This window comes from Hyperolius riggenbachi, chromosome 4, assembly GCF_040937935.1.
Source record: "Hyperolius riggenbachi isolate aHypRig1 chromosome 4, aHypRig1.pri, whole genome shotgun sequence".
NCBI classification, from domain to species: domain Eukaryota; kingdom Metazoa; phylum Chordata; class Amphibia; order Anura; family Hyperoliidae; genus Hyperolius; species Hyperolius riggenbachi.
This window is the reverse complement of record NC_090649.1, coordinates 58,008,160-58,117,915: the sequence shown is the minus strand read 5'-3', so window position 1 is coordinate 58,117,915 and position 109,756 is coordinate 58,008,160. Positions and strand designations below refer to the sequence as shown.

General features: G+C 44.8%; 1 protein-coding gene across 1 annotated transcript; it reads right to left on the bottom strand.

Moving 5' to 3' along the window:
• Positions 1 to 1,373: 1,373 nt before the first annotated feature.
• On the bottom strand, positions 1,374 to 69,098 carry LOC137570365 (angiopoietin-related protein 7-like). The gene is made up of 8 exons (XM_068279024.1): positions 69,043 to 69,098; positions 68,643 to 68,837; positions 41,378 to 41,938; positions 31,679 to 31,904; positions 23,042 to 23,179; positions 8,011 to 8,227; positions 5,140 to 5,335; positions 1,374 to 2,182 (listed from the first exon to the last, which is right to left on the bottom strand). Exons 3-8 carry the CDS (start codon positions 41,720 to 41,722, stop codon positions 2,039 to 2,041), a joined length of 1,266 nt encoding a protein of 421 aa, XP_068135125.1. The 5' UTR covers positions 41,723 to 41,938; positions 68,643 to 68,837; positions 69,043 to 69,098; the 3' UTR covers positions 1,374 to 2,038.
• Positions 69,099 to 109,756: the final 40,658 nt, after the last annotated feature.

Here is a 109,756-nt window from a genome sequence, read left to right as displayed (position 1 = left end):
GATCATGTACTAATCAGTAAGAGCTCCCCTGTTCCGGGAGTTACTTTACTTTTGCAGCCTCCCTTTTCCATATGCAGAGACCTTTCTCTCATGTCCAGCTGCCCCTTTGGTAAGCAGTGACCCTAGGCCCAAGCCTCCAAGGTCTTTCCTCAGATCTGGCCCTGACTATTCCATTTATACTGCTTCTATACAGGAAGGGCTGAGTGGCAACCATTTTGAAGCTATACTTCTATCAATCAGCAGGCACTATCAGTCACCGGCATGTCAACAAGCTGACCGGTAACAGTAAAAAAGGGCGCAGGAAGCTAGTGGACAAATCGGGCGCCGCCATTCACTCCTATAATAAATATCGTTTAATGGGCGCCCGATAGGAAAAAAGGGCGCCGGAGAAAAATAACGTTTTAAAAGCGGCGCCCGGAGACTTAATGTTTTATTACTGCTTCTCATGATTACACATTATTTAATGATTTATACATTTTTAAATATTATTTTTAAACGAAAAACAGTACAATATTTTTTTTCAAACATTATTTTTAAACGAAAAACAGTACAATTTTTTTTAACATTATTTTTAAACGAAAAAACCAACAGGGGGGTCTTAGGTTTAGGCACCAACAGGGGGGTCTTAGGTTTAGGCACCAACAGGGGGGTCTTAGGTTTAGGCACCAACAGGAGGGTCTTAGGTTTAGGCACCAACAGGGGGTCTTAGGTTTAGGCACCAACAGGGGGGTCTTAGGTTTAGGCACCAACAGGGGGGTCTTAGGTTTAGGCACCAACAGGGGGTCTTAGGTTTAGGCACCAACAGGGGGGTCTTAGGTTTAGGCACCAACAGGGGGGTCTTAGGTTTAGGCACTAACAGGGGGGTCTAGGGGTTAGGGGTAGGTACAGGGAGGGTTACTTAGTAATTTTTTTTTTTAAACGTTATTATACGTTTCACTATTTAAACGAAAGATTAACGTTTTTACAATTGCCGATTTAATGCACATTATTTAATGATTTATAACTTTATAAAACATTAATTTTAAACGAAATACAGTACAATACATTTTTAAACGTTATCCATGCTTATCGTTTAAAACCCTGCGCCCTTTTTTCCCAGCGCCCCTTTTTAACGTACGCAAGCTGACCTGTCTCCTGAGAGACACAGTGGCTGGGGAAGGGAATTATAACACACAATAGATGCATGAGAGAGAGGAGGGAGCATCCTGCAGTCTACTAAGTCAGCCGTATGACAGTTGTGAATACCAATTTTGTGGAGCTGGTTAAAGATCACATGTGTAGGATTGTTTGGTACAAATAAGGTATTTGCCTTTATTGAAGTTCTAACATTCTAACATATGCTGTATTTACAATGTGCAAGGAGTAGTGAGAAGATGTGTAAATAATTGAATATGGCTCAACCATACAGGTATTGAAAAAAAAAGAGGATTTAGTAAGGTAAAAGGACTTTATTTACTGTATTTACAGTACAAAGTTACATGAATTTTGCCACTATAGAATAGTCTGGTCAAGATCACTGGGCATTGTAAGCACTGAATCAAGGGGCATAACAATAGCCCCTGCGACCCCGCCATTGCAGGGGGGCACGGAGGCAAAGAGGACCCACTCCTGTGAGCAAATGCAAAGTTAAATGCAGAGTGGTGGCAGTGAAGCGTTATACATCACCTGCTTCTGGAAGTGGAACAGGCCTTCTTCACTCCTCTTTGGGTGTAGCCACGTGCCTGGCAGCCAATCACCATGTAGCTCAAGATGCCTGTCACATGCATGGTGATTGGCTGCACAAAGCAGAGCTACACTGCAGAGGAGCGAGGAGGACCTGTCCCATCGCCGGAAGTACATAGGTAATATATAACACTGCTGTCACTGCGGACTCCCTTAACCCTGAAGATATGTGCTGGGGGCCCACCCTGCAGATCTTTGCTGGCTGGCCAAGTAGATTGTACAGTAATTATGCCCTTAACAGAATGGGATGACAATATGAAAGTGTACCAAGCATTGGGTAATGGGTGGAGCTGGTGTCAACCAGACGTGGCCATCTCTATGGCGATTGGTGTACACGAAATGACCTGGGACGGATCATCATAGAGACCTTCTTTAGGGAGTAGTAGTCCGAGTGCATCCAGCTGTACCATACGATACCATCGGGACCCACCGTCTTTCGGCCCTTCACGTAATTACCTCCCTGCAATAAATGGATGGTATAATCTGTACATAAGCAATAAAAGGAACAAAACAGACTATCACTAATGTTTTCAGTGGATCCCGATTTGCCCAGGACTGTCCCGGGTTGGGAGGTATGCTAATGAGTCCCGTGGCAGTCCCCCTAACCTCCCCCCCCCCCAGTCCCAACATCAACCTGTACTCAACCAGCATATAATGGGGCAGTGTTCATAATGGTGCACCTGATAAGAGGGTGCAGTGGTACCAGTGGCGCTTCTCTCATCTTCTCGGACAGAGTCCAGTTATGTGCATTCTCCTGTCATCGATGCTCAGCTCGCTCTCTAGTGCCTGGCATCTCTTCCTGCATGTCATGTGATTACACAAGTGCAGGAAGAGATGCCAGGCACTAGAGTGAGAGTTTTGTCGGGTAGGGGAGGGGGAACCACTAGACACCAGGGAAGCTGTATTGGGGAAGGAGGGGGAAACCACTAGACACCAGGGAATCAGTATTGGGGAAGGAGGGGGGAACTACTAGACACCAGGGACACTTTATTACAGGGAAGCCCTAAATAACCATAAAACCATATGAGGGAGGGAGGGGAAGCACTAGACACCAGGGAAGCTATATGGGGGAAAGGGAAACCGATAACTATTTATCGGGGGTGGGTCATATGAAAGTTTGGGGCGTGACTAAAGGTGTGGTAGGAGAAGGTCTTAGTGTCCCTTTTTCCTGACTCCAAAAGTTGGGAGGTTTGCTATCTCCAGTACAGGAGTCTCCCCATCCTCCAGATTAGGGGCTGTTGTGGCCTCCCTTATTCTAGGTGGGGGGTCATAATGGCTGCACTTGCTAAATGACCCTGGCAGAGGGCTGCATTGTCACCATGTTGGAGGTGGAAATACATGTGGATGATGGGGGTCCCCATGACTTGCTGTTACAACTCTGGTGGGCCCTTCTAACTATCTAATACTAGAGGTCTGACTACCAACTACTACTCTGGCTACCTACACTGGGGAGCTTGCTAATTCTGCAGGCCACCACTGGATACTGAAACAGTGTGTCCGAGCCTTACAAACCTGGCCTGAGAGCGATTCAGCCTGGAAACTACCCTGGATCCATTTGCCCTATTCCACCACTGAAGTGCTTTCCAGAAGCGTAGTGTGGATGACCGGCGAGGATTGCAGGGCGGGAGAGGGGGAGCGGCGGTTAGTACATGGGTAGCTCATTGCAAAATTTGCTACGCATCCACTGGCCAGTAGCGATGAGCGAAAATGCCAATATTCTTTTTGTGTTGTTTTCGCAAAAATAAGTACAATTTTCTTTTCTTTACGACATGCAAAAATATGCTCAAATAAATGTGTGTTTTTTCACTTTAATTTTTGCCTAAAAGTGAATGTTTACGTTAGCGTTATTTCGCTTTGATTTTTCGCTTTCTGTAAGGCCGAATATAGGCCTAATATGAGGAGAGAGGAAATTATTTCCTATTAATTTTCGTGTTTTCGCACAAAGCACATTTTGAATATGGCAGTCATTTTCAAAAATTGCTATTTGGTTTAAAATATGGCACTTGTTTTTTTAAATATATTTTATATTTCTTTAATCAACATACTCACATGCAGAATTTACAGGGAATAAAGAACTGTGATTATAGGGCGCCCTCTGGTGGCCCTAAGTATGTTAGACTGTAAGAGACGCAGTTACTGGCTTACAATGGATGTGATGCATAGAGCCTTGCTAGTCCATGATGCATGTGGAGAGTGCCAATTCAAGCTAAATAAACATTGCATGATTTTAACACCTGATTCTGAAAACTTTCCTATTAGGAGAAGAGCAAGTATTTGATGTTTTTAGCGTTTTGCCCACTTTAAAGTACACTTGAAGCGAGAGGGATAAGAAAGCTGCCATATTTATTTCCTTTTAAACAATACCAGTTGCCTGGCTTTGCTGCAGATCCTCTGCCTCTAATACTTTTAGCCATAGACCCTGATTGTTGCCATTTTGATTTAAAGAGGCACTGTCAGCCCTACTATCTCAGAAAAAAACCTCATATATAAGTAGATAAATACTTGCTCCACTTACATAACATATGTATTGCACTGTCTACGTTTTGATTTGAGTGATTTTTCTAAAAAGAGAGAATACTTCTTAGGATTCTCCATTTGAACTGTGTATATCTTGAAGCTAATCCTGCTGTCATTTCCTCCCTTACTCTCTTCTGCCTGATTGTGTATGCATTGCCCGCCCTCCTCCCAGTCCCAGTTTTCAGGCACTCCCAACCAGCTCTGCAATAGAAGGTGTACTGTCTCAGCATGAGAAATATTGGCCAATCAGAGAGGAACAGAGGTGTGAGAGGGGAAAACAGGAAGGAAAGAGGCTTCAGCCAATCAGGCTGCATTAGTTAAGTCTGAGGAGAAATAAAGAAGCAAACAAAGACAACCCAGCATGCCCTGAAACTTCCTTTGTGCGGCAATGTACCAAATAAGAGTCAGGTAAACCCGGGGAATGATCATATATTAACAAGAAAAGTAATAGTGATTTTTAACTTTTGGATTGCCTAATTAGCATCCTTATTCCTTGTCTACCGAATAAAAATAAAGAATAGATTTTTGATTCTATGCCCGTCAGTTACACTTTAAGAGGTGGGATAATCAGAGATGGGATAGCCAGCCTGATGCAGCTTTCTAGTCTTGTCTTATAAGTTACAGCAGATCTCTGACGGAGGATAAACTGCACACATACACCACATGCTTTGGTTTCTCTCAGGAACACACACTATTCTTTTTTTCTTTCTCTTTTCTTTCTGAGTAAACACTTTATTTAACACTTCCTGGTTAACAAACACACAACATTATTACATGACTAGATGAGTGGATAAGGTGTATAAAGGCATATAAATCTTTACATATCTTAACACTGATGGATAAAAGTGGCTTCTGTTTAATCAGCCTCAGATTTTTGGAAGACATCACACATATACTTACCGGATAATACACCCCATTGAGATTGGAATAAAAACACTGGTGATACCACCAGCCCCCGTGAGAGATCTCGGCACACAGGTTCCTGGATTCTGGAGTGCTGAAGCTCCTCTTGTTGTGGTACCAGGCGAAGGAGTCCTCCGCTGTCCCGCTGGCTCCTAACACATGCAAGCGGTAATAGTTGGCTTCATCTTCAATGCTGCAAAATAAAAACCCCAAACAGCCAATTCAGCTTCCGTCACAAGGAGGGTGGAAGCATTTTTTAAGTGCACAAAATAATCGTGAACCTTAAAATCGTGAAAAGTATATCCGGTCCCTTGGTCAACGTGTCCAGAAACATGCTGATTGTCTGAATTACAATACCAGCAAGGCCGGATTTATAATTTTTGTGCCCCTAGGCCAAGTTTCTTGTGACTTCCCTTTCTTGTGTTGCAGCACCCTTCTTATTCCTTGTGCAGCCCCATCTTCCATGTGTATCATCCATGTACAGAAGCCCCTCCCATTCCATGTGCAGCCCCCTCTTCCATGTCTATCATCCATGTACAGCAGTCCCCCTCCCATTGCATGAGCAGCCCCCTCTTCCATGTGTATCATCCATGTACAGCAGCCCCTCCCATTCCATGTGCAGCCCCCTCTTCCATGTGTATCATCCATACACAGCAGCCCCTCCCATTCCATGTGCAGCCCCCTCTTCCATGTGTATCATCCATGTACAGCAGCCCCTTTCCATTCCATGTGCAGCCCCCTCTACCATGTGTATCATCCATGTACATTAGCCCCTCCCATTCCATGTGCAGCCCCCTCTTCCATGTGTATCATCCATGTACAGCAGCCCCTCCCATTCCATGTGCAGCCCCCTCTTCCATGTGTAACATCCATGTTCAGCAACCCCTCCCATTCTATGTGCAGCCACCTCTTCCATGTGTATCCTCCATGTACAGCAGCCCCTCCCATTCCATGTGCAGCTCTATCTTCCATGTGTATCATCCATGTACAGCAGCCCCTTCCATTCCATGTGCAGCCTCCTCTTCCATGTGTAATATCCATGTACAGCAGCCCCTCCCATTCCATGTGCAGCCCCCTCTTCCATGTGTATCACCCATGTACAGCAGCCCCTCCCATTCCATGTGCAGCTCTATCTTCCATGTGTATCATCCATGTGCAGTGCCCTCCCATTCCATGTGCAGCCTCCTCTTCCATGTGTATCACCCATGTACAGCAGCCCCTCCCATTCCATGTGCAGCTCTATCTTCCATGTGTATCATCCATGTGCAGTGCCCCTCCCATTCCATGTGCAGCCTCCTCTTCAATGTGTAACATCCATGTACAGCAGCCCCTCCCATTCCATGTGCAGCCCCCTCTTCCATGTGTATCACCCATGTACAGCAGCCACTCCCATTCCATGTGCAGCCCCCTCTTCCATGTGTATCATCCATGTACTGCAGCCCCCCTCCCATTCCATGTGCAGCCCCCCCTTCCATGTGTATCATCCATGTACAGTAGCCTCTCCCATTCCATGTGCAGCCCCCTCTTCCATGTGTAACATCCATGTACTGCAGCCCCTCCCATTCCATGTGCAGCCCCCTCTTCCATGTGTATCACCCATGTACAGCAGCCACTCCCATTCCATGTGCAGCCCCCTCTTCCATGTATAACATCCATGTACAGCAGCCCCTCCCATTCCATGTGCAGCCCCCCCTACCATGTGTATCATCCATGTACAGTAGCCTCTCCCATTCCATGTGCAGCCCCCTCTTCCATGTGTAACATCCATGTACTGCAGCCCCTCCCATTCCATGTGCAGCCCCCTCTTCCATGTGTATCACCCATGTACAGCAGCCACTCCCATTCCATGTGCAGCCCCCTCTTCCATGTATAACATCCATGTACAGCAGCCCCTCCCATTCCATGTGCAGCCCCCCCTACCATGTGTATCATCCATGTACAGTAGCCTCTCCCATTCCATGTGCAGCCCCCTCTTCCATGTGTAACATCCATGTACAGCAGCCCCTCCCATTCCATGTGCAGCCCCCTCTTCCATGTGTATCATCCATGTACAGCAGCCTCTTCCTTTCATGAGCAGCTCCCTTTAGCATCAATTTCCTTTTACATGTGTTGCTCCCCTTTTTCACCCTCCTCTTTCATATGTAGTAACCCATCTTTCATGTCCAGGTGGCCCCACCTTGGGCTGCAGCCGACCAAAGTCGAGCCTTTGTTGCCTTTCCAGAAATCCGTCCCCAAATACCAGAAAGTTTATTAATAAAGCAGGAAGCTTTGAATTGGGATTATACCATTTATTGGATACTTTTCAATTATGTAAACAGTAAGTTTTCAGCCAACAGTCCTTCTTCAGGGCCGATTCATGTAGAATCCTAGCTGCAATGGGAGCCCCGGGCAAAATGAATGCTTGGGCCCCCCATTACAGACCCCTCCCCCGACAGATTTGGCCCCAAAGTGCCCCTTGTAGCCCCCGAGCTGGCTGCCTTGCTTGCCTCCAGTTGACCGCCTTGCCCCCCAACCCCCCCCCCCCCCCCCCCCACCTGAGCTGGCCTCCTTTGTCTTTCCATGGTTGGATAGTGTAAAGGGCTCTGCCTCTGACACACGTGACCAGGGTTCAGATCTCGGCTCTACCTGTTCAGTAAGCAAGTACCTATTCGGTGAGGAGATCTTGGGCAAGACTCCCTAACACTGCTACTGCCTATAAAGCGTGCCCTGGTGGCTGCAGCTCTGGAGCTTTGAGCCCGCCGAGAGAAAACAGCGATATAAATGTTCTGTATCCCTTCGTGTCTATCTGTGATGAACACTGGACAAGTCATAGTCATTCCTGGAATATGATTGGCTATCACAGGCTATGCCAGCAGATGTGATGTGTACCTGAATTCTCTGTACAGGGCATACTTGTGCTGGCCAGTCCAGTCCTCCAGATCAATCCACAGGGAATAGCCTCCTCTCTTGGTTATCCGGTGAATGTTCTCATTTCCCAGCCAGAACTCCCCATTCAGGTCTCCAAAACCCTCTTTGTACGCCTTCCAAGTCTTGTTAAAGCTGACCGATCCATCCTGACGTCTCTGGATAACCGTCCACCCACCACCTGCAAACACATATGCCTGTTTAAAGGAACACTATCGATTTACATGTTGTTGTTTTTTTCAATTGAGATAGAAATTGTTTGGGAAGTGCAGTTAAAGGGAAGGTCTGAGGAACTAAAAAAAAGAAATCCACTTACCTTGAGCTTCCTCCAGTCCCTGGCAGCCAACCAATGCCCTTGCCGCAGCTGCGGTAGCTCCCGGTCCCCTCTGGTGCAGATGTCGACCTCACCAGGTCAGCATCTTCCTGCGCTCCACTGTGCGGCTCACTGAGTTGCACTGACATCATCCGAGCTGTTCTGTGAAGGTGCAGAATTAATGCGTCTGCGCAGTACAGTCTGGATGACGTCAGTGCGACACTCAGAGCCGCTCGCGCAGGCGCAGGCTGCATCTTGCGCCAGAGCAGACCTTGGACCACCAGCGTGGAGCAGAGCTGCAGTATGGGCACAGGACAGCTGGTAGGGGCTGGAGGAAGCCCCAATTAAGTTGATTTTTTTTATTTTTAATGTCCTCAGATGTGTTCTTTAAGTATGGGTGTATGCATTTGACTGCTAATCTGTTTGTTTGCTGTTATCAAATTCCTTTCACACTTCCCTGACACTGATTCTGACGGCTGAGTGAACCATGAGAGGCGGGGGGATTCCATCACACTGCATCTGTTAGCCCTGTGTGTGAGAGAAAGCCCTCACTGCAGCTGTTGTATCTCAGAGAGCTGTCTGCAGAGAGCAGAGGAAATGTATCTTATGTGCAACATAAACATTTGTAATAGTGTGTGAAGCCTGACACCAGAGGCTTTTCATATGACTCTGCTTCAATATTACACTATTCTTAGCATGTCAGACTGCATAGATTCAACTACGCAAATGACATATTCCAAACGTAGCTAAAATCTATGCACAACGAATTACAGATGTTGCCTCTGATATTTAACATGAAAAGTAGGAAAATGTTTACATTGCTACTTATACATTATTTGTACATTGTTTGTACATTGTCATTTTAGAACACTTGATTTGATAGTGTTCCTTTAACAAAGGAAGCAAGGGGGTTATAGACAGAAGAGGTCAGTGCTCAACGAGCCGAGAGCCCAAATGTGACCTTTTTCTATCAAAGAAGGCTTCTGCTATTTAAAGAGGAACCATAATGACTTACAGCTAGTGTTGGGCGAACATCTAGATGTTCGGGTTCGGGCCGAACAGGCCGAACATGGCCGCAATGTTCGGGTGTTCGAGCCGAACTCCGAACATAATGGAAGTCAATGGGGACCCGAACTTTCGTGCTTTGTAAAGCCTCCTTACATGCTACATACCCCAAATTTACAGGGTATGTGCACCTTGGGAGTGGGTACAAGAGGAAAAAAATTTAGCAAAAGGAGCTTATAGTTTTTGAGAAAATCGATTTTAAAGTTTCAAAGGGAAAAATGTCTTTTAAATGCGGGAAATGTCTGTTTTCTTTGCACAGGTAACATGCTTGTTGTCGGCATGCAGTCATAAATGTAATACAGATAAGAGGTTCCAGGAAAAGGGACCGGTAACGCTAACCCAGCAGCAGCACACGTGATGGAACAGGAGGAGGGTGGCGCAGGAGGAGAAGGCCACGCTTTGAGACACAACAACCCAGGCCTTGCATGAGGACAAGAAGCGTGCGGATAGCAATTTGCATTTTGTCGCCATGCAGTCATAAATGTAATACAGATGAGAGGTTAAATAAACAGGGACCGGAAACGCTAACCCATCACAGATGTTCATTGTTCATGTTACTTGGTTGGGGTCCCGGGAGTGTTGCGTAGTCGTTTCCAATCCAGGATTGATTCATTTTAATTTGAGTCAGACGGTCTGCATTTTCTGTGGAGAGGCGGATACGCTGATTTGTGACGATGCCTCCGGCAGCACTGAAACAGCCTTCCGACATAACGCTGGCTGCCGGGCAAGCCAGCACCTCTATTGCGTACATTGCCAGTTCGTGCCAGGTGTCTAGCTTCGATACCCAATAGTTGAAGGGTGCAGATGGATTGTTCAACACAGCTATGCCATCTGACATGTAGTCCTTGACCATCTTCTCCAGGCGATCGGTGTTGGAGGTGGATCTGCACGCTTGCTGTTCTGTGTGCTGCTGCATGGGTGTCAGAAAATGTTCCCACTCCAAGGACACTGCCGATACCATTCCCTTTTGGGCACGAGCTGCGGCTTGTGTTGTTTGCTGCCCTCCGGGTCGTCCTGGGTTTGCGGAAACCAGAGTTACAGGGCTCCAAATTTGGTAAAATCCCCCATAGGCTTTCATTGGGCCTCCTATTTACAGTTCCAAAATCTCACATCTTTTCAAAGGGCAATTGCTCAGCAGTGGCAAATTTTCTAGCATTGTAGGGACCCTTAGGGGGAACATGACTGGTGAGTTTTGGACCCCTAGGCCGAAGAGGTCATAGCCTAGGGTCACAAAAACCTGTTTATTTGGGCAATTTCCATGGTGGCGAGTTTGACGTACATAAATCGCAGCAATGGCCGTTAGCAACGTCTGAATCTCACGAAATGTCTCATGCAGGTAGAAGACATATTGTTAGACTTGGATTCCAAAGATGGGGTCTCTACATCTCTGCAAACCAGAGTTACAGGGCTCCAAAATTGGTAAAATCCCCCATAGGCTTTCATTGGGCCTACTATTTACCGTTCCAAAATCTCACACCATTTCAAAGGGCAATGGCTCAGCAGTGGCAAAACTCACCAGTCATGATCCCCCTAAGAGTCCCTACAATGCTAGAAAATTTGGTACTGCTGAGCCATTGCCCTTTGAAAAGATGTGAGATTTTGGAAAGTGAAATAGGGAGGCAATGAAAGCCTATGGGGGATTTTACCAATTTTGCACCCCTGTAACTCTGGTTTGCAGAGATGTAGGGACCCCATCTTTGGAATCCAAGTCTAACAATATGTCTTCTACCTGCATGAGACATTTCGTGAAATTCAGACGTTGCTAACGGCCATGGCTGAGATTTATGTACGTCAGCATCACTACCATTGAAATAGCCCAAATAAACAGGTTTTTGTGACCCTAGGCTATGACCTCTTCGGCCTAGGGGCCCGAAACTCACCAGTCATGTTCCCCCTAAGGGTCCCTACAATGCTAGAAAATTTGCCACTGCTGAGCAATTGCCCTTTGAAAAGATGTGAGATTTTGGAAAGTGAAATAGGGAGGCAATGAAAGCCTATGGGGGATTTTACCAATTTTGGACCCCTGTAACTCTGGTTTGCAGAGATGTAGGGACCCCATCTTTGGAATCCAAGTCTAACAATATGTCTTCTACCTGCATGAGACATTTCGTGAAATTCAGACGTTGCTAACGGCCATGGCTGAGATTTATGTACGTCAGCATCACTACCATTGAAATAGCCCAAATAAACAGGTTTTTGTGACCCTAGGCTATGACCTCTTCGGCCTAGGGGCCCGAAACTCACCAGTCATGTTTCCCCTAAGGGTCCCTACAATGCTAGAAAATTTGCCACTGCTGAGCAATTGCCCTTTGAAAAGATGTGAGATTTTTGGAAAGTGAAATAGGGAGGCAATGAAAGCCTATGGGGGATTTTACCAATTTTGGACCCCTGTAACTCTGGTTTGCAGAGATGTAGGGACCCCATCTTTGGAATCCAAGTCTAACAATATGTCTTCTACCTGCAATTCAGACGTTGCTAACGGCCATGGCTGAGATTTATGTACGTCAGCATCACTACCATTGAAATTGCCCAAATAAACAGGTTTTTGTGACCCTAGGCTATGACCTCTTCGGCCTAGAACTGCATTGAACGCGACCCACGCATTGTGCGCATTCTGGACAACACCAATTACTGGGTTTATACCCTTCTAGATCCACGGTACAAACACAATGTTCCAAAACTGCTTGAAGAAAGAGTCAGACAGGTCAAAATGGAAGAATACCAGCAGGCCCTTGTGGAGACACCCTTTAACTATTGGGTATCGAAGCTAGACACCTGGCACGAACTGGCAATGTACGCAATCGAGGTGCTGGCTTCCCCGGCAGCCAGCGTTATGTCGGCACTGCATGGCGTCAAAATGCAAATTGCTATCCGCACGCTTCTTGTCCTCTCATGCAAGGCCTGGGTTGTTGTGTCTCAAAGCGTGGCCTTCTCCTCCTGCGCCGCCCTCCTCCTGTTCCATCACGTGTGCTGCTGCTGGGTTAGCGTTACCGGTCCCTTTTCCGGAAACCTCTCATCTGTATTACATTTATGACTGCATGCCGACAAAATGGAAATTGCTATCCGCACGCTTCTTGTCCTCATGCAAGGCCTGGGTTGTTGTGTCTCAAAGCGTGGCCTTCTCCTCCTGCGCCGCCCTCCTCCTGTTCCATCACGTGTGCTGCTGCTGGGTTAGCGTTACCGGTCCCTTTTCCTGGAACCTCTTATATGTATTACATTTATGACTGCATGCCGACAAAAAGCATGTTACCTGTGCAAAGAAAACAGACATTTCCCGCATTTAAAAGACAGTTTTCCCTTTGAAACTTTAAAATCGATTTTCTCAAAAACTATAAGCTCTTTTTGCTAATTTTTTTTTCCTCTTGTACCCACTCCCAAGGTGCACATACCCTGTAAATTTGGGGTATGTAGCATGTAAGGAGGCTTTACAAAGCACGAAAGTTCGGGTCCCCATTGACTTCCATTATGTTCGGAGTTCGGCTCGAACACCCGAACATCGCGACCATGTTCGGCCCGAACCCGAACATCTAGATGTTCGCCCAACACTACACGTGACCTGTTCGGCCAATCACAGCTCTAGCCGAACGTTCGGGGAACGTTCGGCCATGCGCTCTCAGTTCGGCCATATGGCCGAACAGTTTGGCCGAACACCATCAGATGTTCGGCCGAACTCGAACATCACCCGAACAGGGTGATGTTCTGCAGAACCCGAACAGTGGCGAACACTGTTCGCTGAACACTACTTACAGCAGGGATCAATAATATAAAATACCCACTTTTGCCTTAGGTATCCTGGTTTCAGCATCAGAAACACTGCCTATATCTATATATTGCTGTCAATTGGTATGTAACCCCGCCCTCCTAGTGATGCTAATGCTTGACCTAGGCTATGGTGTGCAGCCTTCTACCCTGGAGCACTCTGGGAAACTAGGTGTTGTTTCTGCTCACTTCAGAACACCCAACAAGCATACTGTACCCAGGGCCGGATTACCAACCAGGCAACAAAAGCAGTTGCTTGGGGCCCCATTCAGAGTCAAAGGGGCCCCATCAGCACATAAACCAGCCCTCGCCATCCTGTCAGCGGTGGCTGGTTGGTATAATGGTTAAAGGAACTCTGAGCAGTGCAGTAACTATGGAAAGATGCATATCATTTTAAAGCTCTCGTTCTCCTTTTTCCAATGATATATAATCAGCTGCCCTATGCCTTTTAGTTTTTGCTATTTTCGCGATTGAAATTGCAGCCACAGGACGACTTTTGCAATGAAATATAAGGAACCCAGGGGGATATAATTACAAACATCATGCTGGTAGGTGTGAGGATGTAATTAATTAGTTGTGGGTATGCTTAAAGGCATATCCACAGGCACTGCTCGGAGTCCCTTTAAGGGCTCTGCCTCGGACACAGGAGACCAGGGTTCGAATCTTGGCTCTGCCTGTTCAGTAAGTCAGCACCTATTCAGTAGGAGACCTTAGGCAAGTCTCTCTAACACTGCTACTGCCTATAGGGCACGTCCTAGTGGCTGCAGCTCTGGCGCTTTGAGTCCGCCAGGAGAAAAACGCGATATAAATGTTATTTGTCTTGTCTTGTCAAATGATGCCGTGTGCTGCTGATTGTCTTCAGAGCCAGGCTCTCCTCCTAGGTCCTCCTCCTGCTACTGTGCGCTCTGCCGCTGCCCACTCCGCCTTCCCTTCCCACAGAGAACCACAGCTGCAGCAAGAATGATAGCAGCAGATGGCAAACCCTCACTCACCTATCCATGATCCAAGCGATAGAGATCCTGTCATCTAAAACCCATCTGTCTCTTCTACAGTGCAGCCGCACGCTCTGAACTTCTTGATTCTCAGATCAGACAGGAAGTAGGAAGTAGTAATATTAGTAGTAACAGAGTGGCAGCATTCTAGAGGAGACAGATGGGCTCCGGATGACGGGACCTCTATTGCTTGGATCGCAATAGGTGAATGTGAGTCATCTGGTGCTGTCGTTATCCCCCGCTGCGGCTGCCTTCTCTGCTGGACTATCGTATTCACTGGGATTGAGGCTGCATGGTGGCTGTCTAGTTTGGGAGGAAATCGGTTGTTCCGTGGCGGGGGTGGTTATGTAATTCTGTCTGGGGAACGGCTTCCGGTTTGGTGGTGTCCAGAGCTTTCTGCTATTGCCAGGCTGGAGATGCAGGGGTAAAGTGCTGCTGCTGTGATATCTGGCGCCCTCTTCACAGGGGTGCCCCAGCCCCTGAGTGCAAATGTCCCAGCCATTCATCTCTCACTCTGCATTTTTCCGCTGCTATTCCCTGCATTGTGCACCCACAGAGGAAAGCGGGCTGTTGCCCATAGCAACCAGTAGCTCGGCTGCCCCGGGGTGTGCAGCATGTTGCTGTGCAGCTGCATCTTCTGATTCTATTACGACATGAAGGGGGGCCCAAATCAGTCACTTTGCTTAGGGCCCCATTTAGCCTTAATCCGGCTCTGACTGTACCACAGTGATGCACGCACTTTTTGCCAGCAGTAAAGTGTCAGTGTAACCTGAAGCAAATTAGTTAAGGTGTTAACTCAGGATCAGACCCATGAGGAGGAGGGGCTTGCAATTGTTGTACATTTCCAGCTCTCCTGTTGCCCCATAAACTTGAATCATGTGCGCAGTGGTGTAGCTAGAGATTATGGGGCCCTATAGCAAAACTTTCATGGGGCCCTCAGATGTATTCACACTTAACTACTTGCCGACCACGTCACGCCAATGGGCGCGGACACGGCGACAGCCCCAGGACTGCCTAACGGCATTGTCGTAAGGTCCTGCAGGCCTGTTTTGCAGGAGATCTCGGGTGCTAATGCGCACACATCTTTCACTTGGTAAGTGGAGCTTCGCCCCGCCTTGAGTCTCCCAACGGCAATCCCCACTAGGAGACTGTTACACTGCGAAACCGCCGTCTTTTCACTCCGTACAGCAGCGATCTAAGGGAGCGCAGTACTGGGGACAGCCGTGTAACACGACTGTCCCCCTGGTAGGCTCGGGGGTGATCCGCTGTCATAGACTGAAGCCTTTGACAGCCGATCACAGTGATTGGATGACAGGGGGAAGGAGGGAGGGGGGGTACATAAAATAAAGACAAAAATTAAATTTTTATTTAAAAAATAATAAAATAAATATTTAAAATCTCTGTTGGTGGGGAGAAAGGGGGGGGGGGGATCACTTGTGTGCTGACATGTGCAGCCCTGCAGCGAGGCCTTAAAGCTGCAGTGGCCTATTTATTGAAAAATGGCCTGGTCTTTAGGGGGGTTTAACACTGTGGTCCTCAAGTGGTTAAGCAATGCCACCTGCCCCCACCCTACCGATATGAGTTAATTGCAAACTTAACAGGAAGTGAAGAGGGCCTGTATTGACACTGGACGTACAGGACTGGGCCCGCCTAGATTTCTGCTTGCTCCCCTCCCTCCCCTATGATGGAGGTCAGGAGTGGATTGGCTAACAGATGTTTGCGGGGGGGGGGGGGGGGGGGGGGTCCAGTTCAAACTAATCACACCCCTGAATGCAAAGTGAGGTTTTGGACTTTAAAAGACAGCTAAAGTGAGAGGGCTATGTATTTTACCATATATATCAGTGGGAACATTAGAAAAAACACCTACCCTGCTCTCTGTTTCATCCTTCACTGCTCAGCCTGCTTATTATTAGCCCTGATAAAATCCCCCACTGAGCATTCAGTCTGGCTTTGTTAAAGGACTTCCAAGGCCAAAATCTGCCCCCAAAATGTAAAAAAAGTTAACTACCTGCATGACTTTGCAAGGCACGGAGGACGCCGTCCGCGCCCTCCGTGCCGTTCCACCTGATCCCCTCTGCTCAATAGCCCCCCAAAAGGCTGCGACCCCACGGTCGGTATCTGCAGCCTGCATAAAGATGGCCGCCGGAGCTGGCCACGGCTGTGCAGTCCGCATAGCCGCTACTGCGGCTGCGCAGCTCTAGGGCCAACCCCCCGATCCACGTAACAGGCAGCGTGGATCGGAGGATTGGCCCTATAGCTGCGCAGTTGCAGTAGCGGCTATGCGGACTGCGCAGCCGTGGCCAGCTCCGGCGGCCATCTTTATGCAGGCTGCAGATACCGACCCGGACCGTGGGGTCGCAGCCTTTCGGGGGGCTATTGAGCAGAGGGGACCAGGCGGAACGGCACAGAGGGCGCGGACGGCGTCCTCCGTGCCTTACGAAGTCATGCAGGTAGTTAACTTTTTTTACGTTTTGGGGGCAGATTTTGGCCTCGGAAGTCCTTTAAGGAATCATTATAGCGGAGTCTGTCTTTTCTGATGTCTTTTCAAGCCCAAGCCTGCCACCTTCTGGCTCTGCTATAAGGACTCAGATATAAATATCCCTGGGCAAAGCCAGCCTAAATGCTCAGTCGGGGATTTTATCAGGGCTGTTAACAAGTAGAGTTGGGCCGAACGGTTCGCCTGCGAACGGTTCCATGCGAACTTCAGTTGTTCGCGTTCGCGTCCCGCAGGCGAACTTTTGCGGAAGTTCGGTTCGCCCCATAATGCACCATGAGGGTCAACTTTGACCCTCTACATCACAGTCAGCAGGCCCAGTGTAGCCAATTAGGCTACACTAGCCCCTGGAGCCACCCCCCCCCCCTAATAAAAGGCAGGCAGCGGCGGCTATTACGCTCACTCGTGTGCCTGCGTTAGTGAGAGTAGGGCGAGCTGCTGCAGACTGTCTCTCATAGGGAAAGATTAGTTAGGCTTAGCTTGTTCCTGGCTGCATACCTGTTCTGTGAACCCACCACTGCATACCTGTACTGTGAACCCACCACTGCATACCTGTTCAGTGAACCCACCACTGCATACCTGTTCAGTGAACCCACCACTGCATACCTGTTCAGTGAACCCACCACTGCATACCTGTTCAGTGAACTCACCACTGCATACCTGTTCAGTGAACCCACCACTGCATACCTGTTCAGTGAACCCACCACTGCATACCTGTTCTGTGAACCCACCACTGCATACCTGTTCTGTGAACCCACCACTGCATACCTGTTCTGTGAACCCACCACTGCATACCTGTTCTGTGAACCCACCACTGCATACCTGTTCTGTGAACCCACCACTGCATACCTGTTCTGTGAACCCGCTACTGTATTCCTGTTCAGTGAACCCGCCACTGTATACCTGTTCAGTGAACCCACCACTGCATACCTGTTCAGTGAACCCACCACTGCATACCTGTTCTGTGAACCCACCACTGCATACCTGTTCTGTGAACCCACCACTGCATACCTGTTCTGTGAACCCACCACTGCATACCTGTTCTGTGAACCCGCTACTGTATTCCTGTTCAGTGAACCCGCCACTGTATACCTGTTCAGTGAACCCACCACTGCATACCTGTTCAGTGAACCCACCACTGCATACCTGTTCAGTGAACCTGCCACTGCATACCTGTTCTGTTCAGTGAACCCGCTACTGTATTCCTGTTCAGTGAACCCGCCACTGTATACCTGTTCAGTGAACCTGCCACTGCATACCTGTTCAGTGAACCTGCCACTGCATACCTGTTCTGTGAACCCACCATTGTATACCTGTTCTGTTCAGTGAACCCGCCACTGCATACCTGTTCTGTTCAGTGAACCCGCCACTGCATACCTGTTCTCGCCATGGTGCGCACCAGTCCAGCACTGCCGTCACTACACAAACAGCTGTTTGCGGTGCGTTACACGGTGAGTTTGGTGTGTCAGTGTGAAGCAGTACCTTAATTACACTACCTGATTGATGTATACACATGCAAGATGTTTTAAAGCACTTTAGGCCTGTCATTTAGCATTCAATGTGATTTCTGCCCTTAAAACGCTGCTTTGCGTCACATCCAGATTTTTTCCGGGGACTTTTGGCATGTATCCCACTCCTCCACCTGGGGGTCCAGGTGTTAGACCCCTTGAAACATCTTTTCCATCACTTTTGTGGCCAGCATAATTTTTTTTTTTCAAAGTTCGCATCCCCATTGAAGTCTATTGCAGTTCGCGAACTTTTACGCGAACCGAACCTTACGCGGAAGTTCGCGAACCCGGTTCGCGAACCTAAAATCGGAGGTTCGGCCCCACTCTATTAACAAGCAGGCTGAGCAGTGAAGGATGAAACAGAGAGCAGGGTGGGTGCTTTCTCTAATGTTCCCACTGATATACAGTACATGGCAATATACATGAGGGTACTTCGTCTCTGGTTTACATTAAGCCCCATGCACACACTCAATAGTGGTCTTTTATGGAGCACAATTATCGAACAACTTTTGTAGTGAAACAAGTTGAACAATTAAAAAAAGTTGCTTGCTATTGTTCACACAACTGATAAGACTGATAAGACGTCAATCCAACTGTTGGGTTGACGTCTTGTCAGTCTTATCAGTTGCATGAAGATTGACATCTTATCAGTCTTATCAGTTGTGTGAACAATAGCAAGCAACTTTTTGGGGGTTGCTCAACTTGTTACACAACAAAAGTTGTTTGATAATTGTGCTGCATAAAAGACCACTGTTGAGCTTGAGTATGAGGCTTTAGTCCCCTCAATGCTGGTGCAATCCACCTGTATAGGTGCTCCAAATGCCAAAACAAAGAAAAAAGAAAGGGATCCTCTCAGTGATATCCCTCCAAGAGAACTTTTTAATGGAGGTGTAGACAGAACAAATTAAAAAGTACTGTGTTCATTTACAAGCTGAGTGTCCCAATCCACTTAGGACCCCCCTTTGGCTGATACGGCTTCCCACCCCGAGTGGCAGGGCCGGGACGACATAGAGGCAGAAGAGTGGCTGGTCATCAGGTCAGGATGGGCGCTTTCAAAGGCATTTCATTCCACAGGCAGTCCAGAAAAAAAGGGGTTTTCCCCTGTCCTGAGAGACAGTTTTATAGGATAAGATTGGTAGACAGTTCTTAGCACAGCAGTAAGAGCACTCAGCTGGTCTGCAAGTTTGTTTGTTTGTTTAACTCTTCTACTTACTGACTTCTGTCAGTGATGTCATCCAGCTGCTCCCCCAGGAAGCCGCCCAGTCAAACATGGCTGGCTGATGGAGAATGGAATTCTAATGGGAAGGGGAAAGGTATGTGTGGTGTGTGTGTGTGAGAGAGCAGCCCTGTGCCCCTTCCTCCATCCTGAACCTGTGCTCTGGAAGAGAGGGAGACAGGCTGTAAAGCATTCAGCCTTCTGTACTTCTCCTTACCCCCTTCACTCCCAGTACTGATAAGGACCTGGACTTACAGAAATTACACTGCAGGGTCCTAATGCTGCCATGCTAGAGTAAAGGCAGCCATCCATCTAGCAATGTTGGGCAGATTCCACCAAGAGACAAATCTCTCTCTGATCGAATCTTATAAGAGAGAGATCTGTAAGCTGCCCATACATTGCAGGATGATTCCCACTCGACTTCAGCATGAAATCTCTCCAGAATTGGCCAAGTCCCCTGTGTCTGCTGCATCCACCGCCACCCCTGGTGTATAAATGTACCCCCTACGTGTGCATTTATACATAACCTGTCCTGTGTTGCTCATCAGGTGGCGCCCATCCGTCTTCCACTTCCCGCTCCTCCATTTGCGTTTCAAATGCGCTGGCATTTAGCGTGCCTGACATCTCACATGTCACACACTATATGCTGGTGGCATGTGAGCCACAAATGGAACAGAAAGAAGCTGAAGACGGATGGGCACCGTGTGGTAAACGACACAGGACAGGTAATGTATAAATGCACACATGGGGGCCCATTTATACACTTGGGGGAACAGTGCCAGCCAGGGTTTTGTCATGTTCATCACTCACACCACTTTACAGAGTACATAGTCATGTCACCGATTGTCCTCAGAGGAGCTCACTTTCTAATCTCTGCCATAGTCATAATCTAATCTCCTACCATATTATTATTGTGTATTTATATAGTACTGACATCTTCTGCAGCACTTTACAGAGTACATGTTACTGACTGTCCCCAGAGTAGCTCACAGTATAAACCCTGCTAAAGTTATAGACTAATATTTTCACTATAGGATTGTTTGGGGGGAAAACCAGTTGACTTATTAGTATGTTTTGAAGATGTAGGAGAATATGAAGTGTCTGAATGAAATCTGGGGGCACTTATACCTGGCTTCCTCTATTGGGGGAGCCTATACCTGGCTTCCTATACTGGGGGCCCCTATACCTGTACCTGGCTACCTATACAGTGGGCACCTATAACTGGCTACCTATGCTGGGGGCACCTATACCTGGATACCTAAAAACCCATAGCAACAAAAAGACGTCAAGTGATCTCTACTACTGATGATCACTGTATGCGTGCCAAATGCAGTCCTATGGAGCAATAACAGGGAGAGATTGGCCACTAATCCATGTCAGCGACATAGTTGTGGCCGGTGGGGGGGGGGGGGTGCACTTGGGCAGCTCAGCCTCTGTTGGTGGTGGACCTTGTCCCGGCCCTGCCAAGTGGTACTCTGAACCCTCAGTACTGGTGTGCTGCATAGGAGTCACACTGCCCACTCTCGTCCCAGCTGGTTTTAGCAAACACCATCATCAGGGGTCACCACTCGGGATGGGAAGCCCTATCAGCCAAAGGGGGGTCCTAAGTGGATTGGGACCCTCAGCTTGTAAGTGAGCCCAGTATTTTTTAATTTGTTCTGTCTACTCTTCCATTAAAAAGTTCTCTTGGTGAGATATCACTGAGAGGATCCCTTTCTTCTTTGTTTGTTTTGGCACTTGGAGTACCTATACATGAAAGGAAGTGGACCTTTAGAAGACTACCCAAGGCATAGTCAGATGGTTCAGGCCTTATATCTGGCACCAGAATTGAACCTGTTCAATGAAATGACAAGACAAGAGACACATGCAACGTGCTTGAACAGGTTAATTTAACGAAACGATGCTGGCCTTATATCTTCAAGATACAGACTTTTGCACCTGCGTAGAAGTAACATAACGTAAACATCCGTTGTACATATATGGGACACCACTTACAATAAGTCACATGTTTTACGAGAAATAAAGAGAATGCAACGCATATTATACCAAAAGTTCAGGTGCTTTCTATATTGGCTATATTGGCTAGATGCCCAGGTTAGCTATTTGCCTATCTTGAATATTTTAAGCCTTGCAGGTGGATTGCACCAGCACTGAGGGGACTCTAGAAGTGACCTATTAAAGGATACCCCAACTGAAATGTGACATAATGAGATAAACATGTGTATGTACAGTGCCTAGCACACAGATAACTATGCTGTGTTCCTTTTTTTCTTTCTCTGCCTGAAAGAGTTAAATGTCAGGTATGTGAGTGGCTGACTCAGTCCTGACTCAGACAGGAAGTGACTACAGTGTGACCCTCACTGATAAGAAATTCCAAATATAAAACACTTTCCTAGCAGAAAATGGCTTCTGAGAGCAAGAAAGAGGTAAAAAAGGGGAATTTCTTATCAGTGAGGGTCACACTGTAGTCACTTCCTGTCTGAGTCAGGACTGAGTCAGCCACTTACATACCTGATATTTAATGCTTTCAGTCAGGGAAAGAAAAAAAGGAACACAGCATAGTTATCTGTGTGCTAGGCACTGTACATACACATGTCTATCTCATTATGCCACATTTCAGTTGGGGTATCCTTTAACCTCCTTAGCGGTAACCCCGTGTGTGACACGGGGTAAGCCGCCGGAGGGTGCCGCTCAGGCCCTGCTGGGCCGATTTTCATAATTTTTTTTTTGCTGGACGCAGCTAGCACTTTGCTAGCTGCGCCAGCACCCCGATCGCCGCCGCCGCGCGCCCGATCGCCGCTATCCGGTGCGGCGCGCGCCCCCCCAGACCCCTGCGCTGCCTGGCCAATTAGTGCCAGGCAGCGACAAGGGGTGGATCGGGTCTCCCAATGACGTCCCGACGTCGCTGACGTCATCCTGCCCCGTCGCCATGGCGACGGGGGAAGCCCTCCAGGAAATCCCGTTCTTTGAACGGGATTTCCTGATCGCCTATCGCCGGAGGCGATCGGCGGGGCTGGGGGGATGCCGCTGAGCAGCGGCTATCATGTAGCGAGCCCTGGGGTCGCTACATGATTTAAAAAAAAATAAATAAAAAAAAAACTGCTGCGCTGCCCCCTGGCGGTATTTTTCATACCGCCAAGGGGGTTAAAGTCTGAGAAGTCTTTTAACATATGTGACCTGCATAGCGCTACAGCCTTTGATACAAGTTTTATATCAACGTTATAGACTATTACACATTACTGAAAAACGCACAGGAGCACGCAAGTGTCCTTAGGCCCTCAGAGTCCTGGCACTCTCATGTTACATATAGAGAGGCAATTCTTAGAGGATACATGAGGGGAAACAAACAAAGGAGTGCAGCTTTACTTACCTGGGGCTTTTTCCGGCCCCTAGAGGTCTCCGTGTCCCTTGCCGCTGTTCCTCTGTCATCCAGTCTTCCCCCCCCCTCCATAGCAGCCGGAGACCCAGCTAGGTTTGCAGCTGCTGTGCATGCGCCGCTCGCTGTCCCGCTCCTGTGGCCGGTGACACACCCACCCATAGTGGTACCCACAGTGCCTGTCATTGATCTTTCATGTGAACTCTCATCCAGCTGAGATGTCTGTAATTATAATCAATGCCAATGACTGTTAACTTTCCAACATCTCCTACCTTCAGTATCCATATCACAGAACACGTCTATTGCCGCTGCACCACTAGATGGCAGTATAGTATAAGTTCCTGAGCTTCGCACTCCATTGTGGTAATGGTTGGAGCAGTCTGTGAGACAGTTGCCAGGCTGATGTAGATCTGAAATTGGGGGGAAAAAGTTGTTTTATCACCTGAGCCTTTAGTTTGAACAGAGAAGGACACGCACATTTTAAATTTAATAAATATCATTTTATTTGACGTCTTAGAAACCATTTGCGTCCCTTTATTTACATTGCGTCTTTCGCAACGCTAAAAGATGGATAGGGGAGCGATAGTTTGTTGGTGGAGCTCCCCGATCCAATCTTTCAGTGGGCTCAACTTTAAAGTGTAACTGTCAGGCATAACATCAAAAATCAATTCTTTATTTTTATCTGGTAAACAAGTAATAAGGATGCTAACCAGGCAATCCAAAAGTTAAAATCACTATTACTTTTCTTGTTGATAAATGATAATTCCCCACTTTACCTGACTCTTATTTGTTACACACAAAATTTGGTACACAAAAAGGAAGTTGCAGGGCATGCTGGGTTGTCCTTTTTTGCTTCTCTAGTAGAGAAGTAGAAGTAGAGAAGCAAAAGATGACAACCCTTAGGGAGTTAAATAAGTGGCTGAGAAATTGGTGTAGGAAGGAAGGGTTTGGGTTCCTGGAGAACTGGGCAGACTTTGCAGTCGGCTACAGGTTCTACAGCAGGGATGGGCTGCACCTTAATGGGGAGGGTGCAGCTGCATTGGGGGAGAAGATGGCTAAACGGTTGGAGGAGATTTTAAACTAGGATCTGGGGGGAGGCGGGAGGATTAAGTCTCAATATGTAGACAAGATAAGGTAAAAAGACAGTGGGAGCCTAACATTATGGGGGGTGGAGAGGGGGGTGGGGACAGTGTAAAGATTAAGGAGGTTGGTAAAACTTCAAGTAGCCCATTTCGTGTAAACAAAAGTGGTAAATGTGTTGGTAAAAATATAAAGTGCATGGTAACCAATGCTCGGAGCCTTGCAAATAAAATAGACGAACTAGAGTTCATTCTGAATGACAAAGGCTATGACATTGTGGGAATAACCGAGACATGGATGGATAAAAGCCATGACTGGATAGCTAATTTAAAAGGATACAATGTGTTTAGGAGGGATAGAACAGGGAAAAAAGGTGGAGGGGTTTGTCTCTTTGTTAAGAATTCTTTTACAGCTGTCCTCAACGATGAGATGGAGGAAGATTGCGAAGATGTGGAGTCCGTTTGGGTAAATATTCATGGTGGAAATAAAAGTTGCCAATTGCTTATTGGGGTATGCTACAGACCACCTCTTATTAATGAAGCTGCAGAACTGCGATTACTACAGCAGATTGAAAAAGCTGCAAGTAAAAATGAGGTCATAATTATGGGCGACTTCAACTTTCCAGACATTGGCCTCAATTCACAAAGCTTATCTCCTGTCTTTAATAACTCTTCTAGAGTTGTTACCATGGTGATAAGGCCTGTAGTATTCAGGAAACATTTTACCTCAGGCAAACCTAAAGTTAACTCTTCTGTCTTTAAGTTAACTCTTTAATCCTTAAAATAACTCTAGAGTTAGAGACAGGCTGTTCATTAACTGCGTGTGAAGATAACTACAGAGGAGGTAAATTAACTACAGAGGAGGTAAATTAACTACAGAAGAGGTAACGTAAGGAATGAAGAGATAAGATAACTCTAACTGTGTGGAGGTAAGTTTTCTCTTGCCTTATTATCTCCAGCATGATTTTAGTGAATTGAGGCCATTGACTGGGGTATTGAGGCTACCCATTCTGGTAAAAGCAGCAGATTTCTGGCAGCACTACAGGACAATTACTTGACTCAAATGGTAACGGAACCAACTAGGGGGAATGCGTTACTGGATCTGATCATTTCTAATAGACCAGATAATGTATCAAATGTGCAGGTTCAAGAACATTTGGGAAATAGTGATCACAACATGATAACGTTTGATCTGGTGACTGATAGGCCACGGGGCAGCGGGACCACTAAAACTATGAATTTTAGAAAAGCAAAGTTCAATCAAATTAGGCAGGCAGTAAGTTTGGTGAACTGGGATAATGTACTACAAGGGAAGGACACTGAAGGGAAATGGCAAGCTTTTAAACGTATTCTCAATCAATATTGTAGTATGTATATCGAATATGGAAACAAAATGTCTAGGAATAAAAAAAGGCCTCTATGGATAATTAGAAAGGTTAGGGATAAAATGAAGAGGAAAAAGAATGCCTATAAGGTCCTAAAACAGGAGGGGACTGAGGCTGCATTAAGCAATTATAAGGAGTGCAATAAAAATTGTAAAAAAGAAATTAGGCTGGCAAAGATCGAAGCTGAAAATCAAATCGCTAGGGATATCAAATCTAACCCAAAAATTTTTTACAAGTACATCAACTCTAAAAAAAGAAAGGTTGACTGTATAGGAATCCTAAAGGATGAGGGTGGGAACTCAATGGTGGATGACCAAGGTAAGGCAGAGTTATTAAATGCTTTCTTTGCTTCTGTCTTCACAAAGGAAACAGCACTGTTGCAAATTACAGAGGCAGAAGAGTCTCAATCTTCTAACTGTAATATTAAATACTTAACGCAGGAAGAAGTAAAGGCAAGACTAAATAAATTAAAAATAGACAAGGCACCTGGCCCAGATGGCATGCATCCTCGGGTCCTAAGAGAATTAAGTTCAGTTATAGCTAAGCCCCTTTATCTTATCTTTTGTGGCTTGGCGTACAGCCCACGTTTTCCCATTATTTAAGAAGGGCAAAAAATCTGATCCAGGAAATTATAGACCTGTAAGCTTAACATCAGTTGTATGCAAACTATTTGAGGGGTTACTAAGAGATACTATACATGACTTCTACTATGAAGTCATAGTAGAAAATAATCTTATTTCTCAGCATCAACATGGGTTTACTAAAGACAGGTCCTGTTTGACTAACATGCTCAGCTTTTATGAGGTAGTGAATGCTAATATGGATATTGGGAATGCTGTAGAAGTGATATACTTGGACTTTGCAAAGGCCTTCGACACTGTTCCCCACAGAAGTCTGGTGCAAAAGTTGAGGATGCAAGGACTGGGGAAGAGTTTGTGTGCATGGATAGGGAACTGGCTAATGGACAGAAAACAAAGAGTTGTGGTCAATGGATCGTACTCAAAATGGGAGACTGTTAGCAGTGGGGTCCCACAGGGGTCTGTACTGGGTCCAGTGCTCTTCAATTTATTTATTAATGACCTAGTAGATGCAGTAGTGAGCAATTTTGCTTTTTTTGCAGATGATACAAAATTGTGCAGAATCATCAACTCTCAGGAAGATAGTGTCATATTGCAACAGGATCTGGATAGGATGGCTATATGGGAACATACATGGCAGATGAAATTCAATGTTGACAAATGTAAAGTCATGCATTTTGGTCGTACCAATGGTCTAGCACCATACAAAATAAATGGGATACAGTTGGGAACATCAAACTTGGAGAAGGACTTAGGAGTACTCATCGACAACAAGTTAAATAATCGTACTCAATGCCAAGCCGCTGCAGCTAAAGCAAACAAAATTTTGGGATGCATTAAAAGGGAAATAAAAACTCGAGATGCTAGCATAATATTGCCCCTGTTTAACTCTCTAGTAAGGCCACATCTGGAATATGGAATTCAGTTCTGGGCACCACATTACAAAAAAGATATTGCAGTTTTAGAGCAGGTGCAGAGACGAGCTACAAAATTGATACGTGGGATGGAAGGTCTCGCTTACCAAGAAAGGTTAGATAAACTGGGTTTATTTAGTCTAGCGAAAAGACGCCTTAGAGGAGATCTAATTAACATGTATAAATACATCAGAGGGCAATATAATAGCTTGGCGGATGATCTTTTTGTCCCTAGGCCTTCTCAAAGGACTAGAGGACATGAGCTGCGCATGGAGGAAAAACGTTTTAGCCATTTATTTAGGAAAGGGTTCTTTACAGTAAGAGTGATTAAGATGTGGAATGCATTGCCACAGGAAGTCGTTATGGCAAACTCTATACCTGCATTTAAAGGGGGCTTAGATGCTTTCCTTGCGTTGAAAGACATCCATGGCTACAATTACTAGGTTATGCCTAATGATGTTGATCCAGGGATTTTATCTGATTGCCATCTGGAGTCAGGAAGGAATTTTTCCCTTTTGGGGCTAATTGGACCATGCCTTGTGGGGTTTTTTTCGCCTTCCTCTGGATCAACAGGGGTATGTGGGGGACGGGATGGAGTTGTACTTTGTACTGGTTGAACTCGATGGACGTATGTCTTTTTTCAACCAAAATAACTATGTAACTATGTAACCCAGCATGCACTGCAACTTCCTTTTTGTGTACCAAATTTTGTGTGTACAAAATAAGAGTCAGGTAAAGTGGGGAATGGTCATTTATCAACAAGAAAAGTAAAAGAGATTTTAGCTTTTGAATTGCCTGTTTAGCATCCTTATTACTTGTTTACCAGATAAAAATAAATAATTGATTTTTGATTTTATGCCTGACAGTTACACTTTAAAAGGAAACTGTAGGAAAAACTTACCTCGGAGTGGAAGCCTCTGTTCCTAATGAGGCTTCCCCCATCCTCAGGGCCGGTTCTAGACTTTTTGCCGCCTGAGGCAAACTTGTGAAGATGCCGCCCCCCTCCCCCATAGGTAGTATAATTGCCCCCAGTATAGGTAGCTTGAGGGGGTAGGAAGGGGGGCAGCGGGCACAGCGGCAGGGAGGGGGATTGGACCCCTCCCCCTCACATGGTTCCCCCCGTCCACTCTCTCCGTCCAGCTATTACCGCAGCGTAGTAGGCAGCCGACAGGGAAGCGATGACTAGCCTCCTTCCTTCCAGCGTGCGTTCCACCTCTCATCACTTCCTGCAATGCCATCCACTGTACAGTACAATGGGCGGCATTGCAGGAAGTGACGAGAGGATGAATGCACGCTGGAAAGCGGAAGGAGGTGAGTCATTGCTTACCCACCGGCCTACTATGCTGCGGTAATAGCTGGAGAGGGAGAGCAGACAGGGGGACCCCTTCCCTGCCGCTGTGCCTGCTGCCCCCCTTCCTGCCTGCCACCTTCTCCAGCTTAAGGGCCCCCCCACCCACAGTCAGGCGGGTACCGCCCCTCCCCTTCTGCCGCCTGAGGAACCCGCCTCATGGGCGGCCCAGGGGTGCCTGTCCTCCTCTATTCTACAGATCCAGTGCTGGCAGCCCCGGAGACTACAACTGGCAAGGATGTCGGCTGTGGAGCAGTAGCGTCTGCAATATTTACCTTCCCCGGCTCCAGCGCAGACGCTGTAGCGGCTTTCCAATCAGGCTCAGCAGGAAATAGCTGAGCCCGATCGAGTCCACTCTACTGCACAGGCATGATGCGCAATACGTCCGTCTCGGAAGTGTTTTTCCAATTAAAAAAATTCATAAGTGTACCGCGGATAGAGATGAGCGTAATGACGTAATTACGATTTCGCAAAATTTCGCGTAATTAGTGTAATTACGATTATGGGCGTAAGTACATAATCGTAATGAAGAAGGATTTCGCGAAATTTCGCGTAAGCGTAATTTTCGCATTACAATGGGTATTTGTTCATGCCGTAATTTCGCATTAAACGCTACCGTAATTTCATATTAAACCGTAACGCTCCGTATATTATAAAAAAGCCGCCGACTTTAAGGGTTAATAGCAAAGCCCCCTTAAATGCTAAGAGCCTCAAATTTGGAGAATATATTAAGGAGATCAGGAGGAATAAGAAGAATTTTTTTTTTTTCAAAAAGAAAATCGATGTTAAAGTTTCAAAGTAAAAATGTATACATTTAAAAACCCGCCGACTTTAACGGTTAATAGCAAAGCCTGCTTAAAGTTTAGGAACACCAAATTCCTAGGGTATATTAAGGGGATCAGTGGGAATAAGAGGAAAACATTTTTTACAAAAAGACCTTATAGTTTTTGAGAAAATCGATTTTTAAGTTTCAAGGGCAAAAATGTCTTTTAAATGCGGAAAATGTCCGTTTTTTTTTTTGCACAGGTAACAATAGTGTAGTATTTTCATAGATTCCCCCAAGTGGGAAGAGTTTTACTTACTTCGTTCTGAGTGTGGGAAATATAAAAAAAAAACGACGTGGGGTCCCCCCTCCCAGACCTCTTTAACCCCTTGTCCCCCATGCAGGCTGGGATAGCCAGAATGCGGAGCACCGGCCGCGTGGGGCATCACACCCTGACTATACCAGCCCGCATGGTCCATGGATTGGGGGGTCTCGGAAGGGGAGGGGCAGCCAAGCTTTCCCCTCCCCCTCCGAGCCCTTGTCCAATCCAAGGACAAGGGGCTCTTCTCCACCTCCGATGGGCGGTGGAGGTGGAGGCCGCGATTTCCTGGAGGGGGGGGTTCATGGTGGAATTTGGAAGTCCCCTTTAAAAAGGGGTCCCCCAGATGCCCACCCCCCCTCCCAGGAGAAATGAGTATAGAGGTACTTGTACCCCTTACCCATTTCCTTTAAGAGTTAAAAGTAAATAAACACACAAACACTTAGAAAAAGTATTTTAATTGAACAAAAAACATAACCACGAAAAAAGTCCTTTAATATTCTTAATTAACCATTAATACTTACCTGTCCCTTTAAATAAATGATCCCTCGAATCCCTCGAAATCGCCTCGGAAATGTTCTATCAGTTACAATGTAACAAAGTTATTATAATGTAACAACTTTGTTACATTGTAACTACGCCGCACCCGACGTCACTCGCCGCTCAGCCGCCGCATACGCGTCTGCGCTGCACAGACCCGACAGAGCTCTGAGCTATATAGCTCAGAGCTCTCTAAGCATCTTTGAATTTGGGCTCCAAGGAGCCCCATTGGTCCTTAGCAGACCAATGGGGTTCCTTCTGATTTGAAGGAACCCCATTGGTCTGCTAAGGACCAATGGGGCTCCTTGGAGCCCAAATTCAAAGATGCTTAGAGAGCTCTGAGCTATATAGCTCAGAGCTCTGTCGGGTCTGTGCAGCGCAGACGCGTATGCGGCGGCTGAGCGGCGAGTGACGTTGGGTGCGGCGTAGTTACAATGTAGCAAAGTTGTTACATTGTAATAACTTTGTTACATTGTAACTGATAGAACATTTCCGAGGCTATTTCGAGGGATCATTTATTTAAAGGGACAGGTAAGTATTAATGGTTAATTAAGAATATTAAAGGACTTTTTTCGTGGTTATGTTTTTTGTTCAATTAAAATACTTTTTCTAAGTGTTTGTGTGTTTATTTACTTTTAACTCTTAAAGGAAATGGGTAAGGGGTACAAGTACCTCTATACTCATTTCTCCTGGGAGGGGGGGTGGGCATCTGGGGGACCCCTTTTTAAAGGGGACTCCCAGATTCCACCATGAACCCCCCCCAGGAAATCGCGGCCTCCACCTCCACCGCCCATCGGAGGTGGAGAAGAGCCCCTTGTCCTCGGATTGGACAAGGGCTCGGAGGGGGAGGGGAAAGCTTGGCTGCCCCTCCCCTTCCGAGACCCCCCAATCCATGGACCATGCGGGCTGGTATAGTCAGGGTGTGGAGCCCCACGCGGCCGGTGCTCCGCATTCTGGCTATCCCAGCCTGCATGGGGGACAAGGGGTTAAAGAGGTCTGGGAGGGGGGACCCCACGTCGTTTTTTTTTTATATTTCCCACACTCAGAACGAAGTAAGTAAAACTCTTCCCACTTGGGGGAATCTATGAAAATAATACACTATTGTTACCTGTGCAAAAAAAACGGACATTTTCCGCATTTAAAAGACATTTTTGCCCTTGAAACTTAAAAATCGATTTTCTCAAAAACTAAATGGTCTTTTTGAAAAAAAAAATGTTTCCTCTTATTCCCAATGATCCCCTTAATATACCCTAGGAATTTGGTGTTCCTAAACTTTAAGCAGGCTTTGTTATTAACCGTTAAAGTCGGCGGGTTTTTAAATGTATACATTTTTACTTTGAAATTTTAACATCGATTTTCTCAAAAACTATAAGGTCTTTTTGAAAAAAAAAAAATTCCTCTTATTCCTCCTGATCTCTTTAATATATTCTCCAAATTTGAGGCTCTTAGCATTTAAGGGGGCTTTGCTATTAACCCTTAAAGTCGGCGGCTTTTTTATATTATACGGAGCGTTACGGTTTAACGCGAAATTACGGTAGCGTTTAATGCGAAATTATGGCATGAACGAAACGCGAAATTACGCGTTGAAAATTACGCTTACGGCATTTTCAATTACGATTTTAATGGCAATTACGCTACTCTAATTTCGCATCGTAATCGCAAATTTCGCATGCGTAATTATAGTAATGCGAAATTACGAAAATTTCAGCTCAACTCTAACTGCGGATGTCCGGATAATAGCATACATCCACTAACTATAGCGGATTCTGCACAAAAACAACTTTTTTTTTAATTACCTAACTTTATTGACAAAAAAAGGCACACAAAAAAAAAACACTCAGTGTAAATCAGATTTCCGTGGAATTCCACAGAATCGGAAGGAATGGGAATTCCATTGGAATTGGAAATCTGCATTTCTGACCATCCCTATAGGGTAGGGGAGAGAGGAGTCGTTCTAAATAGGAAGTTGAGATGATTTGTTACCTCCTCCTGGGGGCGGATCTTGCCGACGCCCTCTTAGTGCTGCGGGAATGGCACAGGATGAGTTGCGACTGGTGGATTCCACCATCAGAGACAGATTGCGGACCTGAGCCTGGATGTCGTAGATGAAGTTGGCCTGTAGGTGCTGCAGGGCGCTGCTCTCGCTGGCCCAGATCTCCAGATTGTTCACTCTGCTCAGGAGGGCGGCACTGTGATTGCTTTCCCCGGGCTGCAGACACAGAATCACACACATGGCTCACTATTTCTTATATCTCAATATGTTTATTGAGGTTTTATGCAACTTCAATGCTATCAAATGAACATGATCAAGGTTGCATGAGGCGACATCATGAGTATTGTACATAGACTGCAACATACATGTAACATAAACCATTGTGACTACTATCATAGTCTAGGGCCAATTTAGGAGAAAACCAATTAACTTATCTGTATCTTTTTGGGATGTGAGAGAAAACCGGAGTGCCCAAAGGAAATCCATGCAGACACAGGTTGAACATAGAAACTCCATGAAGATAGTGCCCTGGCTGGGATTGAACCAGGAACTCAGTGCTGCAAGGTGAGAGTGCTAACTGCTACGCCACAGTGCTGCACCACCATGGTATCCAGCAGATTCAATCCCGCTGCTTAAATCTGCTAGAAATTGATGCTACGGGTGGCCTGATTGATCGTCCAATCAATTTTCAGGCAAAATCAATCAAATAGGTTGATCACACCAGATGGAAGACATCGGTGGAGGGTTGGAGCGTAAGATCCAAGACCCGTAGCGTTGCTCTGCATGGAACAGTGTAATGCTGCAGCTAGATAGATTTTTTTCATAGATTTCATGATGATATCTTTAGAAAAATCTATGCCTAGTGTGTTGCAGTAATAGATCCCCCTCAGATCATATTTGATCTTTTAGGGATCTATTGGATGGTCGATTGTGGTGGCCATCTATAAGTGTATGTCCATGTAAGGAAACGCGGAAAGGCCGCCGTCTCTCGAGGTGAGGCGGCTGTTTCCGCGTCCAGCATGGCGTCACAACGCGGAAAAACGCCGCATGCCGCATAGGCAGTGCGGCGGAATCCGCATTGGTAACGGCGGAATCCGCATCAGAGGCGGCCCCCGCACTAGATACATTGCATGACAGTACTGGTGTGGCTGGGACTGATAGTCCACCAGGATTCAGACTTACACGCGCGCGATCACAGAGGCAGAGTTTAAATAGCAGTTAGAAGGGTGTCGGCTGACCAGCTGGGTCAGCTGACAAATTCCACTGCTCTCATTGGACCAGCAATTAGGGAGGTCCTGGAAAGGTCCTAGAGTATATATACTGCTGGTTGTTCACTTGCTCCTTGTCTGGCGTGCGATCACATATGTGGGAGCAGGGGCGTCTCTAGCCATTTTGTCACTCCAGGCGAGAAATCATGTGGCCCCCCCCCCCCCCGTGATTGCCCCCAGTCCCATACCCTGCACCCCTCATGGTGAACACCACTCCTGTGGTGAACCCTACCCCCAAGACCCCCGAAAATCATAATGACACAGTGTTTCACCAGAAAATATACTTATTGCGGCATGGGTTCACCAGAAAATAGTTGTTATGCAGCAGAGCGTTTCACCATAAAATATACTTATTGCGGCATGCACTCACACACACCACACACAGTACACACACACTCACACACAGTGTACACACACACACACACAGTACACACACTGCACACAACATACACACTATACACAGTACACACACACACACTTTAGACACGCACAGCACAGTACACACACACACACACACACACATACTGCACACAACATACACACTATACACAGTACACACACACACACTTTAGACACGCACAGCACAGTACTCACACACACACACACACACACACACACACACACTGCACACAACATACACACTATACACAGTACACACACACACAGCACAGTACACACACACACACACACACACACACACACACACACACTCTCACACACTCTCACACACTCTCACACACTCACACACACTCACACACACACTCACACACACACTCACACACACAGAGCACACACACACTCACACACTCACACACTCACACACACTCACACACACAGAGCACACACACACACACACAGAGCACACTATACACAGAGCACACTATACACAGCACACAGTAGACATACACTATACACATACAGAGATAGGAGGAGTGGAGTGAGACTGAGAATAGCCTGAGATGGAGCAGTTTATCTGTATTGCAGTCCCACATTACACAGAGACTAGTTGCTGGTAATAGGACTGCTGTCCCTGCCAGTCTCTTACACAAGTCAGCAAGCAGCCCTCCTGGAGTCTAGGGACTGTCAAAACTTTTCAACCTGTTTAAGACCTTATCTGCACTTGCAGTCATTATAACAATGGGTAGAGACCAGACAGATTTTTTCCCACTGACCCTCCAGACGAGTTCTACATCATGCTGTGTGTGTATATTTACCAGCTTGCCTGCCCTCTAATGGCACTTTTATCAGCTAGCCTAGTGTTTTACATTGCCTTACATCAACAAACCTGAATACAGCAGACACAGGACCAACCCTAAATCATTAAATGAAAGGCGGCCTGGGGGGAAGTCAATGCCTGGCTGCTACACAGTCTCTACATCCACGCAGTTAGCAGTAGCAGAGAGAGAGGGACTGAATTCTCAGGAGTCGGACTCAGGAGCTGATGATGCTGTACTCTTCGGATCCCTGACTAGGATGAGTGCCTTCTCTCACTGACTCATTCATTACTGTGGGTCTTTGAATCATTGAGCTGAAGTCCAGTCAGCCCCGCTGCTGCTGCTGTGTAAACTGACACCTGAGAGGCATTTCTTCTCTCACTACTCAGTGCAGAAGCGCCCTTGCCTCTTCCTGTCGCCTTAGGCGAAAATTTATAGCTGCCTAATGGCTCGGACGCCTATGTGTGGGAGCACCCAGATCCGTAGTCAGATCCGCAAGTGTGCCGGGACCAGCTGGAGCTGTAATCCTACACTTAGCTAGATTCTGTTGATAGCTAAAGTACTAGTTTGATTGTGATTATATGTTATGACTTTTGCCTGCCTTGACTATCCTCCTGAACTCTGATCTTGTACCTCGATATTTCTGATACCCCGTTGCTGAACCCTGCCTGTACTTTGACTCCGCCTTTGCCTCCTGATCTTGTACTTTATCTGTCCGTGTGTGTACGACCTGGCTTGTCCGACCTCGAGAACCGACCTTACTGTTAGAAACGGTTCCTCGCTCTGTTAGTAATCCTTCCTCCTGAAGGTTACTTCCAGTCTGTCCTTCCTACTGTCAGTCTGACTCCTCCCGTCTTGGAGAGCTCAGGTCTGCGGAAGGAATCTGTGCAGTACCCCGTGCTGCACTGAGGCCTAGTCCTCTAAGTGTTACTGTTACACCAAACACTACACTCTACTCAGGTGAACAGAGGTTAGCTAGTATATCGGATTATCAGTGATACTGCAGATCACGTATAATCTGGTATACATCTGTATTCCCAGTGATTCTGCAGATCACTGGTAATCAGATCCTCTCTGTGCTTCACTGATCGTTACAGTCCACCTTTATACTGCTTTGGCCCAAGTCCCCTTCACCTACTACAAAGGAGTTGATGCACTAATTGAATGCATCCCTCATTGACTTCCACCATCCAGGCCCCACTGGTGTGTGTGTGTGTATGGGGGGGCCTGAGATGCAGGGCTGTGGAGTCAGAGTTGGAGTCAGAGGCGAGGAGTCGGAGCAATTTTGGGTACCTGGAGTTGGAGTCGGTGGTTTAATAAACTGAGGAGTCGGAGTTGGTTGATTTTTGTACCAACTCCACAGCACTGGTAAGAATTAGGCCCGGTTCACACTTGCGTTTTGTGTGAAACCGGGCCGTACGTCCAGGTCCGGGGTGGTCCGGGTCTCGTACTGGGGCCATACAGATCCCTCAGGATCCGGTCAGGTTAGAAATATTGAGGAAATGGACAGTTCAAGTTAACCTCCCTGGCGGTAAGCCCAACCTACGTTCGGGCTAGCCACCGGAGAGGATTGCATGGCCCCCGGAGGTTTTTTTTTAACTAAAATTTGTTTTATATGCTCAAGCTAGCACTTTGCAAGCTAAGCATGCCCCCAAGTCCCTCTGCTCTCCCCCGATCCCCACCGTTATACGTACCCCCCAGGGATCCTGCGATGGCGCAGCCTCCCAATCAGCTCCAGGCTCTGCTATGGGGAGGATCGGGACTGCGCATGACATCATGACGTCGATGACATGTTGACATCATGTCCGATCATCGCCATAGCGATGACTGAAGCTACATGGTGAAGCTGCGGCTCTCGCGGGATCGCGGATGAAAAAATCCTCCCGTGGACGCAGCTTCGGAAACTGCGTACCGCCAGGGAGGTTAATGCTCGAAGCGAGAGACCAAGAAAAATCTCAGAGAGACAAAAGCGACGAATGGTGCGAACAGTCAGAGTCCACCCACAGATGAGCACCAAAGACCTACAACATCATCTTGCTGCAGATGAAATCACTGTGCATCATTCAACCATTCAGCTCACTTTACACAAGGAGATGCTGTATGTCAGAGTGATGCCGAGGAAGTCTTTTCTCCTCCCACAGCACAAACAGAGGTATGCTAAAGCACATTTGGATAAGCCAGCTGAATTTTGAAATAAGGTGCTGTGGACTGATGAAACTAAAATGGAATTATTTGGGCATAACAAGGGGCGTTATGCATGGAGGAAAAACAACACAGCATTCCAAGAAAAACACCTGCTACCTACAGTAAAATATGGTGGTGGTTCCATCATGATGTCGGGCTGTGTGGCCAGTGCAGGGACTGGGAATCTTGTCAAAGTTGAGGGACGCATGGATTTTTACTCAGTATCAGCAGATTCTGGAGACCAATTTCCAGGAATCAGTGACAAAGCTAAAGCTGCGCCGGGGCTGGATCTTTCAACAATACAACAACCCTAAACACTGCTCAAAATCTACTTAGTCATTCATGCAGAGGAACAAGTACAACGTTCTGGAATGGCCATCTCAATCCTCAGACCTGAATATAATTGAAAATCTGTGGTGTGAGTTAAGGAGAGCTGTCCATGCTCGGAAGCCATCAAACCTGAATGAACTAGAGATGTTTTGTAAAGAGGAATGGTCCAAAATACCTGCAGCCAGAATCCAGACTCTCATTGGAACCTACAGGAAGCGTTGATAGGCTGTAATTTCTGCAAAAGGAGGAGCTACTAAATATCGGATTAGCTTATTTCGGCACGCAGCTGTCAGAGTCGAGCGCCGAAACTGGGCGCCCCATGGCAGCAATGCTATGCTGTGCGGGGCGCGTAGCGGTAATTCAGGGCTCTGACGGCTGCCAGACCCCAAATTACATCTCCCTCCAAGTTGCGACAACTCGGAGGGGGAATAGTTTTTAACGCTGCCTCAGAGTTTAGCGGCAGTAGTGAGAGACGTCATTCGGCTCTCACCGCGCCGAAGTGAGCGGCGCCAAAACAATATGCACCCACTAAATATTGATTTCATTTCTTTTTGTGGTGCCCAAATGTATGCACTTGCCTAATTTTATTTAAACAATTATTGCACTTTTTCTGTAAATCCAATAAACTTCATTTCACTTCTCAAATATCACTGTGTGTGTCTCTTATACGATATATTTAACTGACATTTTTTATAGTAACAACCAACGATTTATACAGGAAAATCATGACCATTAACAAGGTTGCCCAAACTTTCGCATCCCACTGTAGTTTAACCACTTCCACCTGCACCGCTGCCGCATTTCCTACCATCGGCTTATATTTGAGCGAATCATTTTTATTATATTTTTAAAGTTTTTTTAGGTAAAAGTGTGTCAGCCTATACTTGGGTCGGCTTATACTCGAGTGTTTATGGTAAGTAGAGGGATTCCAAACGAAACACGCTGGCATGTATACTGTATAGTGCCAGCTCTGGTGTTTTTTAACAGTGACAATTTAGCCCTTTTTTAAACAGTGACAATTTAGCACTTAGGGAACAGCAAGGAGGAAGGACAGATTTTAAAATGAGTCAGCAGAAAGTTTTGAAACAGAATGATGCCTTTTATTGGCTATCTTAACAGAAAAACAGTGAGCCTTTGGCTAATGAACTCTCTTTAGACTTTGTTCCTGTTTACTGGCAAGATGTTAGTGCAAACAGCTATATATAGGTGAAACTCGAATATTAGAATATCATGCACAATTTATTTCAGTAATTCAACTTAATTAAATGCAAAGTGAGATATTTCAAGACTTTTTGTTATAATTTTGATGATTATGGCTTACAGCTTATGAAAACCCCAACATCTAAAATCTCAAACTATTAGAATATTGTGAAAATGTTCAATATTCTAGACTCAAAGTGTCAGACTCCAATCAGCTAATTAATCTGAAAAACCTGCAAAGGGTTCCTATTTCACATATTAGCATTAAACAATGAGAAAGGTATGAAATGTGGGGTATGCACACCAATAAATACCAAAAAAGGTTTAATTACCATAAAAAAATATTTACATTTTATTGAATACAAAAGACAATGTTAAAAGATTGCTGATCCCTTCCTCCCCAATGCAGGCCTGCACAGCTAGCTGTGGGGCTATGCTGGAGATTTGCATCTCTGTCTTTTTATTTTTCTTGATGTCTCACTTTATGTATTGACACTGGTAGCACCTTGCATTTTTATATTTGCCCCTGATGAAGACCCTTTTTAAAGGGGCGAAACATGTCGGGTGGTGGGATGATGTGTGTATAGTATGTAGTTGTTATATCAGTCTGGGGAAAAGGGATAGTATTGAGATATCTGCAGAGACAGGCATTTTAATCAGGGATGCTCATCCGGATTCCGGATATCCTAACTTTTTTACGCTATCCGATTCGGATTCGGATCCCGGATTTTTAAAAAAATCCGGATAGCTATCTGTGGATATTTGGACGCATGACACAGATACCCGCGGATATTGCAGATATCCGGATCCGAAACCAATTACAAAGATAAAATCCCTCCTCCTCCCTGTTCATGGATCTTGTCTTCCAGGGATTTGTAGGATGTCAAAAGCAAGCTCACATACATTGGCCAGGAATTAAACCCAGGTCAACTGCTTGGAAGGCAGTTATGCTCACCACTATACTGCCACACAGTAAATGCTTTGCTGTAGGAAAAAGTGGTGTTAAACTTCTTGCAGCAGACTTACTTCCTCCCTCCAAAAGACACACATACATCCCCATAAAATCATTTAGCAGCAGCTGAGTGCACAGTCTCTGTGGCGCAATTGGTTAGCGCATTTGGCTGTTAACCCAAAGGTTGGTGGTTCAAGCCCACCCAGGGACGGCCTTGCCTTATGTGTTCAACAGTTGTCTGAAGAGAACCCCAGATAGCCATGTAGAATCATCTTTCTTTCTCTCTCTCTATCTCTCTCTCTCTCTCTCTCTCTCTCTCTAGGACTCAATGCCATTGAACTGAATTTTCAACTTAAAACCATCAACGGATACCGGCGGAATTTCACGGAATTTTCACAAAGCAATTCCGTTCTGACCTAACGGAACGGAATGACCAATTTCCGACTGGAATAACGGAAAATACAATTCCGTGGAAAGCGGTGACCATCTCTACGAGAGAGAGAGAGAGATATGAATCTACATCTGTGTCTTTTGGAGGGAGGAAGTAAGTCTGCTCCAAGATGTTTAACACCACTTTTTCCTACAGCAAAGCATTTACTGTGTGGCAGTATAGTGGCGAGCATAGCTGCCTTCCAAGCAGTTGACCTGGGTTCGATTCCTGGCCAATGTATGTGAGTTGGCTTTTGACATCCTACAAATCCCTGGAAGACAAAATCCATAAACAGGGAGGAGGAGGGAGGAGGGGTTTTTCATCTTCCAAAACGTTTTGGAAGCATTTTAAAGGGCACTTCCGGTTTTTCTATCCAGATATCCGAATAGGGCGGATAATGCGTTCACGTGGATATCTAAAAGGTCAGATTCGGATATCCGGATCCGGATCAATTCGGATTTTAAAAAGTACTATCCGAGTACCCCTGATTTTAATCAAATCTATTAAAAGTTTTTAGATAGGTGTAGTATAGGTTCGCCACTTGCCAGTCCACGGTGGGGCGCAATTTTGACACCCACGCCCTGGGTGCAATTTTAGCCTAGAAACTGCCCTGAATGAGATACATGAATGAGATACATAGCTTGCAAATATAAATAAATGTCACGAAGTTTTCATCCTGTTTAAAAACGTCCTGCTTTCACTGATGGCTAACAGTACAATGCTCTACTGCTAAAATGAGTCAGCAAAGAGTTAAACTGTAGCACAGAGAATGCTGCTGTCATTCCCTAGGAAAAAAACATTCATTTAACTGGTCTCAGGCCTTTAAAGGGAACCAGAGACGTAGCATCCTCATGTATTTTACCACATATATTAGTGGGAACATTACAACACCTACCCTGCTCTCTGCTTCACCCTTCACTGCTCAGCCTGCTTGTTATTAGCCACTCATCTCTCCAAGTCCTGCACCCTTCTGCTTTTTATTACCCAAGGCCATGGCCTTAGTGGCCTTCCCAGAAATCCGTCCCTGGGCGCGTGGGCCCCAGGCTGAAATTTCTCTGGTGGGCCCTCAGTGTGCCAGTCCAACCCTGATGCCCAGCATGACCTTACAGTTAAGATCAGCTGAGCTGGCATGGCTATTAGGAATGGATGTGGTGTTAGCATATGTGGTTGGGTCTCTGTATCTGTGACGGCTGTCCCGGCTGTCCCCTGTATCGGAAGTCCAGGCAACTAACAGCTTATGTGCTCAAAAGAGACAAGTTGAGGCTTCATAATCTCCTGGGCTTGTAAGGATATGTCTGGATACTTCCTAAGTGCCAGAAGGACATTCTGTGAAAGGTGGATGCAGTTGGAAGTTGGGACAGTGAAGCAAAAGAGGGTGAGATTGTTCCATCTTTTCTCCTCTCTATTTTTCACATGCCCATTACTGCCACAATTGTACTATATGTCTAAATCTAGAGTTGTCAGGAAGCAAATAATTAACAGGTATCCACGTTTCGCAATATATAACACAGGACTCAACTACAAACAAATTCAACTTACAAATATCTCCTGGAACTGAACCTGTCTGTAAGTAGGGGACTGCCTGTATTTTTTGGACAATCTAAGCTTTCTTTAGGTAATCTTTTTCTCGAGGAATTATACAGGCAATTTTACAGGGAAAAGTTGGCGCAAATGCAGAAAATACAATTTTTTTCATTTTTCACCCTTCCTAAATTTAACATGACAAGTGCCACAGTTATAAAACACCTCAAAATATATTATTTGGCTTGTCTGATACCACATATGCCATATTTCATCACTAGTTGTGCATGTAGAATACCATACCATTATCACCACTGTAAACTTTTTTAACTTTTCACTTTTTTTATCTTACTTTCCATGTATGATTGCTGCTATTTGCTACAGCAGCAATCATTCACTTTCAAATAGGTACATGCACGTGCACAAGCTGTGATGACGGGGGTGTATGTGTGTATCAACTTTGAGAGTAGGACATGATTTTTTTTAGCTCCTGGAATGTATAGGAGGGCTATTAAGGTTGTAAAATTCACTCTTCTATTAAAATAGATAGAACAAACAAATAATAATAACAAATGTCCCAGCCAGCATACCTGATGTTCTAATGCTCTAAGGCGATGTCTGTGGTTTCTGAGTTCCTCCTGAAGCTCTGAAATGAGCTCTCTGAGCTGAACAACCTCCTGTTTCCTTTGGTCATTCTCATGGATCCAATAGGAGACCTCATCCGTGCAGCGGAACATGTCCGGGCACCACTGACCATCTTGATGCGGCAAAGTAGCAACAATTTTACACCATCCGTTGGCCAGGACCTGATTGCTGTACTCCCCACAAGGACCTGTGTCCCCAGGAGCTGGCGGGTGGGGGTGATGGTCATTTACAGCACTCGTGTGTTGCATCAACTGCCCTGTTACACTCAGCACTAGCAAAAGAACATCCATGTTGTGGGAAGATCAAGGTCCACCCAGCCAACCTTCAAACATGGTCTCCCAGTATTTGCAGCACTTCAGTGTCAATCCTTGGCTGTCTCGATTGTGCAATTCTCTAAGTTGACAATTTTCAGACAGGCTGTAATTAAGGTTTCTGAGTACATTGCATGGTTAAAGGCAAGACAAGGACATGGAGTTCCTCAAAGAAGATGGTCAAACTAGATAGGCCTGAAAAAAAATAGACACAAGTCAGTCAATCCAAGGCATGTCCAAATTAGAGTGAAAGAGATATTGGACATTATTACGGTAAGTGCCCTTCACTCATTAGACAAGACACATAACATTCATATTGCACTTTCTCCTGGTGAGCTCAATGCGCCAGAACTGCAGCCACTAGGCAGTAGCAGTGTTAAGGAGTCTTGCCCAAGGTCTCCCACTGGATAGGTGCTGGCTTACTGAACAGGAAGAGCTGAAATTTCGAACCCTGTTCTCCTGTGTCAGAGGCAGAGCTTAACTAGTACACTATTCAGACATTTTACACAGTGGGTATCACTCTGTAGGTGTGATGAAACATCTTCTAGAACAGAAAAATTTTGAGGACAGAGGGAGACCAATCGGGCTAGACAGATACATATGGTGTATGTACATATAAATTATATTTTAGACTTATGGAGGATTTGAGTTTTACCAATGGAAGGAGTAAAGTGAGAAGAGTATAGGTCCAAGGACTGAACCTTGGGGAACACTGACAGGGAGATCATTTTCTGTCTTTTTTTTTCAGAAATTGAAACATCAAACATCTGACTACAGCAAGCTATGGGCCGTGCTTATGGTAAGTTGGTGGCATGTTAGGTCACACTACGTCTCACCACCACTGTGCACTGTAGATACTACTCTGTAGCTACCCTTTGATTCTTTGTACCCATAACTTCCCTTCACTACTCTTTTTCATGCACTCATTGATCCATTCTTAAAGCGGTTTTAATCGATGACAAAATATTCAATAAAAATGTGTTTTCCTACTTTTTATAACCTTACAATACAATTATCACATTTGCTTTTGTGCATTATTCATTTAGAAGTTCTAAGTTCCCAAATTAGTTTATTTACTTTGAAAGCTGCTGGTGCATTTTATTCATAACAGTTGTATTTCTATTGTAAATGCAGCCAGTAATGATTTCTGAGCAGTGTTTCAGTTCAGGACTCATTAGCATAAGTTTCTGCACAGTCAGAGAATATTTACTTAATTGTATCAAGTGAAGAATGTAAACACAAGATAAGGTTATCACCAGTTCGGATGCGGCTGTCCCTGCAGGGGAAAAGTCAGTCCTGTGATTTAACCCTTTGAATGCTGTTTTACTAAAAAAAAAAAAAAAATGCTGGGTTTCATTCCACTTTAAATGACTAAAAACAGGTGAAGTGGACAGACAAATGTTGAAGAAGAGCTGCAAGTGGCAATAAAAAAAATCTTAAGTTGCTATTACTGCTAATAATAGAAAAAAAAGACAAAAAAAGACAAACACTTATATCGCGTTTTTCTCCTGGCGGACTCAAAGTGCCAGAGCTGCAGCCAATAGGACACGCTCTATAGGCAGAAGCAGTGTTAGGGAGTCTTGCCTAAGGTCTCCTGCTGAATAGGTGCTGGCTTACTGAACAGGCAGAGCCGAGATTCGAACCCAGGTGTCCTGTGTCAGAGGCAGAGCCCTTAACCATTACACTATCCAACCATTACACTATCCAGCCACCCCATAAATAAATATGCTAGTAGGCCTAGCTAGTCAAGATGGCAGAGCTGATCTAGAAAAGCTCTGCCACCATTCCCAGCAGTCTTGCCCTATCCTAAGACAGAAAGCCCCAAGCCAGGAATTTGTGCACAAAGGAGAAGCCATGCAACAATGGCTCTGTGCTACTGGGCAAGCGCTTGCCATACTTGTACCTACACAGTGTGCTCATAAACAGACGATGCGCCGCTGCGAAAACAAATTCAACGAGGCTTGTTGAATATGTTTAGAGCTTCTAATCCTTGGAATGGTGAGGCTGAGGAGTATGGGGGAAGCCTCAGGACCACCCAGAGACTATGAACAGATTTATTACTACATGGAGGTGGTAAAATTGGCTAATCACTGGGCAATCAAAATTGAATGTGTGTACGCACCCTTAGGAGGGCCATATGCAATTAATTTTTTCACCTTAGTTTTCTCCTAGTTGATATTTTCAAACTTGTCAATAAAATGCCTTTTAAACCACCAGTAAGTAAGAAAATACTCAAAATAATTTTGATAGTTCTTTTTCTCTTACTTTTTGGTACTTTTTCTATTGCAAAATGCTAAAAACGTATTCGTAATCAAAGATGAAAAAATGATATCTTAGGAGAAAACTCAGTAGAAAAATGTAATTGCATATGGCTTTCTATAGGTCGTCCCCCCTCCTCGTCAGCAATGGTTAGATCATAGATTGGTTAATGGGAACATGTGTTTCCGAAGCCAATCAAAGCGCCTGATTTAGGAAAGAACTCTACTGTAAAGGACAGCAGAGTGAATTCATTGAAGTTATATTTTAAAAAAACTAACTTTTGCTTTTATTTTAGCTAAGGAAGCTGTGATTCAGCTTCCTAAGCAGGAAAGTGCCATCTAGTGAGTAAAGTAATTCGTGTACCTTAAAAAATCACATATACTGTACTAGGAACATCATTTAAATGTTGTAATAATAACTGGAACAAGTGGGAAAGTTAAATGTGTTGGTTTTATCCACAGTAGCACATTTATAATGGCAATTTAAAACTGAGAAAAAAAATGATTTTTTTCATTTTTGTTCTTACTATTCCCATTACAATTCATATAAAATAAAATAATTCTTATCAAAAAGTACCAACCAATGAAATCCCGATTTGTGGTGAAAACAAAATCAATGTATATATCATGTAGGAGCTATAAGTAGTGATAAAGTTATTGGCGAATGAATGGGAGGAGCTCTAAAATGTGAAAAAAATTGTTCTAGCCTATAAGGGGAACATAGCCTGTAGTGGTCAACTAGCTAAGCTTCAAATCATGAAAAAGTTAATGACTTCCAATGGGTTTAGGTTTGGATTAGGCTTCAGTAGAAGATAAGGTTAACTTTAAACTGATAAGGATGATATTAGGCTTAATAATGTTAATTGTTAGACTTCAGGTAAGGATAACATTACACTTTTAGTGAGGTTAAGGTTACTGGTAGGTTTAAGGTGAGGATAAAATTAAGGTTAGGTGTCAAGTAAAAATTGGTCTTCATCTGAAGAGTAGAATAAGGTGAGGCTTCAGGCAGGACACAGTTTTTGTTAGTGTTTGGCAGGTGATCAATTAATTCTATGCTACTGAGGATTTTCCAAGAACTTCAACTTCTAAATCATTCTACTGAATCGTTTCTCTTCACTTTAGTCTACAAAACAAATTGTTCTGAATAATTATACTGAAAACAAATGTCCCGAACACCAACCAAACAGATGTCACAGTGGTACGTTTCCTATGTACTCTTTCATTTATGACACCATCGAAACTCTGTGTTCCTAATTTTCCACTAATGTTGGGTATTCTGAGACGCCAAGGAACCTCTTGTAGCCCACATGACTTTAAAAGGCTTTTGGGGGTTATTTTCTACTACACAAACATGCAACATTCATCATAGGTTATACAAAAGCCCGGAGATAGAAAAGTCACTAATGTCATTTGACATAAAAAGGGGAAATTATTGGATTTCTAAAGCAATGGAAACAGCCCCCACCTTCCCAGGAGGATCTTTATTTTCTCTTTTCCAGAGTCAATTAACGTGAAGTGCTCTTTCTCCAAGGCTGATCTTCATACACCTAACAATGGGCAGAGTATACAGACAAAGAGCCATGTTTGTTCTGCTGATGGCCAGACCTTATGGCTCACCCGGCTGCAAGAAACCTTTTACATGTACAAAGACTCCCGAAGAACGAGGATTTCAACCATTTTCAGATGTAGATAGAAGAAAAACAAATTAACGGAAGATGGCTTCTTTAAAACTTCTAAAAGTTTTCTTTCAACTCACGTTTTTGAACCTCAGGGAAGCAATCCTCATGTATAGTAGGCCAGATTTGCTACAGATCATTACCTGCGTCATATCAGGCAATGATAGGTTTTGCTCAGGTTAGTGAATTAGTGTCTATGCTATAGAAATAGCCCACATGTAGCAAAAACATTTTTGATTGGAGGAGACCCAAAAATAAAATAAATAAAAGCGATAAGGAGATGTTTGAGTGTGTACATCTAAAACGGGCTCGCTGTAAAAAGGGTGGCAGAGATAGCCAGTAGTAGAATATTGATAAAATTGCAGGTGTTCTACTAGTTAATTTCAATAGTTTTCAATATTTACCTATATTGTACTATGACCTTACCTGTACACCTCTCGATGCACTGCAGGACATACGGCCATGCAGCCACACAGGGGCCCCTGATGTGCTGTTTCTTCAGGGGCCCATTAAGTTCCGCCGGCGATTTTTTTTTCTACTTTTTATTTTTTTCTCCTCCGGGGGGCCCAACTCTGCTCCCTCCCTCCCTTCCTCACCTCGGAGGCCCCCTCCTGTCATGTCCAGCGGCGAAAGATTTAGCTGCAGGCTCTGGGCTCCAGCAGAGCAGACGCTAGAGCTCGAGCCGCTTGGTCCACATTACTCCTCTGCAGTCTGCAATGCTGCTCGCACTACTTTCTGATTCAGTGCGAGCAACAGAGGAGGAGGCAGTGTGGACCAAGCGGCTCGAGCTCTAGTGTCTGCTCTGCTGGAGCCCAGAGCCTGTAGCTAAATCTTGCGCCGCTGTGCATGACAGGAGTAGGGCCTCCGAGGTGAGAGAGAGGAGAGGAATCGGCCCCCCCAAGCCTTCTGAAACTTTCCCTCTGCACAACAAGTAGCGCACCACCCCACCAGAAAATTGGCTTGCCCACCCTCCCCCACCAGGTACTTGATTCTACCCTCCCATCACTCTCCCCCCCCCCCCCCCCCAGGAAACTGATTTTACCCTACCCCACGGGCAATTGATTCTACCCTCTCACCAGGCAATCGATCTTACCCTGCCTTCCACACCCACCGGGCAATCGTTCTTACCCTGCCTCCCACACCCACCGGGCAATCGATCTTACCCTGCCTCCCACCCCCACCGGGCAATCGATTCTACCCTCCCTCCCACCCCCACCAGGCAATCGATTCTACCCTCCCTCCCACCTTACCTGGCAATCAATTCTACCCTCCCTCCCCCACCAGGCAATCGATTCTATCCTCCCTCCCATCCCCACCAGCAATTGATTCTACCCTACCTCCCACTCCCACTAGGCAATCGATTCTACCCTCCCACCCCCACCAGGCAAACGATTCTAGCCTCCCACCCCCACCAGGCAATCAATTTTATCCTCCCTCCTATCCCCTCCAGGCAATCGATTCTATCCTCCCTCCCACAACCACCAGGAAATCTGCCGACATGTTTTCTAGGTCAAATCTGCTCACATTATGTGTATTTTCTGGTGAAAGCTGATCACTTTATGTGTATTTTCTAGAGAAAAGCTGTGCAATTATGTGAATTTTCTAGGGAAAGGGTCGCCAAAACTTGGGCCCTCTGTGTTTGCATTGCACTTTTAAATTACAGTTAGCTCCACCCTCATCTGGTCACAGCCACACCCACTTTTTCCCACCGCGGTTTTCACCGCCCCCCATTTTTTTCAGCAGCGTGCTGCAGGTCGCCAGCTACCCCGCAAGTTGGCCCAGTCTCTGCATAGCACTCTCCCCCAAAAATTCCTGGAGCTGCCACTGTCAGGGGCCCACTATTGGTATTTTGCACAGGGGCCCACTGCTGGCTGTGTCCGCCACTGTCTTGATGCCTAACAGATCCCCCGGGACTGCCTAACCTTAAAACCCCACCCCATGGTGCTTAACACTAAGGCCTCCACTGGCACTGGAAAACATTAAGGAACCCCCTCGGTGCTGCCTAACACTAAGGAATCATCCAGTTGGCAGAATGCACTCAACAACGGGAGCGCAAAGGGGGCACACGTGCGGCTGGCCACACATGCGCAGTACGCAGAGGTTCCAGATGAAGGAGGATGGAGAAGGAGCGATCAGCCAGGAGGAGGCTGGAGGAAGCCCCAGGTATGTATAATTTTTTTAAATCGCCCCATCTCAGGTTCCCTTTAACGTACTCCTGGCCCTCATCCAGAGTTTAATGTTTAAATAAACCTTAGTAAAAACTTCACATTGACATAAATTTCACCTTGAATTTCTGCCCAGCTCTAACCAATCCTTCACACAATGCCTCCCACCTGATCTAAATCTTAACCTAAGCCTTTACCCTACCTCTAGACAAAACCCCAAATAGAAGTTTGGAATACAGAACATTTAGTTCTTGTGGGCAGGCACTCACACAGAGCAGAGCTCACTCAGTACAGAAAGTGGGCGGGGCAGAAACCTGGCTAACTGTTCTATGCCTTTACTGTGCTTTTCTGATCGATTTCCATTCACTTCTATGAGAAATCGATCAGAAAAACGATCGAAAATCAGATCGGACCTGTCGGAAATTATCTATCAGAAATTATCTATCTAAAGTTTCCTAGAGAGGAGGCCCAATAAAACAGGACACATTAGGAAGCTCTATTTCATTAATGACTACTTATCCTCCTTCACAAAACCTATTGTAAACTGGCTCCTGCAGTTCTGGTTTGAATTGCACTGACTGGATTAGACTTTGTATAGGTTAAATCCACAAGGTCAAAATTGTATTTTTACTTCTGTGCTTAAAATATTAAGGTCATCAGAGATCCTTGCTAAGTTGTATCTCTAGAAACTTATATAACATGGCAATTACTGTAAATGCTTACTGCATCAGTCAGTCTCCTCTTCTGTGGACTATTTAAAGCAGTGGTGAGCCGAAATTTTGCATTGAAATTTGCAATTACGCATCGTAATCGTAATGCGAAATTTCAGAGAAAACCGTTATTCATTTTGTATGCAATAGTAATAATTCAGAAGTTTCGCACAATTTTGCGAAATTTTCTGCTGACTTTAACAGTTAATAGCAAAACCCCCATACATGCTATTGCTACCACAGTTGCTACATACAGTATGTTAAAAAGAATATTGGGTTCAAGTCAAAAAAAACAATTTTTCAAAAAGACCTTGTTGTTTTTTAAGAAAATCGATTTTAATTATGCAAAGAAAAATGGGTTTTAAACGTCATGTTTTTGTTTAAAAAATATTTTTCTTTGCATTTGTAAAATGGATTTTCTCAAAAACTACAAGGTCTTTTTGAAAAATTATTTTTTTGACTTGTACCCACTATTCTGCTTAACATATGTAGCAATTTTAATGTCACTACCATCTACGGAGGGCTCTGCTATTCACTGCCAAAGTTAGCACGCAAAATTTTAGGCGAAATTACAAATTGCTATACGAAATCAACTGACTACAAATCGTAATTACGTATAAGAGTAAATGCGAAAATGTATGCGAAAATTTGCGTAATTGTAATTAGCTGAGTTAAGGTAAGCGGAGTATGATTAGGGTATGTCTTGAGGCTTTGTGTCACAGCCTCTCACTGTGTGGTGATCACTTGTGCTGCATTTTGTCCCTCAGAGGGGTGGAGGGCTGTTTTGGTTACGGTTTCTCAATTTATCTAGTAACAATAAATTTTTAAGCCATAATACAATACTGTATGTTCGCTTCATACTAAAATATATATATATTATATATACTGTATATATATACTGTATTTTTGAACTATAAGACTCACTTACAGTCCAAATGCAGGGAGTCCCTGACTTGTGTACGCCTGCCAATACGAACCTCCAACCCACCGACAATGTCGGGGACTCCCTGTACTGTGCCCATGCAAGGGAGGCCACAAAGTGTCATAGAGGAGGACACAAGAAGGACAGAGGCTGACACATGGGGAACGCAGGAGTAGAGATGGCCCGAACCTCCGATTTTCGGTTTGCGAACCGCGTTCACGAACTTCCGCAAACGTTCGCAAACATGTGGGATTTTGCAAACCGCAATAGACTTCAATGGGGAGGCGAACTTTGAAAACTAGAAACATCTATGCTGGCCACAAAAGTGATAGAAAAGATGTTTCAAGGGGTCTAACATCTGAGTTTTTGCATGGATGAGTGGGATACACGCCAAAACTCCCTGGGAAAAATCAGGATTTGACGCAAAGCAGCGTTTTTTAAGGGCAGAAATCACATTGAATGCTAAATTGGAGGCCTAAAGTTCTTTAAAACATCTTGCATGTGTATACATCAATCAGGGAGTGTAATTAGAGTACTGCTTCACACTGACACACCAAACTCACTGTGTAACGCACCGCAAACAGCTGTTTGTGTAGTGACGGCCGTGCTGGACTGGTGCGCACCATGGCCAGAGTGCAGGACATGGCGGTTTTCAAGCCCATATGGTCGGGCTGAGGTAGCTGAATGACAGAACAACAGTGACTGAGTGTCCAGCTGATCAAATTTGATCTGTCCACAATGAAGCAACGACCTGGTATTATCTATTTTCTTGGGTCAGGTGTGCCCCCCAACCCCAACACACTCATATAGCAGTCAGTCATTGCTTCATTGTGATACGCAAGCCCCTTCACTGCGGCAAGGTAATGATCACGAAGGGGAATTAGACACATGTACATGCCTTTTGTTTTGTTGTTGCAGCTGCAGTGCAGCCAGAAAAATTAGGCAGGCATGTACACGCACCAGAAATTAATTTTATAGCGCCCGCTGCTAGCAGCGGCCTTAAAAATTCAGGAATCCGCCTGGAGTCCTGGTGGACCCTGTTGGTGGTGGCGGAGAAGGCAGTCACACGGCGTGCAGGCAGAGATGCTGTGTTTGGGGACTGACTTAGTCTTCGGGCAGGCCTGAGCGTGCTTTGCAGACCAGGCATCTGTGGTCAGATGTACCCTTGACCCAACCCTGTGTGCCAGAGATGTCACCACTTGCCTTTCTACATCACGGTACAGTTTAGGTATCACCTTTTTTGAGCAATAATTGCGGCCTGGTATCTTCCACTGCGGTGTGTGGCTTTGCTTTTGTGTGCTGATTTTCCTCAGGTGGTCATCCCATTGCAGTTTGTGCTTTGTAATCATGTGCCTTCGTAAGGTAGTTGTCCCTACGCGGGTCTTGGTCTTTCCATGGCTCAATTTTCGGTGGCAGAGAGTACAGATGGCATTGCTCTCATCTGAGGCAGGCAGACACACAAAAACAATTCCACACCGCTGAGCCCTGGGGTGATGGCACTTTGGTGGTGGCGGCCGACTGAGTGTTAAGTGGGGTGCAAGAATCAAAGCAGGAGGAGGAAGATGTGTCATGCTTCCGTGCGGAAGCTGAGAAAGATGAGGTGTTCTGTGTTAAATAGTCAACTACGTCCTGACAATATTGGGGGTTGATGGCACGTGCCTTCTTCTGAACACTGTACTTTGGTCAAGGGCTGCACGAAATCACAACAACGCGACCTTGAACAGACCTGCCAGGTGGCTTGCCTCTGGCTCTGCCTTTTGTTTTGTCCATATTGGGGGGGATGAAGTGAAAGGTATGCACTGACTTGACTAATACAATGTACGGTTACACAGGTGCAGTGAACAGGTTGCAGTGACTGCTGGTACAACAATGTGCGGTTACACAGGTGCAGTTAACAGGTACGCACGGACTGGTATATAAAACAGTGTGCGGCCATACAGGTGCAGTGAACAGGTATGCAGTGACTGCTGGTATAACAATGTGCGGTTACACAGGTGCAGTGAACAGGTTGCAGTGACTGGTATTACAAATGTGCAGCTGTCACACACACAGGTACCGTGAACAGGTGCAGCGACCGGTGGTGGTATATAAAACTGCGTGCGCTCACGTAGGTATGTGGGTGCACTGAACAGTGAACAGGTGCAGTGATTGGGATCACAAATGTGCAGCTGCCTGTCACACACACACACACAGGCACCGTGAATGGGTGCAATGACTGGGGGTATTAACAATGCGTGCGCTCACGTAGGTAGGTAGGTAGGTAGGTGCACTGAACAGTGAACAGGGGCAGTGGTTGGGATTACAAATGTGTAGCTGCCTGTCACACACACAGGTAGTCACTCAGGGGACCCGAACTTTCGTGCTTTGTAAAGCCTCCTTACATGCTACATACCCCAAATTTACAGGGTATGTGCACCTTGGGAGTGGGTACAAGAGGAAAAAAAATTAGCAAAAAGAGCTTATAGTTTTTGAGAAAATCGATTTTAAAGTTTCAAAGGGAAAACTGTCTTTAAAATGCGGGAAATGTCTGTTTTCTTTGCACAAGTAGCATGCATTTTGCCACCATGCATTCATAAATGTAATAAAGATAAGAGGTTCCATAAACAGGGACCGGCAACGCTAACCCAGCAGCAGGACACGTGATGGAACAGGAGGAGGCGCAGGAGGAGAAGGCCACGCTTTCAGACAGGGCCGGGCCAAGGCATAGGCTGGAGAGGCTCCAGCCTCAGGGCGCAGTGTAGGAGGGGGCGCAGAATTCATTCAGCTGTCATTCCTAATTGTGTTTGAAGCAGAAAGAAATAAGAAAAGTGGATACATGGCAGTGACTGCAAGCCAGATAACTAGAGATTAAGGTGTTGGGGAGGTTGTGGGCCCTGTGGCACCTCTTAGTCTAATAGCAATCAGTGTGTGACGGCTGGGGTGGGAGGGATGGAGGGGCGCACTTTGGTGTCTCAGCCTTGGGTGCTGGAGGACCTTGTCCTGGCTCTGCTTTCAGACACAACAACCCAGGCCTTGCATGAGGACAAGAAGCGTGCGGATAGCATGCTTTTTGCCGCCATGCAGTCATAAATGTAATAAAGATAAGAGGTTCCATAAACAGGGACCGGCAACGCTAACCCAGCAGCAGCACACGTGATGGAACAGGAGGAGGCGCAGGGTGGCAGTAAACACAATGCTATACAGTGGTGGGTGAGCGGTGTACTACTCTTCCCAGCAGTGACACAGAGCACAATGCTATACAGTGGTGGGTGAGCGGTGTACTACTGTTCCCAGCAGAGACACAGAGTGGCAGTAAACACAATGCTATACAGTGGTGGGTGAGCGATGTACTACTGTTCCCAGCAGACACACAGAGTGGCAGTAAACACAATGCTATATAGTGTGGCTGAGCGGTGTACTACTGTTCCCAGCAGAGACACAGAGCACAATGCTATACAGTGGTGCGTGAGCGGTGTACTACTGTTCCCAGCAGCGACACAGAGTGGCAGTAAACACAATGCTATATAGTGTGGCTGAGCGGTGTACTACTATTCCCAGCAGCGACACAGAGCACAATGCTATACAGGGTGAGCGGTGTACTACTGTTCCCAGCAGACACACAGAGTGGCAGTAAACACAATGCTATATAGTGTGGGTGAGCGGTGTACTACTATTCCCAGCAGCGACACAGAGCACAATGCTATACAGGGTGAGCGGTGTACTACTGTTCCCAGCAGAGACACAGAGTGGCAGTAAACACAATGCTATATAGTGTGGCTGAGCGGTGTACTACTATTCCCAGCAGCGACACAGAGCACAATGCTATACAGGGTGAGCGGTGTACTACTGTTCCCAGCAGACACACAGAGTGGCAGTAAACACAATGCTATATAGTGTGGGTGAGCGGTGTACTACTATTCCCAGCAGCGACACAGAGCACAATGCTATACAGGGTGAGCGGTGTACTACTGTTCCCAGCAGACACACAGAGTGGCAGTAAACACAATGCTATATAGTGTGGGTGAGCGGTGTACTACTATTCCCAGCAGCGACACAGAGCACAATGCTATACAGGGTGAGCGGTGTACTACTGTTCCCAGCAGACACACAGAGTGGCAGTAAACACAATGCTATATAGTGTGGGTGAGCGGTGTACTACTATTCCCAGCAGCGACACAGAGCACAATGCTATACAGGGTGAGCGGTGTACTACTGTTCCCAGCAGACACACAGAGTGGCAGTAAACACAATGCTATATAGTGTGGGTGAGCGGTGTACTACTATTCCCAGCAGCGACACAGAGCACAATGCTATACAGGGTGAGCGGTGTACTACTGTTCCCAGCAGACACACAGAGTGGCAGTAAACACAATGCTATATAGTGTGGGTGAACGGTGTACTACTATTCCCAGCAGCGACACAGAGCACAATGCTATACAGGGTGAGCGGTGTACTACTGTTCCCAGCAGACACACAGAGTGGCAGTAAACACAATGCTATATAGTGTGGCTGAGCGGTGTACTACTATTCCCAGCACCGACACAATGACCGGGAGACCCTGGCTAGCCTGGCTGGAGAGAGAACTACCCTGCCTGCTTACCCAAAGCTAAACCCACAGACAAATGGCGGAGAAATGACGTGGATCGGGTATTTATTTACCCGAACCACGTGACCCGTTCGGCCAATCAGAGCGCGTTCGGGTCTGAACCACGTGACCTGTTCGGCCAATCACAGCGCTAGCCGAACGTTAGGGGAACGTTCGGCCATGCGCTCTTAGTTCGGCCATATGGCCGAACAGTTTGGTCAAACACCATCAGGTGTTCGGCCGAACTCGAACATCACCCGAACAGGGTGATGTTCTGCAGAACCCGAACAGTGGCGAACACTGTTCGCCCAACACTACTGCTGACTGTGATGTAGAGGGTCAAAGTTGATCCTAATGATGCACTATTGGGGGGGCGAATCAAACTTCCGGAAAAGTTTGCGGTTATTCGTCATTGCGAACCCCTGAAGTTCGCCGTTTCCCGTTTGCCGGCGACCCGTTCGGGCCATCTCTACACAGGAGGACACAAGGCAGCAGAGGAGGACACAGAAAGACAAGAGGTACAAGGGGCATGAGGTACAAAGGGGGCATAATCTACAAGATGCCCCTTCACCATGGATGTACCAGGTTTAGTATATATTTTTCCCCTGGTTTTGTCCTTAAAGGGATACTGTAGGGGGGTCAGGGGAAAATGAGTTGAACTTACCCGGGGCTTCTAACGGTCCCCCGCAGACATCCTGTGTTGGCGCAGCCACTCACCGATGCTCCGGCCCCGCCTCCGGTTCACTTCTGGAATTTCAGACTTTAAAGTCTGAAAACCACTGCGCCTGCGTTGCCGTGTCCTCGATCCCGCTGATGTCACCAAGAGCGCACAGCGCAGGCCCAGTATGGTCTGTGTCTGCGCAGTACACTCCTGGTGACATCAGTGGGATCGAGGACATGGCAACGCAGGCGCAGTGGTTTTCTGACTTTAAAGTCAGAAATTCCAGAAGTGAACAGGATGCGGGGCCGGAGCATCGGTGAGTGGTTGCGCGGGCACAGGATGTCTGTGGGGGACCATTAGAAGCCCCGGGTAACTTCAACTCATTTTCCCCCGACCCCCCTACAGTATCCCTTTAAACCTAGGTTCGTCTTATGGTCAGGAGCTTCTTTCAGTCCAAAAAATATGGTATATAATGAGCAATTCTATTTTTGCTGATAAATCACATCTCAGATAACAACTCCCCTACCTCTAAACAAAAGCTCAAGTCTCAACATATCAGCTTTTGATGGCTTCCAAGATGAAGGGAAAATCCCCAGGAAACCTACAATTGAGCTAACACTTAAGCCCCATCTACACGATACGATTCTTTGTACGATTCTATTTACGATCCAATTAAATCCGACATGTCCGATCAGGATTCGATTCGATTTGCCATTGTTTTGCAATGGCAAATCGAATTGAATCGAAACGAATCCTGATCGGACATGTCGGATTTAATCGGATCGTAAATAGAATCGTAATCAAATTGTACAAAGAATCATATCGTGTAGATGGGGCTTTAGACTCAATTCTCAAAAGTTACAATAATAATGTGCATGCTGCAACAAACAAGAATGCTCATATGTACTTCTCTATTGGATATTTCTGCAGACCAAGGCAGTTTCTAGGTTAAATTGCACCCAGGGCAAGGGTGTAAAAATGGTGCTACCTTCTTCCCCCCCCCCCCACCCCCGTGGACTCACGAACCCTTACACTTTAGGGACAGTCATACAGCCACAGGTCACAAGTAGATCTGCCTACTTACTAGTGACCAGCCGCTCATCCAGGAGGAATCAGGGAGCTGGAAAACAGACAGCCTGCAGTACAGGACATTAGGTGTCATCACACGGTGGTGATATGATGATGACTTGACATCTGACGCAGGCAGCCTAGGAGGAGTCAAGGAAGGTGATCTCACTGGTAATCTTCTTTCTTCTTTCATTTGGCTGCACTGCGCGTCTCCAGCTCCCTAGCGGTTATGTCCTTCTGCCTGTACCCCCCTTCTTCTACTTGCCGGTCTGTCAAAACTATGTCAATTCAGTAAACAGAACTGTGAGAGTGTCTTAGACTCAGCAAATCCCACCAAATGTTTCCTGTGGCCCCTCAGAACAAGGCAACAAATGGGTCAGCTTTGTTAATTGCATCAAAACAATGCAGTGGGAGCATCACTGACCATTTCTGTGTGGGCCTCCAGAAGGAGGAGTTGTGGCCTTGGAACATAGTCCTGTCTGATTGATAAGCCACGTGCATGTACAGTATATACAAAGAAACACTGTGTAGAAAATTTAGCACTCGTGCAGTAGCATATCTAGAGGGGTGCAAGCCTGACTCCTGCCATGGGCACCACAGCGCTATGCCTGCACCTGTTGTGCACTACCATGCCTGTCCCATGTTGCACCACCATGCTTGCTCTGGTGTTTCCCCATCAGTCAGACCTCAGATCAACGGCAACTGAAGAGACAGAGAGAGAGTGCACCGTGACTGCGGACACAGAGAACTTCATATGTGGAAGTGACGTCATTGGTCACTTCCTGCATGTAAAGTGTGCCACATAGGTACTGTGCTCCCTCTCTCTCTCTTTGCTTGCCGGTGATCTGAGGTCTGTAAATACAGGGGCGTAGGAATAGGCCCTGCAGCCCCTGCGCCCGCGGGGGGGCCCTCCCCCCCCCCTGGGGCCCGCTCGGGGCCGTTTTGTGGGTGCTGGAGGGGTGGCAGCATGAGGGGAAAGCCTTGCCCACAGTCGGCGGGGAGAGGGGTAGTTCCCCCCTCTCCCTCACCTCGGGGCTCTCCCCTCTGCGCTCCCCTCCAGCTCGTAAGTGTCTGTGGGGCTGTGGTGGGCAGCGAGCGGCGGGCAGATACATACCTGCTTCCGTGCGTTCCATCGGAGACTTCTCCCTCTAGCGGCTGACGTCACTTCCGGAAGTGACGTCAGCCGCTAGAGGAAGAAGTCTCCGATGAAACGCACGGAAGCAGGTATGTATCTGCCCGCCGCTCGCTGCCCACCACAGCCCCACAGACACTTACGAGCTGGAGGGGAGCGCAGAGGGGAGAGCCCCGAGGTGAGGGAGAGGGGGGAACTACCCCTCTCCCCGCCGACTGTGGGCAAGGCTTTCCCCTCATGCTGCCACCCCTCCAGCACCCACAAAACGGCCGCGAGCGGGCCCCGGGGGGGGGGGCGCTCAGAAAATCTGCAGGGGGGCCCGGTGGGGCCTAGTTACGCCCCTGTGTAAATAATAGAGAGCCCACTGACACCAATGTAATGCTCCAATGGGGGAGGGAGGGGGGCTACCTGTACTAAACGAAGCTTGGGGGAAAGGGGGGAACTGGAGACACCTCTCACTACCTTATTCTGTGCACCTCTGGCTACTTATATTGGGGACGATTGCTCTGGATGCCTAAACTGGAGGGAAACCTCTGTCCTAATATTGGGGGCACATCTGGCTACCGGTGTATAATACTGGGGGGAACATCTGGCAACCTATTAGTATTGTTGGGGTTGGGGGGGGAGCGAAATATGCTATATTGCCTAGATTAAGCCCCTGCACTCAGCACAGTTATGGTGGGGTTATCTGCACCTCCAGAAAGTTCAGTATAACATTATAATTTCATTAATTGGAAATCTCTTTATAGAATAACTGCACCAATAGTTCAGCTGTCCTTTCAGCTTCCTGACCAGTTTCTAAGAAAACTGATGACAAGCTTTGGCATTGTAGCAGTCTGGTCGAGCAAAGTTGTTAGTTGATTGCTGGGTCACATTAGGCATTTCCGCTGAGCTCGTGGACTCATCCTGGAATTGGAAACTTTGAACTCCTTTGACAAGACATCCCTAACTCTGTACATGTGAGAAGGTGGGAGGGACATGAAAGCAAAGATTTTCTCATGATCCCACAGTAAGCATAGAACCATTGATGACTAAATGAAACCTGTACTGAAAGAAGCGAGGCAGAGGTCTAAACAAATACCAGTTCCCCCACAGACCTGGGGCCCCCAAAGCAATGTAGAGATTGTCTCCTGAGCTTGCTGCCGAGCAACACATAATCTCCTGTGGAGAGGGGAAGACTGCAAATTAATGCTAACAAACAGGGCCAGTGCTAGCATAGGGGCAACCTAAGCAATTGTCCCAGGGCCCCTGAGAGCCACTGGCCCCCTCTAGATCTGCCCTCAACTTGTGCTCATCGGGACCTCTGCAAAGTTTTTGGCAGTATAGCAACTCAGCTTATCCCAGTCGGTGCACTCCTACAATAGCTTGTGCCCATGTCTTCATTCCCTCTGGCCGCATCTACTCAGTGACCTGGGGCTGGGACATGTTATTATGTAAACAAATTTTGCAAAGGCCCCGGGGAGCACTATAAAGTTGTGCACAGGGGGGGGGGTGTAATTTTGGGGTTAGGGGTACAGGCTGCTGGCCTGTAAGCGAGGGAGAGGTGAACTTGCTCCCGGGGTGCTTGGGGGTGTCAGGGGTGTTCTTAGGTTACTTTTGCCCCAGGGCCCCGTTATATCTAGAGCTGGCTCTGCCAACAAAAGAAATGAGGATAAACAGTACCGCTACAGAGAGATTAAATATTAGCAGCTGTGAAATAAAACTGGGGGAGTGGTTTACCTATCTGGAAAGGGTTGTTACCAGAGATGGTGGATGATGTGAAAAATCAAATAAAAAAAGCAAATTGTGCATTTATACAGGTGTACCATATATGGAGAAATAAAAATCATCTCAAAGAGTGCAAAAGTTTGCATTTTTAATACTAATTTGAAAGCACTGCAGTCCTTTTATACACAAGGGCAACTTAGAAGCCCCTTACCAAGAAAATCCAGATCTTTGCCAACAGGTGCCTACGGAGACGGAAGCAGGAAATTTGGGCGCATGAGGCAGGTGGACAAAAAGGGCGCCGCCATTCACTCCCATAATAAATATCGTTTAATCGGCGCCCAACAGGAAAAAAGGGCGCAGGAGAAAAATAACGTTTTAAAAGCGGCGCCCGGAGACTTTTAATGTTTTATAACTGTTTCTCATGATTACACATTATTTAATGATTTATAATTTTTTAAACATTATTTTTAAACGAAAAACAGTACAATATTTTTTAAAACATTACTTTTAAAGGAAAAACCTTTTTTTTTTTTACATTTTTAAACGAAAAACCGCACCATATTTTTTAAAAACGTTATTAATGCTTATCACAGGGGGGGTCTTAGGTTTAGGCACCACCAGGGGGGTCTTAGGTTTAGGCACCACCAGGGGGGTCTTAGGGTTAGGCACCAACAGGGGGGTCTTAGGGTTAGGCACCAACAGGGGGGTCTTAGGTTTAGGCACCAACAGGGGGGTCTTAGGTTTAGGCACCAACAGGGGGGTCTTAGGTTTAGGCACCAACAGGGGGGTCTTAGGTTTAGGCACCAACAGGGGGGTCTTAGGTTTAGGCACCAACAGGGGGGTCTTAGGGTTAGGCACCACCAGGGGGGTCTTAGGTTTAGGCACCAACAGGGGGGTCTTAGGTTTAGGCACCAACAGGGGGGTCTTAGGGTTAGGCACCAACAGGGGGGTCTAGGGGTTAGGGATAGGTACAGGGAGGGTTCTGTGTGAGAGTAGGGTTAGGTATAGCTTTAGTAAAATTCTTATTAATGTTTTATAAAACGTTATTATCAATTTCAATTTTTAAACAGGGAAGATTAACGTTTTTAAAATTGCCGATTTTATACACATTATTTAATGATTTATAACTTTATAAAACATTATTTTTAAACGAAATATAACACAAATTTTTTTTAAACGTTATTCATGATTATCTTTTAAAACCCTGCGCCCTTTTTTCCCGGCGCCCTTTTTTAACGTACGCTACGGAGACGTATGAATATTAAATGGCCGGATAAAGTGGCAAATGAAGAACTGTGGAAAAACTTCAACCAACGACCAATAGGAATTCAGTTAACCATTTCAGCCCGCGGGGATTTTTCACCTTATGCATCGGAGCAATTTTCACCTCCCATTCATTCGCTAATAACTTTATCACTACTTATCACAATTTATTGATCTATATCTTGTTTTTTCCGCCACTAATTAGGCTTTCTGTGGGTGGTACATTTTGCTAAGAGCCACTTTACCGTAAATGCATTTTAACAGGATTAATAAGAAAAAAATTAAAAAAATTCATTATTTCTCAGTTTTCAGCCATTATAGCTTTAAAGTAATCCATGCTACCATAATTTAAACCTATGTATTTTATTTGCCCGTATGTCTCGGTTATTATACCATTTAAATGTTGTCCCTATCACAATGTATGGCGCCAATATTTTATTTGGAAATAAAGGTGCATTGTTTCCGTTTTGTGTCCATCACTATTTACAAGCTTATAATTTAAAAAATGTTTGTAGTATACCCCCTTCAAATGCATATTTAAAAAATTCAGACCCTTAGGTAACTATTTATGTCTTTTATTTTATTTTTTTTATTGTAATTTTTTTCTATTAAAAATGTTATTTATGGAATATTTTGGTGTGGGACATAAACAGTACATTTTTAATGTTGCTTTATGTGTAAATTGTAATGTAAAACATTTGTAGATGTAGTTTTACTATTTGGCCACAAGATGGCTACCTTTATTTTTGTTTACCCTCCTTGTACTTCCCGCTAAGCGGAAGTACAAGGGGGATGCGGAAATCTGTCCGGGCAGAAGAACTGAAGCCTCACAGGTGAGCGCTTCGTTTTTTCTGTGGGGGAAAGGGATCGGTGATTGGGAACCATGTTCCCTTTCACTGATCCCAGGGCTACCGGGGGACACAACGGGGACGCGGGGGCGCGCCTGCGATCGTGGGCGGGAGCGCGCCCAAGCGCGGGAGCACTGCAGAGCTGCCGCCCGGACGTGAGCTTCACGTCCGGGCGGCGGAAATGGTTAAGGAAAAGGAAATGGGGTTGGATAGGCCACACACTTGGGAAGGGAGAGGAATCTATAGAAGGAAGAGCTCTAGAATGGAATCTACAGGTATCAAGAAGAAGGGGGCGGCCTCGAAAAACATGAAGAGGATCAGTGGAAGAAGAAATCAGCAAGATGGAAAAAACCTGGTATGAGATCAAGAGAACAGCAACAAATAGATCTGAATGGATAGTCTTGAATGGATAGTCAATGATGCCCTATACTACACTGGAAATAAAAGGAACAGAAGAAGAGAGGGAAGGTTGAGCAGATAGTGTTCCATTGCATCTCCTGCTACAATAGCAATAAGTCAAATGAGATCTAATTCGATGGACAGTGGAAAGGGAGGCCAGTGTCCTCAGTGGACAGTGGAAGGGAAGGCCAGTGACCTCAGTGGACAGTTTAAGGGAAGCACAAACTATGCTATTTTCACAGCCAGGAATAGAGCCCCTTTCCTGGCTCTGAACACAGCGTGACACATGATTTGGCCTGAGGAAGTGGGCTCTCCAATCATGCAGAACCAATCTAGACTCGACCAGTCGATCCCATTACAGTGCTGGCAACTCAGACAAGGGAAGGTGCCCTTTTTAGGGTCCCCCAAGAACAATTGTCTGGCTGGCTTTGATCTACCTATGTCTGCTCGCACCAGGGTGTCTCTAACTGACTTACCCTTTCTATACACAAACCTGGGTGGCGACCTGCATACACGGGCCAACTGGGCATCCGCCTCCACCAAAGGCCAAAACTTCAACATTGTATCCCGCAGACATCCTGGTGGTTGGACCGACTGGGCACGCAGCTACCAAATGGCCTAAACGACGACTTTAGTCTGAAATGTTTTTAGTGACATCATAGCTGTTCTCTATAGTAAGGGTTAAATTGTGAATCTAAGTATGTGCCCACCCACTGATGTCACAGTGGGTGTGTCTATGTCACAGCATGTTATATAATGAATATGTTTTCTCCAGTTGGATTAAGCACTTGATAAAGGGTATATATATATATATATATGCTATATAACCGCTGCAAATAAATGTGATACTTGTGGAGAATTTCCTGGTTTTCCGACTGGTCGAGTCTAGATTGGTTCTGCATGATTGGACTTGATACTTGAGGTTGGATGGATCCTCTTTCCGATCTGTGACTTCCGGCATAAGAGGTGTTTTGACCGAGGCCTGCAGGTTATGTACTTCAGTGAAGTGGGCTCTCCACCAGGAAATGCATGACAGTGCTATTAAAGATTATTCATTTATATATGAATTTGTCTTCATTGAGGTGAGCCACCTCAAACCATTTTTATTTTATAGATTTTAATTCATTATTATTATCCTTTGGGTGCATTTTCAGCCTGCTTGTGCACTTAACCTGTGTGAGTGAGTTATATGCAGGAGCTGCTGCAGATCTCTCTGTGGTATGTTTTTTTGTTCTTAATTTTAGGGTCTAAATGCTGTGAAAAAATGTGCACGGCTTTTAGACCCTAAGTCTGAAAATAATCATAACTCCAGGGAGTTTAACCTTTTTGGCGGTCTGATTCTTTCCAGATTTTAGGGTCTAAAAGCGGTGCAATTTTTTTCACTCTTTCAGACCCTAAAACCTGAAAAAAATCATTCTGGCAGGGAGATCTGCAGCAAAATAAAAAAAAATTTACCTTCCTGGGCTCCTCGGCTGCAGTTTTCTCTTTGCCCACAAGATGGCGCTAATATACATATAAACGAACTTCTCCATATTTCTCTAATATAGAGAAGTTCGTTTTCAATGTTAGCCCCGCCCCCGATGACGTCACGCTGCCACCACCGCTCTGCTGCCACCACCACGGCTGCGCTGCTCCAACTGGCTGCCGGGTCCCCGGGGACATGGGGGATCCTGGCGGCCAGGGAAAGACCCCACACTGCCGGGGAGAGAGGCTGGAGTCCCGCTGCGCAGCGAGATCGCGCGCGGGACTCCACAACTACAGGTAAAGCTCTGCAATGCCTACCCCGACCTGAGCTCGGGATCATCGATAGCAGCTGCTTTTTTCTACCCCGAGCTCAGGTCGGGAAAACCGGCAAGGAGGTTAATACCCCATCTCAGGGTAGGGGATACCCTTTAACCCCATCTACGGGTCCCTAGGACCCAGGACCCTAGGACCCAGTGGCGGTGCCATTAGGGTGCTTTGGAGTGCTGAAGCACCCCCTAAATGCACCCCCCAGCGGGAACTGACTTTCAGCATCTAGTAGATTCCGCGTCAGTTCACCGGCAGAAGCCGCCCGTAGCTCATAGCACAGCTCCGGCAGCTGCAGAGCAGGGCTACAGTAAAGTGCCGTCCGAAGCACTGCTCTGGAGACTTCGAGTCTGCAGTGCAGGGCTTTGGGCGCCATTTTCCCGTAGCCCTGCTCTCAGTGTGGGAGTTTCAGTTCAGGAAGTCAGGGACGTTGATGGCTGACTGCAGATGGTCGTGGGAGCTGCGTGCTGGACAGAGGCTGGGACAGAAGGTCTTCTGCAGGTGAGTAAATGTTTTTTGTTTTTTTTTTATTAGCAGATATATTTTTTGGTCAAGTTTGCCACATGATTGAAGTGTTTTCTGGTCAAGTCTGCCACATGATTGAAGTGTTTTCTGGTCAAATCTGCCACATGATTGAAGTGTTTTCTGGTCAAGTCTGCCACATAATTGAAGTGTTTTCTGGTCAAGTCTGCCACATAATTGAAGTGTTTTCTGGTCAAGTCTGCCACATAATTGAAGTGTTTTCTGGTCAAGTCTGCCACATAATTGAAGTGTTTTCTGGTCAAATCTGCCGACATGATTGAACGTGTTTTCTGGTCAAATCTGCCACATGATTGAACATATTTTCTGGTCAAGTCTGCCGACATGATTGAACATGGTTTCTGGTCAAATCTGCCACATGATTGACCGTGTTTTCTGGGCAAATCTGCCGACATGATTGAACGTATTTTGTGGGCAATTCTGCTCACGTTACGTGTATTTTCTTGAGAAAACCTGCACAATTATGTGAATTTTCATGGGAAAGGGTCACCAAAACTTGGGCCCACTGTTTTTGCGTTGCACTTTTAAATTACAGTTATCTCCACCCTCATCCAGTCATAGCCACACCCGTTTTTTACTGTGGGTCATCAACTACCCCAGAAGTTGGTCCAGCACTTGCATAGCACCCCCCAAAAAAAATTCCTGGAGCCGCCACTGCTAGGACCCTTTTTTCCTTGAAAGGTGCAACCATTTCTGGCTGATGAGGACCTCCGAGTGGAGTCAGGTTTATTGATCTCCACCTGCCTGCAGTGGTTGGTTGCCCCATTGCAACCTCCCTTTGCAAGTACCCTCCATATACTATTTCTTATTTCAGTTATTGAGTGTGTTGTATTGCACCATTTGGGCTCCCTTTGTCTCTGTGTTTTTTGTTTTGTTTAGGGTGACAGCCCCCCCCCCCTTCCTTTTTATCTTCTAGGTCAGTGACCTCACAGATAGTTGAAGAGGAGGCCAGTGACCTCATGGACAGTTGAAGAGGAGGCCAGTGACCTTGAAGAGGAGGCCAGTGACCTTGAAGGGGAGGCCAGTGACCTTGAAGGGGAGGCCAGTGAACTCAGTGGACAGTTGAAGGGAAGGCCAGTAACTTCAGTGGACAGTTGAAGTAGAGGCCAATGACCTTAGTGGACAGTTGAAGGAGAGGCCATTGACCTCAGTGGACATTTCCTGCTACAATAGCCAGTGACTTCAGTGGACAGTTAATTGTTGGCCATGACTTACTACTCTTTACAGCAAAAAATGCTGCTGAAAATACATTTCTGTGCAATTCATTAAGGAGAACCTGAACTGAAAATAAAAAGTCAAAATAAGCATACACAGGTCATACTTACCTCCTGTGTAGTCTACTCATCAATCTCTTTCTCCTCTCCTGCGTCCCCTTTGTCCACTGTGATCAATGGAATTCTCCGTCCTCCATTTTAAAAATGGCCGTTACCCCCTAACAGCTTCCTGGTCAGCACACTGTTAAACTTTAATATCACCCACTTGAGCCATAGGGAAGCATGGACATTACCTTACACATTCAGTTGTAACTGACAGAAACTGGTATATTTCAGTTCTGACAAAATATTGTCAGAACCGGAAGGGATTACTGTAAGAAGAAAATGTTGAGCTTCTGAGCGGAACTGAGGGTGAGGTAAGTATGTAATATTCATTTGCAGCTACATCATGAGTTTATTTTAAATAATTTTCCTCGCTTCAGGTTCCCTTTAAAAAATACATATTCATTAATACTTTCTACTGAGTTGTTCTATTTAATATAAAATGGATATACGGTAATCAAATAAGTATTAATGTATACTAAATTCCAATAATACTTCAAAACATAAAACCCCAATTCAATTAACATTTTAATATCTTTACATCATGTGAAACAACTGCCTTTTAAGCCACCAGCGAAGAAGAAAATACTTAAAATGATTCTGATATTACTTCTTCACCTACAATTTGGTACTTTGCAATTGCAAAATTCTGAAAAGTTGTTGAAAAAAATATTTCCTAGCCCTAGGAGAAAATTCAGGACCTACGTTAACTAAAATGGCAAGGAGAGAGAGACAAAAGGAAGTACAGTAAAACCCCCATTATCAACAGGGATTGGCTGAAGCCGGATAAGTGTAGTTTCTGGTTGCTTGAGAGTCAATGTTAAAAATAGGCCTAGCTAAAAAACAGTAATACACCCCACACTGTACACTTACCATAAACTGTGTATTAATGCTTAAATACAGTAATTACAAACAAATTAGGACAAAGGATAGCCTTAACTTAAAGTGAACCTCCGGACTAAAAATCTATTCAGCAGAACTGAAAAGGCTTGGTGTTTCACAGCCTCAGAACTTTGTTTTTCTTACCAAAGCATCATTTTTAGCTGCATTTTTAGCTAAGCTCCACCCATCAAAGAAAACTGCCCGAGTTTTTTTTCCTGATGCTGTGCAAAGCATGATGGGGTTTCCTATGTTGTTGTTCACGTTGCCTAGCAACTGGGAGGGGTGATCAGCACACAGGACAGTTGGAACTGTGCCTCATGCTCTGTCACCTCCTTTCAACCAAAAAGATGGCTGCCGTCATGAAATCAAACATTTGCCTGTTCTTTTAAAACAGGGTTGTTAAGAGATTATATTACCTATCTATTTTAATTAACATAACTGATGTAACTTAATGACAGTATGTTTGTTTAGGCTGGAGTTCCTCTTTAACCTCACTGACGGTACTGAAGTGTATGCACATCAATAAAAAACATGCTGTGTGAACAGTATTGACGTGCATATATGTCAATACTCTCCTGCACTGTATACTAGACCCTTGCTTGACACATTTTGGCAAGTTACAGAAGAAAATAAGGATATGAAAATTAATTGGATTAATTTTTGCACAGAAGTCCTGGGGAAATTGAACGCTAGGGAGGTTAATGTAACAGAGGTTCATTACTGTTTACCTAGATGCCGACCACCTAACGCCAATGGGCGTCAAGTCCTGGGGCTCTGTTTTGCAGGAGATCGCGCACAGGCTGCGTGCGCATCTCCTGCTCGGGGTACGGAGCTCCGCCCCCTCTTCAGTCTCCGAGCTGCAATCACCGTTCAGGAGACTGTTAGTCGGCGAAACCGCCATCTAAACACATAGTACAGCGCTGCGATCAGCAGCAGCGCTGTACTGGGGACAGTCGTGTGACACGGCTGTCCCCTGGGGGTTAAGAGAGCAATCGGCTCTCATGACAGTCGATCACCTGATTGGCTGGCTGCAGGGAGGGAGGGAGGGAAGGGAATAAGTTTAAAAAAATGCACATTTTGTTCAAAATACAAAGAAATTAATATTTATAAAACAAAAACAAACACCTGGGGGGCGATCAGACCCCACCAACAGAGAGCTCTGTTGGTGGGGGGAAAAGGGGGGGGGGGAATCACTCGTGTGCTGTGTTGTGCGGTCCTGCAGCTTGGCCTTAAAGCTGCAGTGGCCATTTTAGTTAAAATGTGCCTGGTCTTTAGGGGAGTGTATCACTGTGGTCCTCAAGTGGTTAACCACTGAGGGGTTTTACCCCTTTAGGACCAGAGCAATTTTCACCTGTCAGCGCTCCTCCCTTTCCTTCACCAATAACTTAATCACAACTAATCACAACGACCTGATATATATCTTGTTTTTTTCGCCACCAACTAGGCTTTCTTTGAGAGGTACATTATGTTGGATTTATTTTATTCTAAAGACATTTTAATTGGAGCAATAAGAAAAAAATGGAAAAAATTAATTATTTCTCAGTTTTCGGCCATTATAGTGTTAAAATAAAACATTCTACAGTGGATAAAACCCACACATTTTATTTGCCCATTTGTCCCGGTTATTGCAACATTTAAAAATTTTCCTGCGTACAATGTATGGCGCCAATATTTTATTTGGAAATAAAGGTGCATTTTTTCAGTTTTGCATTCATCACTATTTATAAGCCCACAAATTAAAAAATAACAGTTATATACCCCCTTGACATAAATATTAACCATTTAAGCTTTCTGGACGTAGAGGCTATGTCCAGAAGGCCATGTGTGCTCACGCGGCCGATCGCGCGCGTGCATGCGCGCTTCTGGCCGCGGATCGTTAGCCCAGGAATCAATGAATCGGAACATGGTGCCCGATCATTGATTCCTTTCTCCGGTAGAAAAATCAATCGCTTCTCTCGGAAGCCTCGCTTTTTCTGCCTCTTACGCCCCCCTACGTCCCTCTAAGCGTACATGTTACGCTTAGAGGGACGTCATGTAAACAAACTCAAGGTTGTCATCTTGTGGCCAAAAAGTAAAACTACATCTACATGTAAAAAATTGAATAAAATAAACACATATTTACATAAAAAAAATACTATTTACATCCCACCCTCCCAAAAATACCCAAATAAAATGTTTAATAAAAAAAAAGCAAAAAACATTACAATAAAAAAAACACATAAATATTTTTAATATCCATGTAAAGATGAAATATTTCTATTTTTTTTATTATTATTATTATAAGCTTGTAAATAGTGATGGATGCAAAATGGAAAAAAATGCACTTCCAAATAAAAATAAAAGGAAGTGTAAAAGTAGATCTATGCATTCTGCAAGGCCAGAATTGTTTTTTTCTGGTTGCTTGAGACTTCTGGTTAACTGAGTTCTGGATAACAAAGGATTTACTGTAGATAGATAGACAGATAGATAGATAGACAGATAGATAGATAATTGATAGATAGATAGATAGATAGATAGATAGATAGATAGATAGATAGATAGATAGATAGATAGATCAGTGTTCTCAACAGATTTTTTTTTCAGCCGAATGGCATAAAAAATGGAGTCAGGTGGTTCACAACTGGGAAAATGCAGGGTTGGCGCAACTCTGCTTACGGCATAGGGGGAGGATGAGGAGGTGAGCCAGTGACAGCCGGGTGCTCACCAAAATTAACCAGATGGAGCACATGGCTTAAAGAGCCTGGTGAGAACACTGTAGACAGATAGATAGATAGATAGATAGATAGATAGATAGATAGATAGATAGATAGATAGATAGATAGATAGATAGAAGAGAGATCGATAGATAGATAGAGAGAGAGAGAGAGAGATAATACAGATAGACTAATAGATTGGAATTCTGAACTACATAGCTAGACTAGTATATAGACAGGAAGTACATAAATAGACAAATGGATAAATGGATAGACAGACTGAAGTTCTCAGTCCACCAGTACTTACATAGATATCTGGAAAGCAGGCCTACATCCACTGAGTTGAACTCTGGCTTGAATAGCGTTGGTTCCCCCACATGTCACTTAGGCTTGTTGATGGGAAATCTTTGAGTTCTAAGTGTTGGGTAGCTTTAGTGATTGGTTTGCGTGGGGTGTCGGGGGTTTTGCTGTCCTCTTTGTCCTCTCAGCGATCGCTCTCCTTCTGTATAATGGAATAAGGAAGAGTAATCCTGAGGTTTTACCTCGCTAATTAGTTTTATCTGCGCATCATCCCTTCCCCATTCTAGCAAGTCCGCTACTTAATCCAGATAAACACCAGAGACATATAATCCCCGTCTGCTTATTTTACAGCAAAACCCTTATATAACTTATTTTTTTTAATTTGGTGAGGTCACAGGAACATTTACCTTAGTCAAGTATGATGATTAATGTGTTCCGTATTTTCCAAATTTGCTATATTATCTTCCCTCATTATTGTTTATGTCAGACAGTGCAGTCTGCACGGTACTACACAATCTGCGACAGGGTTTGCGTCATCAATATTCTGCAAAACAGATGAAGGCACAGATAAATACACATACACTACACACACACTACACACACACACTGCACACACACACACACACACACACACACACACACTACACACACACTACACACACACACACACACACACTACACACACACACACACTACACACACACTACACACACACTACACACACACACACACACACACACACACACACACACACACACACCACACCACACACACACACCACACACACACCACACACTACACACACACACACACACACACACACACACACACACACACTACACACACACTACACACACACACACACATACACACACACACACACTACACACACACACACACACACACACACACACACACACACACACACACACACTACACACACTACACACACACTACACACACACACACACTTAAATCCAATGGAAACCGCTTATTAAAAAAATAAATCAGATACTTACCTAAGGAGAGGGAAGGCTCTGGGTCCTAATTAGCCTTACCTCTCCTCTGCCGGTGCCCTCGGTGCAGCGCTGGCTCCCTCGCCTGTCTTCACGTCCTCCCGAAGACAGGCGGTTCCATACTGTGCATGTGCGATTGCGCGATAGAGGGCGCTTGCGCATGCGCAGCATGGAGTGGCCCATCTTCGGGAGTACTCGGGAAGGCTCTGGGTCCTAATGAGCCTTCCCTCTCCTCTGCCGTTGCCCTCGGTGCAGCGCTGGCTCCCCGTTCAAATCCCCCACCACAGGGGACCTCGGGAGCTGAGTCCTCGCGAAGACAGGCGGCTCCATACTGCGCATGTGCGACTGTGCGATAGAGGGCGCTCGCGTGTGCGCAGTATGGAGTGGCCCATCTTTGGGAGTACTCGGGCTCACAAAGACTTTCCGAAGTCACCTTCGCCAGTGGAAGGAGCAGTATTTGACCAATTTAGTCAAATACTGCTCCTGGGTGCAGCGCAGCTTAGGTAAGTATCTGTTTTCTTTTTTTATGTAGCGGTTCCCATAGGCGTTAAGTAGGCCATCCACTAAACGATTTCTCCTGTCGATATACAGCCTATTTGATCACTCAGAGCGAAATCAGTGAATAATCGGTACAGTATTTGGCCTGCTCAATCGACCAGCTGCATTCACTCGACTGGGTGGAGCAGTCTGGGTGGAAATTTTCGGTCAATCGGCTTTGATCAGGAGCACATCGCTAGTGCCATTTGATTTGGTGTTTGTCAAGAAGGTACTCTCATCTGTCTGCCGTATGGCCTGGTCACTGCTGGTCCTGGTCTCTGCTTCTCCTGGCATCCTCTTCACTTCCTGTTCCTGAGCACTTGTGTGACGTAATGCAGGAAATAGATTTTAGGGGCCTCTAGTGGTTACACTACACAGGCACCTGGGGACAGGAATAGAAGAGGAGCAGATGGCGGGAAGAAGCAGGGACCAGGACCAGCAGAGACTGGGACTGTACAGGGGGGGTTTGATCAGATAATAATCAGAGAGGGTTCTATCTATCAATAATCGACCAGTGTATGACCACCTTAACACATACATGCAAAGACGCATACACACAGGTGATGTATGCTAATAATACAAGCCAATCAAACATAGTGAGTCCATTGAACTCGATGGACGTATGTCTTTTTTCAACCCAAATAACTATGTAACTTGGTGACCGAGGGTACAAATTCAGGGAAAGTGTGCCAAGTTTAAAAAAAGTTCCCCTGGGGGGTACTCACCTCGAGAGGGGGAAGCCTCCAGATCCTATTGAGGCTTCCCCCGTCCTCTTGTGTCCCACAGCGGTCTTGCTGTGCCTCTCCGAACAGCGGGGATGTCAATATTTACCTTCCCGGCTTTAGCACAGATGCAGTATCGGATCTCCGCTCGGAGATAGGCGGAAATAGCCGATCGCTGTCGGTCCTCTCTACTGGGCAGGTTGAAGAGTGGGCTCGCACACCAGCTTCTCAATAGAGCAAGAAATGTCATTTATTGATCCATCATGTGTCAAACACAAAGCATGACAATTGTTTCGGGGCCACTGCGGGTCCCCTTCATCAGATAAGTGCAGACAAACTTATCTGAAGAAGGGGACCCGCAGTGGCCCCGAAACAATTGTCATGCTTTGTGTTTGACACATGATGGATCAATAAACGACATTTCTTGCTCTATTGAGAAGCTGGTGTGCGAGCCCACTCTTCAACCTTACGATATTTATTGGATGTTGACTTTGCATCCAGGACTCAGCACCCGATCTTATACGGAAAGGTGTGCCGCTCCTAATCTTACTTTTGCACTCTACTGCGCAGGCGCAAGTCTCCTGCGCCTGTGTGGTAGAGCGGACCCTACAGAGATCGGCTATTTCCGCCTATCTCTGTGCTGAGAGCCGCAACAGCGCCCCTGCTGGAGCTGGGGAAAGTAAATATATCAAGCCTTTTCAGTCTTGTCGAGCCAGGATTGCAGGACACTTCAGGGGAGCCAGCGCTGGATTGCCTGCAGCTACAGGGGAGGGGGAAGCCTTATTGGGACCCTGAGGCTTCCCCCTCCCAAAGTGAGTACCCCCCAGGGGAACTTTTTTTTGTTACAGAGTCTCTTTAAGAATGGGTAAAATCTGATTGGCTATTTGTAGCTCCGCCCAGGTGTGCAGGGGGAACGCGAGACCCCCAGAACATGTTATTACCGGTAGAAAGGGATCTGTATACCATTTCTTTGAAATCGGTCAAGGCATTTTTGAGTGATCGCAGCACATACACACACATATACATACACATACATACACACGTACATCCGGTTTTATATATATAGCTATTGTATTTTAGAGGCGGATTTATATTTTTATATGCAGTTTATATTTTTCCTTAAGGAGACAATATTTTTAAAGGGTTACCAGATAGCTCTGTATGCTTGTGGGAAATGGATGTGAATGGGCAATTGGTTTTACCATGTATGTGGAATTTTTATATTTTATCTCAGGAATATTAAATAAATTCTCTTAACATAGCACTCCTCTATGTGCATTATTTAGAATCCTTTTCCTGTGGGGAAAGGGGGACTCCCCACAGTTGAGGACCGCAGCTGAGTGTAATCGTTAGAAGCTCATTTGCATCTGTGGCACCACCCAGGTCTTGTAGACATATATATAAGAAGTAGATAGATACATTTAAAGAGGAACTGTAAGGTGGTAATTAACTCATCCCCAGTGTGGAACTAATGGCGGGTTGTCAGGGAAGACCCAATTCTCAGATGGGAAAAAGTCCTGCAGCCAATGGTGATCCAGCTGAGGGTGTTAGCTCACCCAGGTCATCACCCAGAATTTTTCCAATGGATACAGAATTTTTTAGCTGTCCAGATGTGGGGCTTCTGGGGAGAGCTGAAGTGTCTGAGGAGAACTGGTGTGCAGCTAAGCAGAAAGACATGTATATCTTACCTGCTGGTAAACATTCTGTACATATTATGTGTGAAACCTGACTCCAAAGCAGGATTATCACACTAAAGTTTTTTTTCTGTCAAAGAAAAATAGTCTGTAGTATTCCAAGAGATGCAGAGACAGCAGTGGTTGTGATGTTACATTTCAAATTAAAAAGAACCATCGTTGCTAATGGATGCAACTAAAACCGACACAAACCAAAGTATAGCTTTTGGCTAGATAGAGTATGTACAGGGCCGGATTTAGGCCTAGGCCACCTAGGCCATGGCCTAGGGCACCACAGGAGCAAGGGCACCAAAGCAGCAAACTAAACTGGTGCACTATTTTCAAGACTGCAAATGCTGCAATGCAGGGAGATCAAGTGAGCGCCTAATCTCCCTGCTGCCAGCCACCTGTGCAGCAGCCACCTTGCTCTCTGTGCACGTTGGCGTTGTGGCGTGCGGCTACGGACTTGGGCAGCATTGGAGACGGAGGGGAAGAGGAAGGTTCTGCACTGGAGATGAGCAGAGAAGTGAGTGACACTGATGGCTGCTGCTGTGTGGAGGCAAGCTGTACTGAAAGGGAGGAGTGGGAAAGGGAGGGATTAAGCGAGTCATCTGGCTTCCTAAACTGGAGGGGGAGTGGAAGGGGTTATCAGGCTACCTATACTAGAGGGAAAGAGGGGACGGGTCATTTGGCTACCTATACTGGAGGGGGGTCCTAAGGCTATCTATACTAGAGGGAAGGATGGAGGGGTCATCTGGCTACCTATACTGGAGGGAAGGGGGAGGGGTCATCTGGCTACCTATCCTGGAGGGAAGGGGGAGGGGTCATCTCGCTACCTATACTGGAGGGAAGGGGGAGGGGTCATCTCGCTACCTATACTGAAGGCTGGTGAAATTGGCCTTGGGCGGTAAAGAGTACAAATCCGGCCCTGAGTATGTAGACATCATTTGAACACTGCAGTTTTATAACACTTGCTTATTGATAGCTGTCCTTGAATTACCACTTGTACAGTGACCAATGTCACCAAAGGAATTTGAAACCACCAGAGTACAAAAGAAACCCTGGATGAAAATACGAGCTCACACTTCGCAATCCAAATTCTGCATGCAATATCCTGGGATTTTGTATTTCTTTTTTGATGGTTTTTGTGTGATGTTTGTATGAAAAAAATGAGTTTGCTATTCTCTGCTCTTCCTAGCAAACCCATGAAGTTAATTTACTTGAATATATGTCTAATTGACTTCAGTTTTTATTTTTCTTGATTTTTTTTTTTTCGCAAAACACATTTCCTGTATTTTTTCTGCATTGTCATTGACTTGCTAATAACCAAAAGTACACATAGCAAAAAAAAAACCCCTACAATTTAAAATTTAGAAAAATCGCAAAAGGGAGAGAAAGGAGGAATATTGCAAAAAAAAAAAAAAAATGATTTTGAAAATCCATGTGAATTTTAAAAGGGTGTGTACGGAACTTCAAACTAACAAACTGGAGCATTAGAAAAGTGGCTTTAAGTGAATCGCTGGGAGATTTCTGAGCAATCTTTAGCACCAAGCAATACTTACCACCCCTATGCACTAAAGTTTTTAGCAACTTTTGAAAAATGATTTAAGAAAAGTACGATCAGGTATTATTTGAAATAAAATATTTTAAGTCCTTCTTTGCTTGCTGTACTCCAGAACAATATTATTTAGATAGGGTAATTAAAGGCTGAGAGGTGACTAATCATAAGACACAAAAATCAGCAATATCTGCAGGTTACAAAAAAAAAAAAAAAAAGGAAAGTTTTAAGGAAACATACAGTTTCAACTTTACAGCTTTGGCCCCAAACCACTCCTTTCTAAGTGACCAAAACAATACTGTTAGAAAGAGCTGATAAGAGGAAACTAAAAAAGAACAGAAATTTGTGAGCAACTGGCGTCACCTTGTAGTAAGCTAGAAAAATAACATATGCTAACACAGATGTAACTGAAGAATGATTTCATTACAACAATAAATGTGGTTCACAGCCACTTTAAGTATGTATGGATAAGTCCACATGTGCAGATCTGCACAAATCATTTTTCTGTTTGAAAAGTTAAGTTCCAATAATACTCAACATTGACATTTACACAACATGTTTGGTTTAATTGGGCTTTAAAATAATCAGGGGCCTACACCTAATATTCTTCTGTTGGGTCCAACATGTATATATTGGTTCTTTACTCATGTAAAGATAGGAAAACAATGGCGATAAACAACAGAAACGTGATCAGTCTTAAAGGAATCTAGAATGCCTTCGGAGTAAGTTGCCAGTAGCTAAAATGGCTATTTTATAGGTCCACATAATAATATCGGTGAAACTCCAAAAATGTGAATATCGTGCAAAAATCCTTTTATTTCAGTAATTCAACTTGTAATGTGAAACTAATATATAAAATAGACTTATTTACATGCAAAGCGAGATGTTTTAAGCTTTTATTTGTTATAATTTTAATGATTATGGCTTACAGCTTATGAGAACCCCCAAATCAAAATCTCAGACCATTAGAATATTGTGAAAAGGTTCAATATTCTAGGCTCTTCGTGTCTGACTCCAATCAGCTGAGTAATCAAAAACCTGCAATTTCATATATTAGTTTGACATTTTAGGTTGAATGACTAAAATAAATGGCCTTAAAGTGGATCCGAGATGAACTTTTACTCATTGCATAATTGTGTTCCTTTCCTATTGTTTATAGGGCATTCCTCAAGCCAAATACTTTTTTGTTTTTGTTTTAATACCCGTACTCTCTATAAACTAAACAAGCCTCGCCCACAGGTTTCCAGAGAGCCAAGGCATTTTCAGACAGTAGCAAGGGCTCATGGGAGCTCAGTCTGGGCAGGAGGAGGGGGAGGTATTACTAGCTAGAGATTTCAGAGGCAGAGGGGAGGAGGGGGGATTAGGTTTTTTTCACAGGCGTAGTGCTGAAGATGCAGATAAGCTTGCATGTGTGTAATGTTTACAAACAACATGGCTGCTGTCGTATCATAGGAAGAAATACTCATATTCTATTTAAGCTGTTTGCAGCTAGATTTGCTGTGTAAACTATCTAAACTTTAGATAAGATAGATAGACAAGTTACTTGTTATAGTTAGTTTTTCATCTCGGATCCGCTTTAACAATATTCACATTTTTTGAGTTTCACCTGTAGTACCTAAAAGCCTAAAAGTAGATGAAACAATACTGTTAAAATTATACATAGTATTTTCTTGCATGCTGGTGGCTTAAAAGCCATGTTTTTTGATGTGTGTGAAAACATCACTTAGGAGAAAAAGTAGGAGAAAAATAATAAATAAAGGCAATTGTATAGAAATTTGCAACCACCCCCCAAAGTGTAGACAATGGTCCATATGCAATTCCCTTTTCTCCTTAGTTTTCTCCAAGTTGATATTTTCACACCTTGTCAATAGAGATGGCCCGAGCGGTTCACCGGCGAACTTGTTGCACGAACAACGGGGGTTCGCGTTCGCGTCGAATGGTGAACTTATAGCGCGTTCGACCCGACCCCTACACCACATCATTGAGCTAAACTTTGACCCTCTACATCACAGTCAGCAGACACATGGCAGCCAATCAGGCTGCACTCCCTCCTGGACCCCCGCTGCTGCGTCAGCCATCTTCTCACTTTGTCTGCTGCCTGCTGCTAGTGAGAGAAGGGAGAGGTTGCTGGAGAGATAGGGAAAGAGTTAGTTAGGTCTTGCAAGCTTGCTCCTTGCTGATATTTGTTGCTGAAAAGCACCACAAAAAAGCTCTTTTGAGAGCTAATGTTCTTGTGATGTGTTTTTTTGTGTGTGTGTGCCACTAACACTGCATATACAGCCCTGTCTGTCACAGCTGGCCCTTGCTAATTGCTATACTGTGCCAGGCCCAGCACATTAATTGCCTACCTTTTTACTGCATCTGTATGACTGCGCATTGTATTATACCACCAGTCACTGCATACCTTTCACTGCATCTGTGTGACTGCACACTGGTTTATATACCAGTCAGTGCATACCATTTCACTGCATTTGTGTGACTGCACATTGGGTTTGATTCACAAAAGGGTGCTAACGCAGTTAGCACACCTAAAAGCTTTGGACGTGCAAACTAGGGTGCTAAGTAGTTTGCACGTCCAAAGCTGTTACTGGTCGCGCGTGTTAAGTTGGTGCGCCCAAAACGTCGCACTGTTGTGCATGAAACGTCGCACCGTACATGTGTAAAATAGTTTTTTAGGCTATTTTGCGCGCAAACGGTGTGACGTTTCGCAAGCACCACGCAGCGCTAACCTTTGCGCCCACAGACGCTTGCGTGCATATTAGCTTCCCACAGCATCTAGGTGTCCATTAAGGAAATCTTTGAGCGGAAGACGCCAATGTCTGCCAGTCATCTTCTTGCCCGGCATCTGACAACTGGCCTAGCAGAACAGTTAGTTTGCCAACTGTTACCATACCAGCTGGTGGAGTCTGAGGCCTTCCGAAAATTTGTGGCGATTGGGACACCGCAGTGAAAGATACTAATTGAAAAGGGGATACCCAAACTGTACCGTGATGTAGAAAGGCAAGTGGTTTCATCTCTGGCACACAGCGTTGGGTCAAGGGTCCATCTGACTACAGATGTGCCTGGTCAGGAAAGCACGGTCAGGGCAGGTACATTACTTATACAGCGCATTGCGTCCTTCCTTGGATGTGTGGTGGTAGCCGTTTCTCTCCCACTCTGGACCCCTGGACTTCTGGGTGCGCAGGCTTGACCAGTGGCCAGAGCTGTCACAATTTGCAATCCAACTTCTGGCTTGCCCTGCCTCAAGCGTCCTGTCAGAAAGGACCTTCAGTGCAGCTGGAGGCATTGTCAGTGAGAAGAGAAATCGCCTAGATCAAAAAAATGTTCAGTACCTCACCTTTTCAGAACAGCCAATCATAATTATTGATAAGGACATCTACTCCACTTTTGTACCAGTTGGGCCAGCTTAGCTCCCATTTTCTTGGCATGGGCTTTCATCAATCTGCCCCCCGGTGTGTTTAGAAACTACACAAAATATAAAGCAATTACATTTCACTTTCAACTCTTTGTCTTCCTCCTCCCACATAAGCCTTAAAATAAAGACTCTATTGGATCACTGTGTCCCAACCACTGGAAATTATCATGACTGCCTTAGAGTTTTCCTATTATTAACAATAACAGACCACTGAGCAGATAAGTGCACATTTCTACTTGGCTACAGCACTTATTACAACTATGCGCATTCTTCCTTTACTATTCAGTACAGGGAAGAGAAATAGACCTAATATAGTGGCTTATTTATGGCGGTCTAATGTGCACCATTATCTGCTCTCTGATGGAGTTCCCTGGAAAAGGCCAGGTAAAGCCTCATCTCCGCTCACAATGTGTCCATTTATTTCCAAAAATGGAGAAAAATGGGCAACATCTGCAGAATGGGGCTTGTCGGATGCTGGTCTTTTTTATTTCTTATTCATTAGAGAATTTGTCAAGATCTAATGTCATTTGTGCTAACAAAAAATGATAGTATTGGGCTATTTTGTAGATGTTTTTGTATTCTGTTCCAGCAAACTGTATTATACAGATATACCTGACCTGATTGTTGTATGGGGATGATGATGTAATAAACTAGAATCAATATTGTTTTTAATATACAGTATATATAGAAATAGACACATAGAAATAAAGTGGTAATGGATACTGGATTCTATGTTTAAAGCATGTATTGAAAACATATACTGTAAATACAGCAAAATCACATTGTGGGGCCCTGCACACAGGACCCTATTACATCAATCCGCATGTAATCAGAACACATGAAGTACTTAGTGCAGAATAGTGTAAACACATGCCCACTCTCCAACCCAACTGGTTTCGGCCTTGAGCCATCGTCAGGGGTATTGATGGGACACTAGGTGAAGGAAAGCAGTGTTTGAGATGGTAAAAATTGTGGTCAGTGGCCAAAGTGGTTTGTCAGGAACATAAAACCATGGCAATCTTAGGCTACACTCGGTGGCTGATTATTGTGTAACTAAACATGCTTAAATATATGTTGATTTTACAGGTTGAGAGCATTGTGTGCTGCGTTTTCCTTGCCATGTGGAACCCTGCGTGACTCCACGATGGACATTGGTTCTACAGCATAGGCACAAATAAATCAGTGTGGCTCTATACCTTGTGTCTGTGCACACCATTGTGTCAACTGGGACCTGAGGGTGGCTACAGGGAAGCCCCCTTACAAGTAAAGGTAGGAATGGCAGCGTGGCAGCAGCGTGGCTGTTTGGGGTCCAGATTAACTTGCAATTTGCATGTGAAAAAATGGAATATACTTAGACTTGTGTTTTGATGATTTTTAAGAATTATTTGGCTAACAGGTAGAAGTCAAACCTCATCATCTGTCACATGTCTCTTTATGCACAACACAACTTCATCTACTTGTACATCATTATGACCTCCGAAGAGCACACACATGTGAGGAGAAGGCCAGGAACGTAATATACTTAGGAATGGATGAAGCACAAAGGCCAGCATCCATTTTTTTAAGCTTCAGATGGTCTTGGCCATTAAAACTGAAACATTTTAATACAACTTGCTTCTCAAGGATCCTCCTTTGTGACTTTTAAAAAACGACAAATTGATTTCTATCGACGTCCAAAGAGCTGTCACTCAAGTGGTCTTTAAGTGCATTTAGCCGATTCTAGAACAAAGGGATGAGTCACAAGAGCAATTTCTAAATCTATGGTCCCATCTTCCAGCTGACTGTTGGTAAACAATAAGATCTATATCTTGATACCACCAACTGAGGCCTTTCTTCTAATATACCCAACTCTAGTACTGATTAAACTTTTGACCTATGCTTAGAACTTAAAAGGGGAACTCTAAAAGTGTTATTTGTGGAAAAAATAGTAAAAAAAAACAGAATAATAATAAAACACTTCACGACTCTTGCAGCATTAGAGCAGTTGACCAAGAGGTCAACCATGACTTTGGTTGTCTTAAACGATCAACTGTCCAATGTGTGTAAAGATGTCTCTCAATGTCCACAGACTGGTCACTGTTTTCTTATGTTATTGGACAAGGGACAGTTTCCTCACCTCTGATGTCCCGAAAGAGATGGAATGAGATTATGGGGTGGGCCTTATGGTGGGTCTGGAAGGTCCCACCATAAGGCTTGGTGGTAAATTCAAAAGTTAAGGGATTATTTACATTTTCTATTACAATGTGTGACTTTGAGCAATAAAATCCTGTTGTTGTTCATGGTATTGGTGAAATTATTGAGGACAATCTTAGTGACAACAACTAAGTCTTGATGTCCTCCGCCAAAGGGAGTTTTGGGATAACAAGCTCATTAACACGTTCCTGTCCATTTATGAAATCACCCAAAAATGAGTAGTGCTGGATCTTCACCCTTTAAGATCTCAGCTACAAGGTCGGAAATCCCAAATTCCTACCACCTTTACAGAAGGATAGCAAACAGTTGCAGTTCGGGGTGTTGTTGTTGTGGAGGAACCTTATTTCTTGGCAGTCGATCTCCCATGCATATACCCCAAGGTCTAATCCTGTCATGACTGAAAGAAGGAACCTTAGGGAGAAATTTAAAGTGTACCCGAGGTGACAAGTGACCTGAAGAGATAATTACCTGTATGTACAGTGCAAAACATATCACTAACTAGGCTGTTTTACATGTTTTATTTTGCTGCCTGAAAGAGTTCATTTCAAGGCATGGAAGTGACAGCTTCTGTCTTGTCTTTAGCTTATCAGGTATGTAATAGGCATCACTGATAAGAAAAATACAGCCATAAAAGTTTTTCTGCCAGAAAACAACTTCTAAGAACAGAGTTAGAAAAAGGTCAATAGTTCATGTATTTTAACTCTGGGACACTTAACCTCCTTGGCGGTAATCCCGAGCTGAGCTCGGGGTATGCCGCCGGAGGTCGCCGCTCAGGCCCTGCTGGGCCGATTTCAATTTTGTAAAAAGCAGCACACGCAGCCGGCACTTTGCCAGCCGCGTGTGCTGCCCGATCGCCGCCGCTCCGCGGCGATCCGCCGCGTGCAGCGGCGAAAGAGGGTCCCCCCAGCCGCCCGAGCCCAGCGCAGCCGGAACAAACAGTTCCGGCCGGCGCTAGGGGCTGGATCGGGCGGCTCTGACGTCAGGACGTCGACTGACGTCCATGACGTCACTCCGCTCGTCGCCATGGCGACGAGGAAAGCGAAACAAGATAGGCCGCTCATTGCGGCCTATCTTGTTACTTTCGATTGCCGGAGGCGATCGAAAGTACGCTTCCGGAGCGCCCTCTAGTGGGCTTTCATGCAGCCAACTTTCAGTTGGCTGCATGAAATACTTTTTTTTTAATTTAAAAAAAACCCTCCCGCAGCCTCCCTGGCGATTTTAATAGAACGCCAGGGAGGTTACAAGGCTGCCACTGATCAGCAACAGTAAAACATTCAACCTACTTTGTAAATGTTTAAAGTTAACTAGAGATGAAGCACCCTCATGTATTTTACCATATATATATATCAGTGGGAACATTAGAGAAAACACCTACCCTGCTCTCTGTTTTATTCTTCACTGCTCAGCTTGCTTCTAATCAGCCCTGATAAAATCCCCTGCGGCCATCAGCGCTAAATTTTCCAAACTTCCAGGAGTAGGACAAGACAGTCCTTGATAATGTACAGGTATGTGCTGTGCCATTGATGGATGGTCTATGAGGCATTTTGTGTACCACAATGTCGGTGTTATAATAATGAACAGTATGTTTACATATGCTAATTACATTTTTTGAATTTGATGGGGGAGTGGTTTGTGACCACATGACTACTTATAAGGCACATGGTTTATTTTGAACATTGTTACCATTCTGTCTGTATTGCCTTGACAAAGGGGACACCACGGGGCCCCGAAACGATTCGTTGGTGTAATGGAATGGAATTGTGTCACATTGGCTGAATAAAAAAGTCTGGAATTTGATTCCTAGAGTGTGCGGACCTCTTTGGATTTTTCTGATAAAATTACCAACTGAGCATTCAGTCTGGCTTTGCTCAGGAAACATTATAGCTATGTCATTATAGCAGAGCCAGAAGGGGGCAGGCTTGGGCTTGAAGAGACATCAGAGAAGACAGACTCAGCTATAATGATTTCTGAGCAAAGCCAGACTGAATGCTCAGTCGGGGATTTTATCAGGGTTGCTAACAAGCAGGCTGAGCAGTGAAGGATGGAACAGAGAGCAGGGTAGGTGTTTTCTCTAATGTTTCCACTGATATATATGGTAAAATACATGAGGGTGATTCATCTCTGGTTCACTTTAAATATAAAAGAAAACCATAGAATACTTAAAAAAGTGATTTTTGGGAATACAATTACTGTATAACTGTTTATCTCATCGGTTTATTTTCACCTTTGGCTTATTTTAAGCTGTTTTTTGCAGCCACCGCAGTCGTAGTCATTTTCTAGCACCTCACACAGACATTGGCGCAACCCTCAGGTTTCCCATATGTAAACTCTCTAATATGGGAGAATTAATATATATATTTTTGTTGTTGTTGTTTTCGATTGGAATTCCTTTTAAGGCTTCCTGGAATATTAGAGAGAAAACACAGCATTGCATATGCATGAGCACACTGACGTGAAATCTGGACGTAGAATACGGACTCTGTGATGTGACTAGCGAGGAACCTTCTCTACCATTTCCTGGCCTGACACGGCTGCCCTTTGCCATGGCGTGGGAAGGAAGGTAAATACGCAGGAGGTGGTGACAGCACCACAGAGGGAAAATACAACTTACTAATTCGATAATAAAATGAAAAATGGTCTTAGTGCTGCTAAGAGGAGCGGTTCGCCATAAGTTCGCTATGCTACTCTGATAAGGCATTTCCATTTTGATAAGGCATGCTAACTTTGATAAGGCATGCTATTTATCTTAGTGAATCAAGCCCAGTATGTTTTCGGCCTCCTGAAGTTGGGCCAGGATAGGAGAGTTGCGCTTGTCTGGCAAGGAGAGGCTATGCTGTGAAGTCTCAAGGGTGCCAGCAGCCATCTTGGATTTCCTGTTAGCTCGAGACTGAGGTTTTTCTGGGGAAAAACTTGCTTGTTTAATCAATGAATGCTTCATTCTGGGTCTCCGTCAGCTCGTGGACATATCATGTGTCGGAGATGGCCAAGCACTGAGTTGTTGAGACGGTTAGTAGTGCTGATTTGTCGAGTTTCCTGCTGCTGGAGCGTGGAGGACCAGGAGTTCCCATTTGTCCTGTAACGCGCCGTGCATGAGCCCTCCGGCAGACGTGTTTTAAAAAAGGGTTTTTGTGTACAATTAATGGCCAATAAACTTGGAGTACTAGGAGAAAAAAAAAACTACATAATGTCCAAAAATATTCCTTGATTACAAAATGGAATATTACCACCAAACATTGTAGCAGCAACACAAATTAATGTTTTATAATAAATGGGAAAAATAGCCAGATTAAAGTGATATTAAACTTTTTGTTTTGCTCTAAAATACTATTTAGAGCCTTATTACCCTACTACCGCACACACAAAAAAAAAAAATTGTAGCAGAATAGCATTCAAACAGTTCAACACAGCACTTTGTTCTTCAGTGCAAAATTCCCTGCTTCAGTGGGCAGCTTTTAGCCACATCCAAAGAGGATGATAACGTTATCTTTCGTTTGTATTCCTTTGTCAGATACATTTAGTAAATATTTTAGAAAAGTGCTGAAACTGAGCTCTCTCTTCTGAGCTTCTGGTATACAGTATGTGCAATTGAGATGTGATCGCTAGATATATTTTAATATACAAATACAGCAGTTATGCAATAAAATGTAATGGCAGCTTTCAGAGCAGATAAACTGTACATTGGGACCTTGTAATTAGTAAACAGACAATATTACTTGCGCACAAAAGCAAATATGGTAACTCTAAGGGTAATACAAAGTAGGAAAACTCATTTTTATTGAATATTATGTCAGAGTTTTATCCCACTTTAAATTTGTTTCTGCTTCTCTCTGCTTCAAACACAATAGGTGAATGATAGCTGAGTGAGTTGTGCGCCCCCTCCTACACTGCACCCTGACGCTGGAGCCTCTCTTGCCTCTGCCTCGGCCCTGCTTCCCGGCTCCAGAGCAGGTGCAGTAGCGGATCTTTGCTCAGGATCAGGCAGAAATAGCTGATCCCAGTCGTGTCTGCTCTGCTGCACAGTAGAGCAGACCTGATTGGGATCGGCTATTTCTGCCATTGCTCATGTTTTCCTATGGCACCGTTCACACTTAGGCCACATATACATTAGCAAACGCGGACGGAACGCAACGTATACGAACGCATGTCATCCGCGTTTGTATGCGTTGCATGGCTGATCCTATTCACTGAAGTGAATGGGTCAGCCACGCGTTTCTGGAAAAAATGCGTGCAGCATGCGTTCCCGGACTGCACTGGTCCGGAACGCATGCAGTGTGAACATCAGACAGTGCAGTCTATGCACTGTCTGATGTCCTGCGTGTCGGTCTCCTGCACACGTTCCCGAAACGCGGATGGGAACGCGTGCAGTGTGAAATCTTCTTCCCAATGCACTGCTATGGAAAAAAACGCGTACCAACGCGCACTAACGCATACTAATGCACACCAACTGATTAAGTGTAAACTGGGCCTAAGCCCATTGGGGAGCTGCTACTGCGCCCGCACTGGAGCCAGGGAAGGTAAATACAGCAGTACAAACTGTCAGCTGTGGCTTCGGAGGGGCCGAGCGAGACTACTGTTGGACGGAGGAGGACGGGGGAAGCCTTGATAGGATCTAGAAATTTCACCCTCCTGAGGTAAGTACCGCCCAGGGGCACTTTTTTTTGTTACAGAGTCTCTTTAAAGCGGTATCGTCACCATAAAAATCAAATATCAGCAGCAACTGGTCTGAGTGTATTAAGTGATAAAGATGCTAAGCCTGCATTCAAAACTTTCAAAACTTTTTCTGCTGTTATGATTTGGAGTTATCACATACTTAAGGAGCACTGGCCCTTTAGTAGTCGTTGCCAAAGAATTGCATGCTGGGGGTTCTTTTTATCTATAATCTATTCCTCCTCTTCCCTTTATTTCCCTGCCAGCTGCTTATCTGAAACCTAATCCCCTACTCACTTGTGTTTACAAGCAAGGCTGAGGTGACTCAGCGATTGGAGGAGACAAGAAAAAAAGTAAAGGGCAGAAATGACATCACGAGTTAGCCTTAACTGTGGGCAAAAGACATGGTTCCCACCACTAACAGAATTCTCGTCATTTACTATATAACATTCACTGAAATCAAAATGTGGACAGTAAAATACATGTGTTATGTAAGTAGATCAAGTATTTATCTACTTATATATGTGTTTTTTTCCCTGGCATAGAATGGCTGATCCTACTGCTTTAAGGACAAACCACAAAGGTAAGTGTATTTTTTATTCATGCACAGAAGGCAGACTTATGTGCATAAATAAAATGTACACTTACCTTTGTGGTTTGTCCTTAAGGAGGTAAGATCCATACACTCCCAGATATACTAACTTGTAATTAAATTTATTAGGCAGGGCAGGAGCTACCATAGGAAAAAATAGGCAATTTCCCCAGGGCCCCAGAGCATGTAGGGTCCCCTAAGGTGTCCCTCCCCATCTTAACTGTTGCTCCCCAGGGACTCTGCAAAGTACGTTAAGTTGGGATGTGATTGGGGGAGGGTCAGCAGCCAGCTCTTGGGCCCAGGAGGAAAATTTGGCTACAACAAAGGACCTCTAATGACGCTTTTTGGCCGGGGGGGGTGTCTGTTGGGGGGCCCCTAGGCTAATTTTGCCCTAGGGCCCAATTGTTACTTGAACCGGCCCTGTCATTAGGGCACCTCCTACAGAGTATTTAGATTTATTTCATAAGTTGTTTTTTTTTTCACTTTCGGTTTGCTTTAAGAATTTTGTGTCTGCCAGAACAGGGAATGATTATTCAACTATATAATATAATAACCTTAATATAGCAACACATTGTGATTATATTGTTATATTAAAGTTTGTTTTGGACTCTGACTTGTGATTTTATGTTTTATCTATTAGTTTGTTTGGAAAAGTTTCTCCTTGCCCCAGACTTTGGCTGCTATTTCTTTTTCTGGAAAATTGTATGGTTATTTTGCTGTTTCTAAGCAGCACTGTGTCCCTCTGACATGACCCATTACTTTGTCTGTGCTGGGTGTGGGGGCATTGTGTACCATTTGCTTTTCCCATTTATTTAAAGCAGGTTTTGTGCTGGCTTTCTTTGGTTCACTAAGAACATCTAAATTGGTAACTAGACTCAGCAGGGTCATTCAGGTCTATTGGATGAGACTGTAAAGTGGCAGGAGGAGATGTTACACTAGCTTGTAAAAGCAAAATGGCACCAGGATGGCTTAAAGGGAACCAGAGACGAAGCACCCTTGTGTATTTTACCATATATATCAGTGGGAACAATAGAGAAAACACTTACCCTGCTCTCTGTTTCATCCTCACTGCTAAAAGTGTCTGTTATCAGCTGTGATAAGAATCCCGGACTGAGCATTCAGTCTGGCTTTGCAGGGAATAATTATAGCTGAGTCATTATAGCAGAGCCACAAGGGGACAGACTTGGGCTTGAAAAGACACCAGAGAAGACAGACTCAGCTATAATCTTTCCATAGCAAAGCTAGACTGAGTGCTCAGTCGGGGATTCTTATCAGAGGTGATAACAGTCAGATTAAACAGAGAACAATGAAACAAAGAGCAGATTAGGTGTTTACTGTCATGTTCCCACTGATTTATAAGGTAAAATACAAGAGGGTGCTTCATCTCTGGTTCTCTTTAACTAGAAGTAAGAAAACTTAAAGACACTTCATTCCTCGCAACTATTGCAACACATAACCGGTGTACATACAAAAAAAAGGGTGCCTGGAAATTTGGGCGGCTGGAAATAGCTGCTAGGAGAACATTGGTTACTGATATGTTACTACAGCTAAACCTATCCCTATTCTTACACAGAACCCTCCTTCTTCCTTAACCAACCTTGATGCCTAACACTAACCAACTCCTACCCCTAGTGATGTCTCACCTTTAAAGACGACCCCCACTGATGCCTAACCTTAAAAGACCCCTACCAAAGCCTAACTTTTAAAAAAGTCCCCACAAATACACAATTTTAACTGTCCCACCGCAAACCCGCTAAAACTAAAAACTATGGGCGTCGTGGAAGTTTGGAAGCTGCCATAGGTGCTCACAGTAATTTGTCCCTATAGCCCAAATTTTCCCTTATAGCCAAAATTACTATAGGCACCCATGGTGGCGCCTAAACTTTCACAGCACCTCCGGTACCCAATTTTCCTGCTTCCCATTACTGCCCATTAAAATTACCTTTGAAAACAATGAGAACACAAGGGGCTCGATTCACAAACTGGTGCTAACCCAGTTAGAGACTTTAGGCATGATAACCATTTTTATCATGCCTAAACTCAGTTTAGGCATGATAAGTTTAGGTATGATAAGTTTAGGCATGATAAGTTTAGGCATGATAAGTTTAGATAAGTTTAGATCACATGCAAAGTCCCGCACGCAAAGCAGCGTCATTAAACTCTATGCAAAGTGCACCAGACTTTGCTAGCGCAAAACTTTTCAGCTGTGCACTGCGGTGCTAACCCAGTTGGTGCTTAAACTTATCACGCCTAAAAACTTATCACACCTAAACTTATCATGCCTAAACTTATCACACCTAAACTTATCACACCTAAACTTATCATGCCTAAACGGAGTTTAGGCGTGATAAAGGGCTTTTCACCAGGGTGCTAACTGTTAGCACCGCTTTGTGAATCAGGCCCAAGGTGTAATCATTGCACCAACGGGTGAACACTTCACTCTCCCAAGATTAATTTAAATAAATAGAGTACATGCTTAACTATTTAGGATGTTCACATACAACAGAGGTAGAGTTCTCTATCTTCTGGTATTGGCAGTCAATAAAGATGCATGTAAACAGAAGAACAGGCCAGGGACAGTGGATGCCCCAATAAATGCTATTGAGAGCCCATTAATTTCACTTGTGTTTTAGAACATGTGGAGCTCCAAGAATCTTGCACTGACAGTAAACCAGCTTTGCTGAATCTAAAGGGTTTATTACCTTGATAAAGCCAAGGGCAAAAAAAAAATATAGGTGGTTCCAAAAGTGTAGAACTTGGGTGAATGCTCTCCAATGATGCTAGCCTTCTGTAAGTGATGTGTACCACTTGTTCCATCAGCTGGAGGCCTGTGTAATGACAGATTAACCCTCCTGGCGATTTATTAAAATCTGCCAGGGGGCAGCACAGCCGTTTTTTTGAAAAAAAAATTTTTTATATCATGTAGCGAGACATGATCTCGCTACATCCGCCCAGCCCCTCCGATCGCTTCCAGCGATCGGAGATCAGGAGATCCCGTTCAAAGAGCGGGATCTCCTGGAGGGCTTCCCCCGTCGCAATAGCGATGGGCGGGATGACGTCACCGACGTCCTCGACGTCGTGACGTCAAAGGGGACTCCGATCCACCCCTCAGCGCTGCCTGGCACTGATTGGCCAGGAAGCGCACGGGGTCTGAGGGGGGGGGGGGCTGCAGCACGACGGATAGCGGCGGATCGGCAGCGATCGGATTGCACACACAGCTAGCAAAGTGCTAGCTGCGTGTAGCAAAAAAAATGTATGCAAATCGGCTGAGCGGTGCCTTCCGGCGGCATAGCCCGAGCTCAGCTCGGGCTTACCGCCAGGAAGGTTAAGGCCAAGGAAACCTTTGAAACAATTGAAAGCCAGAGACAGAGTAAAGGAAGTAGACCAAAGATTAACACAGGAGGTCAGATGACTGTCAATGCAGGGGTTAGGCAAACCCAAAGTCAGGAATCAGCCAGGGGTCCTACACAGTACACAGTAGGTCAGGCAGCCAAATAGATAAATAAAGGGTCAGGCAAAGGTGTAGTTCCAGTAAGCAGAGGTCACTACAGGTCACTCCCTAACCAAAATCTTGTACTGCGCATGCGAAGGACGATCCCGGTGGTGGGAGCGTGATCGAGTATGCGCGCAGTCAGGGACACGCAAGCACATTAGCCATCGACTGGCCAGTCACTCGAAAACGGAACTCAACCGCTGCAGGGACCAGAGCATTGTTCTGTGATGGTGCGAGCACAGGGCAGCTGCAGGGGGCAGGTAGAAGCCCCAGATAAGTGAAACTCTTTTATTAAAGTTCACTTTAGGGTTCACTTTAAGGGGAAGCCAATTAACTTATCTATATGATTTTTTTTTGCCATGTGTAATCTAGCACTTGTGCACGTTAGGCCTCCGAAGAAGCAAGGCTCACCCCATGTGAAACGGTCATAAGGCCGTGCACCCACTGGCGCCCACAGTGCCTCCCACATCCAGCAACCAGCACGATAAGTACCCAAATTTTGTACACGTTTTTTACGTACTTTTTTTACCACTGCTGTACACCTGCTGCTTTCATATTAAACTACAGTGCCAGACATTTTTGCTGTTTCCTCTTATGTGCAATCTAAATTTCCTTGGGCCCTCAGGGCAGGACTTAGGTTTTTGCAAACAGCTAAGGCTACAGAGCATGCCAGACAATAAATGCAAAAATTGGGAATATCAAAAATATTCTTAATGGCCTTGCAGCCTTCGTCGGGCTTACATCCTGTTATCTGTTTTCCCTTTTGATGTTGCATGTATATAGCTGTCTGTACCACCAGCCTGCAAACTAACAGGATATAAGCCCGACGAAGGCTGAAAGGCTGAAAGCTTGCTTATTTTTATTCATTTTTAGTTAGCCAATAAATGGTATCATCCTGATTTAAAACTTCTTGCTATTATTATTCATGTAAGTGTTTTCTTGTAACATAGTGACGTGACATTCTGGATTGACTTGTGCTCTGTTTGCTTCATCCCTGTGATTTCAAAGTTTTAATTGGTTTTACAATTTGGAATATATTCCCTCAATAAAATTGAATAGAATAGGCTAATAGTGAGGTGTTACTTGTCTATATACTGTAGAGGAAAGGTTCTGGATCCAATAGAGCTTTTTCTGTCCTGGATGGATGAGCTGCGCCTCCTCTGCGACAGGAGAGACCTCAGCAGTAACACTCCGGCCCTCTGCTTCACGGAAACATGGCTACACGAGGACATCCCCGAGAACGCCCTCCTTCTCCCAGGCTTCAGCATCATCCGAGCAGACAGGGACCCTGTCCTCTCAGGGAAAAAAAGAGGGGGTGGCATCTGCTTTTACATCAGCTCTTCATGGTGCCCTACCCCCACCATACTCGATAGGAAGTGTTCTCCGGACCTGGAGCTACTACTAATCAACTGTAGGCCGCCATACTCACCACGGGAGTTTTCCTCTTACGTCCTTGCTGGAGTTTACATCCCCCCCAATGCCGACGTCAAATCTGCGCTACTGGTCCTTAGCGACACCATCTCGCAGTGGGAGACATCCCTTCCGGACTCACTGTTCATCGTAGCAGGCGACTTTAACAAGGCCAACCTGCGCCAGGAGATGCCACGCTATCATCAGCATGTAGCCTGCCCCACAAGGGGCCGGAGTACCCTTGACCATTGCTACACAGCATTGAAGGAGGCATACAAAGCAGTCCCACGGGCAGCCCTGGGCTCCTCTGACCACTGTCTCATACATCTTATCCCTCCCTACAGGAGGCGCCTAGAATCAGCTAAACCGATCGTTAAGTCTGCCAAGGTGTGGTCGGACCAGGCCAAACTGAGACTTCAAGCCTGTTTTGAATGCACCGACTGGAAGTCCCTGGAAACGCAGAACCTGGACGAATGGGCGGACAACATCGCCTCATACATCAGTTTCTGTGAGGACTCGTGTGTACCAACAAAATCCTTCAAGGTGTATCCGAACAACAAGCCGTGGTTCACCAACAAGCTACGCCAACTGCGGAGACGCAAGGAGGCTGCACACAAGTCCGGGAACCAGGAGGACTACAGAAGGGCAAGAAATGACCTTAATCGAGAGCTGAGAACTGCCAAAAAAGAGTACGCTGAGAGAATAAGAATCAACCTATGCTCAAACAACTCACGAGCTGTATGAAAGGGACTGAAGGCCGCCACTAACTACAAGCCCCAACCCCAGCATGCAACACCCAGGCTGGCACTAGCAGAAGAACTCAGCAGATTCTACTGCAGGTTTGAGAACCAGGTAACACCGGAGGGAAACCTGGCACCGGCCTCCCCTCCTCTGTGCCCTGCAAACATCCAGAGCCTGTCCCCTCCCTCGGTGGTGGGTGAGGCAGAGGTCATGCGCCTCTTATCAACACTAAATGCCAGGAAAGCCTCCGGCCCTGACGGAGTATCTCCAGCCTGCCTAAAAACCCGCTGTCGGCAACTTGCTCCTATCCTCTCTGCCATATTTACCAAGTCCCTAGAGGTAGGCAAGGTCCCAGTATGCTTCAAGAGGTCCACCATCATACCTGTCCCCAAGAAACAAGGGGTCTCCGAACTTAATAACTTTAGGCCTGTGGCCCTGACGTCCGTCATCATGAAAACCATGGAGCGGGCGGTCCTAGCCCACCTTAAGCACTCCACCTCGCCCCACCTAGACCCCTACCAGTTTGCCTACAGGGCGAACAGGTCCACTGATGATGCAATCAACATCTGTCTGGAACTCATCAACGACCAGCTTGACAGGCCAGACACGTACGCTAGGATACTACTCCTGGACTTCAGCTCGGCCTTCAATACCATCTGCCCACGCATCCTCCAACGGGACCTGGCTGCACTTGAAGTCCACTCAAGCCTACAACTCTGGATCACGGACTTTCTCACTAACAGGTCCCAAGTCGTCAGATTGGGCGATATCCACTCCCAAGCTGCAACCACGAACACAGGTGCTCCCCCAGGCTGCGTCCTGTCACCACTGCTGTTCTCCCTCTACACGAACAGTTGCAGATCTGAGGCAGACTCTGTCAAGGTCATCAAGTTCGCTGACGACACCACCATCATTGGCCTTGTCACCAAGGATAATGTTCAGGAGTACCGTCAGCAGGTAGAGAGAATCTGCAACTGGAGCAAGGAGAACAGGCTGGTGCTTAACACTGCAAAAACAGTTGAACTAACCATTGACTTCAGGAAGTCTGCCCACACCCCACCTCCAATTTATATTGACGGAACTGAGGTAGCCAGGGTTACCTGTGCCCGGCTCCTGGGTTCTACCATCTCCAGTGACCTAAGATGAAAGCCTAACAACACTACCACCCAACGGAAAGCCCAGCAGAGACTTTACTTCCTCCGTCAGCTGAGGAAGTTCGGCATGACTCATGTGATTCTAACTAGCTTCTACTCCGCCACCATCGAGTCGATCCTCTGCTCTTCTATCTTGGTCTGGTATGCCGGCGCCACCACCAACGACAAGGACATACTACAGAGGGTCATCAGGTCAGCGGAGAGGATCATTGGGTGCCCCCTCCCTTCACTTGCCCTACTACACAACAATAGGCTGAAATCCAGGGCACTGAAGATTGCCAACAATCCCTCACACCCAGGCCACCGCTACTTCAGCCTGCTGCCACTGGGCCGGAGGCTACGGGCTATCTCCACAAAAACCACGAGACATAGGAATTCTTTCTTCCCCTCAGCGGTCAACCTCCTAAATTCTCTCCACATACTACCGTCAATTCAAGCCCCGACAGACTGCGGTGCCAGTTGCGCTATGGCTGACCAGCTGACCGAACCAACCAGTCCAATAGACTAACTGCCAGGCTCCTCAGGTCACACTGGGGATTGTGATGCATATACTGGAATGTTGTAATGTAATTTAATGTGTACTTGATGCCTTTGCTGTCGTTGCTATCTATTTATGTCTCTTTCCATCTATGTCTCTCCCTGAGCTATATGTACTGTGCCAAAAATAATTCCGGGCATGACCCAGTCATGCTTGGCGAAATAAACGGTTCTGATTCTGATTCTGTCCTCTCTATCTGCAGCCGCTCCACCGCTGTTCCCTGTTCAAAATTTGTGACTCCTTGGCAAGCTTTGGAAGTACTCACATACCCGAACATTACCAAAGACCGCCACACCTGTACTGCACAGGTGCGATCCCTAACTTGCAGTACGGATCCTGCAGGCCTTGGAATTACTCAGAGATGCAAGTACTTCCAGAGCCCCCATGAGGAATCCCAAAGTGTTTTTCGGCCAAGCTGGTCAAATACCTTCACCAAGGGACAGTGGTGGAAGGAGGGCAGAGAGAGAGGGTCAAGAAGGATCTATGGATTCCACATCCTTCCTCCTTCTTAGGCAAGTATGCAACTCTCTTTTTTTAATCTGCTTAAAGAGAACCTGTACTGAGTAAAAATATTTAAAATAAACACATGAGGTAACTTCAAATGAACATTACATAGTTACCTTGCCATCAGTTCCTCTCAGAAACTCACCATTTTCTTCTGACAATAATCCCTTCCAGTTCTGACAATATTTTGTCAGATCTGAAATATATCAGTTGCTGTCAGTAAAATATCAGTTGCTGTCAGTTAGAGCTGAGAGGAAAACTGATGTACCAGGTAATGTCCATGTATCCCTATGGCTCAAGTGGGCGATGTTACAGTTTAACTGTGTGCTGACCAGAAAGCTGTTATGGGTAATGGCCATTTTCAAAATGGAGGACGGAAAATTCCCTTGATCACAGTGAACAAACAGGACGCGGGACTTGAGAAAGACACTGAGATGTAGACTACATGGAAGGTAAGTATGACTTGTGTATGCTTATTTTGACTTTTAATTTTCAGTACAGGTTTTCTTTAAGGTTTACTTTAAAAGGTTGAAGGGTCATGGACTTATTTCCTCCAAGAAAAGACCACAGCATAGGCCACAACACACAACAACATGTTTCGCAAGGCAAGCCCACTTCTTCAGGTACAGCAAGTTTACAATTGATAGAAAACTGCTGTGTCGGAGGCAGAGATAGAGGCACTGTACTCTGCCTTCTAGCAGCTTATTACTATAAGCCGTTATACTTCCTGTAAACAGTCAGTACTGTAGAGACGTTAAGTTCCTCATTGTGGAAGCAACAACACCTCCTGAATCCTGATATCATTGCCACTTAAAAAATATGGGCATTGTCATGTGGCTGCCTGGAATTTAACCAAATAATTGTGCAGAGTAGAGTCTTCTATTTTTATATTAACTTTGAGAGTCCAAAGTAGGACAGAACCAGGAGAGAGAGAGAGAGAGAGAGAGAGATCAGGAAGATCATGTTATAACTAGTGTTGCTTGTAAATTTTTGTCATTTTCGCATCGAAATTGCTATTTTCGATTTCGAGAATAAATTCAGAAAAATGCACTGAATTTTTGCAACATGGTCAAAGGAAAATAATTTTACCAATGCGAAAATGTGCAAATAATGCAAAAAAATAAATAATCACTCTTTTTAACATGAAAAATCACAACAGTGAAAAATCACATCTTTTAAAGTGAAAGATTGGAAAAAAACACGCTGTGGGTGTGGGCCAGCTGTTCATCACATTAGGAACTTTCTATTGGCTTCCATGAGAATGTGATGGACAGCATACATACTACGTAGGTCCAGGGACTCCAAGCCATATTTGGGTTTTTCCAGATTTCAGGGAAACTTATGTTGATTTTCATGCTGTGACTGTTTACCCTTCTAGTCCCTGACAGTGCCTAGCTGTCTGTAGATTTAAACAGATCAAACTCAATGGCCTTTCACAAAGCATGATGTACCACTTAACCACTTAAGGACTGCAGTCATAAAACCCCTTAAGGACCAGAGCCTTATTTTCCATTCAGACCACTGCAGCTTTAACGGTTTATTGCTCGGTCATACAACCTACCACCTAAATGAATTTTACCTCCTTTTCTTGTCACTAATACAGCTTTCTTTTGGTGCTATTTGATTGCTGCTGCGAGTTTTACTTTTTATTATATTCATCAAAAAAGACATGAATTTTGTCAAAAAAATGACTTTTTTTACTTTCTGTGCTGACATTTTTCAAATAAAGTAAAATTTCCTATACATTTGAGCGCGAAAGTTATTCTGCTACATGTCTTTGATTTAAAAAAAAACATTCAGTGTATATTTATTGGTTTGGGTAAAAGTTATAGTGTTTACAAACTATGGTGCAAAAAGTGAATTTTCCCATTTTGAAGCATCTCCGACTTTTTTGAGCACCTGTCATGTTTCATGAGGTGCTAAAGTTCAGGGATAGTATAAATACCACCCAAATGACCCCATTTTGGAAAGAAGACATCCCAAAGTATTCACTGAGAGGCATGGTGAGTTCATAGAAGATTTTATTTTTTGTCACAAGTTAGCGGAAAATGACACTTTGTGACAAAAAAAAGGAAAAAAAAAGTCTCCATTTCTTCTAACTTGCGACAAAAAAAAAATGAAATCTGCCACGGACTCACTATGCTCCTCTCTGAATACCTTGAAGTGTCTACTTTCCAAAATGGGGTCATTTGTGGGGTGTGTTTACTGTCCTGGCATTTTGGGGGGTGCTAAATTGTAAGCACCCCTATAAAGCCTAAAGGTGCTCATTGGACTTAGGGCCCCTTAGCGCAGTTAGGCTGCAAAAAAGTGCCACACATGTGGCATTGCCGTACTCAGGAGAAGTAGTATAATGTGTTTTGGGGTGTATTTTTACACATACCCATGCTGGGTGGGAGAAATATCACTGTAAATGACAATTTTTTGATTTCTTTTACACACAATTGTCCATTTACAGAGATATTTCTCCCACTCAGCATGGGTATGTGTAAAAATACACCCCAAAACACATTATACTACTTCTCCTGAGTACGGCGATACCACATGTGTGGCACTTTTTTGCACCCTAACTGCGCTAAGGGGCCCAAAGTCCAATGAGTACCTTTAGGATTTCACAGGTCATTTTGCGACATTTGGTTTCAAGACTACTCCTCACGGTTTAGGACCCCTAAAATGCCAGGGCAGTATAGGAACTCCACAAATGACCCCATTTTAGAAAGAAGACACCCCAAGGTATTCCGTTAGGAGTATGGTGAGTTCATAGAAGATTTTTTTTTTTTGTCACAAGTAAGCGGAAATTGATTTTAATTGTTTTTTTTCACAAAGTGTCATTTTCCGCTAACTTGTGACAAAAAATAAAATCTTCTATGAACTCACCATACTCCTACCGGAATACCTTGGGGTGTCTTCTTTCTAAAATGGGGTCATTTGTGGGGTTCATATACTGCCCTGGCATTTTAGGGGCCCTAAACCGTGAGGAGTAGTCTTGAAACCAAATGTCGCAAAATGACCTGTGAAATCCTAAAGGTACTCATTAAACTTTGGGCCCCTTAGCGCAGTTAGGGTGCAAAAAAGTGCCACACATGTGGTATCGCCGTACTCAGGAGAAGTAGTATAATGTGTTTTGGGGTGTATTTTTACACATACCCATGCTGGGTGGGAGAAATATCTCTGTAAATGGACAATTGTGTGTAAAAGAAATCAAACAATTGTCATTTACAGAGATATTTCTCCCACCCAGCATGGGTATGTGTAAAAATACACCCCAAAACACATTATACTACTTCTCCTGAGTAGGGCAATACCACATGTGTGGCACTTTTTTGCAACCTAGGTGCGCTAAGGGGCCTAACGTCCTATTCACAGGTCATTTTGAGGCATTTGGTTTCTAGACTACTCCTCACGGTTTAGGGCCTCTAAAATGCCAGGGCAGTATAGGAACCCCACAAGTGACCCCATTTTAGAAAGAAGACACCCCAAGGTATTCTGTTAGGAGTGTGGTGAGTTCATAGAAGATTTTTTTTTGTCACAAGTGAGTGGAAATTGACACTTTGTGAAAAAAAAACCAATACAAATCAATTTCCGCTAACTTGTGACAAAAAATAAAATCTTCTATCAACTCGTCATACACCTAACAGAATACCTTGGGGTGTCTTCTTTCTAAAATGGGGTCACTTGTGGGGTTCCTATACTGCCCTGGCATTGTAGGGGCCCTAAACCGTGAGGAGTAGTCTTGAAACCAAATGTCGCAAAATGACCTGTGAAATCCTAAAGGTACTCATTGGACTTTGGGCCCTTTAGCGCAGTTAGGCTGCAAAAAAGTGCCCCACATGTGGTACTGCCATGCTCAGAAGAAGAAGTAGTATAATGTGTTTTGTGGTGTATTTTTACATATACCCATGCTGGGTGGGAGAAATATCTCTGTAAATGACATATATTAGATTTTTTTTACACACAATTGTCCATTTACAGAGAGATTTCTCCCACCCAGCATGGGTATGTGTAAAAAATACACCCCAAAACACATTATACTACTTCTCCTGAGTACGGCGATATGACATGTGTGACACTTTTTTGCAGCCTAGGTGCGCTAAGGGGCCCAACGTCCTATTCACAGGTCATTTTGAGGCATTTGTTTTCTAGACTACTCCTCACGGTTTAGGGCCCCTAAAATGCCAGGGCAGTATAGGAACCCCACAAGTGACCCCATTTTAGAAAGAAGACACCCCAAGGTATTCTGTTAGGAGTGTGGTGAGTTCATAGAAGATTTTTTTTTTGTCACAAGTGAGTGGAAATTGACACTTTGTAAAAAAAAAACCAATACAAATCAATTTCCGCTAACTTGTGACAAAAAATAAAATCTTCTATGAACTCGTCATACACCTAACAGAATACCTTGGGGTGTCTTCTTTCTAAAATGGGGTCACTTGTGGGGTTCCTATACTGCCCTGGCATTGTAGGGGCCCTAAACCGTGAGGAGTAGTCTTGAACCCAAATGTCGCAAAATGACCTGTGAAATCCTAAAGGTACTCATTGGACTTTGGGCCCTTTAGCGCAGTTAGGCTGCAAAAAAGTGCCCCACATGTGGTACTGCCATGCTCAGAAGAAGTAGTATAATGTGTTTTGTGGTGTATTTTTACATATACCCATGCTTGGTGGGAGAAATATCTCTGTAAATGACATATATTAGATTTTTTTTACACACAATTGTCCATTTACAGAGAGATTTCTCCCACCCAGTATGGGTATGTGTAAAAATACACCCCAAAACACATTATACTACTTCTCCTGAGTACGGCGATATGACATGTGTGACACTTTTTTGCAGCCTAGGTGCGCTAAGGGGCCCAACGTCCTATTCACAGGTCATTTTGAGGCATTTGTTTTCTAGACTACTCCTCACGGTTTAGGGACCCTAAAATGCCAGGGCAGTATAGAAACGCCACAAGTGACCCCATTTTAGAAAGAAGACACCCCAAGGTATTCCGTTAGGTGTATGGTGAGTTCATAGAAGATCTTATTTTTTGTCACAAGTTAGTGAAAAATTAAAATTTTGTGAAAAAACAATAAAAATCAATTTCCGCTAACTTTTGACAAAAAATAAAATCTTCTATGAACGCTTCATACACCTAACAGAATACCTTGTGGTGTCTTTTTTCTAAAAAGGGGTCACTTGTGGAGTTCCTATACTGCCCTGGCATTTTACGGGCCCAAAACCGTGAGTAGTCTGGAAACCAAATGTCTCAAAATGACTGTTCAGGGGTATAAGCATCTGCAAATTCTGATGGCAGGTGGTGTATGAGGGGGCGAATTTTGTGGAACCGGTCATAAGCAGGGTGGCCTCTTACATGACAGGTTGTATTGGGCCTGATCTGATGGATAGGAGTGCTAGGGGGGTGACAGGAGGTGATTGATGGGTGTCTCAGGGGATGGTTAGAGGGGAAAATAGATGCAATCAATGCACTGGGGAGGTGATCGGAAGGGGGTCTGAGGGGGATCTGAGGGTTTGGCCGAGTGATCAGGAGCCCACACGGGGCAAATTAGGGCCTGATTTGATGGGTAGGTGTGTTAGGGGGTGACAGGAGGTGATTGATGGGTGTCTCAAGGTGTGATTAGTGGGGGGAATAGATGCAAGCAATGCACTGGCGAGGTGATCAGGGCTGGGGTCTGAGGGCAGTCTGAGGGTGTGGGCGGGTGATTGGGTGCCCTAGGGGCAGATAAGGGTCTAATCTGATGGGTAGCAGTGACAGGGGCTGATTGATGGGTGATCAGTGGGTGATTAGATGGCAGAACAGATGTAAACAATGCACTTTGGAGGTGATCTGAGGGTAGGTCTGGGGCAATCTGATGGTGTGGGTGGGTGATCAGATTGCCCGCAAGGGGCAGGTTAGGGGCTGATTGATGGGTGGCAGTGACAGGTAGTGATTGATGGGTGGCAGTGACAGGGGGTGATTGATGGGTGATTGATAGGTGATTGACAGGTGATCAGTGGGTTATTACAGGGAAGAACAGATGTAAATATTGCACTGGCGAATTGATAAGGGTGGGTCTGTGGGCAATCTGAGCGTGTGGGGCGGGTGATTGGGTGCCCGCAAGGGGCAGATTAGGGTCTATTCTGATGGGTAACAGTGACAGGTGGTGATAGGGGGTGATTGATGGGTAATTAGTGGGTGTTTACAGGAGAGAACAGATGTAAACACTGCACTTGGGAGGTGATCTGACGTCGGATCTGCGGGCGATCTATTGGTGTGGGTGGGTGATCAGATTGCCCGCAAGGGGCAGGTTAGGAGCTGATTGATGGGTGGCAGTGACAGGGGGTGATTGATGGGTGGCAGTGACAGGGGGTGATTGACAAGTGATCAGTGGGTTATTACAGGGAAGAACGGATGTAAATAATGCACTGGCAAATTGATAAGGGGGGGTCTGAGGGCAATCTGAGTGTGTGGGCGGCTGATTGGGTGCCCGCAAGGGGCAGATTAGGGTCTAATCTGATGGGTAACAGTGACAGGTGGTGATAGGGGGTGATTGATGGGTGATTGATGGGTAATTAGTGGGTGTTTAGAGTAGAGAACAGATGTAAACACTGCACTTGGGAGCTGATCTGATGTCAGAGCTGCGGGCGATGTATTGGTGTGGGTGGGTGATCAGATTGCCCGCAAGGGGCAGGTTAGGGGCTGATTGATGGGTGGCAGTGACAGGGGGTGATTAATGGGTGATTGACAGGTGATTGACAAGTGATCAGGGGGGATAGATGCATACAGTACACAGGGGGGGGGGGGGGGTCTGGGGGGGGGGTCTGGGGAGAATCTGAGGGGTGGGGGGGTGATCAGGAGTACCCAGGGGGCAGTTTAGGGACTAAAAAAAAATAGCGTTGACAGATAGTGACAGGAAGTGATTGATGGGTGATTAGGGGGGTGATTGTGTGCAAACAGTGGTCTGGGGGGTGGGCAGGGGGGGGTCTGAGGGGTGCTGTGGGCGATCAGGGGGCAGGGGGGGCAGATCAGTGTGTTTGGGTGCAGACTAGGGTGGCTGCAGCCTGCCCTGGTGGTCCCTCGGACACTGGGACCACCAGGGCAGGAGTCAGCCTGTATAATACAGTTTGTAAACATTACAAAGCGTATTATACGCTTCCTATCCGGCGATCGTCGGGTTAACAACCCGCCGGCGCTTCCGATTGGCCGGCGGGTTGACGTCGCGGGCCTATTGCCGGCGGATGCGCGCGCATCCCAGAGCGTGATCCCCGGCAAAACAGTGCCCCAGGACCTGACGCCATTCTGCGTTACGTGGTCCTGGGGCTGCCACTTTGCCGCCGCCAATATGAAGTAGGCAAGTGGTTAAATAATCAGAATTATGTTTCTCTAGAATATGTCTTACGGGAGAACTCTGAATAAAGTCTTAGCGGGAACAGTGTGATTCTTTAAAGTAAATGAGGGCTTTACGTTGCAAGAACCTAGCAGATTCTTACACTTTTACAAAATGATTTTTGAAGGCATTTTTCACTGGAAAGACAAATTTTACATTATTTATGCGAAATGCGAAAACAATATTGGCATTTTCGTTCATCACTAGTTATAACCAGGGGCGTTGCTAGGATCTTCAGAGATCCGGGGCAGTTTTGGGCACTCCAGATGGAAAATGGGTGTGGCCATGCACCAGAATGTAGGTGTGGTCATGGGTAGAGCCAAATTTACATGAACTTACCAGCAGTCTAAGTAGGCCTGCCCAGCAAAATGTTGGATGAGGCCCCCTCTCCATTAATTTACAGAAAAAAACAGCAGCATGTCACATAAATAGGTTGTGTCACTTAAACATAACTAGGCAGAGTTACCTGACTTCTGTGCTGGCTGGTCTGGCTTTCTTCTGGGTCCCCACATAATTGTTTTTTATTTCCCACACTCTAAACATAAAACAAAAATTGGGAAAATAGGAAAAAAATGCCAGGGATCTTCATACAGCCATATTGCAGCTGTATAGTGATCCCTGGCCAAAGCGCTGTGGCTGCGTATGGACCCCCAGGAAACCCCGTCAGGAAATGTATGGCTTTTTCTTCTGATGCATGTAAAATTACACTACCGTTAGGTTTGCTACTAGAAGTGACATTTACCGCATTTAAAAGTATACTTTTTTCCTTCGAAACTTTACAATCGATTTTCTCAAAAACTATACGGTCTTTTTGAGAAATTGTTTTTTCCTCTTATTCCCAATGATCTCCTTAACATATCCTGCAAATTTAGGGTTTCTAGCATTTAAGATGGATTTGCTATTAACCATTAAAGTCGGCAGGTTTTTAAATGTGTATTTTTTTCCTTTGAAACTTTAAAATCGATTTTCTCAAAAACTATAAAGTCGATTTGAAATTTTTTTTCCTCTTGTAGCCACTGGGGGCCCCTACAAGCTCTGGGTCCCTGGGGCAATTGCCCTCTTTGCCTCTATGGTAGCACCGGCCCTGCCTGGCACATTGGTGGTCAACAGATCGATGAAATGATGGCTGCACACAGCTTTAGAACCTTTATCTATTATTATGGTTCTGCAGTCTACAGCTCTCACAAAACTTACAGTGGGATGCGAAAGTTTGGGCAACCTTGTTAATCGTCATGATTTTCCTGTATAAATCGTTGGTTGTTATGTTAAAAAGTGTTAGTTAAATATATCATATAGGAGACACACACAGTGATATTTGAGAAGAGAAATTAGTTTATTGGATTTACAGAAAGTGTGCAATAATTGTTTAAACAAAATTAGGCAGGTGCATAAATTTTGAAAATGAAATTAAATCAATATATAGTAGATCCTTCTTTTGCAGAAATTACAGCCTCTAAACGCTTCCTGTAGGTTCCAATGAGAGTCTGGATTCTGGTTGAAGGTATTTTGGACCATTCCTCTTTACAAAACATCCCTAGTTCATTCAGGTTTGATGGCTTCTGAGCATGGGCAGCTCTCTTTAACTCACACCACAGATTTTCAGTTATATTCAGGTCTGGGGACTGAGATGGCCATTCCAGAACGTTGTACTTGTTCCTCTGCATGAATGCCTTAGTGGATTTGGAGCAGTGTTTAGGGTCGTTCTCTTGTTGAAAGATCCGGCCCTGGGGCAGCTTTAGCTTTGTCACTGATTCCTGGACATTGGTCTCCAGAAATCTGCTGATACTGAGTGGAATCCATGTGTCCCTCAACTTTGACAAGATTCCCAGTCCCTACACTGGCCACACAGCCCCACAGCATGATGGAACCACCACAAAATTTTACTGTAGGTAGTAGGTGTTTTTCTTGGAATGCTGTGTTCTTTTTCCTCCATGCATAACACCCCTTGTTATGCCCAAATAACTCAATTTTAGTTTTAGCAGTCCACAGCACCTTATTCCAAAATTAATCTGGCTTGTCCAAATGTGCTTCAGCATACCTCAAGCAGCTCTGTTTGTGCTGTGGGCAGAGAAAAGGCTTCCTCAGCATCACTGTGTGAAGTGCGCCGAATGGTTGAACGATGCACAGTGACTCCATCTGTAGCAAGATGATGTTGTAGGTCTTTGGTGCTGGTCTGTGGGTTGACTCTGACTGTTCTCACCATTCATCGCTTCTGTTTATCCGAGATTTTTATTAATCTGCCACTTCGAGCCTTAACTTGAACTGAGCCCATGGTCTTTCATTTCCTCAATATGTTCCTAACTGTGGAAACAGACAGATGAAATCTCTGAGACAGCTATCTGTATCCTTCCCCTAAACCATGGTGGTGGACAATCTTTGTCTTCAGGTCATTTGAGAGTTGTTTTGAGACCCCCATGTTGCTACTCTTCACAGAAAATTAAAAGAGGAAAACTTACAATTGACCACTTTAATTACTCTTTCTCATAATTGGACTCACTTGGATATGTAGGTCAGGGGTCACTGAGCTTACCAAGCCAATTTGAGTTCCAATAATTAGTTCTAAAGGTTTTGTAATCAATAAAATGACAACAGTGCCCAAATTTATGCACCTGCCTAATTTTATTTAAACAATTATTGCACACTTTCTACAAATCCATTAAACTTAATTTCACTTCTCAAATATCACTGTGTGTGTCTTCTATATGATATATTTAACTGACATTTTTTAATGTAACAACCAACGATTTTCACAGAAAAATTATGACAATTAACAAGGTTGCCCAAACTTTCGCATTCCACTGTATGTAAGCATTCTATAGGAGCACAACTCCAAAGAACAACTACTTGTTAGTACTATTGTTTTCAAAGAAGAGCAAATCATTCATATGTCATTTAAATCTGCTATGAAATGTATGTAGTGAAGGACTGTATAATGCCTCTTACATGCTGTCAGCTACTCCTGTTCTTGGATGAAAACTCCCATTCAACCAGTTCTCAGAACCACAGAGTAGCCACCGTATAAATGCTGCAACATAAAAACAGGGGAGTAACTACAGGGAAGCAGCCCAAGCAAGCTGGGGGGGGGGGGGCAGAGCTGTAAGGAGGCCCAACTACTGCTACTTCACTCTCTCCAATAATCGGGGACCATCCTTCAGATCAGGTGTTTTTGGGGCTACACTTGTTATGGGTGTGAAGATTACGATGTCCACACTTGTTTTATGACCCTTGTGAGATGGGCCCCTCAGGCTGTGTGGGTAACTAGGGGTAGGCAAGGGAAAGGGTGGGAAAACTGTTGGGCCCCATCAAAGTTATACTAGGGGGCCCCATGATTTGTTTGTTTTTCCCTTCTTTTTATAGCATTGGACTTCATACGTTTCAAGGGCTTTTATTGACAATTACATGAGATTTATCCAGAGTCAATATTTGCAGTGTTGGCCCTTCTTTTTCAGGACCTCTGCAATTCGACTGGGCATGCTCTCAATCAACTTCTGGGCCAAATCCTGACTGATAGCAACCCATTCTTTCATAATTACTTCTTTGAGTTTCTCAGAATTGGTTGGTTTTGGTTTGTTGGGATTACGATCTGGAGAGTTTCCAGGCCATGGACCCAAAATGTCAACGTTTTGGTCCCCGAGCCACTTAGTTATCACTTTTGCCTTATGACACGGTCCTCCATCGTGCTGGAAATCGTGTTGTTCTTCACCAAATTGTTGTTGGATTGTTGGAAGAAGTTGCTGTTGGAGGGTGTTTTGGTACCATTCTTTATTCATGGCTGTGGTTTTTGGCAAAATTGTGAGTGAGCCCACTCCCTTGGATGAGAAGCAACCCTGCACATGAATGGTCTCAGGATGCTTTCCTGTTGGCATGACACAGGACTAATGATAGCGCTCATCTTTTTTCTCCTGACAAGCCTTTTTCCAGATACTCCAAACAATCGGAAAGGGGCTTCATCAGAGAATATGACTTTGCCCCAGTCCTCAGCAGTCTATTCACCATATTTTATGCAGAAGATCAATCTGACCCTGATGCTTTTTTGGGAAAGAAGTGACTTCTTTGCTACCCTTCTTGACACCAGGCCACCTTCCAAAAGTCTTTGCCTCACTGTGCATGCGGATGCGCTCACACCTGCCACCATTCATGTGCGGGGTTGCTGCTCATCCAAGGGAAGGGTAGTATAGATAAAAAATATCACAATAAGGGTAGAAGTGAGAGAAGAGGGGTGAAAAAGTACAGAAAGGTACAAAAAAGTACTAAAATGTACTAAGATAAAACAGAAAAGGGGTAAATGGCCAAGGAGGGGGAGGATAAGGGGTTAATTAGGCTAGTATAGGGGTAAAATTTTAATAAAAACGGCAAAAATCCTACCACAAGTACAGTCAGATTCTCTCTCTCAGCTCCTGTCACCTCAGAATGCTGATTGACAGATGAGCTGGGAGGGAAAAAGCAAGTGTATTTACAAACATTTATTAAGGCAGATCCTTGTTACTGGCTTGTAACAATGATCTGCCTTGTTACAAGCACTTGATTGGCCCAGGGAACATGTGATTCCCTGATCCAAGCACGGAACTACGGGAGCCGACGTGCGCGCGCGGCGGGAGCGCGCGCACTCGTGCACAGCGGCAGCAGAGCAAACTGACTCATTAAATCGTCCAATTGCTGTTAACAGCGGCAAACACGACTTTTTAATGAGTCAGTTTGCCGTTAACTGGTTAAAGTAGGAAAAAAAAAAAAAGCAGGTGGAAAAGTACTGTCAAAGTTATTCGGAGTATTTTATTGCACGCTGGTGGCTTAAAAGGCATTTTATTGATAAAGTGTGAAAATATCACCTAGGAGAAAACTTAAGAGAAAAAGTTAATTGAAATGGGCTCAGGTGTAGGTATAAAGAATTAATACTCTCACTTTTTAAGTTGTATTTTTTGCAACCACCTTTCGGGCATGCGGAGGAATACCCACCCTTGGTCGGAGTAGGATATTTATTCAGAAGGTCGCTCTCCTGGATTTGGTAGAATAGTAACCAAGAGGTAGTAATCTAAAGGCGCTCGTAAATTAATCCCAGTAACTTTTTGGCAAATCATTGGTGTCTATGATCTGAGGAAGCGTGTAAAGCCCACGAAACGTGTTGTTGCAGTTTTTATGTGCAGTGCATTTTTCATGTACAATAAACTTTTTAAATTGAAATAGACTGATGGTCTTACATAAAAGGTAAGCCTTCAGATAGATTTTCCTTTTAACAGTTTGAATTTGTTTTGTTCTTTTTGGGTGCTTCCATCTCCCCTTACACTTTATAAACACCTATTCAGGCCTGTGCTACGTCTCATTGAGAATGTGCTCTTATTTGAGACCCGGGACAATGAAGCCTCATCCAGACCCTTGCTTTCTGGGCAGATTCTCCCTGTATAGACAAGACTACTCCATACAGCTAGCATCCCCTCAATAGTGCCACCCACGGAAAACAAGATGCTTTATGACTTGGTATAATTATGTTTTTTTTAATGAGTAGCTGCAAAAAATAATATATTTTTTAATATGACCTCAAAACAGCAGATTAGTCTGACACCTGACCTGCAAGTGACTCATCCGTTATAATTTAAAAAACAGATAGGCAGAGATTAGGAGTGACAAAACTGATTGGTTCAACCTATTCTGTAAACAAAAAGTTGTGTGTTGTTGTCATCTGTTAATACAGCCTGAAAAGGATCGGTTATGGCTTAATACCTTGTTAATCTCAATAATGAAAGTCCATGAAAAGGTGACTGGAAAAAATGTTGTGTTTTAATATGTCAGAAGCTAATCCCTGTGATTGATGGAGATATCACACACATAGGTCCAATCCCAGCTTGCGTGGTCACTCTATGAAATTCTATCTTTGTCCCATTCTCTCTTCCTCTTCATGGTTTCGAGATGCCCACGATGACTGCTAATCAAAGCACCTCCCTGATCTCCACACACATGTATAAAAAGACCTGAAGGGCTGCACTTCCAGAGGCTGCGAGGCTAAGGGGAGAGCAGGCACTGCACACATAGCTGCATAAGCAACAGGTAAGCAGAGAAAGGCTTCTTTATTTTTTTTTATCCTTTTTCTTTCTTTTTGCTTCTTCCTTTTTTTTGTTTTTTAACTAAAAAAATGTCTACTGCGTATTTTAATCATATTCCAAGCAGCCTTTAATTTAATAAACAAAAAGTTATTATCTAAACAAAAACATTAGGCTGTATTTGTCAAGATAGAAAAAAAAACTGACATAAAAAAAAAAAATCACAGATTTTTAAAGTCCCACCAGTCAGGTTTCAGGTGTGAAATAATACAAAGAGCTGGATATAAAAACTTTGGGGTTTATACCTGCTGATGTTATTTTATAGTTTATGTATATTTTTACTTTTATCACTACATTTTTCATTTTAATTATTTAACGTATTCAATGAAAATGAATTTACAACAGATTTCCATGCTACACTTTTGTGTTTGTTTTTTTGTATTAATAATTTATCAATATATATTTATGATTTTTTTTTTACTTAATAAAACAATCAGTTATGCTTATTATCTGCTACCAGGTTACTGGTTGACATAAAAATATCACAATGATGTGCATTGGGATATTTAAAAGAAGCTGCTATTTTAAAGGCATGAAATGATGCCTCCCACTTAGAAAGGTTACATCATTTTTGGGATTTTTTCCCAGTGTATTTATTAGCACTACTGAAAAGTCAATTATTTTTTATTTATATTGGGATTTTATTTTGTTTTTCTTCTTCTTTGTTTTCACCCCCAACCCCTTCCTCTGCTAACTCCTCACACCTTATAGTTCTAGTACTGGACAGGGATGAGTTTTTTACTTGCTGATCACATAATTCCTGTCAAAAATGATTCCTATTCCTGCTTATTCCTCATTTTCATATCCTTTTCAGATTCCAAACCCAACAATCCAGCAGCCTATTGTACTTGAAAGCCTGGTACACACCTCCAACTTTCATTTGCCAATGATTGGCCAATATGACCACATTCCATGTAGTGGTGGTGGTAAAATTTGTCAGTAATTGGCCAATCAAAATGAAAGGTGTGTAGCAGACTTAAAGGTAACCTAATGTGAAAGGAATATAGAGGTTGCCATATTGCTTTCCTTTTAAACAATGCATATTACCTGGCTGTCCTGTTGATCTTCTGCTTTTAATACGTTTAGCAGTCTTTGCTTCCTGGAATTCCTGGGAGCATGGATAGGGATAACTTCCATTGTTTACATATTACCGCAGAACTCTGGCACACCTTGGCACAGTTCAGACACAGCCGACAGCCCTGATTTAAAAACTTTTTTAAACTGATTACTAGCTGATAAGAGGGAATAAGACAGGCTGTCTACAAACACACACAGTGTGCATTTTTAAGCAACTATATGCATTTTCCTTGTCTGCTGTACAAGAGTTTAGGTGCGCTTTAAAGAACACCTGAAATGAAAAGATTATGGAGGCTGCCCTATTCCTCTCCTTTTAAAGAATACCAGTTGCCTGGCAGCCCTACTGATCCTCTGCCACTAATACCTTTAGCCATAGACCCTGAACAAGCATGCAGCAGATCAGATATTTCCGACTGAAGTCTGACTGGATTAGCTGCATGTTTGTTTCAGGTGTGTGATTCAGACACTACTGCAGCCAGAAAGCTCAACAGGACTGCCAGGCAACTGATATTGTTTAACAGGAAATAACTTCAGGTCTGCTTTAACCAATAGGACTGGAGGTTTATCAGCAATGCATGATGTCATACCTTGTAGATGTACTCCTTTATAAAAGTGTTGACACTTTTTGTCCTTGTCAACTATGCCAGCAGCCATCTGACAGTTAGATAGAAACTCTGAACAACACATCCTGCCATTATATAAATTCTCATTAAGGATGATTGATATGGATGGCACAGGGTATATATATATATATATATATATATATATATATATATATATATATATATATATATATATATATATAAATATATTTACAGAGGGGCTGCAGCACACAACAGGAAAACAGTGACAGGGGCTCCTGGTTACGCTTTAACGCGATTAAGCTCACCAACTGCGCCAAAGTGTCCCCCGATCTGGTGAGTCCTACTCTACCATGCAAAATGCCAGTTTTTATAAGCAGTCTCGTGGGAACTAAACCAAAAACCCAAGAGTCAACTAAATGGGAAAAAAGGAAATTAAAAACATCTTACCTTTCACTAGCTACCAAATGAACTCTCTGAACATGTGCAATGGACTTGAATGTCACCAATGTAGCTGAATTTTTTTTTTAAAGTGAACTTGAGGTAAGAGTGATATGGAGTCTGCTATATTTGTTTTCTTTTAAACAATACCAGTTGCCTGGCAGCCCTGCTGGTCTATTTGGCTGCAGCAGTCTCCGAATCACACCAGAAACAAGCCTGCAGATAAACGTTAGTTCTGACATTAAGGCTGCTTTCACAGTGGGACGTTACAGGCGCAGGTTAGAGCAGCCTGTAACGCAGCCCAACTCACAGTCATGAAATATCAATGGGCTCTTCACAGTGCCCACATTGCGTTACAGTGTAACACTGGACATTGTATGAAAGTGCAGCATGCTGTGCGTTATAGGTGGTTTTAGCCATGTTAGACTGTTTGCACATGCTTAGTAATTATTTTTTTTTATTATTGTTTTGTGCAGGAGAGGAGGAGGGGAGAGTCTGCTATTGCAGCCAGCCACATGGCTAATTATTATTCACTGCACTGCAGTGTTTACTTCCTGGAGCGGCCGCTGATTGGCTGGCTGGAACACGTGATGCGGAGTGTTCCGATCACGTGGTCTCCGCAGTCTGTAGGACAAAAAAGGCGCACCAAGAGCCGCTTAACGTGGCTCTATGTAGCGTCCTCCTAATACCATCACCATGCATTGCGTTAGGGGACGTTATGTGACCTTAATGTCCCCTAAAACGCAACGTCCAAATGTGAAAGAGCCCTAAATGTCAGAAACACCTGTTCTGCTGCATGTTCGATCAGGGTCTATGGATAAAAGTATTAGAGGTAGGGGATCAGCAGGGCTGGCAGGCAGCTAGTATAATGCTTAAAAGGAAATAAATATGGCAGACTCCATGTTACTCTCACCTCGCGTACACTTGAAGTTAGGCTTTTATTATCACTGCTAAGGATCATGGGAAGTGTAGTCATTTGTCCTGCTGACATTTGGTACAAATGTCTGCATCACCGTCTACTGTGTCTCAGTATCCATGTAATGCAGAGTGGGTTAAGTGGTGATGTCAGTGTGATATTAAGAACTATTTTAAGGTATTTGCTTTATTATTTTAGCGCAGTTATTCAGATGATGGTCAGGATTGTGTATGGAGTATTTACTAGGAGCCCAAATAACATGATTGGTGCCCAATGCTTAAGTGGGAAAACTTAGGCATCTGTTGGATGGATTCCTGGCCAGATAACCCCAGGCTCATCAGCATTAAAGCGGACCCAAACTCTTGCACAGCACACAATGAAAAGTATTTATTCCACGTACAGTTGCTGCAGAAAATCGCTGCTCTGCATCCGGTGTTTGTTTAGCCAGATCAAAGTGTCTAA

Coding starts and splice junctions, on each gene's coding strand:
- LOC137570365 (XM_068279024.1), bottom strand. CDS start 41,722: ATGGATGTTCTTTTGCTAGTGCTGAGTGTAACAGGGCAGTTGATGCAA. Junction 23,180..31,678: donor AGATCCGCCCCCAGGAGGAG/GTAACAAATCAT, acceptor CCCCAATTTCAG/ATCTACATCAGCCTGGCAAC. Junction 8,228..23,041: donor CTGTGATATGGATACTGAAG/GTAGGAGATGTT, acceptor ATGTGTTTGCAG/GTGGTGGGTGGACGGTTATC.